This window comes from Corylus avellana, chromosome ca10 (assembly GCF_901000735.1).
Source record: "Corylus avellana chromosome ca10, CavTom2PMs-1.0".
Classification (NCBI taxonomy): domain Eukaryota; kingdom Viridiplantae; phylum Streptophyta; class Magnoliopsida; order Fagales; family Betulaceae; genus Corylus; species Corylus avellana.
In genome coordinates, this window is record NC_081550.1 from 9,587,062 (window position 1) to 9,714,272 (window position 127,211).

Here is a 127,211-nt window from a genome sequence, read left to right on the forward strand (position 1 = left end):
TTACACGATACATCCTACATTCTATTTTCACAAATAGAGTTTACAATTGTTATAAAATGTTTTCTACAAATAATAAGTAAGCATGTTTGATACATAAAATAGTATGCCAAAAGAAAGTGATAATAGTATCTATATAATTTTCACTCACCTTGATTGCTCGTTGGTAAACATCCTTGAATTCCACAATAACATTCTCTTGAAAAAGCCATATCATTATACTATTTTATAGGACCAAACATCTACCTTAGATCTAAAAAACTGACAAATCAGGGTGTTGGATGTAGTGCCTTGAGTAATTACTAGACTGTGTTCAGCTTAATTGAGGGGTTGGCAAGTTTACTCAGTTCATTAGGGTTTATTGGAAGTAAGATTTTTGAATTTTTGGTTATGGCCGAACGTTCGACATGGGGACCACCGAACATTCGTTGACCAAATTTAGAACCACCGAGTAATAGCAAAATATTCGACTTGCAACCTTAGAACTATTGTGCAATAGTATAACAAATGTTCGATTAGGGACCACCGATCATTCGATGACCTACATGACTGTCACAACAGCACGCACCCCAACTTTTTCAACCCTATAAATACCCCTCTCCACTCGCCCCTTAGACCTAACCCTGCCTATATTGCCCTGAGAAAACCTTGCTTGTGAGTGCGTGTGAGTTTTGGAAGAAGAAGAGAGTTTTTTGAAGGCGTTTGCTTCCAAGAGGTAATATTATAAGCCTAGCTTGTTTCTTACTTAATTATTGTGCTCTTTAAATGCTTTTCATAGTCTAACTTGTAAGTTTTGAGGTTAAAGTTGTGTAGTTGGCTTCAATCTTGCTTTAAAAGCATGGGTTAGTGTTTTAAGGATATTTGACATAGTTTTTTTTTTTACATGGAGATGTTAGTTTGGGTCAGGAGTCTGTTTTGGATCTTATTATGACCTTCGAACTTGCTTAGAAGTGATTAGGAGACTGTCTGGTTCAAAAATGTGTTTTCTGCCCAACATCAAATGTTCGAATCTCTCTAGCCAAACATTCAAAGTCGAGGCTGAAAGTTCGAGTTAATAACAATAGGACCCGGGTAAGTATAAACTCATATGAATAATTGTTGTTATTTTTTCCGCATTACACGACTATTTTATGTGTACCAAACATGCATCTTTACAACTCTCATGAAATACATTTTGATCTATTATGAACTATATATTTGTAAAAACGTGTGTTGATTAACTAAGATAATGAACATGCTGGGATTTGTCAGAGCATGCATGTAAAAGACGAACAAGACTAATTACATCGTATGACATAGAACACATGTACGTGTGACATAACGGTAATGGGTTTACTATACAAGTTAACTCTATAGTCAAATGTGTGTGTGTGTGTGTGTTATATGGGCCTTGTATCTCGTGACCGGCGCAACCATGTTTGATTGGCAGGTCACTATAGAACGTATATCATTAGTTGCGTGGGCCACCCGAGGTCTGACTTGGTCGGGCTGCTAATGTTATGGACAGTAGCGTGCAATATATGAGTCACCGGTATTGTATTATGGATCTCTTGGGCAACACCAACCTTGCTGAGAATATGTATTATCTCGGGTAGACCATACAGTTTGAACTATGACATAATTCTCATATTACAACACATATTATATCTATATTGCATACATGATAAACTGTCATCTCATAATGCTGCACGTGGTTTATAAACAACTGAGTTCGTCATCTAATGACGTGTACGTCATGTGTATTTTTACTTACTAAGTCGTCGGACTTAGCCTTGTATTATTTTCCCTTCATATGTCTTTTCATCTTCAAAACATTTGATTGAAAACAAATGAATAAGTAATTGCTTCATTGACTTGAAACCTCTTCGCCTGTGTGGCTTGCATCAAAGCTTGTTCTGTGATATGATAATGTCTGGCAGAAAGTTTCTGCAAGCTACGTGTGGCTTGCATCAAAGCTGGAGGAAAGCCCAAGGAAAGTGAGACAAGTCTTCATTGTTTTCTACATAATGGAATGTTAGTGGGAGACCCACAGAGTTTTTTGCATTTGGTTCCCAAGTTAAGCATTTACCTTCTTTATGCTAGATTATTCTAGTTATGTTTGTTGTTTTCTTTCTTTGGTCTACACAAGAACCCTCGTGTTTTTTTTGTTTTTTCTTTTAAAAGTGAATTCTCATGGTTTCCTAATTTTTTATTTTATTTTTTCCTTACAGAAATATCATGACCTCAAGATTGACTTGAGCAGAACAGAAAGACATATTGAAAAAGAGGAAATTCATTTGTCATGTTGAACATGCTCATAAATTTATATCCAACTACATTGCCACACTCAAAACCCCTCCAGAACTAAGGCAAGAAGCTTAGAATCTCGTAAATAGGGATGTAAACGAACAAAGCTACCCTTGATCTCGTCCGGGCTCGGCTCGGCTCATGCGTGACTCGATTATTCAATGAGTCGCTCGTAGACACGAAACTAAACTCAGTTCTTAAATGATACATACCCGTATAAAACTCGGCTAGCTCGTTTAAAGTTCGCGAACATACTAGTATAAGGGCTCAGTTCGCTTATTAGTAGTTAGCATGGCTTATATAGATTTACATATATACATATTAATTAATAAATATATGTATATGTACTAATTAATAAAATATATTACTTATTAAGTAACAATTTAACAACAGTCATTGTGATTTTATATAGTATATGTAATATGTTATATGTATATATTGAGTATTAATTAATTGCTAGAATTGAGTAACAATAATTGATTGGTATACAATATATAATTATATCTATAAGACTATATGCTATAATTCAATAATTGTATATATAAGTTTCTATATAAAATATGAGAATAACTTCAATACGAATGGCACAAAACATGTCTGTTGTGCCCTCCAATTGCAGTGAGCCATGTAAGCTTTGAACACCACAAACAAGTAATTATGAAAACACAAGATAACTCTCTCAAGAACACTACTTTAGCCCTCTGCTCCTCCCCCACACAACTCCACCACCGATTGCAGAGGCTTCATTCATGGGTCTTCACTGCCAGAGAGTGAGAGTGACGAATTTTGTGGTGATTTTCTCAAATAATTATTGTTTGGGTTCGATTTCTGTGGTGATTTTTGGAGGAAATATGATTGGTGTTTGAAATCCTTTGGGGAATTCATGGTTACAATTTCGGTGGAAGATAACCGAATGGGTAGGATGAGATTTTTGGTTTTCTTGCTAAGAGGCCGAACGTTTCAATAGTTGTTGAGATTGGTGTTCTTGAGAGAGTTATCCTGTGTTTTCATCGTTACTTGTTTTGGTGTTCCGAACTTACGTGGCTCACTATAATTGGAGGGCACAAAAGACATGTTTTATGCCACAATTGGATGGAAGCTGTTCTCATAATTTATACTTTAAAGATTAAAGTTAATCATATGATCATATCTTAAATGATCCAACCCTTAAGTATCTAATGGTAGTTGAATCAGCAATTTGCATTGTAACAATTGTTAATCATATAATTTTTTTTTTTTTTTTTTTTTGACATGTCTACACAAGAGGGGAGATGGGAGATTTGAACTAGTAACCTCCGCTTCATGAGGCGTGGTCTCTAGTCGATTAAGCTACCCCTTGGGAACAATTGTTAATCATATAATTGAATGGGTAATCAGGGTCTGCTCGATATATTTTGAGGCCTAAGGCAAAAAGTTTAGGTAGGACATTTTTCTTATATTTAAATATTAATAAAATAAAATTTATTTAAATATTAATATTATATTTTTATTTAAAAATCATTATTTTCGCCTTTTGAGATGCAAAATTACTAATTAAGTTTTTATATTTAAGATTTTATAACATCTTTTTTTTCAAGGGAAAACTTCACTAAGGACCCCCAAACTTCCACCCGTTTTGAAATACCTCCTCATGAACTTCAAAATCTCTCAATTTAGTCCACTGAACTTTCAATTGCTTTCAATTTGGACCCCTCCGTTAGATTTTAAACGTCACATGACGTTTATACCCCTGACTTTTGTATAAAATTCCAACTTCTAAAACGTTTTTTATTTAAAAACAAAAAAAATAAAAATCAGGGATATTTTGGTCTTTTTTTGAATTTTTAACTGCTAAAATTAATGGAAGGGTCCAAATTGAAGGCAATTGAAAGTTCAGGGGACTAAATTGAGAGATTTTTGAAGTTCAAGTGGGGTATTTTAAAACAGGTGGAAGTTTGGGGGTCCTTAATGAAGTTTTCCCTTTTTTCAATTGATAATATGTACTAGAAAAATGCCTAGAGTTCTCATAGGAAAATCTCTCTCTCTCTCTCTCTCTCTATATATATATAATTGAGATTCCAATATCATAGAATAAAAACTACTAGTTCTCTAAGAAAACAAACTTAAAACTACAACAAGGAAAAAGCTTCCCTCCATAGAGTCTTCTGTCTTCAAAGTTTACTAGTTCTTCATAAACCTTTTCATGAATACAGAAAGGATAAGCATCCCTCCATAGGTGGTTTTCAGTAATAGATAACCCATATTTCGCCAACTTGTGAATAGCTACATTCTAAGACCTTTTGGTATGTCCCAGGTGCCAATTCGGAATGCTATTAAGCAAAGATTTAGTTTCATTTACCATGGTCCCATACCTATACCAACACGGTCCTTCTTTGTTCAGTGTGTTGACAACCTCCAAGGAGTCCCCTTCAAGAACCACCTTCACGAAACCCAGGTTGAGACACAGTTTCACCATTTTCCATGCTACAACAAATTCTGCTACGGAAGGATCGGTAATATGGGACCATGAACCACTCAACGTAGCAACCACACTACCTATGTAATCTCGCGCTATTACTCCATATCCCATTTTATTTCCTACTCCATCAATATTAGCATCTCAATTCACCTTAATCGTTCCTGTAGCAGGTGGCTGCCATATTGTGACTCCTTGTTCTGGATGTTTAGGAATTCCCTAAATCCTCCCCTGTTCCGCTTTACAGTAGTTATCTCTCTGGATTATTGTCATTCCCATTATATTTGACAGTGCTTGGAACTCGCCCCCAAAAACCACCTTATTCCTCTGGAGCCATATCAATCTAGCTATAACCACTACTTGCTGCAAATCTTTGGCCTCTAGTTTATCTAACAGCCCCATGAAAATGGACACAAAATCTGCCTCCATTGTTTAACATTTTTTAATCTTATTATTGCATGCTGCCCACACGTGCCGAGCCGATTCACAATTCCATAAGATATGCTCCATGGTCTCCTCCACCAAACCACATATAGGACACAAAGCATCCATAGTGATGCCTTTCCTAAATAGATTCAATTTGGTTGGAAGAATATTATTACTAGCCTTCCAGAGAAATACCTTGACCACTGTCGATGCCTTAACATTCCACACAGCCCTCCATAATTTATGGCTCAGATCATAGTTTGAGCTACACCTCCTACTGTCTTCTTCTCTGTCCTTAGCCATATGGTACGCACTACGAACTGTAAAGACCCCATTTTTGGTCCCCGTCCAAACTAACTTGTCTTGCTGCCGTTGTGGATAGATAGAGATATTACAAATAATGGCTGACTCCTCCCTGCTAAATAATTCTTGAATGAGAGGAATATTCCACCAGTTGGTGGCTTCATCAATGAGGGAACATACATTGGCTTCCTCGTTGAAATTCCGGTTAGGTGTTTGAATGGCATAGGACCATAGGGATGGTATCCACCGATCACCCCAGATTTTCACCGATCTTCCATTTCCTATTCTCCACATTAGCCATTCATTCAGTAACTTCTTAGCATTCCATATGCTACGCCACGCATAGGAAGGGTTGCGACCGAGCTGGGAATTGAGAAAAGACTCATTCGGGAAATACTTCTGTTGGTACACCTTGGCTACCAATGTCTCTGGATTTTGCATCAGCCTCCACCCTTGCTTGGCTAACAATGACAAATTGAAGCTCTCCAAATCTTGGTAGCCCATTCCACCTTTGTCTTTTGACAACCCCAATTTTTCCCAACTCATCCAAGCAATTCTAGCTTCGTTATCTTTGTGTCCTCACCAGAATTTAGACATCATAGAATTAATGTCTTTACACATAGCTTTAGGCAACTAAAACATACTCATTGTGTATGTAAGGATGGCCTGAATTACCGCCTTCAGCAACACTTCCTTACCTGCTTGAGATATAAACTTCTTTTTTCCACACATTCATACAACCCCATATATTCCCTTTCAAGCCAGAAAATGCATCCATCTTTGATCTGCCAATTAACGCAAGCAACCCTAGGTATTTTTCATAGGAAGATGTTGAAGATACCCTCACAACCACTAGAATGTGCTGTCTTGTCTCTGTCTTCGTATTCTTGCTAAAAAATTAGGAAATCTTTTCCCGATTAAGGGGGCGTTTGGCAACAGCCTTCACCCAGGCCTAGTTACTGTTTTTGTCCTTTTGCCCATATGTTGTTACACTTATGCCCTTATATTGTCTCTTCCCCTTATATTTGCAAAACTGAAGGAGCAACTGCAACACAAGTCGTTTCACCCCAACACTAGTCCTTATATTTGCAACCCAAGTCGTGCACAGTGAAGGATACAGAGCAGAAAGCTTCTCAAACTCGAAACTCCTCTAGCCCGCTCCCTCTCTCTGTGGCTTCTCCTGAAAGACTGAAGCACCCATCCCCCCTACGAATGTTACCAGCTGGTGTTTCACCCCAACCCCTTCCGAAAAATCCAGCCTCTCGTAAATTTTTAAGACGCTTCAGACGTGAGCTCTGTCTCGAGCAGGGGGAAAATCAGCGCGCCAACAAGGTAAGAGCTCTTTTCCTTCGTTTCTTTTCTTGGGTTTTGATGGATTTCGGTTGGTTTTGGGTTTTGAGGGATTTCCGTCCTCGCCTTGTTATTTTGTTGATTTTGGGTTCCAAAAATTGTTTAGGGTTTTGAGGGATTTCGGTTTAGGGTGCTATATTGTTTGGGTTCCAAAAGGGTTTGGTGTTTCAGATTGTATTATCTGACAATCTGAATAGTAATTTTCAAAGTCCAAATTCCCATATTCAGAGTCCATATCCTTCCTTCCTAGATAGTAATTTTCATAATCCAAAGAATCCAAATTACCTTACAAATTAGGTGATGCGCTATAGTTCGCTCACAGGACAATGTGGTTTATATCATTCTTGGTAATTGCTAGATTAGGATAAATTATATTTAATCTATTGGGTATTTGATTTAAAAGATATGAATATGTTTATCTTGTTAGAAGATGTATTTGAATTGAACTGTGTAACATTCCTTTTTTAATAATTTTTTGATAAATAGCATTCCTTTATAACACTGTGTGGGGGGGCTAATTTAAGAAAATACCCTACCACTTATTTTTACTTGCACTAATCAAGAAAATTCAAGGACAGCTTGGGATTTCCAAATAACTAATAATATAGAGCAGATTCTCACTAATCTGCAAAGGGATAAAGACGTCTCTATCTTATAAACACAGAAAGATGAAGCCAAGAAAAGTAAAGAAGAGTGCAGCATTGATACAAAGCTTTTTTAGAATTCATGTTTCTACCGACCACTTTTTTTAAGAGATTAGTTGTTTTTTTTCTCATTTGTTTTTGAGAATGCATGTATCAACAAAAAAACTCTTCATCGTTAAGCCCTACTAGCAAAGATGCCAGTAACAACTAGCCAAACATGACAAAAATCCCATTCAGACAATGACCCAAGAGAATCATTTTTTTATTTTTGATTTTGGCAAATCCTCTTTCATCATGGTGGAGATATGCTTGCAAGCTCTTGTACACAACTTTTTTATATATAAGTAATTGAGATATCATTAAAAGTGTAAGACACCTCCAAGTTGATCGGAACACACCTTAGGTCCGATTAATCTCTAGGAACTTTTCCCAAGTTATTTTTGCCTGAAAGCAGGCTTGAGGATCACTCCATTTTCTTCTGAATAACAAACCTTTTAGTTATAGTAGTAAATTATGAGCAACATACATATCCTATCTCTCTTGATAAAGTGCTTCTATATTCTACACTATTTGACAAAGCATTATCAAATCTTATCTCTCACTACTAATCTTCGCACGCCCAACTCATTGTTAAAAGTGGTTGGTCCACTCAATAATATAATTTAACAAGCTATAAATAAATAATTACCACCCTTCTTGTAGGGAGAGCAGTAAAAAGAAGAGGCAATTTTCTTGTACAAAGCCTTAAGCTTTGTCCAAAACAAAGATCATGATGAAATTTCAATCACAAATAGTTGATTATCTATCTATATATATATATATATATATATATATATATATATATAGAGAGAGAGAGAGAGAGAGAGAGAGAGAGATAATACTCTAGGAAATCAATTCTTGCATCTTTGAGGGGGAACATTTGTTCAACAAAAGGAGATGAAAGAAGAAGTAATCATGGTTTAATAGGACTAAACACCATGCATGAATCTTGTATTATTGAAGCAAGCCAAAAAACCAAAAGAAGAAGTAACTATTGCCGATCAAAAACCAAAAGAAGCCAAAACAGAACTCAAAGCAAAAACACAAGGCCTAAATCTTTTCAATCTCCCAATCGTTCCACAACCCCCAATCCAAACACAACAACCAAAAAGTACTCTAACCCTAATTTGATTAATCTAATATTGAATTACAAAATAATAAATTCTTAAAAAAATTATACTGCCTTCTTTTTTACTAGCAAAATTCCTTCCAAAACAGTAATTAATAGGAAGAGAAAATAATACTAGATTAAAAAAAAGGAGACATGCTACATGTGATCTCTTGTACACATCTCCCCCTCTTTCTTTTTTTGGAAATCAATCATTTGTGAAATTTATACATAGGAGGAAATTGTAAAGTTAATTTTAAAGGAGCCAAACTCTAGTAAAAAATTTTGAAGGGCCAAATAAGAAAGAAGAAGACCTAAAATGTGTTTTTTTAGAAAGTTTGTTATGATGGCATAAATATCTTACATATTGTAGAAATCATTTGATCTTGTGCTCATGATATAAGAAGGAAGAATTGCTTTTCCATGTACCAAAGTTTCCTTTATTCCAAGAGAAGTTATATCCTTATACTAGGTGCTTCTTTTCTTGCTTTTCCTATCTATCTTTTTTTTAGAATATTATCCGATGTCAAAGTTTCAGTCGGGGCCTCACTCTAAGCACGTAATTGCATATTTAGACCTATTATGTTGAAGAGTGTGCTAATATAAGCATTACTTATAGACAATAGTTCTCATGCTTCATCTTGATATGAAACACCAAACCCTAAGGGTCTTCTTTGTCCGCAACTTCTAGAGGCTAAAGGCTGATATAATTGTTGCTTTCTTCTACTGTTCTATGCCTCCCCTTCACAATATGACAGGGTTGATTATGTCTACAATTAGTGATGCATCGAGCGGCCGTCCATTATGTCACTGTGGAGTTGTTGCGTTCGATAGATATTCCTGGACAAATAATAATTATAGCAAAAAGTGGCATGGGTGCGAAAAGTATAAGGTATTGTATGATATTTACCTTCCATGTTTACATTTTTTGACCATTGGCCATTTGGTTTAGGGTATTTTTGACTTTTCTTCCAAATTTTGTATGTCGTAGCAAGTTGGTGATTGTGGCTTCTTTCGTTGGGCTGACAACGAGATGACAGCTTACGAAAAAAAAATCATGCAGCGCTTGAAGGACATAGAAGAGCAAACCCGGGCAGACATTGGTAGACTGGAAAAATTGTTGGCTACCGAACAGGCACTGTATAGAGCACATGTAGAAAACATGTTTCAGTCTAGGGATGAGATGTGGAAATCTATGGTAGCGAATAACCAGTCTAGAGAGGTCAAGTTTCAGTTAAAGCAAATGACGTATCAGGCAGTGTTGGCTTTGCTTTTCTTGCTGGTGTTCCTTTATGTTGGCGGTTATAACACAGCTAGTAGTAACAAGTTGATGTTAAAATGAACTGTGTCCCTCTAAATTGTAGATACTTAACCGTTGTAATTTATATTAGCTTGTGTTTTGTATTAATTGTGCTACTCTTTTTACGCAATCATTGTAATTTACTAGCCGCTTGTTCTTCATATATAACGTATAGACCTTATTTGTGCAGAGTTGGAACATATACTCTTTTTTCTGTGAATTCCAATATTAACATAAAACACTTTTTAATTTTAATTTAGATAATTTATAGTTTATTTAAGGGGAAAGTCCACAAAACCCCTTCAAACTACCACTTAATTGACAATGTCCCCCCTAAACTTTCAATTGTGACAATGTCTCCCCCAAACTACCGAAAATTGTCAATGTTCCCCCAATGACGAAATTACCCTTAGTAAAATATAAACAAAAATATTAAAACTTCAAGAAATAACCTAAAACTAACCAAAAAAAAAAAATCCAAACTTGGCCAATTTTTCCTTTTTTAACATCAATTTTATAAGAAAAAAATTTTAAAAAAATTTCGATTTTTTTTTAATGTAAAAATTCAAAATTTTCGTTTTTCTATTTTATTTTTGTTTTATAATTTTATTTAAATAAAAATTTACATTTAAAAAAATAAAATTTTCGCTTAATAAGAAGAAATTTTTTGTTCTTTTTTTTTTACTAAATTAAAAATAAAAAAAAATAGTTTTTTAAAAAAATAAAAATTTCTGTTTTTAAAAAATAAAAATAAAATTTTTTTTAAAAAAAAATTGTTTTTTTTAAATATTATTTTTTAAAATAAAATTTTTCGTTTTTTAAAAAATTCATTTTTTTTTTTAATTTATAGGGATATTTTGTTTTATTGAAATCTATAGGGGCATTTTTGTCTTATTGCTAGCATTGGGGGGACATTGACAATGTGAGAAGGTTTCGAGGGGACATTGTCACAATTGAAAGTTTGGGAGGGACATTGTCTATTGGGTGGTAGTTTGAGGGGGTTTGTGGACTTTCCCATTTATTTAATTTATAAATTATTAATTATTATATATAAGTATAAGAAATATAAGTACAAGCAGTTGTTAATGCACGTCTGAGCCGATGCTTATCGATTTGGATTAAATTAGCGAGTTCGGTTAAGATTCCAATTAGATGGTTCTAACTCCAAAAAATTTATATATGGCAATTATTACATTCCTTGTTTTTTCCTGAAATTAACAATGGAGAAGCCACACAATAAACATAAATTACTCTTCATTCGCGGTTACTCACATGTGAGATGTCATTGCCTCTCGGACTATAATCATCATATTCTTGCTTTCGCGGGTTCGGTTTGGTGGTTGTCCGTGCGCGACGTACAGAACGGGTGTCATGGTAGGCAATTGGGCGACGTTGATCCAATCTTGCCCGTAATGTTTCATTAGGGCCGCACGAAATAGTGGATCATCAGCACCGCAGTCTTTGCGAATGAAGTTGTGCACCGCGCAGCATGCGACCACAAATAGTCGTTGATTCTCAATCGGGTATGGATGCATATTGTCAAAGATAGGGAATCGGGCTTTCCATACTCCAAAAGTTCTTTCCACAGCTGATCGTAATGAGGAATGCCTATAATTAAACAATTCTACTGCATTCTTCGGACGAGGTCGACCTTGACGGAAATCTTCCAAATGGTATCGCTCGTTGCGATGTGGGGGTAAAAATCCCTTGTAGCATCCGTAGGCTGAGTCAACCAAGTAAAAGTAATCTGCAGATAATCAAGTGCAACATTATATCACATAGGGTTCCAATGTAGATAAGGAATTGTAAACGTATTACAAATCAATAGAACCAGACACAAATACATGCCTCCATATAGTACCTTCGACCGGCATGGGGAAAAGAGCGGTGGGATCCTCGATACACTCCTGGAAAATCCGCGAGTCATGAGTGCTCCCTTCCCATCCAGCATAAACGTATGTGAAGCAAAGGTCGAAGTCAACGACGCACATGACATTCTGTGTTATTGTGGACTTCCTGCTTCTGTAGGGCACAATGTTCTCACCTTGAACACAGGCTTTAACGTGAGTGCCGTCAATTGCTCCAATGCATTTCTAGTTACATCAGTATTACCGAGTGGTAATCAGATATAAGACACAAAAAGACAATAGATATATGACATTGGTGATTGTGAAGTAATGTGATATGTTATACTGAGGCGTACCGCGAACCATGGATAGTAGCGGCCATTTCGGGCAACGTATGGATGAGGCAACTCCATCGCAGCTGAACGTATAATAGTTTTCTCAAGCCTGCACAACGCTTTAGCTGTTCGATTAACATAAACGCTTATCGTGTGCAATGATCGTTGTAGCCTATCCACTACCACCCGTTGCGTGTGGCATTGTGCCATCACTAGGCAAAATGCCGCAACTTGTTCTGTAATCTTAACATACCGACTGCTTTGTAAAAACCCATTGTGTTTTAGTGTGTTGCACAATTTTAAGAAAGTCTTGGGCAACATACGAAATTGCTCATAGCATGTAGTTGGGTTCGGATTGGTAAGCACCCAGTGTACCCACATCGCCCCAGTCAGCTTGGAAGTCCGCTGTGGAATGCAAACCCTTGCGCATGGGTGCATAAAATGGTAGTAACATTCTTCCACGATCATTGCCATGCGCACTAATAAATTCTCTAGCTCGAATCGTATACCCTCAAAATTACACTCATCCTCATCGTCAGTGTCGGATGCATCCGAGTCGGGCAATTCATCGATACTGTCCGCCCAATGACATCTATTACCAATATTACCATTAGACAGGCCAACTGCATACATATCAACAGGCCTACATTTAAATCAGATGAATAATGTCACATTCTAGTCATAACATTCGTAAACGTCATCAGGCTATATTCAGTCTATAAATATTAATAACATGCAACCGGATACGACATATTGGAAAATAACAGTAGGTTAATAACATTAATCATTAGTGTTAAAAAAGTTCCCCTACTCCATAATAAGCATCCGTAATATAGCATAACGTTGTGTCTCTAATATTGCAATCAAACTGATTTAAGCGGTTAGAATAGAAAATAGTCAATAGACACATAAAAAACGACAACAGAAAATATTAGCTTAAAACATAAGCTTCAATTGTCGCTGTCTGGATCAATTGCGTTTAACCAATGACGTATACCGTCGTCATTCATTTTCAACAGTATCCTTGCCCAAGTTTGATTGCGGACCTTCTCGCATGCTTTGACATATTTTTCCGTGGGCAATGACATTTCAGTTGCCAACACATTGATACGGTCCATGATGTCTTCCTCAGGATACTGGTTGGGAGGGGGCTTATAAGAACCACAATCGCCGGGTGAAGTGCCATCGCTAAGCTTGCACCTCTGTAAATAATTCGATCTCAAGACATCGTACTCGCTTCGCAGCTCCGAGATAATTTGCTCACCCTTGGATGAAAGCTTGCTAGAGTTCGATCCATGCAAGTGAGAACCTTCCCTCTTCAACTTCCCTTTTCCTTTTCCTCTTGCCTTGTGAGATGATGCACAATGGGGCTCCGTGAGGTCTATGATCGCCGTAGGGTTGTTGAGATCGATGTCATTCTCTTCACAATCACTGCCAGGGGGTGATTGGGTGCTGGCATACCTCCACTTTCCAGTGGATGTTGAGCCGTCAAAAATGTAGCATAGGTACTTGAAGTTCGCCGGGGGGCCATTTTCGGAATCTGTAGCACTTCTTGAGGCTCGTTGTCCGCGAAGAAAGAGCAAATAAACGAAAAACACAAGATAAAACACAAATACAACAAATAAGTACGTCAACTCGTGTAATTAAGGAAATATTAAACAGAATATTAGTGGCTTACCAGTCGGATGTGTTCCCATTGCTCCGAAGTTCCCGTCACAGTCCCCAAATCATCATCCCACCCACAGCCGGTGCCTGCCTTACCTCGGACAAATTCCGAGAAGTGCACCCAAAGCTCCCTAAGATGCTTAATTTTGTCGCTAACCTGTTTTTGTGTGTAGGCGGTGCCATCCTTCAGCCGTCTGTTTAATCTTTTCGCGATGTTCGGCATATGCTTCCAGAAGGGATGGCGAATTCCGTCATCTTGGTAGCTGCAAAGAATATGTACCAAGATATCCTCGTGCTTTTGTTCCCATTTCACATTTGCTAGCGGGATGGGATCTTTTGGTGGGGATGGGGTTTGCATCCCATGCTTTCGAGGAGACTTACGGGGAGTGGTAAAAAACGACATCTACGAATATGTATAGAAAACAAAAAAACGACGTGCATAAATCATGTATGATACTTATCTACCAACCACAGTCAACTCAAAACTAATATTTTACTTAGGCACTCGAACTAATTTATACGATTACGTGAACTGTGATACGACATATTTACAATAAGCAGGAAAATAGGTTAGACACGCACAATTTATAAATGAAGCAAGCTTTGGTATAAAATAAGAAGCCTACCTTGAACTTGTTGGAATGTCGTGGTCGCAAGTTATACCCGCCGAACTGAAAATTACACGAGGCCAACATTAATGCCGAGTAAGCAGAAAGTGGTGGCATATTAATCATTATTGACATCTACACCCTAATACCATAGACAACACACAGATACACATTTTGACCATATTAATCATACCACGAACCACCCGGATTATGCTTTGGTTGGTATTTGTGATTAGTTAAGCTATATGGGTTTCTTGAATATTGGAGTATCATGGTTAGTTTGATAATTATAGATGTGGTTTATGAATTTTACATGCTCATTTTTCTGTTTGCTGTTGAGTTTGGTACTTGGCCTATAATTGGTTTCGCTTAAGTTTTAATATTTCGTGTGGTTCCTTGAAAATGTGATACAGTTGGCTGCAAGAATCACAGTTTCGAATCTGCATAAGAATACAAAGAAGTCATTTTCAGAGACGTGAGTGTCCTACACAACTGATTTTTGTTTAGTTTGTGTAATTTGATATGACTGATTCCAGTTTTGAAGATTGTTTTGCATTTGAGCAATGCTATGTAGCGAACGAAGTGATTTTGTGTGCATGGTTCATGCAGGGTAAAAGTCATGTACAATTATACTGATAAGAGGTCTGGGCAGAAGGCTTCTCTTGTTGCTGATGATGTCCATGAAATAATCATGAAGGTACTTGCACACTGATACAAACCCAAAATGATTTCTCGGCTTTACTCTCAAAGTATAGTCATGACCTGTCTCCTATCAATATTACTCATTGCCATGTAATTTGTAACCGAGTTAGTTTGGTTTCACTGCTTCTTCTTCTTCTTTTTAAATTATTTTAGTATTTTATTACTTTGACAAGTTTCTGAAACTCAACTAAGCATACGTCCTACCTATTTTCACAAGATTCAGTATCATAATTTTTTTGTGACTAAATTGTAACTGCACAGGTGGCCTTTTATATACTCTTTATAATGCAGTAAAAGAGTGAAACCAATAGATGTTTGGATGGAAAGTTCTAAGTATGCTGTGTTCTAAGATCCTCATCTCGTATCATTGAGGAATATATCTATTGAATTCTATATTTTTTTGGTTTCAGAATGCTGCACGTCTGGACAGTGAGATAATATATCACAGAGATTTTGATTATGATTATTTTGGCTTCAAAACCCTTGAGAGGTCGTATCTTTTAAAGGTCGATGGGAAGGTTTTGGAAAAGCCACAGCACATGTTAATGAGGGTTGTTGTTGGTATCCACAAAGATGACATTGACTCTGTTCTGAAGACATACCATTTGATGTCTCAGCGCTGATTCACTCCACAGCTATGATTGGGCTAAAGAAAAAGTTGGAATATATCAGATAAGAAACTTCATAATCCTTCTTAAAGAAACAGCAAGTCTTCCTAATGCACCAAAAGTTAGAACCACCCTATTCCAAAGCTCTACTTAGAAATATCTCACTACTAATCTCATTTGTGCATACTTAATTAAGTTTGATAACTTTTCAATTGAGAAGCTTGGTAGTACTACTCTTCAAAACATAGCATATATATACATATATCCCATGTTATATTAATTATACCATGATACACAATAATTCCCACTTCAAATTCTCTGAGAAACCCCACATATTGGTAAAACTTAAGTATAATTGAGAATGATACAATTAATTAATCTTACATATTTTCAAACCAACATAATTAAATTCTACAGAACCATCAATCAAAGCTATATGCAATACCTTAGCTCGTGATCGTGTGCGTGGAGCCGTGGCTAGAGCTCTTCTCCACCGAGACTTGCGGCTGGCTTCACGGGCAGTGTAATTTCTAGATGGGTGTTGCTGATTTTTGGGAGGCAAAGCCTCTAATATACCCAAGGAACACGGCTGGCCAGGTGCAGGCATCGTGGGGGGACCTGATACGCATGGGCCGGACGCGGTTGGGGAGAACAAACCGGGACGCTAGGCGGGGGGCTGAGAAATCTCGGGCTTTCCCCCTACCGCCTGGACGCTGCGGTGGGGAGAACTTCGCAGCGTGCCAAAATCAGGGGCTGGTAGAACTCGTGGAATGGGTTTCCCTTCAACTGACGGCAGGAGGGGAAATTTTGCAAACAAAAAATCGCCGGGGTGGGGCAATGTAAATCAACTCCGCTTACTCCCGCCAGCCTTTGGACGCCGTGCGGTGGGGGAGGGGAGAAATTGGAAATGGGATTCCCTTCTTCACAGCTTCAGACGCGTGTCCACCGTCACTGTGTTCGAACGAAACAGTGGGCTTTTTCCCTTCTTCAGCGTGGGGGGCACACAAAGCGCACGGGGTGGGGGGGCCTTCTTCAGCGTGGGAAAGTCAAGCAAAAATTTTTAGCATGTTTCAATCAGGAGAAACTAGGGGTGAAATAGGAAAAAGTGGTAAATTTTTACACTAAAAGCAGCGCCTTGACCCAGACTATGAACAGTGTCTGGGTCAAGGCTGTTGCCAAACAAACCCTAAGCTCCTGTCCTGAGGCATGTTCATATACTTCTAAAATCTCCTAAATATTATCCCATTCGACAATGTTTGCCTAACAAAACAGGAGACTATCATCCGCAAAGAACAGATGGTTCAACCTCATACCCCCACAAACTATAGGAAATCCAGTTATCTTTCCATCTCGTTTCGCTTTTTTGAGAAGTGAACTAAGACCCTCAGCACACATAATGAAAAAGTAAGGCGACAATCTATATTACTATCTCTTATTGGACCATTTTCTACTAATAATTCCCTTAATTTTGCATTATTAATATTTTTCGATTGGTTGCTGTAAATATTTGTAACAATAGAGTTAGATACATCAATAGTATTTATATTTTCTTCTAAATTTTTCTTAAGCTCTTCATCAAGAATTGTTATATTACATATTTGAACATCATTATGGGGAAAATGTAGTTTACCTCCCTGAAGTTTCAAGGGTTTTTCAATTTTAACTCCAAAGTTCAAAAATTGGCAATGTACCCCCCTAAAGTTTCAAAAATATTCGATTTAAACCCTTCGTTAAACTTTTCTGTCTAAATGGATGGAACTCGCCCCACGTGCTCCTCACGTGACTTATTAACCCATTATCTTCAAACTTTGCCCTCAATCTAACCTAATGGCTTTATTACGTGATTACCCTCCCCTTTTGAACCCCATCCACACAATGAACCCCACCCACACACGCACGCACTGCTCACCATCCATTTCACTTCAACACCCACACACTACACAACTGAATCACGAGAAGAAGAAGAAAGTTCCAAAATATGGTCTCTTCATTTATTCAAGCAGCAAATCGCGAGTACCTAAAGTTGTGTTGTTCGTGGTCTCCTTTTGTTTCTACCCCACCCACACGACACATCACGACAATAGCAAGCCAACAGTTGTGATGAACTTGTTCGTGGTCCCCCCCGTTCATGGTCCTATTGCGTGGAGAAAGGGGACAGCAAACTACTTGTTCCCATAAATTTCACTTTCTATCTAGGTATGCCTCAATTTTACAATTAATTTTCGACCATCTATTTTAGGGTTTTTTGTAAAATTGGGATTTTGGGGGAATATTGGTTTTGGGGTTATTGTCAATTGTTTATTGAATATTTTGGGTTTAGGGTTCTTGTTGGTATGCCCCAATTTTACAATTAATTTTCGACCATCTACTTTAGAGTTTTTTGTAAAATTGGGGGTTTGGGGGGAATATTGGTTTTGGGGTTATTGTCAATTGTTTATTGAGTATTTTGGATTTATGGTTTATGGTCAATTGTTACATTATTGTTTAGGGTTATCATAATGAATTGAAGCAGTAGTTTTTAAGCTATATTCTTTAAATATTGAATTTTCTATAACTTATCATGTACATTAAAATTGCCCACAGTAATATTTGTTTTATTTAGCTACCAAAATAGATTCATGATAATACACTTTCCATCTTGGAGTTTACTGTAACATAATTTCAGCATTACAATTATGACATTAGATTATAATAAAAATATCTATAATGTCATCTGAGCATTACCTTTGTCTTCATATGATTTTCCTTCTTCCACCAAATTTCCATTGAATTTATAATTCTTTGGTACGTTAGTTTTGGGTATATATATCTCATTGTTTGTATACTGAAGCTACAATCTTGATAGATTCGAACACATGACTTAGAAATTATCATCATATGGTCCATCTTCTTGTTGTACTTGTGATTATATTCACTAATTTTTTTTTTCTTCTTCCTATTTGACGATTTTAAAGCCCTATTTCTGAAAAACCCAATGGGCCATGTCAATTCTTTTTTGTGAATCAAACTTTCCTTTCAAGAGATGCACACACACACACACACACACACACACATATATATATGCTCGGAAGTTGGAAGAGAGCCAAATGTAAGCAACCACATCTTGGATTTTAGTTGGAATATAAAGTTAAAAGAGTATTGGTGTTTGGCTAGATGCGCCAGTAAGGCGGTGATATGGACTTGGAAAGTTGCAATTCCCACTTTGAATTAACATTTTGTTTGCCTAAATATATTTGTTTTGGTCCATGAATCATGATATCATGTGTTGTGTTTTCTAGTACTACGTACGAGATGAATGTGTTGTGTTTCTAGTATACGTACCAGATAAAATGAGGGCAACAAACTAGTTTAATTTCTAAGAGATTAAGGATCGCAAATTAAGGTTGATCAATTTCTTCTTCCATTTTTTGTTGCAAACCAATCAAAAACATTGACCACCAAAACCAAATTAATCTTAAGTTATTTTCACTCAACCGCATACCCACTTTTTTTTTTTTTTTTTTCCTATTGGTTTTGGGGTTATTGTCAATTCTTTATTTATTGAATAACCCATTATTCACGTTTGTTGCTGGCATGCACCCATTAGGTGGGTCATTCAGACAATCTTAGGCTCTTTTTTTTTTTTCTTTCCTTCAAATGGTGGTTTGGGTTTGTTGGCTTTTAGATGAAATTCACCATGTCTATTTCTAATGCATCGCCTATATGTGACATGTTATTGAATTTGAAACACAACTATATGATGGTGTTGTAGTTGTGTAGCTTCTTTATTGTTCTTGTGTTTTACAGTCGTTAAATCTTTATTTTGTTCTCCTAAAAAAGGTTAGGTAATAGAAACATGTGAATTTAATATTTCAAATAAGAGAAAGAATATGAAATTAAGGTTTAAACTGAGATTATGGATTTATCTAAAATAGATGGTAAATTGCTTGAAGTAAGTTTAGGGTTCACAACCTTCTTCTCTATGAAACTGTCCGAAATACAAATAATGCCAAAGGGGGGCCTTTTATGCAAAATGAGAATCTCCAACAATTCAAAAAAATTAATTTCATTCAATAAAATTATTAGTTTAGGATTGCCAATTCATTAAAATTATTCACTAAAAATCTTTATTTCACTTTGTACGATAGTCAATTCAAGATTAGTGTAATGATTCAACAGGGCACTTGGATGTGAGCACGTGTGGGGGGGTGTGATGTGGCAGTCCATACAGTGAGTGTTGACCTTGATGAATTGTCATACTTTGAATTTGAAGCCATATGTCGACACTATGGGTACAAGTCAGGGGATTTAATATTTTTTCAAGAACTTGGTAAAACTCTAGTCAATGGTTTGCATTAGATTACATCTGACCATAATGTACTATTTATAGTTGCATCCCACACTGGTCATAGCATAGTTCACTTATTCGTTGTTTCTTTCGGGGAGGGTGTAGTTGATGAATAAGATTGTTAGGAAGAGGATGAAGATGAGGATGGAGGGAGGGCTGACTGTAATGACCCTTGGTGGCGTGACAGGATTAGTGATAATGATCTTTTTGATGTAGATCCTGATGACAATGATAGTGGGGTTAGATTATCAAATTCAAAACCAAATAGGTCCAATGTAGCTGAGTGTCAGGAAGAGGAATAGGATGGGGATGAAAGAGGTGTTGAAGAGGGTGATGATGATGATAATGATGAGGGAGAGGGTGATGATGATAGAAGTGATCATCATGTTAATGATGAGGGAGATGCTGGTGTTAACCAAGGTGAAGGAGATAACAGTAGCCATAATTTCAAGACATCTTGTGACGGCGACGATGATGAAGATGACAACTCTGAAATGGGTAGGAGTGATATACTTGAGTCACTAGTCATCAGTGATGAAGATTGTGAAACACAATCTACACGCACATTAGATTTTCATGCTATGGATCTAGGGGATCCAGCCATTAAACTTGAGATGCAATTCTCAAACATTAAAATGTTTTGGGAAGCTATGAGGGTGTACAATGTGAAGAGGGGAAAGGACATCACGTTTAAGAAAAATGAAACAATGAAGTGCGTAGCGGTATGCAGGGATGCCAAATGTAATTACAGGGTGTATGCAAAAAAGATGCTTGATGAAGAATCATTTCAGGTAAGATCAGTACAGTCTAAACACAATTGTGGTCAAAAATATCGAAACACCATAGTCAACTCCTCTTGGATAGCACAGAAGCTAATTGAGAAGTTTAGGGTTCAGCCTAACATGCCGTTGGATGTAATCCAAATGAAGTGAAGGAGAAATGACGTGTTGATGTTAACCCAAGTATGATGTACAGAGCTAGGAGGAAGGTCAAACAAAAATTGTGTGGGAATCTTGTGGATCAATATGGGAGGTTGTGAGACTATTGTGAAACCTTGAGGCATACTAACAGTGGAAGATGTGTTGTGATGAAAGTTGACAGACCAAACCCAAATTTGCCTCCAAAATTTGGAAGACTGTATGTTTCTTTGGCAGCCATGAAAAAAGGCTTTTTAGAGGGTTGCAAGCCGATCATTGGGGTAGATGGGCGCTTCCTAAAAAGACCATTCAAGGGCAACTTCTTTCTACAGTTGGTAGGGATGGGAACAACAACATGTACCCAATTGCCTTTACGGTTGTCGAAGCTGATGTCATGTTCTTGAAAAGTTGGCTTCTCAAGATTACACTTCCAAAATCTAGATAGAAGAGGTCCCTAATAGTATTTAGCATATTGTAAACTTAGAGCTTTTTGCTCTTTTTGTTTAGAGTTTTTTACTCTGGATATTTTTCTATATGAAATGAAGATCAAATTTCTCTCTAAAAAAAAAAAAATGCAAAGAAAATCAAAGAAATTGAAGCTCACATTCAATGCAAATTTCTCCCATCAACTACCCATTTTACTCAAATTCAAATCCACCCATTGATTTCCCTTCCCCCATTTCATCATATGGCTTAAGAGCTTCCACACGATTTGGTTTGTATTTCCTTTAGAAATTTCAAGCCCTTTTCGTCGAAATCGAACCAGAACTCATCGATCATCAGCATCAACTATCCCATCTTCCCACCAAATCCATCATTTTGAGTCAAACTCAATTTTTTACTCTCCTCAAAGTCACTCATATCAATGGCAAAATCAAAGAATCAAATGATCACTTCGAATCTGAATCATCTGATTCAAATTGTGTACTTGGCAGTATGGGCGTTTATCAATCTCTTGACTCTCTTGATATGGGTGTATGAGTGCAAGATCAATGTCAATAGAGAAATCACACCTTGTCTCTTGATTCTTGAAGAACAGTTCAACCTAGAGCCAGCTATGTTTTCTTTTTTTAATATACCCTATTCGATGTTCTTATCACTTATAATTTTTCTTTTATATAACCTTCGATATTCTTATCACATTTAATCACTTATGATTTTTATTTCAATTATTGCTAATTTTTTTAGCATCTAATGATATGAAATTTCATCTTTCAGGGGACGGCCGTCCAATCTTTACCTTATAGTCGTTGCCTTTGGTTTTGTTTTTGGACTTTGCAACTGCAGTTTGCAAGCTCCAAACCCACATACTTCATATTACTGATTACTGAGTGTCGAATCTAAGGTAATTTTAATTTGTTAAATACTTATATAATTTGTAATTTTTTTGTCTAAGTTGCTAGTACACTAAGTAATGTAATTATTATGCTCAATATTACGATGATGTAGTTAATGATTTTTTCAAATGGGGGATTGTTTTCTTACTCGGAGTTGATGGCCTTCAACTTCTCATAATAAGCCACTTTCCCTATCTTCCTCTTCAGCAACTCCCTATGTTTAGTCAACTCCTTGATCATCTCCTCCCAATGCTCTCTACTTCTTGGTCTTTGTTTATTGCGGGGCGGCGGTGGCTGGCAACAAACCGGGGTGGCTGCAGGAGGAGGGACTTGTGGTAGTGGCGGTGGCGGAGGCAGAGGCACCGTTGATGGGCTCTAAAGGTTGGATTATTCTCTTTCTAGTTCTTCCGTAGTTGACATTCAATACATTGCCTCTATAATTCGAGTAGGAGACTGGATAAGCGAGTTGAAGCAAGACTTGAGAGAGCTCAATCTCTTCAGTGGTGAAGAAAGTAGCAAGACGGTTGTTTGTGTTGCTACCTTTGTGCTCCATTGTTGTCTCTTCCTCTGCTGTCTCTAATAGACAACGTTGTTTCTGTGTTTTGGTTTAGGAAGACAACATAAATGTGTAGTGCCTTGCATGTAGTATATATATTTATATATATATTTGAGCCTTCAAGATTTGGGAAAAGTAGTTCAAATTTTTGTTATTTGTTGTATTTTGGGATTTCTAATATGATTTGGACAAGTAGTTCTATATATAGTCGGTGTATTTGAACAAATAAGAAGTTCCTCAAGAAATATATTTCCCGTTATTTCCTTTCCCTTTCTCGTTGATAATCACTTAACATTTGGGCGTGGGGTTCATGTTCAACATTGTGTGAAGTGATGTGAAGGATACTAAATTCTAAATCCCTTAGAAACTACAGCCTCTTATTCAATTGTAATAATGGTTACTAAGCATATTATAATATCTTAAATGGCATGGATGGACAGCTTAATCCGGTGGACCTAGAGGCTGAGATAGAGGTGGTGGAGGACTTTGAAGGTGATGATGAATTTCAAATTAGTTTATGTTGGTAGTTCCCCAGAAAATGAAGGGGCTCCAGATGTAGCCTCCAATGATGTTCCAATTGAAGGAGATCCATAAAAGCATTCTTATCAGAGAAATCAGAGGAAGAGGACTTCTCATATTTGGAATCATTTTACTGAGGTGAAGATAAGAGGTGTAAAAAACCATCAATGTAATTGGTGTAAGAGGACTTTCACTATATCGAAATTAAGTTGTACAAGTACGATGGGTAAGCACTTGCGAAACTGTTTGTCATTCCTTCATGTCAAGGGAAAAAAGAAGCAAATGGTTTTGTCTATTGATGAAAAGGGCTCTGACGGTGTGGGCAGTGTAACAAATTTTAGTTATGATGAAAGCAAGGTAAGAGACCTATGTTCTCATATGATTCTATATCATGAATATTGATGAGTGCCAAATATGGTAAATTTGGGCCATTTAGTTTACATTAGTTAATCTTTTAACTGTGTCGTTATCTAATGTTTGTTTTAGTTTTGCGTTTTTAGTGATTTATAAGCTGTTGAAGAAAACCTACAGCGTTAAAGCAAAATTTGCTAAGTCTTGAAGAAAAGTCGGAAAAAAGAGCATTCTAGAATTAGGATCGAGCGCAAGAAGTGTCCTCGAGCGCATGTGCGCTCAATCCTAGGTGGTCTGTGCTCGAGCGCACCCATTACCATAAACATACCACCAGCGCGCACGCAATGCGCCGCGAGAGAAGATTCACATGCCCAGGTGCGATCGAGCACACTGGCCATGCACTCAAGCACACTCGTCTGATAGCTGGCAGCAAAGACTCATTTTCCAAGCCAAATTGGGTTTTCAGTCTTATTTTGGGACTGGGAGACAAACCTACGATTTTCCTAGGATTACTAGGGCTTCTAGGACTCTCCTAAGCCTATAAATAGACTGCTATGCATACACAATTCTAGAAACTAGTTTTAGGATACAATTTTGGAGACAGAATGCAATCCACAACTTCTCTTTTAGTTTAGTTTTTCTTTAGGTTTAGGTTCACGTTTTATTTTCATAGTCATGTGGAGCTAAATTTTCAATTAAGGTTGGGATGAAGCCTCACCGATGGAGAACAACATCGCTTTATTGTAAGTTTTATTATTCCGATTTTATTGGTTTTATATTTCAATTGTTTTATTTGTTTTCAATTATGTTGAATGAATCTTGGATATCTTGTTGTGATTCAAGGATACACTTGATGATTTAAGATAATTTCACATAATTGATTGCTTGGTTTTATATGCCTAAAAATTGAATATCCCTTCTGATTTATTCTTTGGATACATCTGGTGTTTCAATTAAATTTGGATTCGTCTTGTGATTTGTGCAATGAATGGATACATGAGATGGTTTTGATTAATTCTTTGATGCATAGTAAAACATATATAAGATTTAAATTGTGAGAACTTCAGATTAATATTGACGAACATAGAGTATGTTGTTACGATTCGATGAGTGTGAATTTCACATCGTTAGTACCTTTATCTATTGATTTACTTAGTTTATTTACTTTATGTTTAGTCATTTCAATTTCAAAAAATCAAAATTCAAAACGCTTTTGGAACTAGGTTAGGATTAAATTACTTTAGATTTAAATTGCTCTTTCAAAAATACAATTCTCTGTAGGATTGACCTCACACTTGCAATCCATTAACTACAATCGATTCGTGCACTTGCAAGTTAATATAAATTTGCACAACAAGTTTTTGGCGCCGTTGCCGGGGAATTATTCAAAATTTTAATTCAATTTATGTTTAAATTGATTTTATCTTTCTACTAGTTATAATTAGGATTTTATTTTTCTGCAATTTTTATTCCTGTTTCTAATTTTTTTTTTTTTTTTAAAAAGAAGATTTTTCTTGTTTTTTGTTTTGCTTTTTTGGCTTGTTTTACAGTTCTACCGCAACACCTTCTGCACGCCCCTCCTAGTGCGGTCGATCGCTGCCCTGCTACGATCAAGCGCACTCGGGGCCAAGACAGCAAGTTAAGCGCACCTGCGCTCGACAATCGCCTCTGAAAGCTCGAGCACACTCGCGGCCACGCACATACAAATCAGCGCTACTGCGCTCGATCGCGCCCAGCCTGCGCTCGAGCTCACCTCTAGAGGCAGCACCAATAGACTGGCAGTAGTTGAAAAATTTTGCCAAAATTTTATTTTTGGTCCTTTTTGTGAGTTTTTAAATTTTAGTTTTAATTTTTTTATTATGTTAGTCGTTTTTTATTTAGTTTTATTTTATTTGAAAATATTTTTTAAAAAAAATGGTAAATGTGTTATGTGGGATATTTGCATACTAAAGAGTGAGGATGAAGTATGGATTTTCCATTTAATAATTTTAATAATTTTTCTGTACAACATGCTTCTCCTATTTATAGGACACCAGCTCCTGCCAACTATGCTCAAAATTTTTACCTACATGAACCATGTTCATACTGCTCCATTCCTTATCATAGTTTTAGTAATTGTCCACACTAGGGACAAGTTTCTAATTTTTCATATGAGCAAATGAACACTAATGTCTCTAGCCCGGAGTTTGAATCAAATTCCAATTTTTACATTCCGGGATGGAATAATCAATCTGATTTCTCATGGTTAGCTCAGGCAACAGGAAATTATGCTCACCAATTTGATGAATTACACCATTCAGAATATCCGCAGTTCGATCACCAAGCTCAACCACCTGCGTATCAATCCATTACTCAAATGCCACAGCCTGCACCACAGTCATCACTGGAAGACATGATGAAAGCATTCATGCAATCAATTGATAAGAACATGCAAGAGATGAAGCAAGATATGAAGAATACTAACATGAGCAATAATCAAGCTATACAAGAGCTCAAGAATTCCAACTCCCAAGCCATACAAGAGTTGAAGAATTACACTATGACCAATAGCAGAGATATACAATAACTTAAGAACTTCACTCATCAAGCTATGTCAAGATTGGAATGACAGTTCAGTCATCTAGTTGCTGAATTCAACAGAATAGAGGAAGAAGAGCTTCAAAGTTAGCTGATGGCTAAAATGCACTTCATGATTAATGAGGATGATTCTGAAAATTCTTATCATGAGCATGCTCAATTCACCATCACACTTGAAAGTGAGGAAATTGTGGATAACAAAGAGGAGGAAGAGAAAGAGGAACAAGTTGAGCATCCTGAGCAAGTTGAGCACCATGAGAACAGTGAGCCCCTAACGGATCCTAATCTGCCCAATCACATGGAAGTGAGTATTGAAGTTCTTGCCTGCATCACTGTCCCTCTTGAGCCACATCAAGAGCCCAAAGCTTCATCACCTGAATGTCTTAAAAAGCCATCTTATGTCAAGATACTCAACGATTTGTGCACACAAGCACGCAAATCTATGAACCACATTCCTAAGAAGATCCTTCGAAGCAAGCAATGCTACATAAGATGGCAAAATATCCTTCCAGAAGGGTATAAAGTTTTGAAGAAGAAATGGTGGATGGGATTGGTTGGACATTCGCATGATAGGGGGAAGCGCTGTAAAGTTTTCTCCTCCAGTTTATTTGCTGCACTTCACTCCACAAATTCTTTCTTTCCTTTTTCATTACATTTTGTTTTTTTTTTTTTTTTTAATTTGTTTTTGTTTCTAACAACAATTAATCTTTTGATGTTTGTTTCTGTGAAAATATTGTTAGTTTTTGTTGACAGGTGTTTTGGTGTTTAAGTTTGGGGGACGCCCTGGCCTTGTTCACACTCAAATTTCCTTACTTCCGGTAATGTATTTCTATACTGCACATTGAGGGCAATGTGTAAATCAAGTTTGGCGGTATGGAAAAACACTTTGTCTATTTATTTTTGTTCTTATTTGTCTTTTTGTGCTAAAACAAATATGGGAAAATACACTTTACCCCCCTAAACTATCCACCCATTTGTACTTTTAACCACAATGTTTAAAAAGTGACACTTTATCCTCCCCCCCTCCCCTCACTCCCCCAAAAGTATTGACATTGACACTTGACCCTATGAAGTACACTTTACCCCCTTGAAGTATTGCGTTGACACTTTACCCCCCCGAAGTAACTAAGTATTGGGGGGTAAAGTGTCAACTCATAAGGGTAAAGTGTTAATTCAAAAATACCCCGGGGGGGTAAAGTGTCATTTTTTAAATATTAGAGTTAAAAGTGCAAATTGGTGGATAGTTCAAGGGGCAAAGTGTATTTTCCCAAAAAAAATAAATAAAATTTGTTTTTGCTACGTTGTTGTCAAGATTGAGTTAAACTGTAACTGTGATTTACATTTTATTAGCTTGCTTAAAGGGTTGAACACATCATTATGTCATTAGGACTCTAAGTCATTTGACTTATTTTTGGGTAAAAGAGATTTCATTTGTTTTGAGATAAATTTTTATGAGCACATTAGCATGTTTTCTGTGAGTTATAATGTTTGGGCTTAAGCTTGTTCTCTTTGAGATTTATTGGATGATATATTAATGAATAACCATTGGCTTGCAAGATATAAAAAAATAAAAATAAAAAAAAAGAAAAAGAAAAGAAAGATCATGTTGAGTTTTCCCCTAAGTAACCACACCTCTTGCCTCATTAAGCATTGAGTGTTCGCGTCAAAAGGTGTGAAGTTTAGTGTTAATTTATGATATGGCTAATCTGACTTTGTAGCCTTTTTGACTTAGGGTGCGTTTGGGATTATGATTTCATAAGAATAATCCGCGTTTTTAAAAGATATCACAAAATGTATTGCATTTGGTATTGCGATTTAAAAAACACTTAATTTAAAATAGGAAAACAATCTACGATTTCAATAAGCAGGCTAGGGGTGCTTATTTGAAGAAGTGCGAATTTAAACCAAAATCATGAATTCGCATAACAAATATTTAATAAAAAAAAAATACTTTTTAACATGTTTTCACAAACGCCTTTGCGATTTTAAAAACGCTATTTTTAAAAACACAATTTTTAAAATCGCACTTATTAAAACCGTAATCCCAAAGGGATCCTTAAATTAATAAGCCCTTAGGGATGTTTTACATCTAGCGCCCTAAAACCACCTGGCTTGGGAGTCATTGGCCTAACACTTGTTACATGGGTCAATTAGAAAGCTTAAGGGAGTTAGACATTGCAGAGCTTATATATATATACATCTCCCTCATTGGTATCAGAGCCATAAGAGTTGTTGATCCGTGTTTCCTTTAGCTCTGATCTTATACTTTCTTTGCCTCATATCTCTTTCTCTCAGTTATAAACCAACCACCCCGTTAGGTAACCTCGGTTGACCTATAAGTCCCGTTTTAAGCCTGGGTTTGGCATCTTAGGGCATGGTGAAGGGTTAGTTTTAGCCAAGGGTATGTGTTGTGAGTTCTTGGAGAAGAGCCTATGATTAAAAGAGAGTTTTAGATTTTAGCTTTTGAAGATATGGAGATCCAGTTCTTCCGTTAGCTCTACGTCTTTGTTACCATCAAATGTAGTTAATACAGAACATTTCTCCGTTCAAGATGATAATTCTTTTAGCTTTGATAAATGGAATATTCCTAAACTTTCTCCTAATGAAGTTTACACCACTTCTTAGATAAAATCCACATTTAAAGCTGAATACTCTATTAAAACCGTTGAACAAACGTTTGCTATTTCTAGTAATAATGAGAAATTTCAATTGTTTAATAAAAAGTTTGTCAATGACTAGCTTGCTAAAGGATTTAAGTTCTTGCATTTTGGTTATGTTCAAGTTGCTGTTAAACCTTTAACTAGATTAGGCATTAATGCCTTTGTTTTTTTATGTCTTCGTGATGCTCGATTTGTTAACTTTCAAACTAGTATTCTTGGTATGATACAATCTTCTTTGTTTAATGGTCCCATTCATTTTGATACATTCCCTAACTTAACTCTTGCTTTGAATGATATTCATATTCTTAAAGCTTTAACCTTGAATGTACTAACCTCTGGTTATGATATGGAAGAAGGTAGCAGATCTCTTGCTATCATCTACCATATTTATTACAAATTGTTGAAAATCAATATAAATCCTCATGCTATTATTAAGAATTCTGGTAGCTCTACTGTTTTGATCCAAAGTTCTACTCAGGATGCTAATATTTAAACTCCTAGAATGATTCGATGGGAAGAAATTGACCTTCCCAACGATTGGCTCTTGAAGAATGTATCTAAGCCTGTTATAGTAGTAAACGATACCAGTAATCTTGATTATATCCAGCAGTATTTAGATGGATCTGTAAAAATCAGTTTCTCCAATTTGAACCGTCCTAACATAATTGAAAGGCCTTTATTAATCAATGAAAGAAGAAATTCTTTCGCTGGCTCAACCACTTCAAAAGGTCTCCGACGAAGAGATCAAGATGTTGAAAAATTTCTTGCTCACCCTGATTTAAAACTAAAAGGTGTTTCTGATGATTCTCAAGTTTCTTCTGTTGTTTACACTACTAAGCAAACTCCTCATCCCACTCAAGCTGATGATGATGGAGGATCTCTTTCTCCTTCTGCCTCAGATTTAATGCACCGCTTCCTCCCCCTCATCAATTAAATGTTCTTCATACTCCCGTTAAAGATTTCTTTTCCCAAATTGATTGGCCTGCTTTACAAAAAGATTTTTCTTCAAAAGAAAACAGATCACTACGACATGCTTATCGCTCTGACTTTTCTGAAGAAGAAAGATCCATTATCAAAACCCGTTGGACTGAAAAAATGATTGAAGAACAGAAGCATATTTTGTTTTTCGATTTTCTTCAAAACCATTACCCCAACAATAATGTTTTAAATGTTGTTAAAAAATCTTTTGTTAAAGAAAATAAAACCACTGTCAAAGCTTCTCACCCACCTCTTGAAAATTTACTAATCAAGACTTATGGCACTAACACAACTGTTAAAGCTTCCCCTTTTAAAAATTCTAACCTTTCTCCTGCTCACAATGAAACCAGAAAGATCATTGAGCAAAATAATTTTGTCAACCAATCCCCCTGCATATTATTGGCCAACAATTAGATCGTATTGAAGATAAAATCGACTCTCCCAATAGCCCTGGTGTTAAAACTGAAAAATCAATCATCTCTTTACCTGAAGAAAGGAAAAATCTTGGGCTAAGAACCACTAGCCAAAAAAATGTTGACAGAATTGACAAAATGTTAAAAGATCTAAAACCCAGTCAAGCTTCTAGCTCTGGACAAGCTTGTGTCCTCCAAAAAATCAATGAAATGTCTAATTCAGAAAATTCTGAATATTCTCAATATCCTTCTGATCTTAACATTAAAATGATTAAAGAAAATTTCGATCAGGATCAAAGACTCCAAAGAATTTTTTTATAAGACCAAACCCATTAATCTCACAAAAAATTGGTATTCAAAACCCACTCCTCCTAATTTACAGTTTGAAGAAAGATTTTTTCAATCTCAGTTTTCCATTTTAGCTGATAAACTTTATGAATGGAACATTGATGGCTTGTCTAAACAAGAAGAGTTGAATAAAATGAATCACATGTCTATGGTTGCTAATGCTTACGTTACTAATCACAATTTAAGCCAATCAGAAATTGTTGATTTGCTTTCTACGGGTTTCTCCGGAACTCTTCGGAATTGGTGGGATAAACATCTCATTGAAGAATCTCGAGAAACAATTAGAAAAGCTGTCAAGAAAGATGAAGATGGCTTACCAATATTTGATGAGCAACGTGGCACTGGTGAACGTGACAGTGTGAACACATTAATTTATACCATTATTAAACAGTTTATTGGAACTCCTTCTAACATCACTTCTCGCATTCTGATTTCCTGAATAATCTTCGATGTCCTACTATGTCTGATTATAGATGGTATCAACATGTTTTTCTTTCTCGTGTTATGGTTAGATCTGATAGTCAAAAACCTTATTGGAAAGAAAAGTTTATTGATGGATTACCTTCATTATTTGCTCACAAAGTTAAAGATGAACTCATTAACTCCAATACTAGATTGATTGAATATGAAAACTTAACTTATGGTGATTTGTTTTCTACTGTTAAAAAATTTGGCATAAAAATGTGTATTGATCAAAAAATGATGAGACAACAACTGAAGAACACTAAAAAAGCCAAATATGAAATGAGTAATTTTTGTGAACAATTTGGGTTACCTTCTATGGCTCCATGAAGGAGAAATAGAAAGAAACCTGATAAAGTTTTCAAGAAAAGACCCGCTCCATATTACAACAATTACAAGAAAAGAAACCTTAAACCCACTAAAAAATCTCCAGCTAATAAACCCAAAAAGAATACTTCCAAATTTAATAAATATTTTTCTAAAGGAAAATGTTTTAATTGCGGAAAATTAGGACATTTTGCTGACAAGTGCCCTGGACCACCCAAAAGATTGAAAAAAGAAATTAATGCTTTAAAAATAGATGACCATGAAAAAGAAACTCTTTTAGAATTTTGTAATCTGTAAATTCTTCTGATTCATCTGATTACGATTTTTCAGCAACTTCAAGTGACTCTGATTACCATTCTGCTAGTGAATTTTCTGATAATGATTTCAAAATTGGTTGTAATAATTCTTGCTGCAAAAATGTTAAATCGTGCAATGTTCTCACAAAAACTGAAGAACAAGAAAATTTGCTAATTACTTTAATTTCAAAAATTGAAAATCCTGAACTCATGGAAGACTACCTTAAAAAACTCAAGAGCAAAATGATTAAAAACGATAATAAACCTAACAATGCAAAAATCTCTCTTGATGAAACTCTGGAACGATTTTCTAAAGAAAAATCCAAATAAATTACTATCTCAGATTTGCAGCATGAGATTAGTAATATCAAGAAAGAAATTGCAGATTTGAAAAATGACCACTTTACTGTTAAATCTGATAATAATGATTTAAAACAACAACTATTAATACTGAAAATTCAAAATTGTTTTCAAGATCACAATTCTGATAATGAAAATAATAAGCAATCAGAGCATTCTGATGAAGCGGAATCCAGCAATAGAGTGATTTCCAATGAAGTCAAGATTATCAGTCTTATTAACAAGATTGTTCCACCTAAATGGTATTCTAAAGTACATATTGTCATTGCTTCTGATTATGCTTTTGATATCATTGCTTTGATTGATTCTAGTGCTGATTTAAATTGTATTCAAGAAGGAATAGTGCCCAGCAAATATGTTGAAAATTCCACTGAAAGGTTGAATTCTGCCAGTGGAAGTCGTTTGCAAATCAAATATGAATTAAATAGTATTCATGTTTGTCAGGGTAATATTTGTTTTGATACTCCTGTTGTTCTTGTTAAAAATATGACTGAAAAAGTCATTATTGGTCTTCCTTTCATTTGCATGCTTTATCCTTTTTCTGTTGACGAATCGGGTGTTTCAACTATTAAAATGGGTGTTGAAGTAAAATTTTATTTTGCTGACAAATTTGAGATTGATACTAGCCACTTTAACATTATCTCAGCTAAAACTAAACATTTAAATTTTTTAAAACAAGAAGTTAAATACAAAAAGATTGTTGAACAACTTTCTGATAAATTATTGCAATCTAAAATTGCCTCTTTCATTACCCGCAACATTGATCTTGTTCGTTCTGACCTTCCTACTGCTTTTTGGCATAGGAAAAAACACATTGTTTCTTTACCTTATATTAAAAAAATTTCTAAAAATAAAATTCCCACTAAAGCCAGACCCATTCAAATGAATGCTGAAACTTTAGATTTTTGCCAAAAGGAGATAGCTGATTTACTTGCCAAATGTATCATTCATAAGAGCAAGTCTCCTTGGTCTTATGCTGCTTTTTATGTAATGAAAAATGCTGAAGTTGAAAGGGGAACTCCTAGGCTTGTAATCAATTATAAACCACTCAATGATGTACTATAATGGATCAGATACCCCATCCTTAATAGAAAGGATTTAGTTAGTCACATCAGTGAGGCTATAGTTTTCTCAAAGTTCAATATGAAGTCAGGCTTTTGGAAAATCCAAATTGATGATAAAGATAGGTATAAGACTGCATTTACCTCCTCATTTGGACATTATGAGTGGAATGTTTTGCCTTTTGGTCTCAAAAATGCTCCTAGTGAATTCCAAAATATCATGAATGATATTTTCAATCCCTTCAGTCACTTTACTATTGTTTACATTGATGATGTTTTGATTTATTCTAAATCTGTTGATGAACACTCGAAACATTTGAATTCGTTTCTAGAAACAGTCAAACACAATGGACTTGTTGTTTCTGCTAAAAAGATCAAGCTTGTCCAAACCAAAATTAAATTCCTTGGTTTTGATATTTCTGAAGGTTAGATAAGACCCATTGATAGAGCTTTTCAATTTGCCGACAAATTTCCTAATATCATCATTGATAAAAATTAGCTCCAAAGATTCTTAGGTTCTTTAAATTATATTGCAGACTTCTACAAAGATCTGAGAAAACACTGTAAACCTTTATTCGACCATTTGCTAAGCAATCCTCCCCCCTGGACTGACACTCACACTTCCCTTGTCAGAGAAATTAAAGCCCATGTCAAGGCTTTACCCTGTCTAGGAATTCCTTCAGACAATGCTTTCAAAATTGTTGAAACTGATGCTTCTAAAATTGGCTTCGGAGGTATTCTGAAACAAATTGTTTCTCCAGGATCTCCTGAGCAAATTGTTTGATTCCATTCTGGATCTTGAAATAAGGCTCAAGCTAATTATAGTACCATTAAGAAAGAAATTCTTTCTGTAGTTTTATGCATTACTAAATTTCAATCTGATCTATTAAATCAAAAGTTTTTATTACGCATTGACTGTAAATCTGCTAAATATATTTTGCACAAGGATGTTGAAAATATTGCATCAAAACAAATTTTTACCAGATGGCAAGCTATTTTAAGTGTTTTTGAATTTTATATTGAATACATTAAAGGCTCCAACAATTCTATTCCAAATTTTCTCACTTGTGAATTTTTGCAGTGCCAGCATGGCAAGCAAAAAGGACAAAGAGAAGATTGAATCCAAGCCTTTGGTCTTGAAACCAGAGATTGCCACTTCTCCTCCAGCTACCAATTCATCTATTGCTCTAGCCAAGTGTTTCTCAGCTTTCAATCCCGGATCATCCCTCACAACCCAAAAAATTAGATGATTTCCCAATCCCTTTTTTCTATTACAATTCTGTCAATGCTTGGTTCAAATTCATGCTCTTCCAAAATCCCAAATTTGACCACTCCTGGTTCTTAAGTTTTGATAAAGAATTTGGAGGCATTCTCCCCCTTTGGTTTTCCAACTGGTGGACAAAATTTGGTCTTATTCTTGATATTCTCCCGTAAAAACCGTTGAGGCTTTTAAATCATTTAAAAATCTTTACAATACTGATGAAGATGGGGACAAATTTCCCCACACTCTCCATTTTGCTAAAAAATTTAAAATTCCCAAGATTATCAAATGGCAATATGTTATTCTTGATGACAAACTAGAATGGCATTGGTACATTAAGTGGTGGGATAATTACCCACGAACTGATAATATAGTTGACAATGTCAAAGCTCTAGCCCAATTACCAAAAATCCAAGCTCCTCCAATTCCTAAACAATTAACCATTGGCAATTCCGCTCAACTGATAACTCCTAGCACTTTCGTTTCTCCTCCCAAAGAGGCCACTGCTCCTACCACTTCTTTTAGTTCTTCCAAGAAAAAATTATCTTCCAAGAAAAAAGAGAAGAATGATATCTTAAAAGCATTACGCAAATATCTCAATGACAGTTCTGATGAAGATGAAAATTCTAATGCATCTTCTGAAGCTACTTTCAACCCCATGCGAGAATGGTATGGGAATTCTGGTTTTTTCGGAGACAGTCCAAACAATTACTACCCCAGAATTGAAGATTTATAGTTCATTTGCCCTCCTCAGTGGCACCGTTAAACATCATTTGCCCTTCAGTGGCACCATTTATAGTTCATTTGCCCTAATCAGAGGCACCGTTCATCATTTGCTCTTCACAGCGGCATCGTTCAAAAGTTGCATTTATCAATTTTCCTGGAGACATTTGCCAGCTCATCATGGCACAGTTTATGTTACAGTAACTGCAGACATTACAGTAAAAGCTACAGTGCCTGCCGACACAACAGTTCTTTACTTTTACTATTAATTATTCTGATATAATTTTTATTTACTTGTTGGATTTTGCCTATAAAAGGAATAATCCCCCTTATTGTAAGGCATAAGCTTTCAGCCTAAACACCTGAAATCCCTCTGCAACTATCCTGCTACTTTCTACTTGTAATATTTTCTGTTCTTGTGTAACTTCACTACTTTCAGCTTACATTTGAATCTGTAAGTACTCTTGTTAATTATTAATCAAATCTTTTGATATCTTTTCATTATCTAATTTGTTTCATTTCCCTTTTATACGCTCCAATTTCGTGCTTACTCTGGAAATTCTTGCATCATGTTTATTTTAATTGTAATTACCACCTATATGGATGGTTCTACTGCATTATTTTCAATTTTTTTCAATTAATTATTTTCATACATCTCCCCCATTAATGTATATATATATATATATATATATCTTGCCTTGGTTGTTTCATATGTTAGGGATTCTTACAAATTTTATAGAACTTGTCTTGAGTTTAAGCTGAAAGCTTCATGATTGTATGCTAATTACACTTTACACATTTCAGAACATATGAGGTCTCAATTTTCCATTTATGATTGATTTGATTTTGAATTTCCTTTTGATTGTGATGATGGTGTTTGTCTTTTTAAGTTTGCTCATGAATAAGAACCATGGTTTATGTGAACCTTCTTTCTTGTTAACAACATAGTGCTACAATGTTTGTGGGTATCATTCCTATTAAGCCCTCATGAGACTTCACTCATCTACTAGGGATGCCTAGGGGTTTAAAAGGCTTGTTGCATATGCTAAATGCAATTGTCTCTCCCACGAAAGAGGATTTATATTTCTTGCTTTCATTTTATTTTTCGTTTTGTTTTGCTAAGGGATTAGCAAAATGTAAGTTTGGGAGTATTTGATGAGTGCCAAATATGGTATATTTGAGCCCCTTAGTTTACATTAGTTAATCCTTTAGCCGTGTCATTATCTAATGTTTTGTTTTAGTTTTGTGTTTTTAGTGATTTATAGGTCGTTGAAGAAAAACTACAGCTTTAAAGAGAAAATTGCAGAAAAATGAGCATTCTAGAAGTAGGATCGAGTGCACCTTCTTGCACTCGAGTGCATGTGCGCTCGATCCAGTTAATCCTTTAGCTTTGTCGTTATCCAATGTTTTGTTTTAGTTTTGTATTTTTAGTGATTTGTAGGTCGTTGAAGAAAAACTACAGCTTTAAAGGAAAAATTACTATGTCTTGAAAAAAAAAAAAAAAGAGCATTCTGGAAGTAGGATCAAGCGCACCTTCTTGCGCTAAAGCGCATGTGCGCTCGATCCCAAGTGGTCTGCGCTCAAGCGCACCCACGACCACAAACATACCACCAGCGCGCATGCAATGTGCCGCAAGAGAAGATTCGCATGCCCGAGTGCGCTCGAGCACACTCGTCTAATAGCTGGCAGCAAAGACTCATTTTCCAAGCCAAATTGGGTTTTCAATCTTATTTTGGGACTGAGAGATAGACTTACGATTTTCCTAGGATTACTAGGGCTTCTAGGACTCTCCTAAGCCTATAAATATACTGCTATGCATACACATTTCCATAAACTAGTTTTGTGATACAATTTTGGAAACAAAATGTAATCCACAGCTTTTCTTTTAGTTTAGTTTTTCATTAGGTTTAGGTTTTAGTTTCATAGTTATGTGGAGCTAAATTCTCAACTAAGTTTGGGGATGAAGTCTCACCGATGAAGAACAACATCGCTTTATTGTAAGATTTATCATTCCGATTTTATTGGTTTTATATTTAAATTCTTTTACTTATTTTCAATTGTGTTGAATGAATCTTGGATATCTTGTTGTGATTCAAGGATATACTTGATGATTTAGGATAATTTCACATGATTGATTGCTTGGTTTTATATGCCTAAAAATTGGATATCCCTTGTGATTTGTTCTTCGGATACATATGGTGTTTCAATTAAATTTGGATTCCTCTTGTGATTTGTGCAATGAATGGATACATGAGATGGTTTTGATTAATTCTTTGAAGCATAGTAAAACATACATAAGATTTAAATTGTGAAAACTTCAGATTAATATTGATAAACATAGAGTATGTTGTTATGATTCGGTGAGTGTGAATTTCACATCCTTATTACCTTTAGCTATTGATTTACTTAGTTTATTTATTTTATGTTTAGTCGTTTCAATTTCAAAAATCAAAATTCAAAACCCTTTTGGAATTAGGTTAGGATTAAATTACTTTAGATTTAAATTGCTCTTTAAAAAATACAATTCTCTGTGGAATTGACCTCACACTTGCAATCCATTAACTACAATCGATTCATGTACTTGCAAGTTAATATAAATTGGCACAACAAGTGTAAGTCCAATGACTTAGTGATTACAAATGCACATGACGTACCCATCATTAGTTTATGGATTCAGTTATTTATAAAGCACATGTAACATTATTACAGTTTATCATGAATGTGTGATATATATAATATATGTATATAATCATGAGTAACAGTAATAATTCAACTATATGTGGCATACCCGAGATATTACCCATTTTCAGCAGGGTTGACGCTGTCCCAAGGGACCTATAGCACAACACTAGTGCCCCGGATATTGCATGGCTACCGTACATAACACTAGTGGCACGACCGAGTCCAACCTCGGGTGGCCCACACCGCTAATGATGTCCGTCCTATAGTGACCATCCATTGGGAATGAAAGCATCTTGGTCACGAAACCATTGGATCCAAAGCCCACACACACACATTTGACCATAAAGTTAACCTATATAGTAAGCTCATGGCTGTTATCTCACACGTACCAGTGTACCATATCATACGATGCAATTAATCTTATCAGTCTTTTTTACATGCATAGTTTTACAAGCCTCATCATTATCTTATTAATCAACACACGTTTTCGCAAAAAAAAGTTCACAGTAATTCCAAAATGTATTTCATGAGAGTTGTAAAATATGCATGTTTGATATATATAAAATAGACGTGCAATGCGGGAAAAGTAACAACAAGCATCCATATGAGTTTACACTCACCCGGGTCGTAAGGCTCCTCCGTAAAATTCCATTGAGGCTCCATAACCTCGAATACTGAGAAAATACCTATCATTTGTTCTAAATCCAAATCAAACGAACCTAGAACATGAAAACATGAACTGTTGAACGACTGGCCAAAGTGGCGTTTCCCTTGAACGTTTCTGACCATATGTCCGGGCTCGTGACCTGACGTTCGTTGAATTACTTCGGATTGTACGTCCGGGCTCAAGGCCGTATGTCCGCTCAGAGAGTTTCAAGTAGAACCTTATTTGGTCAACCGTCCTCCTATCCTTCCGAGCTAATTTCTAAGGTTACCAAAAGGCTATCTAGGGTCTCTTAACTCAAAATGAAACCTCCATGTATACGAAATCATGTTAAACCAAGTCAAATGCTAACATTATCAAGATTTAAGACACAACCTAGCTAGAACTAAAACTAGCAACTTAAGACAACATTTAAGCAGCATAATGACGTAAAAACGAGCTAGGCTTAAGGGTATTACCTCCTTGAAGTGAAACTTCGAGAACCTCCTCTCTGGTAGCACCGAACTCACAAACCTCACACAAAACACACTCACAAGGAGGGATTTTTGCAGAGCCTAGGGGCGAGTTAGGCAGTGAACAGGGCGTGTAAAACTGAAGGGGATAGGGGGTATTTATAGTAGAGGGCGCTACTAACTTCTCTAAAAAGTAGCGGACGTTTGATACTACTAGTGCGTACGTCCGGTACTGTTTACACAGCGTTCCAAAGGCTGTAGCGTACGATCCAGGTATTATCCAAGGCGTATTCCAAAAGTAGCATACATCCCGTACTATTGGGGCATACGTCCATGTACTATTTGCAGAGTACAGCGTACTATTGTCAGTGTATGTCCGGTGATCCCCCCGCATACATTTGCACTAAAAACATGAGCGTACGTTCGGCAACCCTAGCATACATCCTCTACTACAAATAAGAGTGTATGTCCGGCAACCCTAGCATACGTTCGTTCCGAAAGTCTGAAATTTCCAAAATGCCTTTCTAACTGTTACTAATGACCCAAAGTCCATCTTAACCCTCTAACTAAGCTACCTAAGCTTAGTTAATTATTTTGGTCACTACAATAACCACTCACTTGTACAACCCTACTCCACAAGCATTGCCTTTCTCTTTCTCACCCTTCTTTTTGTTTCTCCCTCTTAAGAGCACTTTGGGAGACTAGAAAGTCAAAATAGAGATTAGAATCAACTTAAAGATGGATTTATACTATTGCGTTGTGTTCAATCAGTAGGGTTTATGGGACCCTCATGATTGATCACTAGGTTCTAATGATCTCCGGGTCAAAAATTGGTTTAATTTTGTTTCGAATCCATCTTTTTATCCTTTAAATCTAATCTTGTTACGAATTTCTTAACCCTAATTTAGGTTAGGACGTTGCCTCGTATAAATGATAGTTCTTAATAATTAGGGACTTGTATTATGGGGTGGGAAAACGAGTTTGTGTCACATTTGGTCAACACGAATCCAATCCATTTAATAAACGGGTCAAACATGTCAACCCGAACATGACACACTAATTTAACGGGTGACATGACACGACCTGTGTGACCCATTTAATTAACGGGTTGTGTCGGGTTTACACAACCCGAATGACCCAAACCTGAAGTTTTTTTTTTTTTAATTTTTTTTTTACCTATATATATATATATATATCACCTGCAGGTTCGTGGGTTGTCGAAACGTTTATTAAATAGGTGATTCGTTTATGACCATAGCCCGTTTAACATAACTCAAACCCTAAAACTATATATTTTGTTGGTATTAGGTTCGCGAGTTCCTTACAATTAGGTCTTAGCATGCTGCATAACCCGGTGTACGGTTATCCAGACTCGTGACGCAGAATAGCCGAAACCTGATGCCAAACAGATCGATATAATAGGGTTGCAAAACCCTAATCCACGTCCCTGTATAAACGAGCTCCTTCGCTGCCATTATTGGGTTCCGTCGCCGCATTGGAACGCTTTGGCTCTTCGAGCTGTGCTGTGCTAAGCTGTGCTGTAATTCTCTCATTCAAAGCACCCAACCATGGTGGCCGCCAAGAAGACCGTAAAGCTCTCTCTCTCTCTCTCTCTCTCTCTCATTTTCCTATACTCTGGGGACAAGAGCTGTGTGATTTGGAATGAATTTTATTTTCCTTTCTTTCTCTTCTCGCATCGCCCAAAGGGATAGTAGATTTCATGGTCAGTCACATATATCTGTGTTTTCTGCTATGAAACTTGCAGAAGAAGACTCATGAGAGCATCAACAACAGGCTCGCCCTCGTCATGAAGAGTGGCAAGTACACCTTGGGATACAAGACCGTTCTCAAGTCCCTGAGGAGCTCCAAAGGTATATCTTGTTTCTGAATGCAGTACCCAAGGTTCAGATCTGATTTGTGGGTGTTTACTATCCCAAGGTCTTTTTGTTACTTTTGCATTAGAGGATGGTATATCTAAATGTGACGTAGATTGAAATTGCTAGTACAAATTTTCTAGATTTTCTTTTCATCTTTGTTCTTTATTTTGATTTGTTCAATCTGATACAATGGCATGGATTTCTTTAATATATATATATATATATATATATATATATATATATATATATATATATATATATATAAAACAAAGAGCTGGAGCATTTTAACATTCTTATTTGTGATATTTTATTTATAATATTGGGTAAGACGGGGATATAAGGAATTTAGCTTCTTTTTTTTCAGATATTAAATTGGAGGTGATGGAAACTGATGTTGGGAAAATGATGATATTTTCTATGCTTTCATATCTTCATTTATAGATTAAAAGTTTAAAGCTGAGCCATTCAATGTGTTAAAATTGTTTCTCCCAAGTCCTGGGGTATAAGCATTTTTCAGAAATTAATTTGGTTTAAACTTTCATTAATGTATTATATTTTGTTAGCTCGATATTTGCATTATTATGTCTGGTGAATTATTCGCTTTTGATATTTGATGAATTTTTTTTAAAAAAATTTTCCTTTTAACAGGAAAGCTGGTCATCATTGCTAACAACTGCCCTCCTCTACGGAAGTCTGAGATAGAGTATTACGCTATGTTAGCGAAAATTGGTGTTCACCACTACAACGGAAGTGAGTTTCTATCCTGCACACATCCCTATTTCAGTTTCCTCTTCTTTTTTTTTTCCTCGTTTTCTGAGAGAGTAAATTCCTCATTTTGTCTCTTTGTACGTTGGACTAGATGTTTTCAGAGTGTATTTTGCTCCTGGGCCTCAATGCATTTCACCTGTCTCAATGAATGGGTGTTCTTTCTTCTGTTTTTATTTTTTTATTTTTTTATTTTTTGTATAGTGGACTTTCACTTCTACATAAGTAAATTGTATAGTTTTCACCGTTTTTATTTGTTAGCCAATTAGGAATTTTCAGGGTTAAATAATGTGTATATGGCTGAGCACAGAGATGGTGTTAAATATGATGGGCCATTCTGTGGCCATTTACATGATCCACGTGTTTTTGTTTTTCAGTGGACTTTTAAGTTCCTCAATGAACTTTATTAACATGCCCAGTATGCTCTTTCAAATTTATACTTGCATGGTTTTGTGAAACTTAATTCATGTCCCTTTTGAAAACCGATTTAAGTCTCACTTTTTCTTGAATATTTTTTATTTGCTAAATGATGGTTATCATCTCTCTTATCCTCATAATCTACTCAGTAAAAAACTCAGGACTTCCCAGAGGTTTTTAATGGTCACCAAAACTTCTCAGAAAAAGAAAAGTAAGAGAAATGTGAGTAAAGAATGAGTAAAATATTTTAAATAGGGTTACATTTGTGGAGTCTAAAGAAAACAAATAAGTTATTATATCCCTTAACTATATGTTCTATGTACTTGCTACATTAGGCCCATGAAGGAGATACTATAATGTTATATTATTGATTTCCAACCCAAAGAATGCGAGCTGAGCTTTAGTTGCTGTCTTGCCTAAGAAAAGAAGTGGATACTTTACTAGTGTTGAGAGGCTTCAAGCATGGGAAAAAGCTGGGGTGCTGAAGTGTGAATTCAATAGGGTCGGTAGGAAACCTGTTGCTAAGGTGCCAGCATAGCTGGTTTAGATCTGATGGGAAGTGGAAACGGATGTAAGGCGAAATGGATTTCCTCTGTCTGTTTTTCATGCAAAATGAAACATTTATCCAATTACAGAAACAAATTGTATTATGTGTAAGGTTTTGCATTTTGTATGGAGTTAGAGATCTATAGTGGGTTGCTTATGTTGAAGCAACTCAGGTGAAATGAGTGAGTTCTGAAGTGTCATAGTTGGCTTTTACCCTATGCATTACTTTATATTATGTATCTTATGGAGTTATAAAGATTAATGTAGCAGTTTGCTTCTGCTGAAGCTACTTAGATGACATGAATGAGATTTGAGGTGTAATAGTCATCTTTTTATCCTTTACATTTTTTTAGATCTGCTTTTTTTTTTTTTTTTCTTTTTCTGAGATATGGTACCAGCATGAATTGTCTGTGCTTTCTGCAACTTGAATATTGATTATTATTCTCTACCATCTGGAGTGTGCTGGTTGATGTTAGTATTAGTGTTCTTTTTTCTTCTAGTATTATTAGCAAATTTACATGAAACAGTTGGTGTTTGTTTTATCGTTTTCTCTCCCTTTTTTTGGCTCTTGTACACTCTTTAATGCAAGTAACCTGCCAATGAGGAGGACAAACCGATACATGTGTACTCTTTTACCTGAGCTCCTTTATCATGAACTTGTCCTAAAAAGGTTTTTTTGGTATTTCAGACAATGTTGATTTGGGGACTGCTTGTGGAAAATATTTCAGAGTATGCTGCCTCAGCATTATTGATCCTGGTATGTAGTTTCGCAGTTGATGTTTTCCTAGTCCTAAGCTATGTAGAGTTTGTTCTGACCTTTTAATGTTTGTTGGTTTTCAGGTGATTCTGATATCATCAAGAACATGCCTGATTATTAAACCATGAATTGTATCAGGTCTATATTTTGGTGTTTTTATCTTGTTTTTCAAATGGAGAGGAGGTATGTTTTGCTTCAAGGCAAGCGTTTATGTTGTTAACAGGAATGCTTCATTAGAGACCAAGCTCTGCTTTGATGGTATTTTTGGTAGTGCTGTGTTGGACCAAATGTTTTTATATTCTAGTTTGTATGCGTACCCTAAGATTTGGATCTTAATCTCTTTTATCTGGAAAGTATTTTTCAGTATTTAAAAAAATGATCGGAATTTTGTAAAATTTTTTACCGAAGAGGACGGTAACATTCAATCGAAGATACAAGTAATCCTTCCAAATATTTCTTGAAATTGATTTGCCTGAGCCATGAATCCAGGAGGTCACTTGTTGGGCTATCAACAATCAACACTAGAGAAGGATGTCATCCACAATTACAAACTATTGTTATAAAAAAAATAATAATCAAAGATTGGTAAGGACTACCATATTAGCCTTGTAGGATAATTGTTCGTAGTGTAATTCATCATATATATATATATATATATACTCAAAAGTTTGTATATAAACTAAAAAAAATGAAAAGTCATTTACTTTTCTATACGTGTCCATATTTTCATATATAACTTTTTTTTTTCCTATTAATTACTTTTTACCATCAATTAAATATGGTCAAGCCTTTTTTTTGTTTGACGAAACTAACCTTTAAAAGTATGAAAACGGTTCCAGAAATAGTTTAACGAACTCATAGAATAATGACTAAAATAGATGGAAATATGGAACGAAAATAAAATATGGGAGAGAGGAAACTATACTTATTTGCTTCAACCTGGCTTACCATTTATAATTACTAAAGTGACAATTGGCCATATTAAATTATCAGACAATTTTCACTATGTGTTAGTTTTTGTGTTGACTTCGATGGCAAGTGACCTTAGGTGAAAAGGCGGGCACGATGTTGTTTTTGTGTTTAAAATTTTAAATATATATAAAAATGTATAAAAATGTAGAAATGATATTATCGTATTACCATTGAAACAACATCGTTTTGATTTTTTTATTTTAAAAAAAAAATTAAAAGTTTTTTAATTTTCTTTCTTTTAAAAAGCCGTTAACGGTTATTAAAGTTACTAACTGCTAACCACCGGTTAACCGCCTAATTTACTGTCCATGCGGTTAGGTTAGTGGTTTTAACCAATAACCGCTAGCCTTAACTGTCTTTTCACCTCTAAAACCTACATGTGACTCAAAATATTTAAATACTATCTAATCAAATTAAAAATTAAAAAAAAATAACAATAATAAATCGTGGGTGTGGGTCTCTTCAGCTCCATGGCGAGAGACCAACAATTTGGCAGTGGGTCTCTACGGTTTTATGTAGGGGTGTCAACCCGGTCCGGTTTTTCGATTTTTGGCCAAAACCGGGACCGGAACCGGGGTACCCTGGTTCTTGAATTTGGGAAACCGGAACTGGGAACCGGGTCCCAATTACCGGCCAGTTCCGTTTTTACTTGGTCCAATAACTGGTTTTTTTTTAATTTTAATTTTTTTTTTAAACCTCATGAAAAAATTGTTTTCTGAAATGAAACCTCATGAAAAAATCATAAGGTTTCATTTCAGAACCATTTAATCACCTTAATATCAAATTGACAAATACCCAATTGAAGAATTGTCAATCCATTTGGCCAAACTTGCTGATACAAAACTCACCAAGAAAATCATCAAGCACAAAAAGCAAATCTTCAAAAAATGAAGCACACAAAAGCAAACTAACCAAAAAAAATCCATACCATATACAAAAAGTGGAGAGGAAGAAGAGAATCGGAGTAAAGATGAGAAGAAGAGGGAGAAGAGAAGAAAATGGAAAAAGAAAAAATGAGGAGAGAGAGGAGGCTCTCAGAGGATGAAGAGGTGAAGAGGAAGAAAAAAAAAAGGAAAATAGAAATGATGAGAAGACACAAATAACCCTCTTAATTTAACTATGACAAAGAAAGAATAAGGCATAACCGTAAATCTATACCATCATACAAAAAGTAAGTAAGGTAAAATACCCAAAAATCCGGTCAAACTAATTCAAATTCATTATTTCCTTACTAATTAAATTGGGTGAGCTTAATACCAAAGGGCAAAATAATAATTTGGCACCATCAAAGAAAAATCACTGTTATAGAGGCATTGACTCTTTTGTGTATATATATATTAAAAAATATTATTATATATAAATGCACCAGGTTCCGGTTTCCCGGTTTTTACCAGGTGCCCAAAATTGGGACCGGAATCGGAGTCCCCGGCTTTTAGTTTTTTTTGCAACCGGAACCAGAACCGGCTCCCCAGTTTCCCGGTTTCCGATTCCAATTCCCTGGTAATTTTTGACGCCCCTAGTTTTATGGAAGGTTACCCACGATTGGTTGTAGGTCTCTATGCGAGATATATATTTTTTAGTATAAGGGTATAAATGTATTTTTATGCATTTGGCAATACTATGATAAGGAGTTTTCATCATGCATGTAAAGCATGTGATGCATTTTTTGTCAAAATTAGCAGAAAATGATGCCAAAGGGCACAGAATGAAAGTAATAATAATTTGAGAAATACTTTCACTTTTGTACACTAATTTCATATGTGTGTTTTAAAATTACCACTAAATTAAAATTTAAGGGTAAAATTCATTTAACTCCCTCAAACTACCATCCTAATGACAATCTACTTCTCAAACTATCAATTGCGACAATTTACCCCCCAAACTATTAAAACAATGACAATGTACCTCTAATTTTAACAAAATAACAAAATTACCCTTACTAAAATAAAAATACAAATACAAATTTTTTTTTTTTTTCAAATTTTTAAGAGTATTTTTGTTTAGGGGTAATTTCATAATTTTGCTACCATTGGGAGTACATTGTCATTGTTTTAGTAGTTTAGGAGGGTAAATTGTCCTAATTAATAGTTTTGGGGATAGATTGTCATTATGATAGTAGTTTGTGGGGTTAAGTGAACTTTACCCAAAATTTAATAAAAATTCATTAAAATATCCGATGCGGTCTTGGTAGTTAGGGGCAAATATGGCAGTTAAAACTTACTCTTGCAAAATAACTTGACAGTTATGAGTAAATCCAATCGATTTTTTCCTCCTGCAACTACAACGATCGTTTTACCCCTGCTCTTCAAAGAATAAGGGGTCTGAAGAGAGAGAGAGAGAGTAAAAAAGTCACGTTTTCAAGAAAGCAAGAAGCAAGATTGCGATGTAGGTGGGCGCCAGTTGGAGATATAGATCGAGAGAAGGGTGTTGAGGGGAGAGAGTTCGATCCCTGAAATCTGCGAGCAAGAAGAAGTAAGCACCGCAAATTCTTGAAGGAAATAGTCGCTCTTTTGGCATGGGTGTAATGGAAAGTTTCAGCGCCGAAGATCTGTCGACCATCGGAGGAATTGCCACGGTTTCGCTGCTGCATTCCTTCATTCCCACCCATTGGCTCCCTTTCTCCATTGTCGGTCGCGCACAGAAGTGGACCCTTTCCCGCACTCTCCTCGTTAGTACGTCCCCATTTTCTCATCTCTCTTTCTCTCTCTCACTCTCTCACACACACAATTCTGGATTTCGTTTATTTTTTCATTGAAAAATAAAATAAAATAATAAAAATAAAATTTTTTTACTTATCAAAAAAAATATTCTTGCATTTAAGACACCCCAAAAGAGTTTAAAGGATGGAGCGTAGTGTATGGAATTGTTCTCTTTCTTTCGCAAAACAAATATGAAAATGAGAAGGACATATTCTACATTAGGAAAGTATTACATTACATTGTTTTTTTTTTTTTTTAATTTTAATTTTTTATTGCTGTAGAGGGGTTGTTGGTTTTCCCGGCTCCTTTTGATTTATTTTCCTACGTTTTCTAAGCGGCCAAACAAACTGTTAGATTTGTGGAGGGGTTTTTGTAGTGCTTGGTCATGAGTGGTGGTCAAGATGCTCTGGGGGATCTTTACTGTGTTTTGATATGATAATTGAGTCAGATCTATAATTCGATTAATGGGTATTGATCACCTTGGTAGGCTAAACCTATCTTGCATTACAAAACCGCTTTCTGTTCACTTTGAATTTGCATGTTGAAATGCAATCAATTTTGTTTGCTTTCTGTTTCAGTTCTTCTACAATCTTGCATCTCTTATGAATGTATGAGGAATTACTAATGTTGTGCTTAGAAACCCAGCCCTGAAAGCTTTTTAAGCATTGGCTCTGTTGTAGGCATTGATTTGGATCGGTTTGACTTTAACTGGACAAAGTAGTTGAAATGTTGCGCTCAATTTGTCTGTTGATTTGTATGCAAAACAAGTTGATGGGGTTCCCCGTTCCAGGCATCCATTTTTCAATACTACATTAACAGATCTACTATGAAGCTTATGCAAGGCCTTTCTTTATGAACTGTTGAAACTATTTAACAGATCTGTCGGCTGTCTTGATGATTTATGGCTAACAATACTTCTATAATTCTAGAAGGATCAGATTCGAATATCTGTTTTGTATAACCTTTCTGTTCTGTTTTTAGTTGTCAGTAAGCACTCACATTACTTGTTTGAGTATGGAGCGTAGATAATTGCTGGATTAGGATTAGATTTAGGGAAAATGCTTCAGTGGTCCCTGATGTTTCGCCTTTTAGATTTAGGGAAAATGCTTCATGGTTGTGCTAGTTTCATTTTGGCTCAGAAACTAGAAGCTCTAAAAGCTGACTTAAAAACTTGGAATGAAATGGAGTTTGGTAATGCGAAGAAGAAGAAAAGGGCTGGTTGTGCTTGAAGGACATAAACTTCTTTCTAATGAGGAGAAATTGAGGAAGGATGTGACTATAGTTGAGTTGGAGAAGGCTATTCTTTTGGAAGAGGTGAGTTGGAGGTAAAAGTTGAGGGTGTTGTGGTTAAGAGGGTGATAAAAATATCAAACCCTTCCATCGGATTGCTAACTCTAATAGAAGATGTAACACCAAAGAAAATTTGGTTATCAATGGTGTTATCTCTTCTAATCCGGCTGAAATTAAGGATCATTAGTTCAAATTTTACTCAGCTTTATTCCGAGAATGAGAATTGGAATCCAGATTTGGATGGTCTTCCTTTTCACTCAATTAGTGAGGAGGAGGAGGAAAGGGAGGTTTTTGGAGGTGGTGAAAGACATGAATGGGAATAAAGCTCCGGGTCGGCTTTCTTCCAAACATGTTTGGGATGTCATCAGATAGATGTTGTGAAAGTCTTTCTTGATTTCCATGAGCATGGTAAGTTTGAAAGTTTGAATGCTACCTTCATTACTCTTATCCCTAATAAAGTAGGGTTTGTTGACGTTAAGGACTTTCGTCTCATTACTCTGGTGAGTGGTGCATTAGGACATAAATTTTAGTAGATTGGTGTATGATTGGGAGATGGATTCCTTATCTTCTTTTTTCAATGCTTTGTATTCCATTAGGATGGGTCGGGGATGCAAAAATACCTTATGTTGGATTCCTTCAAAAGACGATCTTTTGAGGTCAAAACATTGTGGGTGGCTTTCTTCACTTGGATAACATCTTTAGAAAAAAATCTCATGCTGGATAATCTCCAAAGTATCACATCATAGTGATGGATTGGTTTTGTATGTGTAAAAAGAGTGGAAAACTCCTGATCATCTCTTTCTTCAGTGTGATGTCGCGAGAGGTCTGTGGAATTTGGATTTTCTGATATTTGAAGTAGAGTGAGTTATGCTAGACAGGGTAGTGGATCTTTTGGTGTGTTGGAAAAGAAAAGCCCGTTGGAATGATCTTAAAATTGTTTGGAATTTAATCCTTTATTGTTTAGAACGGTGCATTTGGAGAAAAACGAATGCTTGAAGTTTTAATGATCGCGAGAAGACGAGTTCGGATCTACAACTTTGTTTCCTTAAATTACTCTTTAAGTGGATGTCTGCCAACGCCTTTCTCAATATCTCTAACTTTGTAGAATTTTGTGCTCTCTTTTTTCATTCTTGATTTGTTGGCTATTTTCTCTTCTATACTACCTGTGTACTTGGGTTGCACTACTTGCGCTTTTTAATGAACTTGTTTACTTTTAAAAAACAAAATTTGATGACCAATTTTTGTTTTGTACTTTTTCATGTAATTCAAATAGATTGTAATTGTTGCTGCACTTGGTTTTTCCCAAAGAAGGAAAACATTGAAGTGTTCTTGGAAGTTCACTGTTGCAAATTGAAATGATATATTTTTTTTGATAAGTAATGTATATTCATTCAAATTGTAGAGGGGCACAACCCTCGTAAACACGGAGTATACAAGAGAACCCCTAAATTATAGAAAAAGAAGAGCATAACTCCAAACGCTCAGAAAAATTAGAGACATGCACACTATTCTAGGCCACTTCCATGTATACAAGGATTGTTTGCAAATTGAGATGATGTTTGATATGTGAGAGAATATGCTTTATGCAAACAGTTTCTTGTATGTCATGCTGATGCTCTGTATAGGTGGTTTGTGGTTGGAGAGAGTTCCGGTAGCTCTAATGCATAGTATTCATGATTGGGAGATGTAGTACAAAATTACTGGCCATTTTAGAATTGTTAAAGAGTTGTCATTATGATAAGAGGTCCATTTTGTGTTGATGTCACCATTTAATATAATTTAGTTCTAGGGAATAAGAGGCAAGCTACTCCACCAGAAGAATAATATCTTAATGGTAAATATGTATCATCTGCCTCAATTATGAGAATAATAGCAAGCTTGAAAAGAGGTGCATTTTTCGGGTTCTGATGTGACCATTTAATTCTTGGGAATAAGGGGCAAAGCTACTCCACTAAAAGAATTGTACCTAAATGGTTTATCAAGATAGTAAAAATGATAATTGGCAGGCTTGCCCATTCATCAAATTGTGTTCTCTATACATAGGTACTTTTGGACACTTGGCCATTTCAGCTCCTAGACATTAATTGTGCCGCTTGGATAACCTTGTATCTGCTTGTTGGTTAACTTGTATCAATCTGTAACCCATGAGCTTATTCATTTCATTGTTTAGGTTTGCGGGCCTAAATGCTACAATCGTAATGTTTCTTGTACTGCGTTAACTTTGCAAACAGCATGCTGCATCATGGAAAGGTTGGGCGGTGCGATGGTTTGAATCAATTTTATTCAGGCTTTGCTATCATTCTATCTCTGCCTCCAATCATAAGAGTGTGAAGAAACTATTTACTTTTGAATCTCCATAGGAACCAATTTCATGTGTGGATGGCATTGATCATATAATTTATTTGTCAATGTTGGATTAGTTGAGCCATATCATACAATTAGTTGCCTTACTTTAGTCATTATCTTTTCAGGAAGCTTATTGAGTTGCACAGATAAGATATCTATGCATTCTATTAATTTTTGTTATTTATTATATGTTTATTTTTTGAGGTGTTGGGCAATTGTCATATTAAGTTTGGCTTGTCAATTTCAATTGAGAAGATATCTTTAGAGGGGGCAAAGAAGTCAAAAACATGGAAGGTAAAATTGATGAATTTATTTTTAAATATTTTTAATGGCTCAAATTGATGATAATGCACGTTAGAACTTGGCAGCACATCTTTGTTAGTCAGATCATGGTACTGAAGGTTATTTTCTAGTTCTTATTGCGTCATTGTTTCCTGTTAATGCGCATTTGATTTTCTAAAAGACTAGTCTGGCCTCATTTTTTTAGAAATTCAGGTCTGCAGGATGCAAATCAATAACCCTTGTATCATTCTCAACCACCTTATCCTTTTCACCATTCTTTGGCTTGTAGATAAATTTGGGGTATAGCTATGCCTTGGCTTAAATGGTTTGTGTGCCTGAATCTATCCAACATAGACCAGCCCAGTTCTGCCATATACGTCGGAGAGGTGGCGATGCAACATCTTTATTGGTCTGAATGGGATTTATTCAATCAGTTGCTAGGTTGTTAAGTTCTAGTAACATCAATCCAGCCTTATTGTACATAGGTTTGGCTTAGGCTAGGCCTTCCCAGCTCAACTTTTTAACAGACTAATCTGGATGAGGATCAAGTTCACAAGTATAAGTAGAAATTAGCTTCTTGTATGTGAGATTGAATGGTCTACTGATAAATATTTGATAGTATAAGATTATATTCTTAAAAAAAGGGAAAAAATCATATCGGGAAAAATAACTCTTGTATCAGTGCTTTGATAAACGTCTTACTTTTATTCTCTTCATGCAGCTGCATTTGGAGCAGTTTTGCATGTAGTGTCCACGTCACTTCTTGGCATAACAGCGATCACCATGGCGAATACTATTGCTGGTGAAGAAACAGTGCATAAACTAGCTTCACTTTTGCTTGTAGTTCTTGGTGGTAGTTATGTCTTGCTGTTTGTGACTGGAAAGGGCGGTCACAGTCATTCTCATAACCAACCCATGGAGAAAATGGCTGTTGCTGGGCTTGTCCTTGTTCCTGCATTGTCACCCTGTGCAACCACACTTCCGGTATTCCTTGCTGTTGGAAATTCGTCTTCCATGATGGTGCTTGCTATCATTGTGCTCTTATTCAGGTATTACTAACATAATATTAGTTTTTTGTGTTTGTTTTTGATTATTTGTGTATGACTTGGTTGTCAGAATTTCTAAAAACAATTCAAGAAAGTAATAAGTTTCTCAAATTGTCCCAACATTGATTTGGAGCAAAGAAGCTTTGCAAACTCCTAAAAGGGTTCCATCAGGCAGGGATACACATATAAACTCCTTTCAATATGCAATGATTGACCTGGATATTGACCCCATCATTTTCTGGTGCAATAGCTTTAAGAAGTTGAAGATTTCCATTTAGGGGTAGTATGAACTGTAATAATTTTGAATACCCCCACTCCTTGGCTTTACTTTTTGGCTGAGCTGGTCTGTGATTGTTCTCTAGTAGCAACCTAGACTTGATCTTTTTATGCAACCGATACGATTATGTTAAGCAGACGTTATTGATTGGATTGAGATGTTTACCTGGCAGCTTAGCGGTTTGTGAAGGAATAAATCTATTCTTCACACCCACTTCGCACTGACTGATGTGGTATGAGTTGAATTGCCATTTAAAAAAACAAAACTCTCTACCTCCATTCAGCTCATGCCATGTCAATGGCGTGAACTGTGAAGTGAGTATGATCAAATGGGTGTGAAGTGTAGCATTACTTTTTGAGAAGTCCAGCAATGACTCTTTTCACTTTATTGCGTTTATGTAGTATGCAAGAAATTTCAGACACGAAATGAATGCTTTTTAACTGCTGCAACGCTTGGTCATCCTGTAAAACAACTCCTATCTATTTTGAATTGCTATTATGTTTAATATGAATGTCAATACAGGATGTGAAACTAAAATTATGAAAACTTGGTTGCCATTTATGTGGCTTGACATAGTTTGATATTGGATTTGCAGCACCATAACTGTGATGACATCACTGGTGGCTCTATCATTCTATGGTGCCAGTCAACTCAAGTTTCATTGGGTGGAGCGGTACGACAAGCTTCTTGTGGGTTCTGTATTGTGTTTGGTAGGAATTTTGACTCTTCTTTTCCATGATCATGATCATGATCATCATCATGGTGGAGTTGGAGGCTCTGGAGAGCAGCAATTGCATAGAAAACTAGTTGTTCTATGATCATTTTCCTGGCAAAAGTTGAAAAGTGGAAAATGTTTTGATGTGGATCTCCAGTAGAACCGGATGGAAACTGATGCATGTGACATATTTCTGTATTGTAATTGTTCTGTTCTGATTCATACCATAATCCTTGTGTGTGTGGGTGGGTAATTTTGTTTTTTGTTTTTTTGTATATGGTAATTGTCTTCACTTTTTTCTGAAAGCCTATTTTGGGTGTGTCCACATCTTTGACTGTTTCAATTTACATGTGGATACTTTGCTATAGTTACCGTTTAGTATACATAATTCGTGTAAGATACAAAATACTTAATAAGTATAGGGTTTTAATTGATCTTATATTCTAAAATTACAATAATAAGCTACATGTTTATTGATAACCTAACCCTAGAAATTTTTAGCCCCAGTAATTAACTTTGAACCTTTTAATATATAGTTCAATTAATCTTTCAGAAAGTGATAGGAAGCCAAACAAATGAATCCAGAAAAATTTTTAAACGGAGTAGCAAACAAGGGAGAGGGAATTGCATTTTTTTAATTTAAAATTTTTTGTCACGTCAGTTTGGAAATTGTTCTGGGTTTATTTGTTTGGCTCTCTAACATTTCTCTAATCTTTCAATTAAGTAAAGTAATTTTGTGATTGATTTTCAACTAATTAAAAAAGAAAAGAAAAGAAAAAAGACAACTATTAATGACGGAGAAAATATGAGATCTTGACATTGTTTGAAAGCATGGATAATATGGTTTTTCTAAATATGGGACTAAATATAATAATACAATAATATTAATATGACATTGTTTTAAAACATAGGAATAAATCTAAATAAGAGAAAAATTAAGGGATTAATAAATACAGGCCCTTAGCAAATCTTAACCTCCTGAATCCAAAACAAGAGAAATGCTATGCTTATCAGATTTTATTTTCAAAAATTGGTCTCCAAGTAATGTGCTACAATTTAATAAGATTTATTATTTTGAAAAATGTGTCACTATTTTTTGGGGAGTAGTGATATAGAGCATACTAGCGTGAGTGAACAGTGCTCACGCTGGTGTACTTTATATAATATTATTTTTTTGAATATTACTGTTTCAATATTTTTTAATATTATTTTTTATTATAAAGTACACCAGCTTGAGCACTGTTCACTCACGCTGGTGTGCTCTATATCACTACTCTTTTCTAGGAAGGTGATACATCACTTAGAAACCAACTTTTAAATGGTCAATATAGCATTTCTGGTCTAATAAAATAAGAGTATCTTAGTCTATTGATTTAAGATTGAAATTTCTTAAAATTAGACTGCTTGAATTCTAATAAAATTAAGGTGGCTTACGAACAAAGCCTACTTGTTTGGTGCAGTTAGACTCCGCAGTCCCCTTCTTTTAAACTACTTTAATATTGGTAGTCATCAAGACATCTAATCATAAGATTAGGTTGCTAATTTTTAAAAATAAATTTTACTTGAAGTTTATATCATTCAGGAGGAGTTCATGAACCAACCCATATGTGGCGAATCTTGGTTAACTTATTGTATATAAAAACGCAAGCAAGCTTGTGTTGTCTCTGACATTTGTTGTTTGGTAAAAATAATAAAAGATTCCATTGAAAAAGAAAGATGCTACTGCTGTTCTTCTCTCTTTGGATCCTGATCACATGTTTTTTTGTTTTGTTTAATCCTTTTTTAACTCTTTCCATGTGGGATCGCTTGGCTTTTTAGCCTCTTCACTTTTTATCTTCTTTTGCCATTATTTAACAGAGTCTAAAGATCACCCAACCTTTACATTTTTCCAAACCCTAAAGATTACACACTCAAAAAGAGTCAATGGGACCTTTATTGTGTTCACAGAGAGAGGGAGAGACAGAGATTATAAGGCTTGTTTGGGAAAGCCACCCAACTCTTTTTTTTTTTTTTTTGAATTCATTTTTGAGAAAACATTTACTTTTTTCAACCCAACTAAAAAATATCTTTAATAAAAATTTTAAAAATTCAAAAAACTTCAAAAATTTATATTTAGGGTTGGTATCCTGAGCAGTTTTCGGGGGTGGTACGGCTATCCCATTAGTTTCAGGTTAATTTTTTTGTAAAAATAAATAAGAGAAGCCAAATAAATTTAGATGAAGGTTAATGTGCTTGGAGCTTTTTAAGATACTTAATCATGTTGTTAATTTTTGCTTGAGAGGCTTCACATGATTCATCTAACATAAAAAGGGAATCTATGATTTGGCATTGCATAATCCATTCCTACATAAATTTTACCGTTATAATGGTATTGTAGAAAGGGATAAAATATGATTGCTGTGATGTGACACCTCATTTAGATTGATAGGGCTTTACTTTGTCTTTTTTTTTTGTAATAATGCAAAGGTGAACTTTTGTGACAATTTAAATTTTCTGATAGTCTTAGGATCTCGAGGTAAGATAATAAAGTGACAATCATAAACTTTTCTGTCATTATAAAGTATATGCTGCGCTCTTGTAAACGCACGTGACAATTGTGACAATCTTCTTCTTAAACTATTAATTGTGACAATTTCTCCCAAATTATTAAAATAATGATAATGTACCGTCCAATAATAGCTAAATGACGAAATTACCCCTATGATATTTTTAATTAGACAAAAATATTCCTAAAATTAAAAAAAAAACATTAAATATATTTAAAATAAAAAATTAACTATATTTAAAAAAAAAAATTGATAAAAAAAAAAAACAATGTTGGTTAGAACCACCCCCATGGAGTTGGCGCCCCAAGTGCATCGGGTGGCTTGTGTGGCTTGAGGCCTGAGGGTGGCTCAGCCACCCCCTAGCCTCATTACTAGGAGACCGAGCCACCCTAGATGCCGGCCACCCCCAAAATGGTTTAGGGGGTGGCTCACTTTTCAGGGGTGGTAGGCCACCCCCAGAAAACTTTTCAAGGGTGGCCGGCCACCCTAGTAATGGAGCTATGGGGCGGATTTGCAGCCCCTAGAACCCATGGGGTGGTTAAGAACCACCCCTGTTTTCTTTTTCATTTTATTTTTTATTTTTAATATATTTAATTCTTCTTTTAATTTTATAAATTGAAATAAATAATTAAATAAATTTTAATAATTTTGTTTTTATTTTAGTAAGGGTAATTTTGTCAATTTATGAGTCTAGGGGGTACATTGTCATATTTTGGTAGTTTAGGAGAAAGATTGTTGCAATTGATAGTTTGGGAGAGAAATTGTCATTGAAGTGGTAGTTTGAGGGGGCTAAGAGAACTTTACTTTATATATATATATAGAGAGAATTAGTTCCTACAGTCAAATTGTAACCTATAGGACTTTCGGTTGCTATTCTCTCTATTTTACAAGTCTACGTCAAGATATACCAAGAAGATAAAACAAAAAACAAAAAAACTACCACAGTATGCTCTTTTATTTTTGTAACTATCACATAATGCTCAATCTAGAAGAAACATGGCATGCTCCTGTCGCATTCCCAAAAGCCAGTCAAGCCCTTAATCCTTTCACAATCAACCCTACCCACTAAGACAAAGGCCTTAATCTAATTCTCTCTCTCTCTCTCTCTCTCTCTCTCTCTATATATATATATATATTAATGGCTTGAACTTAAACCAAGGCCATGCATAGTTGACATGGGTGTATTAATTTATGCATCAAGAGCTATTAGAATATAAATGTCAATATCATATGTGGGGACATGTAATTGACATTATGCAAATCTTCACTCTTATTATACTTCTTATGTGACAATTCATCAAAGTTACATTTTAATAACAGTATTTTGTATAAATTATTTGACATGATGATTTAAATTATAACTAAGTAAATACAACCGAAAGAAAGACAGGGAGAGGGATTTGCGTCAACAAAATCAACTATCTTATAATTAAATTTGAAATGATTATTGTACTTAATTATTTTAAACCCATATGCTAATAAGATATATATATATATATATATATATATATATATTAGTCCATGAATTTCATCATTGTATTTTGTCTTTCATTCAAGTCATTTTCAATTTGAATATATATATAAGGGAAAACGTATAAGAGGGAGGTGATGAAGTGACCATGGCCACCAAAATCCATTATCAATAAATTCATAAAATTCTTTTCAACTTTTACAAATTTTGAAATTATCATATTTAAAGTTCAGAAATTCTAAATTAAGGGTATCAGAATTTCAATTTCTTTAAATTACCCCTAATTTCGTTAGGATTTTTTTCGATAATTTTTGTCAAAATACCCAAAATATCCTTATTTTTTTTATTTTTTTAAAAAAATTACAAAAATTAACGGAAAATCTTTTTTTTTTTTAATTAAAAAATTTGATATATTAAATTGAGATTTTTCAAGTTTAAGGAGATAATTACAAAAGCGATAAAAGTTCATAAGGGTTAAGTAAAGTTTCTCTTAAATTTATTTCATTTAGAAACAATGTTTTTAACTTAGAATTATCACATAATGCTGATGTGACCGGTCTCGACTTACTCTTGAATTAATCATTATTAAATAAAACTTAATAACTAATTATCACAGTCACGAAAGTATTACGAAGTAACAATATTGTATAAATCATTACTCTTTCTTTAAATTGCTCGTACTATTCACGATTATTATAAATAGTTGCGTGTCCAAGTTTGGTACAAAAATGATAGAAAAAAACAAACAGAAAAAGAGGACTTTGATTGACTATTTACCAACCATTCTTTGGCTATCAAGTATTACTTGGAATCTCAATAATCAAAAGAATGCTTGCTTTAATGTGAAAGTTAAAAAGGCTGGGCCTCCACGTCTTCATGTCTTTCTTTAATGCTTAAGTGCTGTTTGTTTGATCCATTTACTTTTCCTTTTTTTCATTTTAAGCGATCCAGTTACTTTTCCTACCACCAAACAAAACATTTTAATAAGATTTAAAAAAAAAAAAAAATAATTAATTAAAAAAAAAGTCTAACCCGGTCTTTCTATTTATTTACTTTTATGTAAAAAGTCCGCCGCCCACCTTCCATTCACAGTAAGTTACCGTACCATGTTATGTTCGCACTTTCACCGCCGACGATTGCGCGTGGGACTCACGCGCTACTTTCCGGAGAAGAAAGTGGGGTCCAGAGTCCACACACAGACACACGGATTTGATGATGTGTGTCTCTCTTATGTGCCTTTTTGCATGGACGCAGCCACGCCAATGGGTCCATCAGATTCGCTCTCTCTCTCTCTCTCTCGCTCTCGCTCTCGCTCCACTGAAACTCATGTGCTGGTCTCGATGATTCGCTGATATTGTCATCTGGGTCTTCTCTGAAATCCAAGCTCTATCCGTACAACTTTCATTTGAACTCAATTCAATTCTCAGGTTCATAAAGTCCCACAATTTGTTTTTGTCTTTTTATTTTTTATTTTTTAAAAGATTTCTACTTCTTCATGCTGTTGTTTTGTGTTGGATTTCGATTGAATTGCTCTACTTCTTGACTTGTTTGGTTGGATTGTTTTGTTGCTGTTTCCTTTCTGTTCATTTGGAACTTCTTTGTGCATGTTCAACTGCAGAGGCACTGATTGGTATATTTGGTCTTCTGGACTTGAATTTTGATCTGTTCTAACGGGATTCTGATTTACCGAAATGGGTTGTATTTTTTTTTAATGATTTAATACACTCTGTCTCTTTATTGCGGTTGTTGTTGCTATTATTATTTGGAATTAAACAAGTAGAAACCGAGTTTTTTTAAATTTTCTGGAGATTTCATGTTTAGTAACTTATGTTGGTAAAGTTCTCAAGCTAGGACTATTTACGAATATTCATAGAGATCCCTCCCCCCCTTGGCTTTTCTTCTTTTCTGGTTGAGTTTTTGAAATTAGCGTCTTTTGAGTTTGTTCCCTCTTTTCTGTTGGTTTCTGTTATGTTTTGGTATAAAATTAAGGCTGCCTTAACATTTTCTCTCATTCTTATTCTTATACTTAACTGGATCAGTTTTTGTTTAAGGGGCTTGGATTGGTTTTCTTGTTTAACATTGAGAACTAGAAACTGTTACCAATTATGATCTTGTATGGCATTTACATTTACCAATGTTTCGTTTCTGGAAAGAATGAGGAACAGCAAAAGCAAGTCGTTTTCTTGTAGTACTTCCATTCTTACTAGATTAGTTTGAAGAGTGAATTGTTCTTCTTCTTCTCGTTGTTTGTTGTGGTTATGGTGCCAATTCATTATTATGGATTTATTTTGCAAATCTCTTGTATGCAGTCCTGTTTTCTCTGGTGTCCAAATGGAAACTTTTTTTAACATTTTTTTATTCGTACTTCTAAAGTTGCTGTTAAGAATTGTCGTTCTGTTCATTTGCTTTCCACAATTATATATTCAGAATCTAGTTTCTCGGTGCATGAACCTCATTTGTGTTTTTTACTTGTCTTGTGGTGATTTTCCCTGGTGTATCAATCTCTTAATAAAGAATGCGTGTGATGTTGGGCTAGTGATTGGTTGAAAACTATTGAGGATGATTTGTGATGTTGTATTACCTACCCTGGTGTATCATCTGTTGTTGCAATAAAGGGAAGGTGTCGAATTGTTAAAAATGTGGTTGTTCTCTAATTTTATTCTGTTCGATCTATTGCTACATGACTTTTGCCATTTCTTTACTATTCTTGTTGGTGAAAATTTTTTCAGGGAGAAGCCTGTATCCTGATGTCCTGATTACCTAGTAAGAGTGATATATAGCAATGGGGGTATCAAGCTCTAAAATAGAGGAAGATAAGGCTCTAAAGCTATGTCGTGAAAGGAAGAAGTTTGTTAGGCAAGCACTTGATGGCAGGTGCTCACTAGCTGCTGCTCATGTTACATACATTCAGTCACTTAAAAAAGTGGGAACTGCTCTAAGGAAATTTGTTGAACCTGAAGCTCCTATAGAATCTTCTTTGTATACTTCTACCAGTGCAACGCCAGAGCCTCTTGCTTTAACTGAGAAGTCCTTCTCTCAGTTCTCATTTTCTTCCCCATCTGCATCCCAACATGTAGATGTGACTGAAACCGTTTCTCCATCTCCTTCTCCTCCAAACTCTAGTCAGTTTCAGGCAAATCATATGAGATTCAGGGGTACTTCATACGAGAAGATTGAAGAAAAACCTTCGTTACCTGTTATAGGAACAGTGACCTCGTCCAGTACCCTGCAGAATACTACACCTCATTCCACTGAAAGACCTGAAACATCCCCATTCGAAGGTTCTTCACTCCCACCTGGAACTCGACCATGGGATTATTTTGATCATGAATTTTCTTTTCATGACGAGAGGGGAATGAGCCAAGGTTTGGAGAATGCAAATGATATAGGACGGTTTAGAGAAGAGGAGGGAATTCCTGAGCTTGAAGATGAAGATGAGAAGGCTTCTTTTCATGGGAGTGAAGAATCTCAGGATTCAGAAGAGGAGTTTGATGAGCCTGCGACAGATACTCTGGTCCGTAGTTTTGAAAATCTTAATAGGGTTCATGATCATGCTGCAGATAATTCTTCACCTGGTATACCTTCTGCACGAAACGTAGCTTCAGAGACTGAGTTCCTGAATGGGGAGCAACACCGGTCCCCATATTTGTCACCATTAAGAGCCACATCTAATGTTGTTGCTCTTCCTACTGACACAAATAAAACACCATTAAAAGAAGATTGTATTGAGAGTAAGGTTGCCTCTAAGGACTTCTTTTCAAGCATTAAAGACATTGAGTTTCTCTTTATAAGAGCTTCTGAGTCTGGTAAAGAAGTTCCAAGGATGCTTGAAGCAAATAAGTTGCATTTCCGTCCAATATTCCCGGGGAAAGAAAGTAAGATCTCTCTCTCTCTCTCTACACAACTTATTGTCTCAGGTACCTTTTTTTACTCGTTTGAACTCTCCTGATTATTGGCAACTACGATTTCATAAGAAATTTATGTACAATATCAAGGTTCAGGACATGCACCCAAAATAACATAGGAAGTTATATCATATTTCTTATCTTGATGTGTGTTGGTAAAATTTTTAACAAGAGAATGCTCTGTTGTAGGAAGTGGGTCAGTGACATCTACTTTCTTGAAGGCCTGTTTCTCTTGTGGGGAGGACCCAAGCCAAGTTCAAGAAGGTTGGTCTGCTTGTCTTTTTCTTGCTTTCAGATTACTTGTTTTATGTCACAGAGACACCACAGATCATGCTTGGCACCAATGTTCCAGGATGTCTAGCATAGGGATGAGTTCTTGGTTGCAGCAACGTTTGAGCAACTTTCTAGAAGCCTTTTATGCTCCATAGGTTCATTTATAATTATATTGCTACATAAAAGATGCCTGTCCTGATTACGTTATATAGTCTGCAGCATGTAGAAGCTCATGCAACTCATGCTGCTTCGACTTGTTCATTATTAGTTTGACATAACTTGGGATTATGAAAAGTTATGTTGGGTTCCATTCAATTGGAGAAATATGCATTGATCGTTGTCTTACTACAAGAACTAATTAATCCATGCTTCTTCTGTTGGGATTATGTATAAAACATAGTGGGAAAATCCCAGGAATAGCATCACGAAAACATTGCAAATGATCACGCAAAAAAAGAAGAAAAAAAAAAAAAAAAAAGAAGCAAGGGAAGAACCTCACCAAGCAAGTCGGCTACCTCTAGGAACAAAGGGTGGATTGATTCTCTTGCCCCTCACAAAAAAACGTGTAGGGTTAGGCTTTTGAGACCTCTAAACCTTCTCCTCAATTCTGATTAAGAGACCAAGAGTGTGGGCTTTAATGCCTTCACAAGCTCCCTTTAAATAGGCTCATGTCTCCTAGTGGTAGTATTAGGTTCCCAAGTCAAAATAGGACTTGAAAACCCTAGCCACCATACTACACATACACGGCCACTAGGGGAATTATACTTGTGTAATTAGGTCAAGCTCATAAGGGTAATAATTTGCTTGAGGAGGGACCTAGAGGGAAAATAAAGCTAGTTCCAATAGGCCTAGGACACTTGTCATCTCGTGACTTGTCCTAAGTTACTATTAACTACAATTAATTCATCTAAATAACTGTAATTCCGCTCTAGTATTTATTTTGATTATTCTTTTTTTTTTTTTTTTGATAAATAATGTATATTCAAGGAGAAGGAGAAGATGATCCAATGTCTCCTCACTCCTTTTGCACATACAACATCTGTTTGTTACAATCACCTGTCGCTTCCTGAGGTTATCTAGGGTCAGAATTTTGCCCAAAGCCGCCGACCACACAAATAAACTCGCCCTCGGAGGAGCTTGTGTTCGCCACACACTCTTCCAAGGGAAACCCCTCCCTTTAGTACAAGCCAAGGAGGTGTAAAAGAGCTTGACCTTGAAACAACCTCTTTTGGAAGATTTCCACCACAACCTATCTTCACACCCTCAACTCACTCGAGCAGAATGTAACACCTGAAAAAAAGAGGCCAAAACATCCACCTCCTAATCGTGAGCCTCTCCAGCAAAACTAACATTCTTCTGATTAAAGCCACCCAGCACCTCCAAATGATCCGCAACTGAGGCGTCCTTGGCACAGGCAATGCTGAATAAGCCTGGGAAAGCTGTCTTGAGAGCCGTATTACCACACCACAAATCATGCCAGAAACGAACCCTAGTCCCAACCCCCACCTCAAACTGTGTAAACCCTTTGAAAGTGTCCCACCCTTTCCAAATGTTCTTCCATAACCCCACCCCAAAAGATCCACCCAGCTCCAATGAGCACCACCCTCCCCACACACTTCCAAACTTCGCATCCACCACAGCCCTCCACCAAGTATCTCCCTCAACTCCATAGCGCCACAACCATTTCCCTAACAGGGCGCGATTGAACACCATTAAGTTTCTGATACCCAAACCTCCCTCCTTAATCGGAGTGCATACCTTCGACCACTTCACCAGATGGTACTTGAACTCTTTGTCTAGACCTCCCCATAGAAAATCCCGCTGCAGCTTCTCAATCCGCTTAGCAATGCTAACCGGAATGGGGAAAAGAGACAAAAAGTTGGTTCCTTTTCCGAAAATTAAAACAAAAGTCTGGCATGATATTTGGTGTGGGGAAAATTCTTTGAAGCATGCCTTCTCATCCTTGTTCAGTATCACTAGACATAAAGAAGGTTGGGTGAAGGATAACTTTATTTGGAGGAATGGGGTTGTCGGGTGGAATGTCATTTTTTTGCGGCCCGTATAGGATTGGGAGATGGATATGATTTCTCCTTTCTTTGATCGGTTATACTCTTGCAAGATTTCCATAGGTACTTTGGATCGTATTCGCTAGTACTTGTCTAAGAAGGGCAAGTTCGAGGTTAAGTCGCTCTTCAAGGCCTTGTCCGATTTTGACCATGAGGTGTTTCCTTGAAAAAGCGTTTGGCGTACTAAGGTGCCTTTGCGAGTGGCTTTTTTCGGGTGGACTGCGGCCTTAGGCAAAATTTTGACTGACGACACTCTGCGTAAGAGGAAGCTAGTGGTAGTGGAGTGGTGTTGTATGTGCAAGAAGACCGGAGAGTCAGTCGATCATCTTCTTCTCCACTGTGAGATCGCAAGTGTTCTTTGGCATACTATTTTTGATCGGTTTGGGTTGCATTGGGTCATGCCTTGCAGGGTGAGGGACTTGTTCGATTGCTGGTGGTCGGGAGGACGCTCTCGAAGCGCGGTAGTGTGGAAGATGATCCCTCTGTGTCTTATGTGGTGTATTTGGAATGAAAGAAATGCTAGATGCTTTGAGAACTCCACTAGGACTATAGAGGAACTGACTCATCTTTTCTTCTTTACTCTTTACTCCTGGACGGCCGCTTAGCTAGCTCATTTAGGAATTAGTTTCTCTGATTTCCTTTTTCATTTCTCTCCCTTTTAGGTGCTCTCTTTTTATACTTCCCTTGTATGTGGGTTGCTCCCCTCTGCGCTTTTGTTATATAACATTATTACTTATAAAAAAAAAGAGAGACAAAAAGTAAGTAGGCAAATTGGCGAGAGTGCTCTTGATTAGCGTGACTTCCACCCTTCGACAAATACAACCTTTTCCACCCGGCCAACCGACGTTCTAACTTCTCGATAACTCCATCCCAAATATGCTTAGCCTTACAAGAGGCCCCCAGCGGCAACTCAAGATACTTTACTGGCAAAGAAGCAACCCCACACCCTAGAATACCGGCTAACCTGTCCACTTGCTCCACATTCCCCACTGGAATTAACACCGACTTGGCCAAGTTAACCTTCAACCTGGAAGCAGCTTCAAAGAGCAAGAATAAACTCCGCAAATAACTTAGCTGGTGGGCAAAGCATTGCAAAAAATCAAGGTATCATCCGCAAACAAAAGATGAGAGAGTGTAATATTACCAACCTGTAACCCTTCTATAAGCCTCTCATTAACTGCCGCCGAAATCATCCAACTTAAAGCTTCCATCACAAAAACAAATAGCAGAGGAGACAGGGGGTCCCCTTGTCTCAAACCCCTGGAACTGCTAAAGAAGCCATTAGGAGAGCCATTGATCAGAATTGAGAACCGCACCGAAGAAATGCAATGTTCTATCCAAGAGCACCAAATCCCGCCAAAACCACACCTCTTTAGCATGTATAACAAGAAGTCCCAATTCACATGGTCATAAGCTTTTTCCAGATCCATTTTACAAATAACCCTTGGCTCCCCAGATCTCAACCGACTATCAAGGCATTCATTAGAAATCAAGATAGGATCTAGAATTTGCCTACCCTTGATAAAAGCACTTTGGGACTGGGAAATAATCTTATCCAGAACAACCTTCAATCTATTAGCTAAAACCTTGGCTATGATTTTGTAGATACTTCCCACAAGGCTAATTGGCCGAAAGTCTTTGAGATTGATAGCGCCGGGAACCTTTAGAATAAGTGAGATGAAAGAAGCATTGAGGCTCTTCTCAAACAACCCTCCTGCATGAAATGCACTAAACACGTTCATAACGTTCTCCCTCACAACCTCCCAGCAAGATTGGAAGAAAGCCATAGAAAACCCATCGGGGCCCAACGCCTTGTTGCCATTCATTTTAAACACTACCTTTCTAACCTCGTCCTCTTCGAATTCTCTCTCCAACCAACTAGCCTCCACCTCCGAAATGGAATCAAAGGAGATACCGTCAACCACAGGCCTCCACTAGCTTTGCTCCGAGAAAAGTTTATGATAGAACTCAACAACGTGCTCACTAATCTCGGAGGGATCGGACGAGGTGTTATCCCCAATCATAAGAGTATCCAAAGCGTTATGTCTTTTATTAGAGTTGGCTATGGAATGAAAGAATTTGGTACACTTGTTGGCTATTAGAGTTGGCTAACTCTCGAACCACTTCCGCCTTCCTCATAACCTCCTCCACATCCAATGCCCTAGTTTCTTCGTTCACATCCAACAACCGAAGCTCTTCAAGAAGCATCCTCTTATTTCTATCAATGTTGCCGAACACCTCCTCATTCCATGTCTTCAAATTCAACTTCAACTTCAAAGCCTTGAGCTTACAAGCAAGAACAAAGCTCGGCGTACCTTGGAACACATGGGAGTCCCACCATTGTTTCACTAGGGCCACAAAACCTTCCGCTTTAAGCCACATATTTTCGAATTTAAACGGCCTATTCCCCTTTGACACCTCCCCTAGCTCAAAAATGATTAGGAAATGATCCGAGCACAGGCGGAAGAGCCTCATCTGCCTAACCCCAGGAAACCGGGCCTCCAACTTCGGGGAAATCAGAAACCGATCAATCCTTGACCACAGAGGGGGATCATTAGATATTGACCATGTAAACGAACCCCCAATCAGGGGAAGATCCATCAACCCTTGTTCAGAATAAAGTCTGAAAATTCCATCATGGCCGAATCTAGATGGGCTTCACCTGATCTTTTGCTAGGGAACCGAGTGACATTAAAATCACCTCCAATACACCACGGCATGTCCCACCAGCTTATAACACCAGCTAATTCCTCCCAAAGGAGCCTTCTATCCCTACTGAGGTTTGGACCATAGAACCCAGCAAAAGCCCAAACAGAATGATCCCCAATATTCCTAAAAGACACCACCAGGGTGTAAGTCCCCACACAAACATTGACCTTCTCCACCACCCTGTTATCCCACATTATCAAAATACCACCCGAAGCCCCGCTAGAATCCAAACAACACCAATCCACATGACTCCTCCCTCATAAGCTTCGAACTATATTGTGAGACATACTCCGAACCTTGGTTTCTTGAAAATAAACAATGTCTGGCTTCCAATCTCTGAGCAAATTACTCACCCTCAAACGTTTGTCCTTCTTTTCAACACTCTCACATTCCAAGAAAGAATGCTTAGCTTCATGAGGCCACAATATGCCCCCTCCCCTTTCTATTGCCACGACTAGAGCTTGCACTCCTAGTGTCATAATTCATCGAGCACTCCAAATTCCTAACCTCCCTCTTGCCCTTAATGCCGCTACTCGAATTAATAATCATCGCATTATTCCTTCGTTCCTCTTCCAAAAAAGTCAAAAGCACTAACAATTGCAGCTTGTGACCCATATACGAAATCCCCACAATCGGATAAATCTCATTAGCACATTGAATGACCCAATCCGAATAGCCCGTCTCACCCCCAGCCGTAGGACCATACCTATTCAGAGGAGAAGGCCCATTAATATCAAAAGGAACGGGAATTACGTCTCGTGTCTCAACCCCCCTGCCACCCTTTCCAATAGATTGGCCAGTTTCACACATTTCCCCCACTTCTGAGCACCCAGTTACCATACTCAGATGAGCCTCATTGAGCGGGGGGTAATGCCTAGTATACCTAGCAAAGCCTCCTAGATTCTGAGATAAACCCAGCCCTTCACAAGCCTGAACCCCTCCTTGATTCCCCTCACCATGCGACCAAGGCACCAAATCCCTAGCCTCGATCCCTGGAGGAGACAGCGCCAAAGTCTCCGGTGATCGACACAGTCTCTGGCGACTAGTAGCTTCCTCCCCACTAACCATCGACTCCGTCTCCAACGCAACTAGAGGATCACCGGTCTTCAATCGTGACCCCTCACCACTAGAATTCTTTCCTGGCGCAACCTGCTCTGGGTCGGCGGTAGGAGCTACCGGTGAATGCTGCTCCTTCACTATCTTTGTCGAGTCTGCCGATTCTGTGACCACCAGAAGCTTTGCCGAACCACTCTGAGGAGCTCCAATTGCTCCTCTCGTGATCTCACCGTCGGGAATAACTTCTGAAGCCTCCAAGCGAATTGCCGGGACGTCGACAGGGACAACCGCAACTGCCGGTGACCTCGTCTCCAAGCACGTGCCTCCTCCTGATGACGACGCCCCATGGTCTCCGATCAAACCCAGTTTCCGATCCATCAACGAGCCGCTTGTAATCGACGGGTGAGAAACATGCGTTCTCTCTTCGTTTGACCCAACATAACCCCGGCCCTCCTGGCCCATACCGGAGCCCGCACTAGTTTTACGCTTATACACAATAACCTTCCTCTTAGCCTTTAATCCTCTCGTGGGTCGTATGCCATTTCTGTCAGCCCACACCTTCCCCTTAAGTGCACTTCCCTCACTCCCGGATTGAGCTAATCCTAAGCCTCTCTCGGGCCTTGGACCGTGCCCAGCAGCCCATTTTTTCCCCTTCAGCTTGCCACTATGTCTGACATATTGGGCTAGATCACCACCCTTTTCAACCTGCTGTAGCCCATTGTCCTCCACCCTTATAAGAGCCATTTCCAACCTGTGAAGTCCCACGTCTATTTCCTCTTTCAACCACTTCAACGTCTCTCTGCAGTTCCGGAGCTCAAGGCTTACATCAGCATGGGTCTAATTCTGACACTCACCAACCTCCCGTCCCGTCAGCGCTTGTACAGTGTCATCACTCGACACAGGTGCTCTCTCCCGCGCTTGTAATCTACTCGCCGGAGCCCTAGCCTCTTGGACTTCTTTTCCCTTGCTTTTCTTCCCCTCCGGCAGTTGACTATCTTCATCCTCCTGACCCCTTGGTGTCCTCGCCGGAATCTGGGTCCCCTTCCTTGGCATCGAACCTGTTACCCCTGTGCCTGAAACCTGCTTCTCCATTGCTGATGAGGACTCCTTCAACCATCTGGGCACTCGCGCTACAGGCCCTATATATGGACCAAAACACTCCTTCGCCGGGGATGCTGACAGACCCACAACCTCGGCATAACTCTTCCTTTCCTTCCCCTCATGCATCTTCTTTTCTTCCTTAGCACCTTGAAGGGACGATCTTGCTATACGCACTTCCGAAATAAAATGTTTCCAACCTTGCCTGAATCGTCCTTCTGGAATGAGGACTGAACCGCACCTCCGCCTCCCATCAAACTCCTCTAATGTTAGGAAATACCCATGCCTATTGGAACGACGTTGCGCAATGAACCGTGGGTAACCCGCTCTGGACTGATCCCAGAATACCTCTGAATTGTCCACTGCCACCATAACCTCCAGATTGCGCTCTAACCACTCTAACTCATCCTTCTTGATGAACATAGACTTTTGCTTCCCTTTGCTCCTCTCGAAAATCCTCACCCCCAAAGCCCCTGCCTTCACCACCAGTTCAAAATCTTCTCCCTCCCGCCATTCTGCCACCACCCTGCATTAAGAAGATACCTCACGCGCCACCCATGCTCCAACACACCCGACTAATGGTTTGTGATGAATAAAAGAGAATATATTCCTATATAGTCAGTACTATTTGACATCTTCTGTCATAACAATAAGTTCATGTAAAATAGAAAAAAGAACAGTAAAGTAGATTTCATTCAAGAAGTTTGTAATTCATTTGGAACTTCCAAATAGATTTCAATTAACAGCTGTTGTGTTTATGTAGGAAGGAAGGTGAAGATTTGTGTGTGGGATGGTAAAGAAATGAAAATTTGTTTCTTGCATGGAAGTTAATTTCCAATTGAATATTCTATTTCGCAAACTTTTATAATGAAAATCTATATAGGGAAATAAAGAAGAAGTACTTAGTTGAGAGGATTCCTCTTATTACAAAGGTATTAAGAGCTTGAAAAGCGAATAGGAGATATGAGTAGTAGGATACTTTATGGAGTTGTTGCTTTCCCAAAGAAATCCTCGAAAGAGATGGCACCCTGCATGGCTAATAATACGGGATATGGGAGATTGGTGTCATGCACATTAGTGCCATACAAATTTGACTACTATTCTTTTTTTATTTCTATTTTTTTTTCTTTAAGGAAGGATAATTTATATGGATCTCAGCTAACAGTTTTATCCACTTGATAACTTTGCATAATCTATACAACTATTTTTGAAAATTAGCTTGTCAAAATACCATCAAGGACCTGATTTTTGCCCTTTTGCCACTTCAAAATCTAAATGAGTAAATGAGTAACTAAATCTTCCTATATGATCCTCAAGAGAATGTCTTGATTGGTCCTTTAATGTTGACTTTCATATAGTCATGTGGACAACAGTTCTCCAATCTGCTATAAAAGGTTATGGTTGTAATACTAAATAGCTAGTTTGATGGTTCAAATTTGCTGTGAATAGAATAGCATCTTCTTCTTTATAAAAATAATGAGTTATTATATCATTTCTCCCTTTCAATTAAGATAATTCTTCATTTATTTTAACCTTGATTACTCAGCTAATCCTTTTGTTATGTATATTTAGAGCCTGCTCAAGATTCCATGAAGTACTTAACTTGGCATAGGACAGCATCATCTCGATCCTCTTCTTCCAGGAATCCGTTGGGGGCAAACTCAAAAGACGATATGGAGGACATTGCTGGCAATCTCTTTGATAATATCTGCATGATCTCCAGCAGTCATGCCTCAACCTTGGATAGGCTATATGCTTGGGAGAGGAAGCTTTATGATGAAGTTAAGGTACTGTTGATCTCACACTAGTTAAAGTGATATAATAGTTATTTTCTTCATCATTATTATTACAACTATTGATATTATCATTTTTTTTTGTGAATGGTTAGCTAATAGTTTGTTTTGAATCAATCGTTTAATGCTTTACCCATATTATTTTGGATAAAATACATTTTGGTCTCTCAAAGTTTAGGTTTTTTTGACATTTGGTCCATATAAGTCTAACTCAGAAAATTCATCCCTAAAAAGTTTCCAATTGTTGTTAATGAAGTCCTTATGTCCAACTTCGTTAATTAAGTGCCATTAAATGTCACATGAGCTGCATGTGACATCAAAATGATGTCGTTTTGGCAAAAAAATTTACGGAAGAAAAATTATGAGGGAAAACACTAGTTGAAAAAAAGGAAAATAAAAAGAAGAAAAGTCTTAGCAATGCCTTTTTTAGACATTATCGTCACTTTGCCCCCAAAATGTTTGACGAAATGTCTGAGCCTTGCTCTCTCTCTTCACCACTGCTCCTCCTTACCTACTTGTTTCACCCAATCCGTTACCAACATTGGGCCCTCACTTTCTCTCTTCTTTTATGACTAATTCAAGAAGAAAAGAAAAAGAATAGAGAAAAAAAAAATTGTCTTACATTTTGTTGTGGCGAAGTAGGCTTCGCCACTTTCTTTTTTCTTTTTCTGGTTAGGTATATCTCTTATATACTTCCTGTGTACTTGGGTTGTGCCTTTGCACTTTTTAATGAATTTTGATAACTTATCAAAAGGAAAAAAAAAGTGTAGGCTGTGGCACTTTACTAGCTCTTGAAAGCATGCTATTGCAGCCTGAGGCTTGTTTACTCCTCCCTAGTGGCAGTGACCTTCCCAGTCCCATTGAATGTAATTCTAAATTCTAGTGTGGTGTGGTGATGAGTATAGGGTCCTGTGGGTCCCCTTTCCCATCACCAAAGACAATGCAGATTAAAGTCTTTACAAACTTTTAGATAGTCTCATCCTCTTTGGCACTTCAATCAAAAAATGGTGTTGGCCTGCATTTTTTTTCTTAATTTTGTTTTTTGGGGGTGGGGTGTTGGAGAGGAGGAGTGGAAGAGGAACAGGGTGATACAATCTATCATGGAGTAAAATATTCTCTTAAAATGAAAATTTATTTTGGATGAGATGGAGAGAGAAAGATAGAGATATGAGGTTGGCAATGGTGATTAGATTTGGTGGTAGCACCCTCTTCTTCCCAATGAAATTTTTTATACCCAATCCCTCCCTAGGAACTAGGATACAAACAGTCTTCTAATTTACCAGGTGCGTTTTGGGTTCCTTGCCTAGACCTTCCCAAAGACGATCTCTCTGAAGGCACTCCAATCTCCTAGCTATTCCTGCTGGTAAAGGGAAGGGGGATAAGAAGTATGTAGGAATACTGGATAGCATACTCTTGATGAGCATAAGACTTCTTCCAACTCCATTTTCTTGACTACCCCATTCCAAATGGCTTTTGATTTGAACGGAGCACATAGAGGGAGACCCAAGTATCTCAGATGAAGGGGAGAGATGTTACAACAGGGAATACTGGCCAGCTCCTCAATATGCAGAACCTCCCCTACAGCGACTAACTCAGATTTTTGGAGGTTGACCTTCAATTCTGAAATGGTCTCAAAACACAGGAAAATGTGATCCAAATTAAGAATTTGATCATCATCTACGTCACATAATAAGTGTATTATCTGCGAACAGAAGAACCACCTCTACAACCATAATAGCTTCTTTTTTTGGAAACCGAATTGCCTGGATCCAGTTCAAGCAGTGAAGGAGTCATAAGCGAAAGACCAATGACTTGTGAAACCTTATTCTCTTCCTTCGATTCCTCAAATGCCCCTCCCCTGTTTTGCTTACTCCATGGCTTAGCTGGGCTCTCCAGCAGAGACCAATCCTCTTCTTCAACTCGCTATATACAAATCAAAAAAAAATATTAGAAATTCTAATCCCCAGAAACCCCAGGAAAATTTTAGCCTTTTTCAGATTTTCAAAAATCACCAATGTTGCTTCCGAGGCTGTCTTTTTTCTTGTAATCGCAGGTGGTACCGTTGCTCCAGAGCTGAGCAGAGCTCATCTAGTTCTTCTTGTCAGCACTATTGATTTCCGTTCACTGCATTGCCTCCTCCTTCAACCTGCCAATAGCTACATACCTACCACATAAAATTCAATAATACTAAATAAACCCCATAAAATCAAAAAGAATAGAGAGGGAGAGAAAGAGAGAGAACCCACCATCGGTTAAGAGAAGCATACAGAGAGGAAGCTTGCATTTGAATGCTTCGATCTTCCTCCTTTCATCTTCCAATCTTTGCACACAATCATCAAGCTCTTACAGTTTCTCGGAACTTATAGATTTCTATCTTGGTGCGCTTATTGTAGTTTAATTAATTGATTTATATGCAATAATAAAAGAAGAAGAAAGAAGAGAGAGAAAGTGTCAGTCAAAAAAGGAGGAGACCCAGAATGAGGGTTTCCACTCCACTAATGTCTCATTTATATTAGTTTAGGAAAGATACAATTATATAAGTATCCTCTAACATAATAGAGACTAATTACATATAAATACTAATACAACCCAACCACACTCTCCCTTAAGTTGTGGCAAAGATATCACACATACCAAGCTTGCTTAAGGTTGTGTTAAAAATGCTATTTGAGACCCATTTGTCCAAGTATTATCAGCGTCCATACGGATCAAGACTTTCCAGTTGGTGGCTCTATTTTTATGAGGATATAGCCTGCTCTGTTCTGAAGTTGATTGAGAGAGAGAGAGAGAGAGAGATTGGCAGTCGAAAAAGGACGAGGCACAGAATTAGGGTCTCACTCGACTAATGTATTGTTTATATTAGTTTAGGGAAGATACAATCATATAAGCACCCTCCAACATAGTAAAGACTAATATATAAATAAATATGAATACAACCCAATAACATAATTATGGTTGTGCAAGCATTGTTCCTGGTAGAACACAAGGATGCCCTCATGTATTTATATGCATTTATGAGGTTAGAACTTAACAATTTCAATTATCCTATGTGCATTTATGTCCATATTACTGGAACTACTACTGCATTTAGACAAAACCAAATTCTCATAATTTAATTACTGGTCCAGTTTCTCTACCATACCTTTTAATTTGCCCAACAATTTTTAACTAAAATACAATTTTCCTTTCCCTAGAATGTTTGGATGAATGGAATCTGTGACGAGAGTTCATCTAACTCACATATTTGATAAGTAGATTAAGGTTGGATGGGATATTTCAAATTGTTATGTATAGCAATTTGTTCTTTTTAAATAATGAATTGAGTTGGTATTCATTGACCAAAAGTTGCACTAACCTCCTTGTGCATTGGATCAAAGTGTAATCTTTAACTTTTGCATCTAAGCTAACAGAAGATTTTAAACGGGACAAGCATGTGGTTTAATAAAACAATTATATGAAGACACATCATCATCATCATATTTTACACTATAAATGCACACTTTTTCTTCCTTCTGATTCTTCATAATTTCACAATGAAAAAAAAGGAGGGGGAAAAAACTCACACAAAACCCAACCAGATAACCGGAAAAAGGTCCATTTCCTCTAACTGGTAGATCTTTCTCTGCCAATGGTCCCTTGGGCCCAGCATAAAATCCCTGGACAGCATGTCAAAGAAATAAAGGGCAATCAAAATTGAATATTGACCTGAAAGTGTGATCTCAGTTTGCTGTGACTTTTAGAACTACTCAGATGATGAGTTCCCAACAAGTTTGAGCTAAATTTTAATCTGAAGCCTCAAAACCATTTTGTTGTGTTAACTTTGTCCCCACATTTTAGGAGAGAGAACTTGTAGCAGATCTGCATCGTTGGGGATGATTCCCTGTCCTTGTTTGAAGTCAATCCCCCCCACCCATGGGCCAGCTCCTCAATGGCGGCTTGGATCTTTTTCTGATCTACTACACTACCTGACCCTCTTTGATTTGGTGAACATTTAGAGGGAAATAATTTTTAAAGTACATAGCAGATTTTGTGTTGAAAGTAACCTTTTGTCCTTCAACTTGGAGATTCAAATGTTCAGCAAATGCAGCGTCAGTGGCAAAAGTTCAATATCAGTTAATATATAATTGAACTGCAATGCCAAAACAGTTATTTTAAGATAAATTCTTGCCTTTTTCTTATTACTTTTTTCCTCCTGTGTACTGTTCCTAATTCAATATATGTTGTCCACTATACACCTACTGATGAACAGGTACCCTTGGAATACCCTAGTCTGCACAAGGGAAAAAGATATCCAGAATATTGCTAGGGCCTTGTAAATCTAGAGGACTAGAGAAATGCATAAGGTGTAGAACTTGTTCTACATGATGCATCAGCTTTTCTGATCTGAAAGTCATACATAAATCGTTGTCTAACATATGTTGTTAAATCTGTGTTTTATGAATGTGAAGTGATAGGTGCCATATGTCTTTCGAAATGTTGTAGGATCCTTGCGTATTCCCTGATAATCATTTTTGTTTTTTTTTTGGTCAACTTATAGAAAATTCTCTTGATTTCAGGCTAGTGAAATGGTCAGAAGGGAGTATGACGTGAAGTGTAAATTTTTAAGACAACTGGAATCAAACGGGGAAAGCTCCTCTAAAATTGATAAAACTCGTGCAGTTGTCAAGGATCTACATTCAAGAATCAAAGTTGCAATTCACAGAATTGACTCTATTTCAAAGAGGATTGAAGAATTAAGGGACAAAGAGCTCCAGCCACAACTTGAGGAGTTGATTGAAGGGTACGTGCTTGTTCTGTCATTATTACTTGATTTACACAAACATTTAATGAGAGAATTGAATATTGTTATGAATACCAATAGTCCCTAGGTATCTGGCATATATGCAGCTAAAATAAATTTGAAATTTTTTATGTCCATTACTTCGGCTATATTTTGTGACTTGACTCAACTCAACTAAACCTTAATCTGAACTAAATGGATCTTCTATATAGATCCTTTTATTCCATTTGGCCTTATTTAGGGCTACGTCCTCAGTTACCTCTTTGATATTATCTTTTCCTTGTAACTTCTGTTCACGTCCTGTTGGGTCTCCTTTTTACTCCTTTTGCTCTTTTTGCTTCTTCTAGGCTAGTGTAACTACTCTTTCATAATTCAACTATATTTCATGACAATATATGAAAATCAATATGAGCTTGCTTGGACCTTTGACCTTAGTTGGCAATGACTGATTAGTGGAATTATTTGCTCAACTCTCTACCTGTATCTCTAAGAATTTAGTCAAATAATGGGAAATATAATCGTAATGCAACAATAATAACTTGATGCACTGATTTAAGTTCAATCAAGTGTTATCTAGTTGAAATGATATATAATTGATAACTTTGTTTGTCTCAAAATAAATGGCGTGTTTTCCTTTTTAGACTATCCCAAAATACATGAAAGTTTTCTAAAATGAAAGTATTTATCTATGTAATTTTCCACATTGTCCATAAATTGAAACCATTGTCTTTATCATTTGGAAAGCTCAGTCCCACACTCTACTTCAATGATGGGAACAACCTCCGTGCTCCGGCGCTCCAGTGAACAATAGTTCTCACCTTTTTTGGCCTATATATGGACAATTTTGGAAGATTTTGTTTCAGTACCATTTCTAAACTATCATCTAGCGTGGGGCGAATTGTAGATCGAGTCACTCATGAGATGCATTGATTTATAAGTAAACTAATCCTAAATATCTACCTCTTTGGTCCCATATTGTTCATCTAGAGTAGAAAATCCAACTTCTAAATGCATATCACTTAAAAATAAAAATTTGCTAGTTTTCAAAACTACCTCCATAATTTAACGAAAAGTATGAAAAAGGTATTGACTTTTTAAATAGAATATTGGGTAAGTTGGGAGTATATGTTACTGAAAATTGTATCTCCATTTTTTCTTCTTTGATACTCATTGGTTTGACTTCATAGAAGATGATCCTTGTATCAAGCAATATAAATGCCTAAATATGATTTAAGAAATTAAATAAGTTTTAAGAAATTAGATCCTTGTAAGTGTAATTCCTTGGACATGTAGCATGTTATAGGGTTTAGGGTTTGCATGAAAAGAAAATAGAAGAAGAGGCTCTATATTTTTCATGTAGCCTCATATATATATATTGTAACATTGAATACAAAGACGGGCAAGTTCGAGGTTAAGTCGTTTTATAAGGCCTTGTCCATTTCTAATCAAGAGGAGTTTCCTTGGAAGAGCATCTGGCGTACTAAGGTGCCTCAGCGGGTGGCTTTTTTCAGTTGGACTGCGGCCCTAGGCAAAATTTTGACTCATGATACGCTGCGTAAGAGGAACATAGTGGTAGTAGAGTGGTGTTGTATGTGCAAGAAGACCGGAGAGTCAGCCGATCATCTTCTTCTCCACTGTGAGCTTGCAAGGGCTCTTTGGCACATGATTTTTCAGCGGTTTGGGTTGCATTGGGTCATGCCTTGCCGGGTGAGGGCTTTGTTTGCTAGCTGGTGGTCGGGAGGTCGTTCTCGAAGCGCGGTTGTTTGGAAGATGATTCCTCTGTGTCTTATGTGGTGTATCTGGAATGAAAGAAATGCTAGATGTTTTGAAAATTCCACTAGGATCATAGAGGAATTGACTCATTTCTTTTTCTTTACTCTTTACTCTTGGACGGCCGCTTGGCTAGCTCCTTTAGTGATTAGTTTCTCTGATTTTCTTTTTCATTTCTCTCCCTCCTAGGCGCTCTCTGTTTATACTTCCCGTGTATATGGGTTGCGCCCCTTTGCGCTCTTTTATATCATCATTACTTATCAAAAAAAAAAACATTGAATACAAAGACCAAAATACCCATATAACATATTAACCCTAATATGCTCTTCCAACACTCCCCTTCAAGCTGGAGCATATATATCATATAAACCCAGCTTGGAACAAATAAACTCTAACTTCTTCCGACACAAGGAGTTTGTAAACATATCAGCTAGCTGATCTCTAGACTTCACAAATGGTGTAGATATATCTCCACTAAGTATCTTATCTCGAACAAAGTGACAATCGACCTCAATATGCTTGGTCCATTCATGAAAAATAGAGTTAGACGCAATATGTATAACATCTCGATTATCACAAAATAACGGGATAGGAGTAGGAGCGGCAAATCCAATCTCCTAGAGAAAATGTTGTAACCACGTCAATTCACCAGCAATATTAGATATTGCCCTGTATTCTGCCTCGGCACTGGACCGTGCCACCACCATCTGTTTCTTACTTTTCCAAGTTACCAAATTAGCACCCAAGAATGTACAATATCCTGTAGTAGATCGCCTCTCTGAGGGAGAACTTACCCAATCTGCATCAGTAAACCCTTCTACCCAGAGGTGTCCATTCGGTCTATTCAATATCCCAAGGCCAGGAGCTCTTTCAAATATCGAATAATACAGGTAACAACTTCCCAATGTGAAACCTTAGGAGCCTCCAAAAATTGACTAACAACACTAATTGCATATGAGATGTCTGGCCTAGTAATAGTAAGGTAATTCAACTTTTCAACTAAACGACGATACCTATCGGGATCTTCAAATAATTCCCCTTCATATTTTACTAATTTATTATTAGGATCCATTGGAATGTCAACAGGATGAGCACCCAGAAGACTTGTCTCTTCTAACAAATCAAGTACATATTTTCTTTGGGATAAATTGATACATGTTTGGGATCTAGCAACTTCAATCCCCAAAAAATATCCTAGTTTTCCCAAATCTTTTGTATGAAACTTCTGTTGTAAAAATAGTTTCAATCGAGCAATGCCTCCCGAATCATCACCTGTAATCACGATGTCATCCACATATACCACAAGAAGACTGTAGCCTGCACTTGTATGCAAGTGAAATGCTGAATGATCTATCTAATATCGTTGAAGACCAAACTCCATAACTGTTGCTGAGAACTTCCCAAACCATGCCCGTGGAGATTGCTTGAGACCATACAATGCCTTTTTTAACTTACAGACACAACCCTAATACTCCACTTGAGCAACAAACCCAGGTGGTTGCTCCATATAAACTTCCTCATGTAAATCCCCATGTAAAAATGCATTTTTGACTTCCAATTGAAATAAGGGCCAATCAAGATTAGTAGCGAAAGAAATAAGAATACGAACGGAAGAGATTTTGGTAACTGGAGAAAACGTCTCATCATAATCAATACCATATGTCTGTATATGGGTTACCAAACGAGTTTTCAACCGTTCAACTGAACCATCAGGATTAAACTTACCCGTGTAGACCCATTTGCAACTAACAGTCTTCTTAGCAGGTAGTAATGGAACAAGCTCCCACGTACCATTATGATGCAAGGCCTTCATTTCCAATTCCATAGCTCGCCTCCATCCAGAGTCAGATAAGGGATCATGCACTGTCTTTGGACTGGAAACAACAGAAAGATGGGAAATAAAGCAAGAATGGGAAGGAGATAAAGAACTAGTGGATACAAATTGATTGATAGGATGTTTAGTAGTGCAAGAACGTATACCTTTCCGTAGGGAAATGGGCAAGGAATCAAATGCAGGTGATAGCGGATCCGAAGATTGGGAAGGATGATGGCGGAGGTGCAAGAGCTGATGGGCGTGGCTGACGTGTATAAACCTGGAGAGGAGTAGGTGAGCTTGGAGGCAACACGACAAACTTAGAGAGATATGGAACAGGCAGCAGAACAAATGTGGCATTGGGCTCAAGGGTAGATGCTTCGAAAGGCGCATCAACAGGAAAATAGGAAAGAGACTCAACAATATGACATCGGCGCTAGTAAAGTAGCGGCGAAGAACAGGACTATAACAACGATATCCCTTTTGAGTTGTGGAATAACCAAGGAAGACACATTTAGTAGAACGAGGATCAAGTTTATCATAACCAGGACCCAAATTATGAACATTGCAAACACACCCAAAAACCTTTAGTGGTAAGGCAAATGGGGGGTGAAGAAGAGTATAAGACCAAATGAGGAGAAGCACCATCTAAGACCGAGGAAGGCATCCGATTAATGAGATTACAAGCGGTGAGAATGGCGTCACTCCAAAAATGTTTGGGGACATGCATATGAAATAAGAGACAACATGCAACATCCAATAAATGACGATTCTTATGTTTAGCCCCACCATTTTGTTGTGGAGTGAGAGGACATGAGGTTTTGATGGATAATGCCTTTAGCAGACAAATAAGAGGCAAAAGAACTAGATGTGTATTCTTTAGCATTATCAGAACGCAAAATACGAATTTTCTGAGTAAATTGATTCTTAATCATATTACGAAGGGTGGAATCGAGAAGATAGAACGTCGGTTGGCCGGTTGGAAAAGGTTGTATTTGTCGAAGGGTGGAAGAATCACGCTGATCAAGAGCACTCTAGCCAATTTGCCTACTTACTATCTGTCTCTTTTCCTCATTCCGGTTAGTGTTGCTAAGCGGATTGAGAAGTTGCAGCAGGATTTTCTATGGGGAGGTCTAGGCGAAGAGTTCAAGTACCACCTAGTGAAGTGGTCGAAGGTTTGCACTTCGATGAAGGAGGGCGGTTTGGGTATTAGAAACTTAATGGTGTTCAATCATGCCTTGTTAGGGAAATGGTTGTAGCGTTATGGAGTTGAGAGAGATGCTTGGTGGAGGGCTGTGGTGGATGCGAAGTTTGGAAGTGTATGGGGTGGGTGGTGCTCATTGGAGCCGGGGGGATTTTTTGGGGTGGGGTTATGGAAGAACATTTGGAAAGGGTGGGGCACTTTCAAAGGCTTTACTCGGATTGAGGTGGGGGTTGGGACTAGGGTTCGATTCTAGCATGACTTGTGGTGTGGTGACATGGCTCTCAAGATAGCCTTTTCAGGCTTATTCAGCATTGCTTGTGCCAAGGACGCCTCGGTTGCGGATCATTTGGAGGTGCTGGGTGGTTCTAATCAGTGGAATGTTAGTTTTGCTAGAGAGGCTCATGATTGGGAGGTGGATGTTTTGGCCTCTTTTTTTCAGGTGTTACATTCTGTTCGAGTGAATCGAGGGTGTGATAATAGGTTGTGGTGGAATTCTTCCAAAAGAGGCCGTTTCAAGGTCAAGCTATTCTACACTTCCTTGGCTCGTACTGAAGGGAGGGGATTCCCTTGGAAGAGTGTGTGGCGAACAAAAACTCCTCTGAGGGCGAGTTTCTTTGTGTGGTCAACGGCTCTGGGCAAAATTCTGACATTAGATAACCTCAAGAAGAGACAGGTGATTGTGACCAACAGATGTTGTATGTGCAAGAGGAGTGAGGAGACGGTGGATCATCTTCTCCTTCATTGCGAGGTTGCTTATGCTCTGTGGTGTGCCTTTTTCGGTCGGTTTGGGTTGTCTTGGGTGATGCCGAGTCGGGTCTCAGAGTTACTTGTCTGTTGGTGGTCTTCGGGGAGGAGGGGAAGTGCCGCGTTTTGGAAGATAGTGCCCACTTGTTTTTTTTGGTGTTTATGGAGGGAAATGAATAATAGGTGTTTTGAGGATTTAGAGGGGACTTTGGAAGACATCATAACCTCTTGCTTGCATACTTTGTATCTCTGGACCGTTGCGCATATCTATCCGGTGTTGATTAGTTATGATGATTTTCTTGTTCGCTTTTCCACTTCTAGTTAGATGATCCCGTTGTATACTCCCAGTGTACTTTGGGACGCTTTACGCTTTTAATAAAACAGCTTATTACTTATCAAAAAAATCATATCACGAAAAATTTGGAAAACATAAAATAACTCTGAACGATTTTTCATTAAAAATAACCAAGTCATACGGGAAAAATCATCCACAACGGTCACAAAATAATGAAATTTATTGGACGTGATATTCATAGAACCCCATACATCAGAATGAGCCAACTCAAAAGGACGCTAAATCCGACTAACAACTCTTGACGGAAAAGAAACACGACGGTGCTTACTAAGCTAACAAGCCTCGCAAGACACAGAAAACTCATGACGAAGACTCGGGACTTTTACAAGTGAGCCACACCCTTGTCCATGTTGTGTCCTCATCAAATACGATACTTCTTCAAATTTATCCAATACTTAATAAATGACATTTATCCATATTGTATCCTCATCAAAACAATAACTAAGTGAGCCACACTAGGAATGCTGATTGTTTTGGTACATAGTATGGGGTTTGGGATTTTTTTTTTTTTTTTGTAAGTAATTTTAATATCATTAAATGAGTAAATGGGCGCAATCTCTAGTATACAAGGAGTATGTAAGAGAACCTCTAATTTGAAGAAAAAGAAGAACAAAAGTTCAAAAACTCTGCAAAACTAGAGACAAGCAAACTATGATGTGCAAATATCCAAGTATAGAAAGTGTTGAACATAATCTTTAGCAACTCTATCACCAGAGTCTCTACATCTTTAAAGCCCCGGGCATTTCATTCTTGCCAAAAGCACCACATTAAACATATTGGAGCCAGCCTCCATACTTCCATAACTATAACACACCCCACCTATCATTCCCAACTAACCAACAAATCGATCACCTGTCTAAGCATAACCCACTCTACACCAAACAGATTAAGAATGGAACTCCGTAACTCCCTTGCTACTTTACAATGAATTAATAAGTGATCAATAGACTCCCCACTCTTCTTGCACAGCAACGCTGCTCAACCACCACAACATTCCTCTTTCTCAAGTTATCTAGTGTCCACACAAAAAATGCCACCTGCAAGGGAGTGTTGACTCCCGATATACTCTTCCAAGGAAAGAAGATCCATTCAGACTAATTAAGGACTTCTGTTCAAACTTACACCTTTTGGAAGGACTCCATCCAATTCTATCCTCATATCCTTGTTTTAGTTTGAAAGAATACAAACTCTTAAAGTAAGATACTATCACCTCCATCTTCCGATCCTGAACTGGTTTAGTAAAAATTACATTCCAATGAATTTTCCCTTTCTCTAAACAGCAAGTTATCCACCACCCACACATCCTTTCTCTGTGCAATACTAAACAAATCCGGAGAAGACACCCTCAACGGACTATTCCCACACCACACATCATGCCAAAAACTAACCTTTGACCCATCACCCACCTCAAATCTAACAAATTTTGAAAATGTTTCCCACTCCCTTCTTACATGTTTCTGAACTCTCACTCCAAAAGTCTCTATTACCTCCTTAGAGCACCAACCTCCCCTAATACTATCATATTTAGTCTCTATCACCAATCTCAATAGTGCCTCTTTATCTGTAGCGTACCGCCGCAACTACTTTTCCAAAAGGGCTCAATTGAATTGAATCAGGATTTCTATCTCCCAACCTGCCTAATTTTATCAGAGTACAAATCCTGCCCAATTCACTAAATGAAAATTAAACACATCCCAATATCACCCCATAAAAATTTGGTATACTACTTATCACAGAACATGCAATAATAGGTATAGACTTATTTATAACCTATACATTGTTTCGCTAGAAGTTAAAAAGTGATATAGCAAGTCTTCCAGCTAAGTTTATTTATAATTTTTAGCTTGGTTCCACTAAAAAGTTTTATGACATATGTATTAGAAATTAGTATTACCTAAAATTGTTGTCTTTAAAAATATAAAAAAATAATGGAGGTAAAGGAGGGAAATATCTAGATCCCTTAAAAGTTAGTATGTTGGAATGAAAGTCTACCATGTTTTGGATTGACATCTCCTGGAACTGGATTCGCAAGTCTGATAGTGCCTTTTGGTAACTCTGTAGTGGATACATCTTGGATGTTGACCTTTTTCTTACGAAATTCAGTGGGACAACATGTAGGTTATGCCCACTTACAAATACCAACATAATACCAATAAACTGGTGTTTCCAATTTTTTCCCCCTATGATTGATGCCTAAATTATCTGTGTGATTGATTCTATAGGTTTGTATGGTTTGGCTCACTTAAAAACCTATAACTTCATGGAATCCTATCTCTACCTATTTCTGAGGATTAAAATTGGCATTTCATTGTATAGTTTTAAGGGCATTAGAGAATATATTTATGTCATAGGATCAAGTTTAAATTACATGTAATCTAACTTTTCATTAATATTACACCACAAAATAACTTACAATCAAACTAATATTTTGACAATCCCATCGTTGGATAAATGGGCTCTATATACCAAGATGCACACCGAATTTCATGTCAATCAAATATCATTTACTATCAAACCCAGAAACTCATGTATTTTTTAATATTTTTAAAATCTGAAAAACTAAACTTTTGAACATTTTATATGTAGATGAAATAGCTTTTAATCTATAATCATTGTGATATTTGGCAAGCATAAAGATTATAGTGGGGTATGCAGTCCAGCTGTGGATTTGTCAAAATAGTTAACCAATGAAACTTTTTTTAGGTATGTATTATTGACAAAAGTTAAGGTGGGTGTATCTTGGCATATGCTCGGCTCATATCTGTCACAAATGTGTTTGTTGTTTAGCCTTCTAACAGATCACAAAACAGTATAATCATTAACGAGTTCTCAGTTTTTGGGTAAACAGTTAAATGTCTTCAAATGTTGGTGCTTACATATTTCTCACTCAATTATATACATGTCTCCCTGATTTGGATTATTTTCTTAGTGCTTCACTTTTGGGCTTCATCGGCTTCATTCTCTACACTGATTTCAGGTTAAGGAGGATGTGGAATGTGATGTTTGAGTGCCACAAGCTCCAGTTTCACATCATCTCAGTAGCATACAACAATGGCAACACCAAAATCTCTATACAATCAGAATTACATCGGCATGTCACTATCGATCTTGTGAACGAACTCAATTCTCTGTCATCAAGTTTTGCAAAGTGGATTGGTGCTCAGAAGTCCTATCTGAAGTCTATAGATGGATGGTTGTTCAAATGTGTCCCTGAACAAAAATCTTCCAAAAGAAAAAGGAGGAGGCCAGAACCTGGAGATTATAGATCCAAGGGCCCTCCAATATATGTGACCGTAGGTGTCTGGTTGGATAAACTTGAAGCCTTGCCTAAGCAGGTTCCAGATTCTATAAAGGAGTTGGCTGCTGAAACTGCCCGCTTTGTACCACGTCAAGAAAGGAACCAGGGGAAGGACAAGAACCATCCTTATGTACCATCCTGGGAGGCTGATAATAAACGTGATTCAGAAAATTTGTTGGTAGATGAAGCTTCGGAGGACTGGATTTCTGGTTTTGATCGTTTTCGATCAAGCTTGGTGGCATTTCTTGGTCATTTGAATAACTTTGCAGATTCTTCTGTGAAGATGTATGTTGAACTGGAAAAGGTTATCCAAGGTGCTAAGAGTCGCTATGAACAACCGAAGTCTCAGTCACAAGTTTCTTAAAGAGGAAGGATACAGAGAAGAGGGAAGAACTGAGTCACACACTCAAGCTCAAATAAAATGGTGTTTTAAGATGCCAAGAACACAAGAAGAGTTTCAGATAACAGTTCAATTGGATGTAGCATTTGTATATGGAGAGAAGAATAAAAGGGTATTGGTTTAAACACAAAATAAAGGAACTGGTAAAAAAGAATTTCATTTGGAGATGTTATAAATGGGATGGTGATTGTAGGTGAGCTGCAAGAGAGTTGTTTGCAAAGGAACAGAACTTGTACAGTTTTTTTTTTTTTCTGTGAACATAGGAACTCTGATATATCCCACTCTGAATTATAGTTAATAATTAAATAAATGTGTTTTGGGATTCTGTTGATCCTTATTTCTTTGAAGTTCTTGTGTGTGCTGAAAGTAAGAGACGTTCTTCTTCTTCAAATGCTGGTCTATACGGGTTGCTGCCTTTCATATTCTCAAGTGCTGAGAAGTTTATTAGTCAAGTTCAAGTAAAATAGTCACAATTGGTCTCTCGTATGCTCTTTTTACTAGATAACTTAAACAAATTATCTAGCTTAGTAATAAGCTCGAACTCGACTCGTGTTCGAAATAAAATAAAATTAAAAAAACTTAAACATTTAATACTTGACTCAACTCAACTCGATTACATCCTTTTCCAAACATAATGACGACTAACTTGCATTATTTGAGATGATCCTATGACACAAAGAAAGTTCTGTAGTTTCAACTTTCAATGCCCACTGCAAACCGTCACAAAATTTATGATTTGTTTTTTTGTTTCTTTTTTCTTTTTTCTTTTTCCCCTCCAATAGAGTGGGTTAGGAATATGTACATATCGGCCAAATGCAAATGGCTTTATGCAAAAGTCCAATTTCCCATTTGTTGAATAAGACACATCAACTAACGTATTACTGCCATTCCTCCTTAGACCTAATCCTTGAAACTGGCTAAAGGATAAACGTGAACCTCATCTTTTTATGTTGAACAATTCAATTTAAGAAATTAGAACAAGTGAAAAAGAAAGTGCAATGACGAAAGTGTTGAGCCATTTTGTCAACTGGTTCATAGAATTTGGGATTAATTGCCCTTTTTTCCTCTCTAAAAACTTCATCTATTAGTCAAGATCATTAAAATGACAGAAATACCCTCAAATAAAAATACGAATTTAAGAAATAAAAAATTAAAATACTAAAAAATATGAGCTTTCTTTTGGTGGCTTTTTTCTTTTTAAATTCTTTTAAAAACTTTTTAAAATTTTAGGGTATTTAAGTAAATTTAGTTTCTAAACTGGACCACACCGAACCCAAAATTTCAACAAAATGAAAAATTGACGTAACAAGACTAATTGAACACTGTCACAATATTCAAATAAGATAACATTTCTCTTCTAATATTATGAGAGAGAGAGAGAGAGAGAGAGAGAGAGAGAGGATTTGTAATTTTGTATGATTAATATGTTTTAGAGATGATTCTCTAAACATTATTACATCCAAAGCTTAGATGCGAGTGTTTAAGAAATTTGTCTCTTCTTGGCCACTAAACTAATCAGGACCCCAAAAATTAATTTTTGTTAAATAATATCGTATGAAATTTATTTATGAGCAATGTTAGAATCTAATAAAACTCTCATATTTTGTCCATCAAAATCCTAGGTGGCAAAGGGCATATGGCTCAAGTTAATGTAAAAGAGCATATGGCCCGAGTTGATGGCAAATGACACTTTGCCACCTAGGATTTTTTATGGGCAAAATGTGAGGGTTTTATTAGATTCTAGCATATCTCTTTATTTATAGTAAACCTTATCCTTAACCTTAATCATCTTCCACCCAACACAACCCTTATATTTGGAGTAATGATATAAGGACTAGAGTTTCTCCTACAGTCCTCTCAAATGTGACGTGGCTTTTAAAATCACCATTGAATTTGAGAGGATTATTATTAAATTTTAAATCTGATCTATTGATGATTTTAAATGCTACATAACATTTGGGAGGAGTTTAGGAGGACTATGTCCTCCTTAATATCATTACTCATTTTATTTCATCAAATTCTGTTTTCTGTCATCCCTACTACTTGTTGTCCTTTGTAGCATTTGACGGAGATGTACAACAATTAGCTACCTAAATTAGTTAATGTTAAAAAGACTTTAGGTGACTTATCTCCTCATAAATAAGGAACTTTACTCAACCTTCCTCAATTATCGTTGTTTTTGCAATTACTCCATTTAACTTTAAAAACTCTCAATTTAGTGTATTTATTCTTCATTTTTTTTTTTTAATCTACTAGAATTTTTTGTTAAATCATGTCAAAATTTCCAAAATACTCAATTTTTTTTTTTTTTTCAAAGATTCAGGTATGTATATTTTTTTTGCGAATTCCATTAAATCCTGACCAACGCCTAAATTCTTGCCTCTGTTAAGATTTAACGAAAAATCAAATCCTAACATGGTAAAATTGAAAAATAAATACACTAAATTAAATTTTTTTAAAATTTATGTTTAGCGCAAATGTGACGGAAGTTTAGGATGGATAATTGACGTTTCCCTCAAATAAATTTTGACATCTCTAACCACTTACTCGAGCTGATAAACTTCACACGAACTCTCTCACATTTGAATACCTAATTGCCGTGAATTAACACATGCCCAATCCATACAAGTGCTAAACCATCAACTTAAGCAATGCCCTCTTTTTTTTTTTTTTTTTCTTTTTTTTGTTCATTAACCTTGAATCCACTAAAATAATCAACAAAAATTCGTAATGAAAACAATGTGTATATTAATGTTTAATCCATGTGTAATTTGTATTAACTATAAAAAAGGTACGAAGTAATCACAAATACAAGAAAAAGATTATAAAAAAGAAACAAAGAAAAAAAGTGACCCATGTGGATGTGGGTCCCCCCCCATGTATCCTAAATCCTAGCACCAAAAACGACATAACATACTCTCAGACACGTCTTCTTCTACCAAAGCTTCACACCGTAGTCACAATCCTTTGAAATAATCTTGGCGTCCGCCGTTAACTTATCTACCGTTATGTCACAGTCCACCTTAACGGTTATCGTCCACGTCTTAACGGACCCCACCTTGATCTTCACCGGCACTCTTATTTTCAACTCCAACGGTACCTCCCCCTGCTTCTGCGCCTGCACCAACGAGTTTTTCATCGTGCCCGTCAACTCGATCCCTGAACCCTTTAACGCCGTCCGAAACACCGTCACGTTGTTCGACGGCTGGTAAAACACCGGCAATACGCCGTTACACAGCCGAACGTCCGAGTAGTAGACCTCGACGGAGCTGTCTTTCCGGTAGTAGATCCCGATCTTGTCGTTGGGATTGTCGGCTCTGACGGTGACGTCGAACTCCGGCGAGACCGTCAGGACCGACGTGGTTGTCGCCGCCGCCGCCGTGAGATTGAGGCCGCTTACGGTGATGGCGTCGATGGAGTAGTTGGGCGATTCGGGCTTGAAGACGAGGTAGAATATGCCGGCGGCAATGCCGACGAGGATGAGGAAAACGACGAGGAGGCCGAGGAGCCAGCAGAGGCAGAGGCAGCAGGGGCGGCGGTTGATTTTGCGGCGAGTAAGGCTCTGGAAGCGGCGAGCGTTCTCCGGTGGGGGGACGCGGTAGACTTGGTCCTTGGGAATGTGGATGACGTAGGTCCCGGGCGGAGGGACCGGCTTATCGGAGTCCGGCGTGGAGGGTTTGAGCGTCGTCTCAGAGGTCTCGGAGGAGGTTTCGTCGGCTCCTGGTAGGGGCGAGTTGTGCGGGTGGACTCGGTCTGCCATTTGTCCGAGTTGGAAAGAGTGGGGGACAAATTGGTCGAGATGTTCGTTATCTGTAACAATTTCAACAAATAAAATATAAGAAGACAGCTAGACTAAAAGGATAGCAAAAAACGCGTTGACCAATGCAAAGAAATTACGTAATTACGAGTGTGAACGGGGGGTATATTTGGAAAAACAAATACAGCGTGCATTTATTCAGTTCTTAATTAATTACCCTGTGATTCCCCTCCGGCCAGTTCACCACTTCTTATAAAAGCAAAAGCAAGGGTAAAATTGTAAAAATAAATATGAATAGACAATTTTACCCTCTCCAGCCTCTGAATTTACTATTAAAACCTCAAAATTCGTATTTGTTAGAATATAAGTAAATAAATTTGCCCATACTATTACTGCCTCTGGAAAGAATACCCAACCCATGATTGAAAAGATAAAACCCTAAACACCAATAATACCCCATAACTCCAATCATATCATCCAATTGTTTGTTGAGATCTTTAAATTCAATTACAATTTTACAAAGCTACTGTAAGCACAAAGCAGGGACAGTAAGTAATCTGAGAAACGTGAAGAAGAAGAATAAGAAAAACACCAAGAGTTTGATCGATTTACCTGAATGAATGAAGAGATATGGAGATCTCCAAATGGGGAAAGGTTTCAAAACTGTGTGTAGTTTCTGCAGAATCGAAGTGAGAAAGAGTCCTCCTGGATGGGCTATTTATGTGAAGAAGAACAAGTGTGGGGGGGTGGAATGAGTAAACAGGGAGAGGGTTGAGTAAACACAGAGAGGGTTGTGTACAGTCCATCGTTTGATGTCTATTTATATGAATGAAGAGCCTCCAGCCCAGTCAAACGCGTGCGCGTTTGCGTGTGTGAAAAGAGAGTACTTATAATTTGATTGTTCGGCAGTTGGCGAGCGCACACGGTTTTGTTTTGTACGAGAGACGCGCCTCGATGTCTTAAAAGACGGTGTTAGCCTTAATTGGTTTGTACATGGATATGCGCATTTTCGATTAGTGGCGGGTGGATTAAACCGTAATTTTACCAAAATATATTTTGGGCCAACTGTCTGTGACAGTCACATACAGATGTGTTTGAGACAGTACACAGCAGAGCACCGCAAAATCTTGAAAAATTAAGGAAATAAAAGTATTCGTTAATTAAAGAAGGATGAATAAAACTTAATTAGGTTTGATACAATAAAGGATTAATTAAATGGGATTTACTTTTTTTCTTTTTTTTTTTTTTGGTATTATTGGCCTTTTAGCTTCACAATGTCCTGTTCATATAGGTTGGTTTGGTAAAGCATTTTTGCCTTAAATACTGTAGCGGATGTTGATTATTATGGTATAAAATTTTGAATTTTTTGTACTGAAAAATGAAAAAGTTTTATTTTGTAGTAATTTTTTTTTTATTTGAATAATAATAGTGAAAAGTAAATTATGTGATTTAAAAAATGAAAAAAAAAATAATAATGTTTTGATGTTATTTTTTTAAAAAGGAAAAGTTGTGTGAACAGTAAAAAAAAAAGGCAAAAAAGCTTTGCCAAACGGACCTTAAGCTTTTGGCTTTCCTGATCCTTTGAAATACAGTTTGAGTAAAAGTTTGTTTGGTTTTACGATTTAAAAATATATGGTAAAGTTTATTTAACCCTCTCAAACTACTACTCTAATGATAATCTATCCTCAAACTATCAATTGCGACAATTTACTCCCAAACTACCAAAACAATGACAATGTACTCATAATTTTAACAAAATGACGAAATTATCCTTATTAAAATAAAAACAAAAATAGTAAATTTTTTTTTCTTCAAATTTGTAAGGGTATTTTTGTCTTATTAAAAATTCTATAGGGATAATTTTGTCATTTTGCTAGCATTTGAGAGTACATTGTCATTGTTTTGATAATTTGAGGGGTAAATTATCGTAATTGATAGTTTGGGAGGTAGATTGTCATTGAGTGGTAGTTTAAGGGGGTTAACTAGACTTTATCAAAAAAATATAAGTTTTAAAAATACAATTAAGTATTTAAAAAAAATCGCAATTTAAGCTTCAAAAACAGATGCAGGTGTCTTCCTCATTCCTACATTAATGTAACTTATTTCTCCTTGTCCTTTAGAAGCACTTGTGTCGTGTGTGTATGGTTGAAACGTTCCACTATATTATTATTTAATTCTATATATTTCCGAAAAACAAAAGAAACAAAAATGGGTTATATTCTTTATTTCTTAAATATGCTTTCATCCGGCCAACCATTTTCTTTATTATTTTTTATTTTTCTCAAGAAATGGTCAGGCTTTGAATTTTCGCCAAAAAAAAAAATCATTTTCTAGTGCTCAAGTGAAGCTTTGATCTTCTTCTCCTCCAATGGAAACGAAACCTTTTGGTGAGGATAAGTTATTTTGGATACTACCTTTTCATCTTTAATCATTGTTGTATTATTAATTCATTAATACTGAGGACTGAGGAGCCATAGCTCTAGCTATAATATTATGCTCGATCATTATTTAATTTTAGGGTTAATAATTTTTTTTTTATATTTGGATTTGTAATTTTTTATTTTTTTTCATCTAGGTTTTTAAAACAGTCACAATAGTATTTGACCTACGGAAAAAGACCAACTTAATTGATACTTCCGTTAGGTTATGTTACACTTCGTCACACCTATCACCATATCAAAATGTTACATGTCTTAAAAATTAATAATAATAATAATAATAATAATAATAATAATAAACTAACCTATAAAAATAAAAACAAAAAATTGAAAAATTCATGGGTGGCAAGCCACTCTATTTTGGCAATTGGGGATGGCCGGTCACCCCCATTTTGGTAATTGGGGGTGGCTCACTTGGGGGTGGTTCGGCCACCCTTAGATTAGCCTTGGGAGCCACCCCCATTGTTACCAAAGTGGCCTGCCACCCCATTGCCAAAATGGGGTGGTCAATACCCCATGAATTTTTCATTTTTTTAAAGGTTAAGTTTTTTTTTTTTAAGGACACGTGGCATTTTTCTTGAGACACGTGGCATTCCGCTAGTTTGGGCTAACGGAACCCAACGGAGGTATCAAACCGCTTTTTTTTTTTTTTTTTTTTTTTTTTTCGTAGGTTAGGTACCATTTGTAAATGTCTTGAAAACCTAGGTGGAAAAAAATAAAAAACTACAAACTCAGATACTAAAAAAAGTTATTAACCCTTAATTTTAATTAAAATGATGAAATACTTGTTAGATTAATATGTTGATTTTATATGTATATATATATACACATAATTATAATTATATGTAGGCCTGGGTATCAGTCAAAACGGTCAGGTTTTGGCTCTTATCGGTTATAAACCGATAATTTTCGGTTAAACGGTTTATTAACCGATACCGAACCAATAAGAATTTTAACCGAAATTATCGGTTATAACGGTACACGGTTAAACGGTTCGGTTAAACCGGTTAACCGATTTAACCGTAGGCTTTATATTGATTTATTTTGTTGGGACAAAAATGAGTTTTTTTTTTAACTTTTGAGAGCCCAAATACTTTTTGTTGGGCTAAAATAAATTATTAAAAATGAGTTGTTTTATGGCCCAAATACTTTTTGTTGGGACCCAAATATTTGTTTTTTGGGCTAAAAATTGACACTTTTTTTATATTGATCCACAACTACTTTTTTATTTATTTTTTATTTTTTTATATTATAAAATACATTTTTTCAAAGCAAATGGACTAATTAACATAATGAATGCTAATTAGACTAACAAAACTAGTTAATGAAAAATGCTTTCACCAAAGACAAAGAAATCTCATCCAATGCCATCACTAAAAAAAAAATCAAACCTACTCAAACTCAAATTAAGATAAGGTTACATAGGTATATATATAATCCCAAAACTACGTTGTTTTGGCATCCCTACTTAACGGTTTATATAGGTTAAACAGTTAACCGATATGAAATTTCTAACCGGACCAAACCAAACCAATAAGCATACCGGTATAAAAAATTTAACCGATAAAGATATCGGTATATTGGTTACGGTTAATATCGGTTCGGTTGAAATCGGTACACGGCCGGTAATCGGTAACCGTTAATCTACCCACCCCTAATTATATGTTTGACTTGATGATGTCATCTGCATAATTTTGATCAGATTTTGAAAAATTGAATTGGGTTTTGGATGCTCTTGGTCAAATGATATTTGCAATTATATATCAAGCTAGCTGTGATCCACTTTATCAAACTTAATCCAGGTATACAGAAAATAAAAAATTAAAACAAAAAACAAAAAAAACAAGAAAAGTAAACTCTTTTAGGTTTGAATTTCTTTATGATTTTAATAGTAAATTGTCACTTTTCTTTTTATGAGCAAGAATTTAATAAAAAAAAATAAAGGAATAAATGTAAAATTGGTCCCTCTAAATTACAAATCACTCCCTATGGTATAACAAATATTTTATAGGTCCATGTAACTGGCCTAAATTACAAATCACTCATTGTAATATAAAAAATAATTTATATGTCCTTAAGGTTGGCCAAAATAAGAGTGTACTCTCTAAAATCAATTTCTATTAAGTAACTTAACAGAATCTATTACTTTGTCACATCATATTGTTAGAGTAAATTAACATAATCTCTTTTATCCCCAACATTTTACTTCGTGCGTAACCCTCTCTCATTTTCATTTTCATCGCCAAGATTTGCGAGTATTTTACGAGAATTTGATGGTCGCATTTTGTGAAACGGCTGAGGAAGATGATGGAGGATTACGTACAAAGTAAAATTTTGGGGATATAAGAGATTAAGTTAATTTACTGGAACAATATGTCGTGGAGTGAGGGTTGGCGTGTAATCTTAGTTGGCGTTTTAAAAATGCTGTGAAAAATCCTAATTGTCATTTTTGAAAGTCAAAAATTAATAATAACTTGTGTCGCGTTTTGATTGGGTATGACGTGGCAAAATAACAGATTTTGTTAATTTACTTAACGAAAATTGATTTCAATGGGTAAACTGTCATTTTGGCATACCTTGATGATCTATAAATTATTTTTTATACCAAATGAAGTGATTTGTAATTTATGCCAACCACAAGGACCAATTTTACATTTATCTCAAAAATCAATAAGAACATAATGAATCCAAAAGAATCATTCAAAAACAAGACAGCCTAAAAGCCAAAAAGGGACTTATACAAACAAGAACATGCAAAAAGGCCAAAAACAAAAAAGGCAAGCAAGGGAAAAGTAAATTGTCCCTTTATTTTCTCGGCCGTGTTATATTTTAAACTTTTATTTTTAAAGTAATGTTAAAAATTATATTTTATCTCATAACTATTTTAACGTGACAGTTCCAATCAACATTTGGATTAGTCATTATATAATAGTTGTACAATAAAAATGTTGTATATAACATTGCATTCTTATAAAAATAACAATAATTAATATAAGAATAAAATTGCTAATAATTATTTAATTTTTTTTTTTTTTTTTTTACTTGTGGCCTTCCATGTAAGGATTTCTACGTTTGCAAGCTGTAATCTCTATAAATAAGGCCTCTCATTCTCACTCAAGTCACCCAATATGATTTGAGAGGAAGAAGTTGATTATCCCATGCTTTCCTTCTTCTTTGTACTGTTTGCATGAAACCCTGATTCTCTTCTTCCACGCTTGTCTCTCTCTCTCTCTCTCTCTATCTATATCTTGACAATGTTTTTTTTCCAGATTCATTACGGCAGCTCACATTTTTCATATGAATGAGCATGATCTCTCTCTAGCGTTTCCAGCAAGAATATTTTTCAAATGAGTCTGACTGGATTATTGGTTGTAATCGGAATCCCAACATACGTTCAAAATCTCTCTCACACAAATTCTCAAATCTCAATGATGTTTTTTGTTTGTTACATTATGTAAAGTATTGTCCCTTTGTAGTTTGTGTCAGCCTTCCAGGTCATACTGTCTCTCCATCAAGTACTTCAGTTTCATAATTCTTTCATGCATGGCCATATATATCTCTCTATCCTCTCTCCGATGCAGCGTGACGTCGTGAGATGTAAAGTAGAATAGCAAGAAGAATAGATAAATATAACTTAGATCTTGAGTCTATCAAAGATCTAAGAAATTTTTTCAAAACCGTAGAGTCAATCTAGAGTTTGAAGAAAAATAAAGAAGAAACTCAACTCTAAGACTTCTTATTGATAAAAACTCAAATCTAATCAAAATCTACGTTCTTACAGCTATAAACATGTATTTATAGGCCCCCAAACTTCTAACCCTAATAGTAATATGGAATAAGTCGGTTTTACTAAATCTACGCAGGTCGTCCGGACGAAACATACCTCCATCTGGACGAGCACCAAATAATTAAAGCAACGGAAGTTGAAACATAGAGGTGTCCGGATAGCCCGAATCTGTGTCCGGACAAGATTTCCAGAGAGCTCAATTTACGTGCCATATCCCATCCCTCTTTATGAAATCCCTACCTTTCTGGTCTACATCATCCTCCCCAGATTGGAGAGAATTTTCCCTCGAATTCACACTCTCATCATACGAGTTGCTAGTGAATGAAACTTGAGCAATGACCTTCCTCGTAACGCTTTTAGGGAGTAGGTCCCACCCTACATCATTCCCCCCTATTTGAGAGAATTTGCCCTCGAATTATTAAATTTTTTTAGAGGCTAAAGTAATATTGTATACCACACAAACATCTTACAACATAACAAGGCCTAATAGTAGTTATTGGACCAGTCTACTAATGACTACTATTAGTAGTCATTAGTAGGTCCCACCCTACATCATTCCCCCCTATTTGAGAGAATTTGCCCTCGAATTATTAAATTTTTTTAGAGGCTAAAGTAATATTGTATACCACACAAACATCTTACAACATAACAAAGCCTAATAGTAGTTATTGGACCAGTCGTTGTTAAAAATATATATATTGAATGGTTACTAGGCATTTGTCACATCAATTTTATAGGATATTTGTGTGGTATATAACATTATTCTTCTTCCCAATTCAATATATACTAATCTATATAGAAAAATTAGAGAATTCATGGGATAAAATGTGGAAACTTATCAACATTAACCCAAATAAAAATGAAAGCAATTTATAGGTCTGCCCCCAATCACAATCAATGACCATACCATGGTCATATGACTTTTCTCTTTCTTTTTTTATAAGTGACAATAAATATAATTAAAAGCATAAAAATGCTTCAAAATTCGGGAAGTATACAAAAGCACCTAATTATATAGGAGCAAGCAAAAAGTAGGTAACAACCACAAGCAAATGGATACAAAATTCCCATTAATTTCACTTGGTAGGTAGTTACGTCTTCAATTTACGAGGTCCATTAAAATTACGAGCACGTGAGGAAAAAAAAAATCTCATACATTAATGCAAACTACTGTTGAAATCCATCCACATGCAAACCTAGGGGTCCATGAAACGCCCCAAGTTCTAAAGATAAAGCAACTTGGAGCAATTGTAACATATTCTTATTAAAAATTTTATTCTTCTCTCATATGTTCACCACAGAAACTCAATTCTGAGACATCTTATTGATAAAAACTCAAATATAATCAAAGGTTACGTTCTTACGGCTATAAACATGTATTTATAGGCCCTCAAACTCCTAACCCTAATAGTAATACGAAATAACTCGGTTTTACTAAATCTACGTGGGCCGTCCGGACAGAACATACATCCATCCGGACGGGCACCAAATAATTAAAAAGCAACACAAGCTAAAGCATAGATGTGTCCAGACTATCCGAATCTGTGTCTGGACATGATTTCTGGTGAGTTCAATTTACGTGTCATGTCTCATCCCTCTTTATGAAATCCCTAGCTTTCTGGTCTACATCATCCTCCCCAGGTTAGAGAAAATTCGCCCTCGAATTCACACTCTCATCATACGAGTTGCTAGTGAATGAAACTCAAGCAATGACCTTCCTCATAATGCTTGTAGGGGGTAGGTCTCACCTTACATCATTCTCCCCTTGTTGGAAAGAATTCACCCTTGAGTTATTAAATTTTTTTAGAGGCTAAAGTAAAAAAGTAAAAGAAAAAAAAAAAAAAAAAAAACTGACTTAAAAATGTTTCTTCTTAACAAATTTATTGGCTAACCCCCACTAGCCCTCTCTAAATTTGTCCTGAAATAGAAAGTTTAGAATAATGTTAAAAACTATATTTTTATCCTACAATATTGAGGTGTTCATTTCAACCAACTCTTAGATTAATACTCTTTTTTTTTAAAAAAAAAAAAATCCCAATAATTAGTTAGGATTATTATCTCAACGTTGTGAGATAAAATATGTATATAACATTATTTTAAAGTTTGAGGGAGAAAATAGCTAAGTTTATTAAGTATTGCATAGATTGTCAAAGAGTAATATATATAACTATTTACACCAATTTCACACCGGTTGATATATATGCATGATTTTTTATCACTCATCCATTTGTGATTTGTGAAGTGATTATGCGAAAACTCATTGCATTAATGAGTGATTAAATTTCATCAAGAGTCGTGATATTGGACGAGCATGGAAAGTCTCGTGCGTTTGTTTGCTCCGGAAAAAAAGAAATTGATATGAACGACGAAACTAACTCTGGCATGAATGGTTTTGTTCTGTATTGAAAAATCACCGGACACTCATCAAAGGTTTCGGAGACAAGTATTGGGGGATTCGCCACGTGATTCTCACCTGACTGCCTCGATTTCCAGGACCACCTTCGAATATTTCTTCTCATAGTGATAGTCGTGGATCCTCTCTAGGTTTCGCCACCTCAATATAAAGTTTTCAACCTACAATGAAACCTTCGACATTGGATATTTTCTGTGATATTAATTTTGAAGCTTGAGTAATGTCAAAACAATATAACAATTAAAAAATATGCACTTTTCATTGCAAAAAAAGTGTAGCCAGAAAAGTTCCTGCTAAACATAAGGGTGAATTTTGTTTAACAATAACTATTCATAGTCGCTAATTATTATTATTTGTTCCTTAACACACCAAACTGACCAAAGACACTACCTTACTAATCACATTTTCTTTGGCTCTATCCAGCCAATATCACAGCTTGCTCTGATACCAGAAAACACCTTTGTTAGGGGCCCCCTCGTCCGACTCAACATAAAGGCACTCTTTAGCCTCCCTCCACACTGCCTTGTAAACTGGAGTGCCATCAAACTGGTAGTATTTGCCCAATATTGACTTGATTGCTTTGGTGGCTTCCATTGCATGGTAATGAGGCATGGTAGAGAAGAGATGGTGAGCCACATGGGTGTCTATGATATTGTGGAAAACCTTATTCAGCATTCCGTAATCTCTATCCGCCGTCGCCAATGCCCCCCTAAGCCAATCCCATTCTGATGAGTCATAGTGCGGCAATGCAGGGTGAGTGTGCTGCAAGTAGGTGATTAATACAAGGAAGCCATTCACTATGAGCAATGGCATACCATAAATGAATACAAGCCATGCCAGCCCTTTTGACATTGCTGCGTAGTAAAGCACATAAGTTGTAGCAAAGACACCAGCATCCGAGACAAATATTTGACACCTTTCGCGATTGGAATAAATGGGGCCATAGGGATCATAGTGGCAAGCAAAACGATCATAGGGTCGGCCAGAAACATTCAAGGCTAAGTACAAGGGCCAGCCTAGAGTGAGTGTGATCAAAAGAGTGAGGACCCTACCTGGTGGGTTGTTGAAGTACTTAGAAAACCATGGCATTTTGGATTTCGGCTTGGGGACAAACACCTCATCTCGGTCAAGGGAGCCGGTGTTAGAGTGGTGGCGACAGTGGCTAATCTTCCATGAAAAGTATGGAACTAAAAGAGCAGAGTGAAGGGTTAGGCCAACCATGTCATCAACCCATTGGTAGTCACTAAAGGCATGGTGACCGCACTCATGTGCGATGACCCAAACGCCGGTGAGAATGCAGCCTTGGAGAGCCCAATAGATTGACCATGCCAAGTAGGAAAGGGGGTGAGGGAGGAGATGGAAGTAAGAGGTAGCAATATAGTAGAAGAGGAAGGCTAAGGAGAGGTCATAAACAACATATGAGAACGAGCGTAGGAGAGAGCGTTGGAAACAATTGGGTGGGACGGCTTTCTTGAGTTGGCTAAGAGTGAATGGGGGTTTTGTGTGTGGTGCTCGCTGGATGGGTGTTTTTTGCTCTTTAGGCTTGTTGGTAGCAGGCATTCGGCTTCTAGCTCCCATTGTCTACAGAGGCTATGTCCAATGCTGGAGAAAATCAACTTAGGTGTGAGAGTAAATTTGAGGGAAAAAAAAAAAAACACACTACATAATATTAATAGTATTTGGATCCATATCCCCTATGATTTGGACATTTGCAATTATAGCACCTCATAGAAAAGGATTGCGGGACTCATTTGTCATAAGGAAAGCCTACTTGAGGTAAATGAGCTTACTTTTTTTATGAGGTGGCAATTTGGACACCCAATTACAGGAAACCTAATTCTTCCCAAGAGTAATGTTGAATACTACACAAACATCTTACATCATAATAAGGCCAAATAGTAGTTATTGGACCGGTCGTTAAAAATATATATATTGAATGATTACTAGACATTTGTTACTTCAATTTTATATGATATATGTGTGGTATATAACATTACTCTTCTTCCCAATTCAATATATACTAATCTCTACAGAAAAATTAGAGAATTCAGGGGATAAAATGTGGAAATTCATCAACATTAACCCAAATAAAAATGAAGGCAATTTATAGGTCCACCCCAATCACATTCAATGGACCATACCATTTTTCTTTCTTTTTTTTATAAGTGACAATAAATATCATTAAAAGCATAAAAATGCTTCAAAATTCGGGAAGTATATATATACAAAAGCACCTAATTATATGCAAGCAAAAAGTAGGTAACAACCACAAGCAAATGGATACAAAATTCCCATTAATTTCACTTGATAGGTAGCTACATCTTCAATTTACGAGGTCCATTAGAATCACGAACACGTGAGAAAAAAAAAAAATCTATTATATTAATGCAAACTACCGTTGAAATCCATCCACTTGCAAACCCAAGGTAAGTTCTAAAGGTAGAGCAATTGGGAGCATTTGTAACATATTCTTATTAAAAAATTTATTTTTCTACCATATGTTCACCACATAAACATAAAATCATCAAAGCACTACAAACTCCCATTATTATGAAATCACAAACTCATAATGTGCTAGTATTCAATAACCTCATAAGCAATAAAGTTATTAAAACAAACTTCATAATCATAAAACCATAAAACTTTAAAACAATACATACTATAATCATTTCCTTCCAACTCAAGAACTACAAGATCTTAATCCTTAAGTTGTAGTAAATGTCATATTACCCTTGGTAAAAATATGAGCCATAAAATTTTCAACCTTTTTAAAAGTTTAATAGATAATTTGTGTCGGGATTTTTGGGGTTTTTTTTTTTCACTTGCTCTTATTTCATAAAAGATACATTTTCTTCATTTCATAAAACATAAGGCATCACTGCACACAATAAAATAAATGTCTCATTCAAAAAAATATCATTATACTTTAGTTTATAAAGAGAGATTATAAAAATGTTTTATTTTCCTTTCATCGAGACTATTTAACCTTAACCCACTTACGTGGTTGACTATATAAAATTAGAATACCAAATCAATTCATCTACCAATTCCCTCATAGAATAACGAAACCCGTAACAATTACTCGATTAGTTAACAACCCAATGAGTATTACCGAAAATTTGAAATCAAAGTATGTTACCTATAAGTCAACAAAATCAACTAAGCTCATCCGAAATTTCTTCAGAATTAATCACAAGGCTTGAGATTAAGAAATTACCTTATGAGTTTTTCTATCCTTCCTCTTTCTCTTCTTCCTCTTCTTTCTTTCTCTTCTTTTCTCTTCTCTCTTTCTTTTCTCCAGCAGACCCTCTCGGGGCTCTCTCTCTCATCTCACGCTCACTTGAGCTGTGAGCAATTGAGGGGGAATTGCTCCCCTTAAGAGTTTTCCAATGTCCCACATGCACTCAACTCTCCAGCAGGAGAGTTCACTACAAGTGTCTTGGAGAGTTCACTACAAGAGTTCACTACGTTGACACCTTAGACCCAAGTGTCCAGCGACAAACCAAGTATGTTTTAAGAAAATAACCCAACTTCGTTTCAACTTTCAAGTATGTTTTGCCAAGCGTCCACCGACAAAGCAAGAGAAGCATATGTTGTGTCAATCAAATGGGTCTATTATGCATGCGGTGCTTACATCTTAGCACTTGAGTGTCTTGGCGTTCACAAAACTTTATAATTAATCCTCAATGAACATAAATTTTTTTGACTACCACATACCTAAAAATCGTGTCCAACTAGGATCATTAACCCATCCAATTAATTTTCCAAATCACTGCTACTTTAATTATGTGACAGCTTGACTTATCAAACTTGAAAAAATCATAATTCTTTCAATTTAACTCCGAATAATATGAAATTTGATTTAAAATTTTTCTCATTCAAAGTTCTACAACATATCCAAAAATCATAACAACCCCTAACTTTTTAGTACCTCAAAAGTTCCTCGAAATTCTGTGGCTCTGTTTGATTGGAATTTCTGTTTTGGCACTGGCAACTTTTAAAAATCGTAACTCCTTCTATAAGTGTCTAAAAATCATGAAACCACTTTTAAAATCTTTCTTTCTCATCATTATATAAGATCTTGAAACAGTTTTATTTATGGTCGCTTATCCAGTTTTGAGCGCCCGAAACAATGTGACTTTTTTTTCTTTAACTCACTATACTTTTAACTAGCCATTTCCATCATTTGCCACATTAAATCCATTTACCCAACTCCATGACTTTTAAAAAAATTGAAGATTCTCCTTATCTTTAATATTGAGATCACCTTTATTTTAGGGGATAAATTTCAAGGTATTACAATCCAGCCTATGAGGCTAATCTCATAAATATATAGAAGCATTGAGACCACATCTCATAAAGCTTTCTAACTTATTTCTAAAGCCCATTTTCTTTGCTTAACTAATAGTGTTAATATTAGAGTAATACTACTAGCTCTGGACACTTACTTATCACATTCATTTCATACTAACTGACGTGACCTGCTTTAAGTAGCTTCACACGTCAATCATACGAAGAAATATGATTCTCTTCATTTGAAATGAAATTGATAGTATTCATTTCACATCTAATAATAATATAGCATAATGTACACTATTAAATGCATAGTGTTCATTTCATTGGCAATTTACTTAATCGTTTTGGGTCGCAGAGTTAAAGGAAAAGAATTGGATACACTTGGCCCATGCATTTTCATTACACAGACAAGACAGAAGTATGCAGAGTTAAAGGAGTTATGGGTTGCTCAAAAGAAAAACAAAAAGTTATGGGTTGAGCATGGGCCGTACATGTAAGGGAGATGTGGGCAGAATTTAGATCGTCTCCAGTCCCAGCCTTTGTTAACCATAAGGGAAAAATTATCCAATAAAATGTAAATTGACAATTTTGCCCTTATATAAAAAATGACCGGCTCCTCTCTGATCCAAATGGCAAGGGTGTTTTTCACAGCCCCAGTAAAACACGTGAAGTGTGGGCATCATTAAAAGACATGAAACCAATACTACTAGCACGTATTGGGATTAATTTGAATTTTCAATTAAATTTAAGTCTTTCAAAATTGTTTCTTTGTTTGTTTATTTAGGGCAATTAGGGTCTTTTTCTTCCCTATTTGTTATTTTCTCTTCTTGAATTCTCTTTTCAATCTTTAATTCTTACTTTCTCCTACTATTATACGTTGTCAAAACAATCTTAGTTCTACCCGACGTCAGAGAAGAGAGATATTACACTGTTTGGGTTAAGTTGACCAAAATAAATTTCATCTTATTTTACAATTATCTAACGCCAGAACTCTATAATAATGCTTGTAAAAGTGATATGTTCAGTGAAAATCTCTTGCTGTTTAATTAGGTGAGATGATATAGAAGTTATTTATACCTTTCAATGAGTATATTTATATTACATACTGTTGTCATTCATAATCAAGCCTCCTTTGTATAAAGAACCCCAAAAGTAAATAATACATCCCAGCAAAACCTCTTGCAAGGTGATTTAATTTATCAAATAGCACCAAGAATTCAGAGTTAAATTACATTCCCAAATGACTAATTTCTCCCATCTACAAAGAACTTTATTTCCTACCCTCAAGCTGTTACAATATCTATCTAGATTGTCATTCACAGGATTAATTGACAAAAAAAGGTTAAACAACTAAAGAAGACAGTAGAAAAGAAAATCAGTTTAGGAATGAAAAGAACCAACAAATGGTGTTAGTGGCAACAACTAGAGTTAGAGCTTGTTTCTACTTGGTGATATCTTTTGCTACACTATCCTTGAAAGATCTTCAAAAACAGTTGACATGTCAGGCCTTTCGGATGCCGGAAGGATGCATGTTAGGGCAACCTGAAGCATGTGATCAAGAGCTCTGGGAGGGTGCTCCACTCTCTGCCTGTTCAGAATCAGCCTGTCAAAACACTCACTGGAGCGATTCTCTCCTACCCAAAATCTCACCCAGTCAGTTAGATCAACCACACCTGGGATCCCGGAAATGATCTCCCCGGAGCTTTTACCAGTTAGAAGCTCTAACAAGATAACTCCAAATGCATAGACGTCGCTCTTCAACGATGGGGACGGTTTACTTGAGCTAGCAAACTCAGGAGGTGTATAGCCAAGGGCACCTGCATTCAGTACTTGCTCAGCTGTCCCAGATGGAGTTAATAAGCGGTGTAGACTATAATCAGTGAGGAGCACATTTGGATTAGGATTTTCTAACAAAATGTTTGTAGATTTGAGATTTCCATGGGGAATAGCCTTCTCATTGTGAAGGTAGTTCAGACATCGAGCAACTTCTACAGCAACCCTAATTCGTTCTCCAAGAGACAAGGGTGGCACTTTTCTTGGCTCCATATCTGTGGGAGGCATAGAAGGCGTGAAAGATTGTTCATGTATAGATACTGGAATAAAGCCAGAAAAAATAAATTTGTTTGAACAGAATATCTATTGAGAAAAAAGTTGAAGGGCTGTCTTCTCTGCCATCGAGAGATAGTCCTTTTTAACTGGCCATCACATGTAGCTCAGTCAAAATGATACATTTCTTCCAACAAAGTTGCAAGGAGTCAACTCAGGGTACCAGACTCCATACATGCTTTATGCAAATGAAGTGCCAACTTAGAAAAGCTCTAGTTATTTTGCTTTTCATAATGCTTAATTGACTCGATACTTGTTAAGAGTTCCCATACAAATGGAACTGAATGAGGAGGTGATTAGGGATTTTAAACTTTGTCCACAACTTTGATTAATTAGTAAATAAGTTGTGCAAGACTATAGAAATGTAACATATAGTGCATGGAAACAAATAAAAACATTGTAAAAAACTAAAATTAAAAGAAGAAAAAAAGTACGATAACCGTAAAAAATTTCCCTATGTGCACACAAATGAAGACCACAATTTGAAATAAACCCCAGACACACAAGTAGAGTGTAATGTAACTTCACTAAATACAGTAGGTTCTCTAAAAATTCAAATCTCCAATGGTATTTCCAATGTTTGGGTTTTCATTTTTTAGGAAATCAACTTACTTTTGTGGTTCAGTTACTTATATTCAAAATACTGTTAACGAGTAATAAAATATGTTTCCAATGTGATTATGACATATTAAGGGGCTGACTAAGATGGAGTTTTTGCATTTAACCTCCATCTCTTGAATCAATGACAGTAAATGTAAATTTTATAATGGAAGAAGAAAGTAATAAATGCACAACCTTTTTCCATCATTTTTTTCCTTTGATTAATTATAAAAGAGTGGTCAAACCTAGAAGCAAAAGTTATTAAAATTTATGTTTCACTTACTGATCTTAGTACTAGCTCTCTAGATCCCAAGTCTGTGTTTATGCAAATTCACATTAAATCTCAACAATATATTTTACATGCAATTATAAAAGGCAAAAGTTAGGAACCCAAGTGAACAAAGTTGAAATTTTGAATTACCCAGAAACAAAAGGCAAATTTTCAGATGACCAGATGAATCCAGATCAATTGAGTTTATTGCCTTACATTAGACAAAATTGTTTGAGAATAGTGATTTATGAACATTACAAGTTCTTTGAACCAACTGGGCAATTCTCCCATCACTTGAGATCTTGGCTAACAATATAACTAATGTCAGTATCATCTTGTTGTGTGTTCAAATATATATATATATATATAGGCTGTAGGTGCCCATTTGACCAAATGACATATACCCTAGGTTATGGTGGTTGTGGTTACTGCTGCTTCCGAGAGTGAACAGGGCAAGTATGGTCTGACTAGATAATTGTTACCCTGGAAACTGTGAAGGCAATTCTTTTGACTATACTTGTCCCATAAAGACTACCAAATAATAGCAAACTTCCAGAAAACCAATTGATATGAGAGAGAGAGAGAGAGAGAGAGAGAGAGATCATTATGGGCAGAGTAATGCAGTTGTCCTACGAACATTAGCATTCAGATATAATTGGTTGAGCACCAATCAGATTCCATAACATAAACCATCTGACCAATTGTTCATTTCTGAAAGATAAAACTCTGTCACTGACCCGAAATGATATAGCACTTTGGCTATATGATCAAGTCAGATTTGAGCCCAGCATATTCCAGTATTAGGCAGATCAGATAACAAAGCCTACGCATGGCTAGGTCACCATTTGGATAGAATTTCTGAAGAAAAACAGTTAAAAGATTCTGGGACGCATGCCTACTATCAAACAAGCAAAGATAATCTTACCATGAAGATAGAGTGCCAGAGGTTGTGCATTGAAATAATTCGATATAATCAGTTTCTCATGCTCCTTTGGGCCCCAGTAGTAACCCTGCAGAGAAACTAAATTTGGATGTTTGATGTTCCCAAGTTTCTTTACTTCCCTTGCAAATTCATTCCTTCCTTTCACTATTCCCTCCCTTAACCATTTAACAGCCAATATATGGCCAGAGTCAAGTGTAGCTTTGTACAATGTTCCATGACAACTCTTTCCAATGACCTCAGCTGGAGCATGTGAAAGTTCTTCTGCTGTGAACAGAAAGGGACCATCAAACAGATGTAAATGCCCAGCCAATTTCTCTGGAGAACCAACTTTTGGCACACCAGGATTACCAGGTAGTTGTTGGTTTTTAGAAGGTGATGGATTTGAAGATGACAAGAGGGCCATAGGAGAAGATATTCCTTTCCCTATTGTTACTGATTCTGGATGGCCAAGATCCCTGGGCATCCTTACAACTGATGAAGTGTCCCCAGCATCATCTGCAGATCCCATTTGAGATGATGGAAAAATATCTTGATCAAATGTAAATGAAGATAATGATGGGTCCACATTTTTGTTGGGTCCCAGTCTACGAGAAATGGAAGAACTCCCTTCTGCAACACCCTTTTTAGCATCATTTCCTATTGAACTACTACTATATTCCTGCAAGTGGGTTCTATAATAGATCAATATGCACATAAGAGATATCACAGCAGTGCCACCAACCAAACCTGCGATCAGGGCAATTCTAATAGAATTTGTCATACGAGACCTGTGATCTCTTGGGTTCAGCTGGGGAATATCTTTTGGAGATGATGGTGAATAATGAAAAATGAGAAAAGAATTTCCGGGATGAAATGCTGAATCAGGGAACTGCCTTAAGTTTTCAGGTACAACGCCAGAGAAATTATTAAAAGACACATTGAATCCTTTCAACTTATCTGGAAGATCATTGGGGATGCTACCATCTAAATTGTTGTTTGATAGGTCAACATATACCAAGTTATGAAACTTACTTATCCCTGGGGGAAAATGGCCACTCAACGAGTTATTGGACAGATCAAGAGACACCAGGCTCAAATCTTCCACAGAAGCTATTGAAGTAATATTTCCAATTTCTTGAAGAGGTATTGACCCAGATAAATTGTTGCCTGAAAGCTTAAGGTTAGCCAGATGGGTTGAGGTGAAAAGGCTTGGAAGGAGGACCCCATTAAGCTGGTTGAGGCTAAGATCTATCACTTGTAGTTCTGGGTATGTACCCAATACCGGTGGGAGAGCACCCACTAACGAATTTTTGGATATCTTAAGTGAAGTCAGCCTCAAGAATTGAGAAGTTTGGTTTGGTAAGCTTCCTGTGAGTGAGTTTGAACTTAACTCAATGACTTCAACATAATTCCCCCAACTCTGGATTCTTGACACATTACCTGAAAGCATATTATTACTCAGATCTATGATGGTACAATGCCCTATCTCAGCAGGCAAGGATCCCGACAGTTTATTTGAAGATAGATTAAGCTTCTTTAAATTTGCGGAGGTGATACTTCCTACTGGACCTGCAATGAACATAAGTCTTTTTAAACTACAATTATTGCAGTAAGGACTACTGAATTTTGAAAATCATACAAATTAGTTGATGGTTATTAATGGTGGGCAAAAATCAACAAAGAAATGACACACTAGAACAGAAGAAAGTCCATCTTGAGCAGTGAAACAGATCACAACAATTGGATTTATCATATAGTATACTTTTTATTTTTATTTAATTTTTATAATTAATCAAAATATCATTAAAAGCATAAGGCACCACAAAAGGAGAAACATAGCAACTGTCCAATGATACACAATGTTGAAAAAAAAAAGAATTCAACTCCTCCAAAGTCCTACCGCGATCCTCAAAACACTTATTATTCTTTTCCCTTCAAAGACATCATTTTCCATATAGCAACATTCCGAGTATTGCCGGCAGTCCACAAACATATTATATAGTATACTTCTGAAAAGGTTCTAGAACTATTTAACATCATCTTGTCATGTAAGAGGAGCCATTGTGAAGCACAAGAATATGAGCATTGAAGCCACTCTCGATGAAATGGTTAATCAACTATTTCCTTTATTTTATTTTATTTTATTTTTATGTTCTAGCAAGACAAAGAGGTTATTTGCTCAGTTAGATCATCATAATAATTCTTATGCTGAATTCAAATTCTTGGGAAATTACTACTGACAATAATCTCATCCTACATTTTTGTTTTTAAATAAACAAAGACTCTTTTCCATATGTAACTATGACTTAGTTTGCAGATCATATCAAATCTTCACCATAAAGTTAAATTACAGAAGTCATATACAGATCAACTTCATTACATAATTTTCGTTTGTTTCATAAACACAAAGGCACAATAGAATATAAATTCCAAAGACAAAATGACTTTGAATTGGATTGACATAGATTATGATAATTTTTGTATATATATATGGTTTTCCTATACAAATATGGCCATGAGATTTTTGTATGAAGGAAAGGATTGAAATGGATTATGGTGCTTTATATGACTTTAGTTTCATTAATAGACTTCATAATTATTTTGCAACAAGGAAGCCCCTTTTCCTTTCCTAATTGGAAAAAAATTACTCGCTATTCGTAAGTACCATCATTTAACTTCAGCAAAATGACTTCAAACATCAAAATAAATTTTGTCAAATTTCCTCATTTCGTTTTTAGTTTTCTGAGTGATAGCGTGTGCTTGATACACATTGTTGGCTCAAGTCCTAATAGCTTAGGCTCTTGAGATTAACGGTTTCTAAAGATTGGTTGTCTGTAAGGTCCTTGATTCAAGCAATGGTGACCCCTATACTGTTAATTTCTTTCACTTAGCACTTGCAAGCAGGGGTGGAACTAGAATTTTAGGAAAGGGGAGATAAAACTAAAAAAGGCTTTTTTGGGGGTGGTAAAAAACTGATTTTAGAGGATTTATTCCAAAAAAAAACATATAATTTTGGGGGAGTTTTTGAAATTTGGGGGGCAGTTAATTCTGCCCTTGCGTGCAAGGCTCAAAAACATCGTCATTGGGCTGGCCTCCCATGTAGGGGCGGGCCCTTCCTCATCAATGGCACATGGATAAGAGTTAGTTTCTACCCTTGTTTCAAAAGGATAGATGAAGCAATAAAAACTATCATTCAAAAGTGTGAAAGAAAATGAAAAGGCATCTTATTCTATCAAAACAGCTGAAGTAAAAAAAATAAAAAGTACACTTTTCCCAGTACTTATGATAATTGTTTTGCTTGACTTATTCTGCTACTTCAGAGAAAAATCTTTGCTGATGTATAGCCAAATGTGCATAATCATTCAGTAGCAGACTAAAATGGAACATATAACACACGAATGTAGTTCATTTTGGCCCCAAAAAAAAAAAAAAAAGAAAGAAACAGAGAGACAAGTGTACTCTTTGTAAAGTTGTATGCCAAATTTTGGAGAAAGATAATATAAACCAAATTTATGTAAAAAGTGGAGTAAACTGTTAAAAGCAAGATACCTTTGAGGTGGTTAAGACTAAGATCCAATTCAGATAAGATCATTGAACTCTCCTGCAAAAGAGCTTCAGGTAGAGGCCCTGTTAACTGGTTACTTCCAAGCCGCAGAATCCGCAGAGAGACCATGAAATTAAAGGAAGGTGGTACAGTACCCACCAGCTGATTATTACTAGAATCCAGCACCTCTAAACTGTCAAAATATGGCATTCCATCATGAGCAAAGGGCTCTCCAACCAAGGAATTGCGGCTAATATTTAAATACTGAATCGAGGAAATGAAAGACGGGCTTCCAAGTCCCAGATCCAGTGAACCAGAAAACTGGTTGCTGCTTAGGTCGACGTGAACCACACTGCCTATTTGAGACAGAAGACGCATAATATCCCCAGAGAAGCCATTTCCCCGAAAATCTAAATTCTTTAACTTCTGTAGTTTGCCGAAACCAGCAGGAACAATGCCTTCAAATTGGTTTGAAGAAAGATTCAAATGCACTAAATTCTTCAAATTCACCAATCCAGGGGGTATCAACCCATGAAACAGGTTGCGTGAGAGATCCAAATATTGAAGGGATTGAATTAAACCAATATTGTAGATAGTCCCTGTAAGCTGGTTGTTCGAAACTGACAAGTTGCTAAGCATAGTAAGGCCTGTAATAGCTGATAACATAAAGTCACCGACCAGACCAACATCATTTACAGTAATTGATGTTACATGGCCATGAGTACAAGTAATGCCATACCAATTTCGAGGGCACCCACTAGAATCCATGGACTTAGAATCCCATGAAACAAGAACTTGCCCAGAAGAGTCTTTGACAATGCCCTTCTTGAGCTCCAAGAGTGCTTCAAAATCTGATTGACCACATGCAATCACTACCAAAAGTAATGTTATCAAACAGATTGCCTGCATTTCCTTCTTAGACGGAGACCGCTCTCAGATACTTAAAAGAGAGAATGTAGCAAGTTCAGCAAATTGCATAGCTAAAAGCATGAAAGAAAGCAATCACTGCTCACACCAACCATTTGGAGAAGCTCAGTAAATAGAGCTTTTCAAATCTTAAAAACTGTAAAAATAATGAAACCCATTTGCGGAAAATGCAAACCGAATCAGGACAAAGTCAAGATCAAACAACAAACAAACAAACCGTTAAACATTACTGAGAAAGACAACGAACTGGAAGGGAAAAGGAAAATGTAAGCAAAAAAGCCTACATATTTAAACAACGAGTGGCTCAGTGAAAGATGGGAAGCACGCAGAATCACCCAACGGCGACAATGCAAGTCACAACAAGTAGAAGAAGCCAAAAAGCAAAGATGGGCAGAGTAGTATTTCCTCTGTTAGACTGTTTCGCCCCCCCTCCAAAAAAAAAAGAAACGCTACTGAGATGATGGGCAAGTCATAAATCTGAAAAAGACTTGGCGAAATGGGAGGAGCTGGAATTTGGGTGTAGAGAGTGGAGCAGAGGGAAGTCAGCGAAAGTTCAAAGGAGGCAGTGGGAGAGTGAGAGTGAGCGGAGGGAGCAGGTCGCAGTAGGTGTGGTAGCTGATTTTGTTATTATTTGTGAAAGGAAAAGCTCATATGCAGACAACTTTGCTTTGGGGACCTCGTTGTGAGTGCTATGTAAAATTGCTTGAGTTTTTTGATTTGACTTTGTCTTTGGGCAACAACTAATTATACCATACTTTTTTTTCTTTTTTATTTTTACCGATCTCAATGCATTTAGGCACTGTGTTTTCTTCTGCTTTCCAATTCACCACTACTAAAAGGTCCCTTTTCTTTGGTTCTTTCTTTTTGTTTTTTTTTTACTTTTTCTTGTCCTATTTGTTATGCTACTCATGAGACAAATCACAATCTAAAGATGCTAACTCAAGGAGATAACTTATTTACGGTCATGGCATAAAACCTGGGTTTTATGCCTTTCATATTATTCCTCCCACATTTGAGTTGCCGCTCACCTCCGCCTGATGTCGTTGCTCAAAAACGCCGCCAACCTCCACTTCTCTCTTCGTCGACCCTATGGGGTGGCCGACGAACCACCCTTAAGATAAGGGGTGGCTTGCACCTTCAATTAACGATGGCCTGGTAGCCCAAGCAGCCCCCATATGGCCTGGGTGCCCAACACTAGCAAGGTGGCCATGGGTCGCCTCCCATGGCTGAAATAACCCCAGCCTCATCCCCCCTTGTATGCCATGGTGTGATTTGGTGTTTTATTCCCACTTTAATATTTTACATTTTTCTTGAATTGATGATGTGTCACATGGTGATATGTGGTTTTTTGCCACAACCGTATAAAAACAGCTCTCTAACTCAAGTATTACATATTCTTTACACTTATAACTGACTTTTAAAATTATCATTGGATTTGAGATAAATTTTTATTAAATTAAAATTTAATAATAATTTCAAAAGTCACGTGTGGGTGTGGAGAAAGGTACTTTTTTTTGACATATTTGTATGTAGTCGGATCAAGCCATCATGGTCTTTGCTCGATTGATCCGATGAAATTGAGCAAACCCATCATTTTTTTTTTCTTTACTTGCTGATATGGTAAGAATTACATATGACAATTTTTTTTTAAAAAAAAGATAAATGATAGAATTTATTATCTTTTAACTATCTTCATGGTGAATGAATGAATCTAATATTGAATTTGTATGAGGTCCACATAAGTCCACAAATCTAATGGTTGGTCTATTAAATTTATAGAATGAGATGAGAAAAAAATGGAAAAAAATAAAAATAAAAATATTAACATATTTTGCCCATATTTTTCTACAAATTTAATGGATTAACCATTAGATTTGTGGGGTTCACCATTCACTTATATGATGTCCACATAAGTCTACAAATCTACTGGTTGATTTGAATGATGATATGGGGGAAACATGGGCAAAGATACTGACACCAATTATTTCAGGTTACCATATAAGACCAATAAAATAAAGATGAATGATTCACGTCACATTTTATTTTATTTTTTCATATTTTTCTCATCTCATCCTATAAATTTAATAGATCAACAATTAAATTTGTTAACTCGTGTGAACCCTACACAAATTCAATGGTGTATTTATCGCTTCGCTATGATTTTTTTTTTTTTTTTTTTTTTAAAAAAAAAAAATAGTAAAAAGAGACTATTATGGAGAAAGGGAGTTAACTGTAAAAGCACATGAACAGTATAATCGGGTACAAGCCCATTTAATAAATCCAACACGTGCAGACCCACACCCGTATCCAAAGGGCATTTTTCCATTATGTATCCCAACCCACACTGGCCCATTTAGTCCATATTGTCGCATTTCGCCGAATGTTGTTGTCGTGAAATGATTTTTTTTCTATATGGAAATTAAAGATTGTTTAAAGTTGGGAAGTGAGATGAAAGCACATTCTCTCCTTTGTCCTTCTAAAAAATACCATAATGAAAAATACATTCCCATGGGCCATGGCCCTACCTTGTAAGATGCGTTGGAGACTATGGGCTGGGGCCCACCCATGGCCCTGCCCAAGCCCAAAAAAAAAATTTACATGGGTTGTCTCAAATTTTTTTTTTTTAAAAAAAAACATTCTATTTATCCAAAAAAAATTCTTATTTCTTTTCTCTTCAAGAAAATAATGCAAAAACCTAAAAGATATATATTAAAGCCTGAAAAATCATTCTTCTCTTCTAGTTCAATCTCTCTCTCTTTTTCCTTCTCTTAACTAATCTCATTGTTATTTTGAAAAGGTTATAGATAAAGTTAACTACTTTAGACCTCTATACAAATCATGCTTACATTGACCAACAACACAAAACCTGCTAAATTGCTGCACCGCCCAAGTGTTTTATTATTTTGGTGTAGGCATGTAATTAGTGAAACTGAATGCCAAATCCTATTCATGAATTTTTTTTTTTTTTGTTACTAGTTCATCTTTAATAATAATAATAATAATAAGGGTAAAGTCCACTTAACCCTCTCAAACTACCACCCCAATGATAATCTACCCCCCAAACTATCAATTACAACAATTTACCTTATAAACTACCAAAACAATGACAATGTACCCTCCAATGCTAGCAAAATGACAAAATTACTCCTATAAAATTTTCAATAAGACAAAAATACCCTTAAAATTTTGAAAAAAAATTAATTTTTAGTATTTTTGTTTTTATTTTTAGTAAGGATAATTTTGTCATTTTTAAAAAAATTGGGGGTTTACTGTCATTGTTTTGGTAGTTTAGGGGGATAAATTGTTGCAATTGATAGTTTAGAGGGTAGATTGTCATTAGGGTGGTAGTTTGAGGGGGTTAAGTGGACTTTATCTTAATAATAATAATAATAATAATGACGACATATAAGCAAATTGGCTTTTTTTTTTTTTTTTTCCCTTAACTTTTAACATATAATTTTTGTAAGTAAAAATTATAACATATAAGAGCATTGATTTTTAAAAAAGAAAATTGATTTATGGTGCCATATATGACACTTCCAAGCCCACATGAACGGACCAATAGCGTTAGTTGGGAAGAAGAAGTAAACAAAAGAATAATCTTTGGTTGTCATAATGCTCTCCCACCAAATTTGGAGGTTTAAGGTTCAATGCATAAGGCTTGTGTGAGTTACATCATAATCAGCTTCCAAGATAATAATGATTAATTGCAAAGAAATTGGATATGGTTATTGATGCTTAATTCAAAAACTTTTCAAGAAATGCCCATTATTAAGGACAAATAACTCATCATATATCAGCTACTATTGCCTTTTACATCATTGCTGTAGTAGGAATCCAAAAAATACCATTGGACTAATATATAAGTACCCCCCCCAAAAAAAAAGTAAAAGAAATATCATTGTTGATACAGTAATTTAGACAGCTAGCTGGCGACAAACTTCGAAGGTCGTTGATTTGGAGACCAGAGCACTCTGACGCTCAAGTTAGTAAAACTATTTAAAAAAGCTGAATCGAAAGTTTAAGGGAGAATGAGCTTATCCATACCTAAGGAGTGCACCCTTTTTTTTTTTTTTTTTTTTTAGGAGAGGCCCTTAGCCCAATATGATTTTCCTTCTAGGGCGTGATAGACCATATTAATTCTAATAACGGTTTGTTTTCCTTATGTGGATAATTTATGGTATCACCAAATATTTACTCTACTTATAGTTGTGACCACCAATTGTATGATGGTGTGCTCTTCTGTTGCAGTTGATAGTCAAGGGTCGAGTAAGGAGGGTCGAGAGGGGTAAACGACCCTAACCCGCCTAAAAAACTTATTTCTTAATGACTTTACTGCATAATTAAATGCTTTCAGATCCCTCATCTTATCGAAATATTTTTACATTTTTAAGATTTCGTCACTAAGTATTTCTTCTTTTGTTTCAATTCCACAATAATCCAATAATCCATCAAATTCCCCAACATGCATTCATATTCATTTATGCAATTGATCGCATCATTGATGAAGTCCTTAAACCCATCTACTTCCATCTCAGACTCATAATACTACTTTGCTACTTTCTAGGTGAATGGATTTGTAAGGTCAGTGCATGATGTAATGTCTTTCACTTTTTGAAAAAGCTTTTCAATCACATATTGTGATTCGTAGGTGCCTTTATGAGGCTTTTTGATATCTTCATTTTTTTTTTTTTTTTGACATGCTTGTTTGGGATTGTGTTTGATGGGTTTAAAAATGTTTCTAATACTCAAAAAGTTCGTTTGAAGAAAAAAAATACTCATTTGGTAAAAAAAAATTAAAAACACTTTTAAGGGTCCAAAGAATTTAAAAATGGCCAAAAAGCACTTTTGACAAAAGCTTAAAAATAAAATTTTTGCCCAAAAGCTTTTTTGATTTAAAAATTTTATTTTTCAAATGCAATCTCAAACAGATTTCTAGTCTTTTGGCTACTACAAAACTTTTTGGCTATAATGTAGCGTCACCAAGAGACGGATTTAGAAGGACCGGTAGCGGCCCTGGTTCACCCCCAAAATTACAAGAAAAAAAAAAATAAGGCAAAAAAAAAAAAAAACATTTTAAGGTAAAATAATAATAATAATAATTTAAGGTATTTTTTGTCAATTGGTCTCTCCCCAATATTTTTTCGGCCTTAGGTCCTCCCAAATTTAAAGTTGGCTCCATCCCTGGCGTTACCTCAATTCAATAGTAATTTAGTTGGCTTCTTGTAACGACTCAGGAAAATCAATTAATAGGTAACTAACTCTCATGCACCTCTCCGAACTTTTTTACCAAGTAAATAAGTCTTAAGGGATCTTCTACTCTTTAAAAGAGAATACTAAACAACAGAAACACATAATATATTTATCAACATTAATCATTACAATTACAGTATCTACTAAGAATCATTACATTAACTATCTAAAAGATCTAAACTAAACCTTAATACACAAACATGTTTCAAACAATAAGTCTGTAATGTCCCCCAAAAGTACTATTACCATCAACGGCCTTCAAAATTCCGCAATGAGTCATCAACTAAATCCTTATCATAACGCCAAACGACCATACCTGCCTTGAGGTCCTTCTGGAATTCGACATCTAACGATAGTTTAACTATAAAACAATATATTACGCATGTTTTACATGTGGAAAAGAGACAAACGTAAGTCCACAACTTAGTACATAAGTTTTTTTTTTTTTTTGAAAAGTACTTAGTAGGCAATAATACACATGGTGTACATGTTATTATTTAATTGAGTTATTTAGCAAAAGTTTATAAATTACAAGTAGTAATATAAATAAAATTCTTTGTTGAATAAAAATAATATCACGGTAATGCACTATAGATATAATACATGATATATTAAGTAAGCATGTCATATGATCTATCCGAGATATTAATCTATAGTACAACATTGGTGCCCAGAATGTTGGGCATTCCTATGTCCTAAGGGAGCACTTTTGTTATGCTGCTGCGGACCGAGTAAGCTCTCCTGAGAGCGAACCACCATTCCAACAGTAGCCAAAAGAAAAGAGACATTTCTCCTGGACAAAACACAACACAATGGCAGGTGAGAAAAGAGACATTTGTTTGAAACAGTAATACTTGTGTAGTACTTAAAAAGTTGTGTCGAACAAAAGTTGGCTCGGCTTGTTTGGTAAAAATTTTCAAAAATATTTCTTTGATTTTTTTTTTACTCTAAACATAACAAAAACACATGTTTGGTAAGAGTTTAAAAATGAAGTTTTTGCAAAAAAAAAAAAAAAATTAAACTTAAAAGCTATATTTCTTAAACACAATCCTAAACAGGCTCTATATGCCCTATATACCATTCAATTCCTTATGTTTAGGAAAAATTTCAAAAAAACTACAAAAACCTACTCACATCAGATTCTCTGCATTTAACCAACCCTCAAAAGTTGCTACATTGCTTCCCAATGTGTAGAGAATCAAAAGTTGTTCCCTATACATTATTTTAATATAAACATTTCTCTTTCATCTATCATCTTTCAGCTTTTGGTCTTTAATTGGGATAGTGTTGAAATTTAGTAAAAGAAGTGAGAGTAGGTAGATAACTTGTATTTTGTAAAGAAATAATATTTTAATGATATACGAAAATGTAAAAGAAGCTATTGCAAAATATATTTTCACAGAGAATCAAAAAGTAGTTTTGTGCCTTAAATTTAGGAAAAATCAAAGGGAATCTGCTACTAGTGCTCTAAGTAAAGAAGAGGATCACGTGCCTCTTTTAAACTAGATGGGACCTCGGCCTTCATGGGCTCCATACCACTGTTGGGCTTCCTTGGCTTTAATTAGAAAAGTGGGCTGATGTGGACTTGGCATTTAGCCCATGTCAACCTTTTTGAATATAGGGTCTCTACTAAGTTTCTTGTTTGTGAGTATTGGCTCATCAGTAGATCTTGGGCCTTAGCTCCCTTATAATGATGAAATGTTGATCAAGCCTTGGCCTTTTATGGCAAGTGTGGGGTAATGGTCAGCCCTAGCCAGTTTGAGCTAGGTCATCAATTTTTCCTATGAGAAATGAAAATCTAGAAAAGAAATATATATATATATATATATATGGTGACCCACAGCCAAGTTTAGAGTGAGTCCAAGGCATTTTCTATTATTATTATTATTTTTAATTTTCACTTTGTTTTTATTTAAAAAAATGGAGGCATTTTAACAAAAAAAAAGAGTGAAATTAAAAGGAGCTTAAACATGGGATACAGACATTGCAAAAATTTTAACTTTCGGGTTAGGGAAGTGTAAGTGAATTTTTTTTAATTAATTTTTGTTTAACTTTCTATTTTAATGTTGCCCCATGTAAAACAAAATTCTAACTCCATTACCGTTGATAAGTACTAATTACATACGTTGTGAATAAATCATGTCGAGTAATGATATAAGAATGACTAAAGTTTCCTTAGGGTCCTCCCAAATGTGACATCTTTTAAAATTGCTATTGAATTTGAGATGATTATTATTGAATTTTGATCTATTGGTAATTTTAAAAGTCACGTCATATTTGAAAGGACTCTCTAGTCCTCCTTATATCATTACTCAATCGTGTCGTGATGATGTTAAGATTTTTTTTTATTATTATTATTATTTTCTAAGTGTTGCTAGGCATGGAGTGTTTGGGAAGTTGTTGATGCCCAACGGTGACCACAGAAAAAAAGCGGTTAGAATCTATTATTTGCAATTTGCTTTTCGTTTTGGGTTTTAATTTTAATGGTAGTTGGCCAAACAGGTAGGGAGGCAAGACGAATCTTTCCGGTAGTAGTTTCAACATAAAATGACACTTTTTTAAGTGCATCCAATAATTAAAAAAATGTATTTAAGTATTCAGGATAAATAAATAAATAAATAAAAGCCTATTTATGTTCATTCATTAATTTAAATGCTTGGAAGTAATTAGGATACTTATGGAGAGAGCCTTTGATAAACTCTTTACGAGCCCTCTAGAGCTACTAATGCTAGAAAGCCGTTGCACGTTAATATCGCTTAGTAGTTTAATTAATTGTTGTAATGCTTTGAGAAAAATATAATTTTATTTTTCTAAGCCAGGAAAAAAGATAATTGAATCTAATATAATAGGTCAAAAATTTGCTACAAACCGGTTTAAGGAGCTCCCAGGTGTTCTTAAATATGTGCATCTCCCTAACCTAATAGCGTTAGTCTCTCTTTCTAACTTAAGATTGCGTGCATAATTTCTCTCTCAAACAGGTCGTGGGAGTTCGTCAGTCTCCAATTCATATGTTCAAACCGGTTTGTAGTAAATTTTTGTGGTCTTAACTTAGTATGTGTACCGTTACTTAAGAAAATAATTTATTATTATTTTTGATGATAAAATCAGATTTTATTATGGAATATGGGAGGCTTAAGTTTCGTCAATTACCAGCAAGAATATATTAAGGTTTTATTTTATACAGGCAGCCGTTAAAGGTCTTTTTCTGGTTTTTGAAGAAACTAATTAAAATTATTAAGCTCATTCCCTAACAATTAATACAATATAATTTATTTGTATTTGACCTATAAGTATAAGAATATTAAAAACTTAAAAAATACATGTTAAAATATTATTTTCCTTTTAGAGATGTGGTGATTTAACCATATATAACTTTGAAAGTCAAATGTATGGTTTTTTTAATTATTTTAATTATTATTATTATTTTTTTTTTTTTATAACAGGAATCTTTCAAAATTCATTGATAAAATATCAATAGCATAATAGCTCTTACATCATATAGCGTAAAGCTTTGATAAAACATAGTCAAAAACTATGAAAGTACAAAATCATAGATACAATCAAAAAATTCTCACAATCAAATCTTATCTATGACATCAACTTCTGCTAACTTATGTACAACTTCAATTATGAAATAGATATACTGCGGGCATACTAGATCTAAGATACAGATAGCCCAAATTTCCAAATCTTATTTTGCATCCGTGAAAGATAACCTCTCACACCAATTTAATCTTCTTCGACCCAAATTTCAGGAGTCAACTCATATTCTTGACCTAAAAGCTCGAACAAAAAGAACAAAAAAAAAAAAAAACTAAAACAACAAAACCCTACCAGAAGTAGTAATAGAGGAGCACATCATCGTAAATATCTTACGAAGACACAACTTAGAGCGTGAGATCTACGCTCTGACAAGCAAGACTCTGTTGATTGATCAGCACATAAATAATGAAAAATGAAGAAGTTGGCCAGGACAAGTTAATCTGAATATGAAGAACTTGATCTAAATCTAGATTTAAATCTAAAAACTAAATCTAACAATACAATAAAACCACTAAAACAGAGACCAAAAGAGACTACAAATAAATTAAAAGATACCAAACACTGCTAATTATGGGTAGAAAAAAGGAGAGCAACCGGAAAGGGGGGAGGGAAGGCCACGTGTATGGTTGATAGAAGGTCAACATCAGCATCTAGAAAGTAAAAGGTCAACGAGGACACAGTGTCACACTATTGTGGAAGGTGAGGGGAGGCTCATCGGGTCTCCAAGCATCAGCCAAATTAATATATAAAATTCAGGAAAGGTGACAGACAGATCCAATAGTTGAATCACATGCTAGAAAAGTCAGCCGAATATTATATACATAAACTTATTGTGAGATAGTCTTTTACGAAATGATTGTCACTTTTTTAGTCTTTTTAATAATGTAAACTATTAGCATCATGTATGTGATGACGTGTTCAGGGATCATCGCACCGTAATAAGTATAGTTATTTTCCTATTTAATTATCTTTTATAAAAGGTGATAATTTTAACCTCAATGTGTTGGCTAAGTGACGCCTATTGAATCGTAAGTTTTAGAATAACTATAGAGATCTGCAATTTAAAATTTATTGAGTGCAAATTATTTTTTGGGGCCACACCTCTCTGGCGAAGAGCCGCAAGTAAAGTACTATGTTCCGTGTAGGAAAATTTTCGGAATTGCAGTGGACGGGATTAAGATTTACTCTGTAAGGATGAGTTCGAAGAGCCTTGCCTTGTGGGAGTTCCTCATTATTAAAAAAAAAAAAAAAGTGACAATTTCCGTGGAGGTTAAAAGAGAATTAATATCATTTGCTTGGAATATAGTGAAATAAAGTCACATTTAATGTACTGTCACTAAAAGAGCATATTGTAAAAGATATGGTAAAAGGTGCAGTAAGATAAGGTAGTGACAAAATATTTACATATATAAGCCGATCACGAGTTGAATATTGATATGTGGGAGCTTCCATGTGAGAATTGGGATAAAAAAGTTTTTTTATTTTTTTATTTTTTTGTTGAGCAAAAAGTGTAGGCCGGGAAAACCAATTGTGGCTATCCTACCTGGGAGTGACTAAAGTAGCACCTACCCGCTAGGAGCTTCACAGGAGGGGCTTAGACGGTGGGAATTGCATGCACTTCTTCAAGTTCGACTAAATTATAGCTTGACTCAATTCCACCAGAGCATCAATGAGAATCCAAGGTAGCTAATACTAATCAGACATATGTGAAGATTCTCCATTACGGAGATTCGAATCCACGCCCTAATATATACCCTGACCACTTGAAAACTTCCTTAAGCTATTGAATCACTATTCTTGATGGTGGATAAAAGAGTTATTGGTATTAAGGCAATCGTGCTCAACTAAAGTTATTACCTAATGTTATAGTGTGATAAGTAGAAGATAATGATATATTTAGGAATGATCACATCATAACAAGTGTAGTCATTTTCACACTTTAATTATCTATGACCTTTCATGGAGGTTAAAGGAGAAAGTGCAACTCTTCATGGAAGGTTGCATGGCTGTTTATAAATGGACAAGGGATTAGAAAACAGAATTTAATGGAATAGTCATTCTATATACCAAACATAACCTTAATCTTTTGATTATTTTATTATTGTTTTCCTCTTAAATTTTCACCTTGAAGGAAATAATCATTTAATAAACTTCCATTGATTTTTCTCCAAATATAATAAATTAACATCACGCGTCTCCCTTAATTTTCATTACATGCACTCCTCCTCCGCTTCAAAACTAACTTCTTAATTATTTCATCTTATTTTGTTATGTACTTTTGTTGGACATTTCAATGTGTCATAATAGAGCTGACAATTTTTTACATGATCTGCGAATCCAACACGAACTCAATATGAAATTAAAAGATTATAGTTGATGAGTTTGACCCGTTTAATTCAATGGGTAGTGTTAGGGTTGACATACATAGTCTTATACAATTATATCTGTCTCGACACGACCCTAAGTTGACATGCAACATAATGACACAATTTTTTATATGACTTACGAACTTAATATAAACACAAAAAAGGAAAAAAAAAAATTATGGCTTAACCAAAAATGTTTTTAGTTTAACTATTATTTTTTATCGTACCAAATACTAAAAAAAAAAAAAAAAAAAAAATCTAAAGTAATTTTATAAGCATGAGAATTGCAATATGCATAGGTGGAATCCACAAAGCAACAAGATCCAATCTTATGGCTTACGAAATGGTGGAACCTTGGCATGACCAATGCATAGTGCAATGAATTTGGTCCAAATGGAGGTGTCAGGTGTGAGCTTCGTAAGTCATAACCGAAGGCGAGTTTACACCAATGAATGCCATGTGTCGTGTGTGTGCAATATCAAGTTGGTGGTGTTTAGGGGATGAGAGATTTGGGTTGTGATGGCCTTTGGACCTTCGGTAGTGTTTGGGGTTTGGTGCGGGTGCCGACCGCGAACGGGTTTTTGTGGGTGTTACTGGAGTGGACAGCACGTTAGTAGTTCAATCAAGAAGTTCTGCAAAGACAATAAATATGTAAGGGTGACTCACCAGATGTGTCGGTAAGAAACACTTTGATGCCTAAGTCAGTGATAGATTCTTGAGAGAAATAGAAAGTTATAAAGTTGAGAAGGACTTGAGAATTTACTTGCTATTGTGGACTCCTATTTTATAGGGAAGGGGGTGTAGTCACCTAGGCCAAGTGGCACCATTCGGTTGGGAAACACACTGTTAGTACATAATGTTTTTCCCATGGGTGTCTGCTCTCAATACAGATTGTCCCACCTAGGCACGTCCGACATCCTCAGTACGCACTACCTCACATAGGCATTTGACATTTTCAATATGAACTGCTCAACGTAGATATGTGGCAAACAGGGTTATCATGACACAGGTAGTGGTTGGCAACATTTCCCTTAGCACAGTGGTCAGAATGGCCCTATTGTTTGTCGTGATGGACAGTTGGTGGACCTCTTATAACGCATCCGTCGGGATAGGGACCATTAGTCAGTGACAAAAGAGGGGGTTAACCTATCGGTACTAGTCCTCGTGGCCGAGGGGCACAACCCAACTCAAAGGATAAATATGCTTTATTGGGCCCGAAGGCCGAGTAAACCTTAGCAAATAATATCAACAGTAAGCCTTAAGCTTTTTGGCGAAATCGGATTCTCTCTCTTTTTAAAAGAACCGACTCTTCTCCAAGTCATTTGAACGGAGAGGATCCAGTTCCTTTTTTTTGGCAGCTTTAAGGAATGGTGTTGTGGTGGTTACCTTGGGCTGGTGGGTGTCTATGAGCAATTAATGGGTAATTCGAATATTTCCTAAGGCTGGAAAGGAAGTCCAATTGCTTTGTGGCATAGAGTCAACATGTATGTGACGAGTTTCTTTTAAAAGTATGCCATTATTATTTAATACCCTAATCATACACGTTTTATACTCTTAAAAAAGTAGAAAACGTGTTGATTAGGACATAAAATAATAATGACATAGCTTGACTTGTTTGGTCCACCAAGATTTACTTAATTAAATTATAAAGCATTAGTGAAACTTAATTAAATTATAAAGCATTAGTGAAACTTTTTATTGAGAGATATTAAACATAATTAATCCCAACCATAGGAAGATAAATATCCATCCAAATCAAAGGCTCTTTTCGTTAAAGATTTTTGTTTTTTCTCTTTCGTTTTTTGAAAAATTACAAAAACCGTTTTTACCTTTATATCATATCACGCACTTCTTCAAACTAAAACCAAGAACATCTCCAAAAATACATTATCAAAGATACCCGCCGATGATGATTGGATAATAGGTATTTCATTGTTTATAGAAGAAGAGAATAGAAAGCCATGGAAGATTACAAACAGAAAAATTCACAGAATTCAACAATGACAACAACAAAAAAAGACAATAAAGTTAGAAAAATTAAAAATAAAGTGAGGAAATGAAATGCTTTCCACCCCAAAAGATTTGACTCTTTCCTTCATCGTTATCTTTAGAGAAGTGGGGCAGATTGGTCATGGGGGATATGAAAGTGGAGGTGCTGGGTCTCTGTCTTTTGAAAATGCCAAGTGTAGACAGCTGGCAGACTATTTTGACTGCGGACTCCAAAGTAGGCATTATTTAGGAGCCGCCCTTGAACACAGACCCCACCATACAACTTGATGATAAAGATGCCCATTCAATACCCTGTTCTTTGTCTACAAAGATGGAGCTATCCGACAAACCATCCATTCTATTCCAACCAACAAATGGACCCTAAGGGTGTAAATGACAAGTTTTTTTTCCAAACAAGCCCTAAGCGAGTCAAACCGACTCGACTCGAAATGGACAATTTAGGGAAAATACAATCTCGTTTGATAATGCTTTTTGAAAAAGAAACTTGAAAGCATTAACGGTTTCAAACATATAAAACACTCAAAATTACTTTCTTTTTTCAGAAACAAAAGCAAAAACACCTTGTAAAAGGTTTAATCGAACCAACCAAGATTTCTCAAACATGATTCTGGTTGAATTGAAATCAAGACAGGACAGCAAAAGAAAGGGAAAAAAAAAAAAAAAAACCTAACTTATTTATATGACAAACATACATATCATTAACAGGGTTGGGTAGTCTATGGGAACCCTATCCATTTCTTTATTGGGCCATTAGAGGCAAGCTAATGTTAAAAATTCTAGAACTACATTGCTACATTACAACAACAACAACAGTTCCAGCAGCCAAGGAAGGTTTCACCTGATGCTGCTGCTGCTTCCTCTGGAGGCATACAAGAAAAAGACCATATTTCACTGGTACCATATTGAAATATCCGGCTGCTTGGACAGTGTATCCATTGCCAGTCCTTGAAGATGATCCTCTTTATAGTCAAAGCCAAAATCAAATGGAGACCCGAACACCATTTGCAGATTGTTGTTATTATGGTTGGTCTCAAACGGGGAATTTGAAGCCTTGAAGCGGTCAAATTGACTTTCCTCACGCGGGAACATGTGATGATGATCATTCTGAATGTGGGATTCTTCAAACAAATTTCCTTGCATTGCAACCCCTTGAACATGTAGATTATCTGTCACTGTCACTGCATTGTTGTTGGGATTAAGGTTCTTGTTGCCTTGGATGTTGGTATCGTAGATCGACATGAGGTCACTGATCATTTTCTGGCCATCTTCAGGAACACCAAGCCCCGATAAGTCGAAGGAAGGTGGTGGTGGGGCCGCAGAGTTTACAGACGGAGCAGTAGCTGCAGGCTTTGGTTGAACAAAAGATTGTGGGAAGATGAGTGGTTTAACCTCGTTAACATGAAAATTTGATCCCCCAAAATCTGAAGAACAAGTAGTAGTAGTTCTATATGGACAAATCAATTGATGATTGTCCCTAGAAGCCCTGTCGCAAAAACCCAGATGGATTTCACTGTGATGACACTGAAGAAACTCACATGTGTAGACTTTGTGATCCATTATCATGTTTAAATCGGTGGACGGCTTCCTCTTCCGAATGAAATCTAAATTGGTGAGAATTTCTCCCTTGACAGGATAGGGTGGTTGTGGAAGTGACAGGCGCCTTTCCCTCATTCTGGACAAATTATTAAGATTATCAGGTTTTTGCTCCTGAACATCAAAGTTTGGCTCATCATCAGCGTCAGCCCCATCAACATCATATTCACTGCAATCATTGATGACCAAAGACCCAGTTCCACAACCAGAAGATAAGGGAGGACATGAATCCGGGTAAAGCTCCCGGGCCAAGGACTCCTCCTGGTTGATGATGGCAAGCCAGGTGGCACTTTCCTTGGCTGTCATCTTATCCTGCAAGCACTTAGACTGCCTAACAAGCTTGCGAATCTTGGCAATATCAGGGGACATGTGCTTAATAACTGCGGTGAGAACACCAACCTTCCAAGCCTTCTTCAAGTCATGAGGCTTCTTGTAAGGAGGAGGGGCTTGATGATCCTTTGGCAAACCAAGTTGAGGCCACCATTCCTCATTTCCACTAGGCCACCATGGTGGGGGAACACCTTTCTCTAATGGAAACCGCCTCTGAGGGGGGTCGCAATGCTGCATAAGTGCAGACAAGAGGGAACCAAGAGTAGTGTCTTGAAGCTCCTGCAATGTGTGAGGGGTTGGACCGATTGAATTGCAACCATCATTCTTGCCCGGGATAGCATTGTCAGCTTGGTACTTGGCTATGGCAGCTGGACCATTACGATCAAATCTGACTTTATCCTTCCACCACTCACGAAGATTGTCAGATGCCCCGGTCACCGGTTTCCCCTTTTCTGGAATAATCCCATAAACAAAACCTTGGGCTTTACAAACTTCCATCATCTTCAACATGTATTTCAAGATTCCATCTTGTGCCCTCGACATCTTCTTCCTCCTTGCCTGCTCTTGGGACTGTCTCTGCTTTGCCATATCAATTCCTTCCTTGCCTTTACTCTGTTCTTTCAGCCGTTTCAGACGTATTTTGTCCCTCCACATCCTCTTCTCAAGCTCATCTACATCTATCTCCTCATCACTATAATCATCCTCCACTGTGGCTTCTGCTTGATCAGTTGCCGGATCTCCTCCTTCCCCAAGAGGGGCGGCAGATATGAAGTCCATGTCACAACAAAGCCCACCCATCTCCTCCAACATCATCATCTTTTTACCCTCTACTCCTATTACTTGCTGTAATTAGCACTAGAAACTGATATAACTCCAACCACCTTTACACCTGTTAAGTCAAGCAAATTAAACAATTGAAATGAAATGAACACATCTAATCATCAAACAATATTATTCATAAACAGGAAATTTTGCACAATCCCCTAGAAACTATGTTCTGTCAGTAAAAATTAAGGTTTAGAAAAAGTACACGGATCATAAGAGAATCACAAGCAGCAGATGTACTCATATTTTCAAATATATATATAAATAAAAAAATAAAAAATAAATAAGCATCAGGTATTATCATCAGACCCATCATCTACTGGATGGTCAGATCTCACCCTTTGACAGCTATAGGGTAGCTAGACGAAAAGACAGACGGGCTGGATTCCATTAAAAAAAAAATCCCACCAATTATGCTGGAAAATTGGTGAGAAAGTTTCCATTTCTTGTGAAAAAATAATCAAAATAACCAATAAAAACAAGATAAGCAAAGTCAACTAATGTCAAGCAGCTTAGATCTAAAAAGAAAACAAAAGTATCTCAGACAAATCCAAAAGGAGCATACCCAGAAGAATCAGTAAGAAAACAAAACTACTTCATTAAGTAAACAACTTAGATAATGAACAGAAACGATTTCTAGCTTCACAGATCAACTGGGTACAAGCAAAAACCAAACTACAGCAAGAACACAAAAACCCAAAGAAACCCCCCCCCCCCCAAAAAAAAAAAAAAACAGATCAAAGAGTTAGCACAAACAAAAAGAAGAAACAAAAACAATAGCATCAAATCAACCCAACAAGAATACCTGGAAAAACTGGAGATTGGTCTTCTGGGTGTTGCTGCTCTTTTCTTCCGGTAGCTCCAGAGTCAAATCTTAGAACATAAAGCTTTCAGCTTTCACAAACCCACACACGGAGAGAGAGAGAGAGAGAGAGAGGGAGAGAGCAATATCCTCGTGCGGGAATATAGGAATAGCTGAATATAATGGAGGTGGGGGATATGGGTGGGCCAGTAGGGGCTTCCTTGGTGGATGTGAAAGTGCTGGGTAAACCCAAATATGAGGAAATGGATATATAATTGCACGGTGGTCAGGTTAATCCCATCCCCACCTCGGGATAAGTGACACCGTTTCAGGAGTGTTTACTTGGCATGGTGACCCTTCGAGCTATGCTAAAGGAACTTCTGGTGCACCATTTTTAAGATTATCCACCCTTGCTTCAGCCGTTGGATTAGAATTTATATTATTTACCATTCAAATCATTTAAAAATTTTAAATAATTTGCCAACATAGACATTATATATACCATTAAATGTCTACAAAAATAAAATTATTTTCCTTTAAAGTGAGATAGAGAATAACCGTTTCTAGGCGCATGTCAGAATTTACATTTTTTAACGACATTATCTAAAAGTTTTAAATGGCATGACAATATAAGCAGCATATATAAATTGAATATAAACCATAAAATAATTCATAGAAATGGAGGGAGATAATGTTCCCGCTCACGGTGGCAATGCATTTAATCACCTAGTGTCGTTGTTTACAATGGCGCTAAATCTTTTTTGTGTCCTTAATTTAGTTATTAAAGGAACATATACATGTGACTGTATTAAATAAAGGACAAAATTTTTTTACAAATAATTTCTAAAAGTTTCATGTATTCTTAGAGCTTGTTTGAAATTATGTTTGAAAAGTAGAGTTTTTAAGTTAAAAAAGCTTTTGGGCAAAAACTTCATTTTTAAGCTTTTACTAAAAGTGTTTTTTTTTTTTTTTTGCTATTTTTAGGCTTTTTGGACATTTAAAAGTACTTTTAATTTTTTTTACCAAACAAATACTTTTTTCTCCAAACGAACTTTTGAGTGTTAAAGCACTTTTAATCATTTCAAACGCAATCCCAAACAAGTCTTTAGTAAGTGAAAAACACTTTTTTTTTACTAAAAAAGCATGTCACTTTTAAAATTTTTTTTTTTTTAAAAAAATCTGTCTTTAAATTAATTCAATTTTGCATCATAAAT

At 36.3% G+C, this 127,211-nt stretch overlaps 7 protein-coding genes across 7 annotated transcripts; 3 read left to right on the forward strand and 4 right to left on the reverse strand.

The window, feature by feature from the left end:
* Positions 1–40,397: 40,397 nt before the first annotated feature.
* On the forward strand, positions 40,398–43,642 carry LOC132163741 (large ribosomal subunit protein eL30). The gene is made up of 5 exons (XM_059574112.1): positions 40,398–40,533; positions 40,710–40,815; positions 41,470–41,571; positions 43,238–43,306; positions 43,390–43,642. The coding sequence occupies exons 1-5, from the start codon at positions 40,513–40,515 to the stop codon at positions 43,425–43,427; spliced, it is 336 nt and encodes a 111-aa protein (XP_059430095.1). The 5' UTR covers positions 40,398–40,512; the 3' UTR covers positions 43,428–43,642.
* Positions 43,643–46,550: 2,908 nt separating this feature from the next.
* LOC132164515 (uncharacterized) lies at positions 46,551–53,258 on the forward strand. Its single transcript, XM_059575034.1, has 3 exons — positions 46,551–46,950; positions 51,617–51,944; positions 52,814–53,258. Exons 1-3 carry the CDS (start codon positions 46,794–46,796, stop codon positions 53,034–53,036), a joined length of 708 nt encoding a protein of 235 aa, XP_059431017.1. The 5' UTR covers positions 46,551–46,793; the 3' UTR covers positions 53,037–53,258.
* Positions 53,259–58,113: 4,855 nt separating this feature from the next.
* Positions 58,114–84,551, forward strand: LOC132164113 (protein ALTERED PHOSPHATE STARVATION RESPONSE 1). The gene is made up of 6 exons (XM_059574537.1): positions 58,114–58,377; positions 59,680–60,825; positions 61,045–61,119; positions 69,630–69,844; positions 74,407–74,630; positions 83,494–84,551. The coding sequence occupies exons 2-6, from the start codon at positions 59,733–59,735 to the stop codon at positions 84,176–84,178; spliced, it is 2,292 nt and encodes a 763-aa protein (XP_059430520.1). The 5' UTR covers positions 58,114–58,377; positions 59,680–59,732; the 3' UTR covers positions 84,179–84,551.
* Positions 84,552–86,956: 2,405 nt separating this feature from the next.
* LOC132163964 (NDR1/HIN1-like protein 13) lies at positions 86,957–88,811 on the reverse strand. Its single transcript, XM_059574352.1, has 2 exons — positions 88,584–88,811; positions 86,957–88,024 (listed from the first exon to the last, which is right to left on the reverse strand). Exon 2 carries the CDS (start codon positions 87,972–87,974, stop codon positions 87,150–87,152), a length of 825 nt encoding a protein of 274 aa, XP_059430335.1. The 5' UTR covers positions 87,975–88,024; positions 88,584–88,811; the 3' UTR covers positions 86,957–87,149.
* An 8,077-nt stretch (positions 88,812–96,888) lies between these two features.
* Positions 96,889–100,086, reverse strand: LOC132164512 (delta(12)-acyl-lipid-desaturase-like). The gene is made up of 2 exons (XM_059575032.1): positions 99,827–100,086; positions 96,889–98,211 (listed from the first exon to the last, which is right to left on the reverse strand). Exon 2 carries the CDS (start codon positions 98,185–98,187, stop codon positions 97,039–97,041), a length of 1,149 nt encoding a protein of 382 aa, XP_059431015.1. The 5' UTR covers positions 98,188–98,211; positions 99,827–100,086; the 3' UTR covers positions 96,889–97,038.
* Positions 100,087–102,075: 1,989 nt separating this feature from the next.
* LOC132164511 (probable inactive receptor kinase At5g10020) lies at positions 102,076–109,811 on the reverse strand. Its single transcript, XM_059575031.1, has 3 exons — positions 108,354–109,811; positions 104,808–106,373; positions 102,076–102,953 (listed from the first exon to the last, which is right to left on the reverse strand). Exons 1-3 carry the CDS (start codon positions 109,255–109,257, stop codon positions 102,367–102,369), a joined length of 3,057 nt encoding a protein of 1,018 aa, XP_059431014.1. The 5' UTR covers positions 109,258–109,811; the 3' UTR covers positions 102,076–102,366.
* A 13,329-nt stretch (positions 109,812–123,140) lies between these two features.
* Positions 123,141–126,256, reverse strand: LOC132163488 (protein ETHYLENE INSENSITIVE 3-like). Its single transcript, XM_059573792.1, has 2 exons — positions 126,001–126,256; positions 123,141–125,259 (listed from the first exon to the last, which is right to left on the reverse strand). Exon 2 carries the CDS (start codon positions 125,184–125,186, stop codon positions 123,336–123,338), a length of 1,851 nt encoding a protein of 616 aa, XP_059429775.1. The 5' UTR covers positions 125,187–125,259; positions 126,001–126,256; the 3' UTR covers positions 123,141–123,335.
* Between the last annotated feature and the right edge of the window lie 955 nt (positions 126,257–127,211).

Excerpts from the sequence above, each read along its gene's own strand:
- LOC132163741 (XM_059574112.1), top strand. The coding sequence starts at position 40,513 with ATGGTGGCCGCCAAGAAGACC. Across the intron at positions 40,534-40,709 it reads TGGTGGCCGCCAAGAAGACC|AAGAAGACTCATGAGAGCAT; the intron begins GTAAAGCTCTCT and ends TGAAACTTGCAG. Across the intron at positions 41,572-43,237 it reads TGTTCACCACTACAACGGAA|ACAATGTTGATTTGGGGACT; the intron begins GTGAGTTTCTAT and ends TTGGTATTTCAG.
- LOC132164515 (XM_059575034.1), top strand. The coding sequence starts at position 46,794 with ATGGGTGTAATGGAAAGTTTCAGCGCCGAAGATCTGTCGACCATCGGA. Across the intron at positions 46,951-51,616 it reads TTCCCGCACTCTCCTCGTTA|CTGCATTTGGAGCAGTTTTG; the intron begins GTACGTCCCCAT and ends CTCTTCATGCAG. Across the intron at positions 51,945-52,813 it reads ATCATTGTGCTCTTATTCAG|CACCATAACTGTGATGACAT; the intron begins GTATTACTAACA and ends TTGGATTTGCAG.
- LOC132164113 (XM_059574537.1), top strand. The coding sequence starts at position 59,733 with ATGGGGGTATCAAGCTCTAAAATAGAGGAAGATAAGGCTCTAAAGCTA. Across the intron at positions 60,826-61,044 it reads AATATTCCCGGGGAAAGAAA|GAAGTGGGTCAGTGACATCT; the intron begins GTAAGATCTCTC and ends GCTCTGTTGTAG. Across the intron at positions 74,631-83,493 it reads CTTGAGGAGTTGATTGAAGG|GTTAAGGAGGATGTGGAATG; the intron begins GTACGTGCTTGT and ends CACTGATTTCAG.
- LOC132163964 (XM_059574352.1), bottom strand. The coding sequence starts at position 87,974 with ATGGCAGACCGAGTCCACCCGCACAACTCGCCCCTACCAGGAGCCGAC.
- LOC132164512 (XM_059575032.1), bottom strand. The coding sequence starts at position 98,187 with ATGGGAGCTAGAAGCCGAATGCCTGCTACCAACAAGCCTAAAGAGCAA.
- LOC132164511 (XM_059575031.1), bottom strand. The coding sequence starts at position 109,257 with ATGCAGGCAATCTGTTTGATAACATTACTTTTGGTAGTGATTGCATGT. Across the intron at positions 106,374-108,353 it reads TAGTCTTAACCACCTCAAAG|GTCCAGTAGGAAGTATCACC; the intron begins GTATCTTGCTTT and ends TGTTCATTGCAG. Across the intron at positions 102,954-104,807 it reads TCTGGCACTCTATCTTCATG|ATATGGAGCCAAGAAAAGTG; the intron begins GTAAGATTATCT and ends TGCCTCCCACAG.
- LOC132163488 (XM_059573792.1), bottom strand. The coding sequence starts at position 125,186 with ATGATGATGTTGGAGGAGATGGGTGGGCTTTGTTGTGACATGGACTTC.